At 38.4% G+C, this 120,151-nt stretch overlaps 11 protein-coding genes and 1 long non-coding RNA gene across 12 annotated transcripts; 11 read left to right on the top strand and 1 right to left on the bottom strand.

Moving 5' to 3' along the window:
* The first annotated feature begins 18,617 nt into the window (after positions 1-18,617).
* rapgef5a (Rap guanine nucleotide exchange factor (GEF) 5a) lies at positions 18,618-65,550 on the top strand. Its single transcript, XM_028036392.1, has 26 exons — positions 18,618-19,132; positions 30,102-30,152; positions 33,410-33,516; positions 34,007-34,128; positions 35,662-35,839; positions 41,045-41,126; positions 41,243-41,291; positions 41,417-41,490; positions 44,889-45,071; positions 51,746-51,891; positions 52,754-52,854; positions 56,468-56,546; positions 56,628-56,772; positions 58,153-58,244; positions 58,336-58,366; positions 58,510-58,585; positions 58,807-58,956; positions 59,189-59,286; positions 59,610-59,732; positions 60,725-60,903; positions 60,990-61,080; positions 61,164-61,214; positions 61,362-61,449; positions 61,539-61,603; positions 61,843-61,897; positions 62,861-65,550. Exons 1-26 carry the CDS (start codon positions 18,989-18,991, stop codon positions 62,977-62,979), a joined length of 2,679 nt encoding a protein of 892 aa, XP_027892193.1. The 5' UTR covers positions 18,618-18,988; the 3' UTR covers positions 62,980-65,550.
* Positions 65,551-66,606: 1,056 nt separating this feature from the next.
* Positions 66,607-67,179, top strand: LOC114156356 (ladderlectin-like). Its single transcript, XM_028036734.1, has one exon. It carries the CDS (start codon positions 66,627-66,629, stop codon positions 67,113-67,115), a length of 489 nt encoding a protein of 162 aa, XP_027892535.1. The 5' UTR covers positions 66,607-66,626; the 3' UTR covers positions 67,116-67,179.
* A 2,253-nt stretch (positions 67,180-69,432) lies between these two features.
* LOC114156578 (lactose-binding lectin l-2-like) lies at positions 69,433-69,991 on the top strand. Its single transcript, XM_028037090.1, has one exon. It carries the CDS (start codon positions 69,503-69,505, stop codon positions 69,989-69,991), a length of 489 nt encoding a protein of 162 aa, XP_027892891.1. The 5' UTR covers positions 69,433-69,502.
* A 3,153-nt stretch (positions 69,992-73,144) lies between these two features.
* On the top strand, positions 73,145-73,880 carry LOC114156512 (lactose-binding lectin l-2-like). The gene has a single exon (XM_028036996.1). The coding sequence runs from the start codon at positions 73,224-73,226 to the stop codon at positions 73,851-73,853; it is 630 nt and encodes a 209-aa protein (XP_027892797.1). The 5' UTR covers positions 73,145-73,223; the 3' UTR covers positions 73,854-73,880.
* Positions 73,881-77,817: 3,937 nt separating this feature from the next.
* Positions 77,818-78,695, top strand: LOC114156341 (ladderlectin-like). Its single transcript, XM_028036712.1, has one exon. The coding sequence runs from the start codon at positions 77,949-77,951 to the stop codon at positions 78,432-78,434; it is 486 nt and encodes a 161-aa protein (XP_027892513.1). The 5' UTR covers positions 77,818-77,948; the 3' UTR covers positions 78,435-78,695.
* Positions 78,696-84,467: 5,772 nt separating this feature from the next.
* On the top strand, positions 84,468-85,068 carry LOC114156342 (ladderlectin-like). Its single transcript, XM_028036713.1, has one exon. It carries the CDS (start codon positions 84,572-84,574, stop codon positions 85,055-85,057), a length of 486 nt encoding a protein of 161 aa, XP_027892514.1. The 5' UTR covers positions 84,468-84,571; the 3' UTR covers positions 85,058-85,068.
* A 6,788-nt stretch (positions 85,069-91,856) lies between these two features.
* LOC114156422 (lactose-binding lectin l-2-like) lies at positions 91,857-92,659 on the top strand. The gene has a single exon (XM_028036845.1). The coding sequence runs from the start codon at positions 91,987-91,989 to the stop codon at positions 92,473-92,475; it is 489 nt and encodes a 162-aa protein (XP_027892646.1). The 5' UTR covers positions 91,857-91,986; the 3' UTR covers positions 92,476-92,659.
* Positions 92,660-96,326: 3,667 nt separating this feature from the next.
* On the top strand, positions 96,327-96,916 carry LOC114156449 (lactose-binding lectin l-2-like). Its single transcript, XM_028036897.1, has one exon. It carries the CDS (start codon positions 96,327-96,329, stop codon positions 96,879-96,881), a length of 555 nt encoding a protein of 184 aa, XP_027892698.1. The 3' UTR covers positions 96,882-96,916.
* A 2,612-nt stretch (positions 96,917-99,528) lies between these two features.
* Positions 99,529-100,293, top strand: LOC114156139 (ladderlectin-like). Its single transcript, XM_028036396.1, has one exon. The coding sequence runs from the start codon at positions 99,632-99,634 to the stop codon at positions 100,118-100,120; it is 489 nt and encodes a 162-aa protein (XP_027892197.1). The 5' UTR covers positions 99,529-99,631; the 3' UTR covers positions 100,121-100,293.
* Positions 100,294-100,304: 11 nt separating this feature from the next.
* On the top strand, positions 100,305-101,678 carry LOC114156138 (uncharacterized). Its single transcript, XR_003597912.1, has 2 exons — positions 100,305-100,396; positions 101,500-101,678. It is a non-coding gene; the product is annotated as an uncharacterized LOC114156138 (long non-coding RNA).
* A 407-nt stretch (positions 101,679-102,085) lies between these two features.
* Positions 102,086-107,719, top strand: cdca7b (cell division cycle associated 7b). Its single transcript, XM_028036394.1, has 10 exons — positions 102,086-102,241; positions 104,038-104,181; positions 104,279-104,379; positions 104,478-104,700; positions 104,801-104,863; positions 105,562-105,744; positions 106,000-106,155; positions 106,249-106,398; positions 106,677-106,813; positions 107,301-107,719. The coding sequence occupies exons 1-10, from the start codon at positions 102,224-102,226 to the stop codon at positions 107,320-107,322; spliced, it is 1,197 nt and encodes a 398-aa protein (XP_027892195.1). The 5' UTR covers positions 102,086-102,223; the 3' UTR covers positions 107,323-107,719.
* Positions 107,720-108,824: 1,105 nt separating this feature from the next.
* On the bottom strand, positions 108,825-117,258 carry sp4 (sp4 transcription factor). The gene is made up of 7 exons (XM_028036393.1): positions 116,521-117,258; positions 116,167-116,237; positions 113,867-114,217; positions 112,573-113,776; positions 112,181-112,379; positions 111,141-111,340; positions 108,825-110,929 (listed from the first exon to the last, which is right to left on the bottom strand). Exons 1-7 carry the CDS (start codon positions 116,525-116,527, stop codon positions 110,664-110,666), a joined length of 2,298 nt encoding a protein of 765 aa, XP_027892194.1. The 5' UTR covers positions 116,528-117,258; the 3' UTR covers positions 108,825-110,663.
* Between the last annotated feature and the right edge of the window lie 2,893 nt (positions 117,259-120,151).

The following is a 120,151-nucleotide window of genomic DNA, read 5'->3' as shown; positions in this document are numbered from 1 at the left end:
TAAAAATATTTTCTTTGGTCTAGACATAGGTTTAGGTCTCTCCCGGTATTACACAAACAAGCTAAATAAGAGGGAATACCCCCTTTTCCCAAAAAAAGGATTTTACGCATGCAAACTCCTCCCCCGTAGTAATTTTGTCCATATGGAGATGACCATATTACGCAGCCTTTGCTTTGATGTCATCTGAAAATCTCAGGGGACACTCTCTGAAACCAGTTTACTGTGATTTTACACCCAGGCACATGGTCGCCTTTTAAAACCCCCTTGATAAGATCTTTTTTTTCTTAAATGCATCTTCTTGAAAAGTCTTTTCTATGCAATTTATTTGGGAGCGACTAATGTGGCCTTATTGATGGATTCCACATCTTAAAAGTCTATAGATAATATAACATGGGCTTGTGTAAAATGTTCACTTTGATTTGATCCATCTGACTTTGACACCGATTTGCTTTTACTGTAAGTAGTGGCTTCTGCAATATAATCTACCCCATTTGTTAACCTTGGTTAGACACTTTTGCTTTGAAATAACACTTGATTTACATCCATACAGAGCATATGACCACATTACAAGAAAATGACATTTGATTAGCAAATAAAGTCTAAGTAATGTATATATAAATTGCCATAGAAAATGTAAAAGTAGTATCTCAAATATAGGCAAGGCTTTTACTGTTTCACTTCTGAGTCTTGAATATAAAACTTACATTTTACTTGTGTTGTGTTAAAATGGTGTTTCTTTCCGTTCATGTATTATTCATTTGACAGCCACTCCAGCACATACCGCCTCACTATAATTTGTTGAAATAGTGCTGCTATAATCCGAGTATCTGAAAGAGAGCCAATCATCCCAAATTACAAACCCTATCAAAAGCCAGATCCGACACTCGACTTATCCAACTGAACCAGCCGCACTCAGACTGAACTCTGCTTGACTTTATGTCGTCTGGGAATATCGGGCTCAGACCCTCGCATATCTACTGAGCTTAAATGAATTCTCTTTCATATCTTATCGGAGGGAATTCTTTAATTAAATTATTCAGTAATCAGAAAGTTCTTATTAGACCAAGCAGTGTTGTATTTTACTATTTATCCATATTTTATTCTCTGTTTAAACACACAAAAAAGATGGCGCAGAAACATAATGAACAGCAGCTTCCATTTACATTGACTACGATGCAGGAAAAGTACAGCTACTCAATCACAATTCAGCTAAAAGTAAAAATACACTTTATTCTAACCAATAAAGAGATCAAATAATATAAACTGACAAGATTATCAAATCACATTATTGCAATTTACTTGTGCGATGCACCATGTATTCTCTTTGCACCAGTTGCAGAGGTGGTTCTTATATAAATGGTGCTCTGGGTTATCCAGTCCGTCCAAAAACGGATTCATTGCTTCCTGCTTTGTTACCTTTGCAGACCACCTGCAAAAGTAACAATAAGGTTTTCCTCAGGTGTGGATGTATAATCACAGTCATGCGTTAGCAGTCTGAACATCAATGGACTGAGCGCACGACCTTGGAGTTTACCCAACCATGATAGAGATTCAAACGTCTTATCTAAAATGGACTCACTGTGGGATGATTCAGGATGCTTAATGTGACAGGTAATATATTTTAGGCTAAATAGAAATTTCTCTTTCTCTTTGAGTCTCTGGAGAAAGACAGTATTAAACAGAAAGCTAAAATCAATGTACAGGCATGTGTTCGTTTTTTTTTTTTTTTTGTCCGGATGATTAAGTACTGTGTGCAGGGTGGATATTGCACCCTTTGTGTAACAGCTGCCGCAATGTCAAGTTGTACAGATCCAGCAATGCAGAGAGGCTGACTGTGATGTGAGATTTAAGAAGCTGCTCAAAACATTTCGTTATTATGAGGGTCAGTGTAATAGGGTGGTATTCAGGCAGGACACAATAGCTTTTTAGCTAATGGTAGATTTGTGGTAGTTTCAAGAACCTGGACATTGAATTCACAGAGAGAAAAATAAGGTTATGGTTTCAGTTACACATGAATATGCATGAAGTTTTAATCAATGCGTGATCTACTATATTCTTAAAATGTATATTGTTACAGAACTGGATCACAGAGCTAGGTATTACGGTACATAGGTCACCGTTATTGATAGGAAGTGTATACAGCAGCAGTTTAGAAAAACATAATGAATTTCTGTTAAATGGGATAAAAATGGGCCAGAGATTGTGTTCAAAGTGTCAAGGGATCACACTTCTCATCCTTCAGGGAAAAGTTTTCCCTTGAGTATTGGAAAGAAGGCTACTACTTATTTTTGAACCTCGGCTTGAGAATAAGCAGTTTGGCTTTCGATCGGGTTTGTTCCCAATACAGGCCGGATTCTGACACAGCTGCTCCTTGTCATAGATTCTTTTTTTTTTATAGGATTCATATGCAGAGTCTAAAGGTCTTGACTCAAGACGGTTCTTGCCACCCTACTATCATGGTTGGGTCAAGACGGTTCTTGACTCAAGATGGTCAGGGATAAAAATGGATCCAGGATAAAAATGGCTGAACTAAACTTCCTTCATAGGTTCACAGGGTTGGTGCTGAGAGATGAGGCATGGAGCTCCATTCTCTAGAGAAAGTTTGGAGTATAAATGCTACTCCTCTGCCAAGAAAACATTTAACGCCTGGATGGTGTGATGAAGCTGCAGCTGGAGGAGGAGAAGAAGAAGTTCTTGTTCTGCAGTTCGGTCGGGGATGAGATGATGACCTCAGTGTAGCTGGAGGACCGGTTCCGGTTTGGTGGAAATGTCTCTCTGGGCGTTGAAATGGACACTTTGTCTCCTCGGCTTGGTGACCAGGAGAGCCGTTTCACCTTTGATATTTATATACCGTGGTTCCCAACCCCTGGGCTGCGGACCGGTACCGGTTCGTGGACCAATTGGTACAGCTAGAAATAATTAAATATTTCCGTTTTATGTATTATGAGTCTGGAGGATCTTTTATGTTGAAAATCCTTTAACTGGATTCTCTCGGTTACATCTTGCGCGACAAGCAGCAAAATGAGTAACGAGTAAACAAATGTCTTTGGAAAGTTTCTTTGGGAAGGGAAAAGGCCCAGAGAAGAGACAGGAGAATGGATTTATTCTGGTAGGTTATTCCCACATTCCAAGCTCTGCATGATATGGTGACCGGCTTGTTAAGGAGGTAATGAAGCCTTCAAACTACTGCGCCACGTAGAGACCAAGCACCCTGTGCATAAGCAACACTTCTGGTGTCATCATCTCTCTTCACTCCCAGATGGATCATCTGGTTGTAGAGAAACAAGCTCAGGGCTCCATTAGTCGTTATCGTGAGTTAAAATTTCCACAAAAGTAAAATGTTCGTTTTTGTGGCGCATCTGTATCTTATTTTGAAGAGATATGTAAACGTTACTGTTACGTTTGGAAGCTAGGACGAGGTAGAAGCTCAAGTAGACAAAGAACCCTTAACAGCTTTTATTCATAACTCGCTCCACAGTACAGTAACATCAAGTATTCCTTTCCTCCATCTTATCTCTTCTCTTCTTCTTCTCTCTCCTCTCTATCCTATTCTCGTACACCACCTAGTGGTAGACACAACATTCCCCCTTTACTTGAAAAGATTGCATGTACCCATTTAGTACAAGAATGAACATCAACCTCATTTAACAGTTTGTATGTCACAAATATAACTTTAGCTGTAATCAAAGTAGGTAATTACTTAAGTACACACAACCAAACAAATATATTCAGCAACCCTGTACTTTTTAAACTCTAACACTTGAAGTTACTATGGAAAATAATTACCAAATTTAACTATTGTAAACATGAAATCCAGGTATTTGTAACCAGTTTGTACCATGAGAATTAGTTCACCTGAACCCTAAACATGTAACACACAATCATTTATGTATTTAGTCATCTTTTGTTTAACCTGGTTGGAAGTCCTTGTACCACACAGGTCGAGCAGAAGTTCTAGCACTTTTCCTCTGAACCACAGGGTCATGCTTTTCTGGTTTTGTCGTTTCACGTGGAATACCTGCAGAATAGCGTGAAAGTCTGGCAGCATTCCACCTTTTATTGTCACTGAGTACATAAGTACTTCCTCCAATCTGTTTTTCAACATACAGCGGTGAAGTAAATCTTGATGAGCCTTTGCGAACATGATCAGGTCTTTTTACCCTCACCATGTCTCCCGGTTTGAATGTTGGTGTCTTTGCTCCACGGCGCTTGTCAGTATACTGTTTAGACTTCTCTTGTTTCTGTCTAACTGTTTCTTGGACTGTAGTGCATTTTCTGCTTTTCTCTGAACTTGGAAAGATGTTCACTTTTGTTTTCATCTTCCTGTTGTGCAGTAGTTCTGATGGAGATACTCCAGTTGTGTTATGTGGCGTTGCTCTGTAGTTTTGTAGGAAATCAGTCACTGTAGTTTTCCAGTCTTTCTGCATGTGTTCAGCAGTTAGGATTGTCTCCTTAAGAACTCTATTCCATCTTTCAACAGCACCATTGCACTGTGGATGGTACACACTTGTACGCAGATGAGATATTCCCTTTCTCTGAGAAAATCTGCAAAAGAGCTGGAAAGAAACTGCGGCCCATTATCAGTGACTATGTAGTCAGGGTTCCCCTCTCTGCTGAAAATAGAGCGTAGAAATGTGAGAACAACATCAGTAGTTACAGTGTGAGAAAATGCCACCTCTGGCCATTTACTGTAATAGTCCACTAATGTTATAGCGAATCTACATGAAGAAGCAGCAGTTTCAAAGGGACCCACGATGTCCAGAGCCACTTTCTCCCACGGTCTGTTCGGCAGTTCAATGGGTTGGAGAGGAGCAGGAGCAGTTTGAGCAGATTTGTCGTTCATTTGGCAGGTTATACATGAAGAAATAACAGACTGAACCATTTTGTCCATCTGAGGCCACCAGTAGAGGTCACGAAGTCTCTGTTTAGTGCGAACAACACCTTGATGTGTTTCATGTGCCAGATGAATGACAGTAGCACGTAAAGCAACAGGAACGATGTATCGATGTTCACCTCTCATGACCAGATCCTGAGATGCAGAAAGTTCATTCCTGATGTGGAAGTATGGTATTAAGACAGGGTCCACATCCTTCTTGCACTTTGGCCAGCCCTTCTCTATCTGTCCACGGAGGAGTGTGAGTTCATGGCATTGAGAGGAAGCAGAAGTGAACTCAGTGACGGACAGAGCTGACACAATGGATGCAACCATGTCAGGTTCATCTACAGGAGTAGAGTCCATAGGGAGTGGCAACCGTGACAAGCAGTCTGCAGCCTGGTTTTGTGATCCAGGCCTGTATTCCAAATCGTAGGTGAAGCATAGCAAACGTGCAGACCAGCGTGCGACTCTCATTCCAGCACGCCCAATGCCTTTGGTAGCGAGTAATGTTGTCAGTGCCTGATGATCAGTTCTTAGTGTGAAACGTCGGCCCCAGAGATAAGACCTCCATTTTTCCACGGCCCACACACAAGCATGAGCCTCCTTTTCCACTGTAGAGTATTTTCGTTCTGTAGAGGTCAGAGTTCGAGATGCAAATGCCACAGTTCGTTCAGTATTATCTGGGTGTATTTGGGTCAACATACCACCCAGTCCGTAGTCTGAAGCGTCTGTAGTGACAATGGTTGGGAGAGATGGGTCAAAAAGAGCCAGAACAGGACTGTTCAGTAAAAGCTCTTTTAATTCCTTAAAGCTTTGATCAGCCCCTTCAGTCCATATGAAACCAGAGTCAACAGTGTCTCTCAGTACAGCCCGCATTGGTTCCACTACTGTGGCAAAATTAGGAAGGAATTTACTGTACCAGGAGATTAAACCCAGGAAGGAGCGCAGAGATGGTAGATCATGTGGTGGTGGGGCATCACGGACAGCTGCACTAGGGTCTGGATCAGGAAGGATGCCATCTTTGGAAATGATGTGGCCAAGAAATCTGAGGCTGGACTGTCTAAATGTAAATTTTTGCATGTTGAGTGTCATACCTGCATCCGTAAGACGCTGGAGCACAGCACGCAGGCGTCTGTCATGTTCCTGTAGAGAAGATCCTGCAACAATTACATCATCCAAGTAATTGTGCACACCAGGTAGCCCTTTAAGCACAGTTTCCATCATTTTTTGGAATGCAGATGGAGCAGAGGCCAACCCGTAGGGGACACGGCAGTAGCGGAAAAGTCCTTCATGTGTAATGAAAGCCGTGAGGTCCCGACTGTTCTCATGTAGTAGAAGTTGGTGGTATGCAGATGCCAGATCTATGGTGGAGAAAACATAGGCACCCCTGAGCTCACTTAAAAGCTCATCCATGTGGGGCAAAGGATGACTGTCTGCAACAATAGCTTTATTAGGTTCTCTTAAGTCAACACATAGTCTTGGTCTGCCTTCCTTTCTTGTTGTGACCACAATAGGAGAAATCCAGGGAGAAGCATCAATGTGTTCGATAATGCCCTCCTTCAGAAGTAGATCCAGTTCCTGTGACACAGCTTCCCGTACTGCAAATGGAAGTCGTCTGAGTTTTTGCTGAACTGGGACTGCATCCTCACGTACTTTAACTTTGTGCACAAACCCAGCAACACAGCCAATAGAAGCAGATTCTGTTTTTGTTAGCAACACAGGTGCAGCAGAAGAAGCATGTTCAGGAGGTGGGACATGGATTGAATCATGGCTAAATGTCCATTTCAGCGCTTTTATTAGGTCCATTCCGAGTAATGCAGATCCTCCTTTAACCACATACAAAGAAGCAGGAGCAGTGTGGTTGTCAAGGGTAACTGTGGCTTCCAAACATCCTATTACAGGAATGTCCTCTTTCAAGTAAGTGACTAATTTCACATGAGGTGCAGTTAGATCACTCTCAGGAAAATGTCTGTTGTACAGAGTCTCTGGTATGATAGAAACTGATGATCCTGTATCAATCAGTAATTCACAATCAGTAGACACTTTGCAAAGCAGTCTGTCAGTAGAGTTAACTTCTTTTGCGGTTAACATGAGCACAACCACTTCAGGCATTACTTCTCTAACTTGTTTAGCAGAGCGGCAAACTTTAGAAAAATGTCCAGTCTTACCACAGCTGTTGCATTTTGCTGCGGCTGCAGGGCAATCTCGTGCATTCGCCAGGTGATTTGTCGATCCACAGCGATAACAAGCTCGCGCTGTCTGCTGCAAGGTGCGTGTGTGGCTATTTTTAGAAACGCCTTTCCGGTTCCTATCCTTGAGTTGAGTAAGTCCGCTGGGCAACCGTGTGAACAGCAGTAGCTCCACTGAGGAGTTTGGACGACTGAAGAGCATGTTCCACTTGACACGCCAGCGTGATAGCCGGTGTCCAAGGTATGTGAAAATTCCAATAAAAGTCTGTTTCTCACCTCCGGTGCATAAGCCTTGTCAATAAGCTGATCCCGTAGCATCTCATCTTCCATGGTTCCATAAGCACATGTGATAGCCAACTCACGTAAAGCAGCCATGTATTGAGGCACAGTCTCTGTCGGTTTGCGTTCTCTGTCGGAATTGATGTCTTGTCACAACAACGTTCACCTTCGGTGCAAACTGTAGTTCCAACGCCGTCATTGCCTCATTATATGAAGTACCGACGTCATGCAAGGTGTAAAATAAACGTTGTCCCTCGAAGCCAAGTGCATGAATTAGTAGAGCACGGCGGCTAGCATCGGACCAGGAATTTCCAGTAGCATGAATAGCCGTTAAGCAGTTCTCGAACATCTTCCGCCACGTGGTAAACGGAATCGTAGGTTCTCCAGTGCAGGGCAGGAACTGACGTCATCGTCGCCAATTGTTACGTTTGGAAGCTAGGTAGAAGCTCAAGTAGACAAAGAACCCTTAACAGCTTTTATTCATAACTCGCTCCACAGTACAGTAACATCAAGTATTCCTTTCCTCCATATTATCTCTTCTCTTCTTCTTCTCTCTCCTCTCTATCCTATTCTCGTACACCACCTAGTGGTAGACACAACAGTTACCATAGCGACCAGAGTCAGAGAAAGTTAGGGCAGTGGTTGAGACGAGAGGTGTGGAGCTTGTGAGTGTTAGGTTTGGTTCACGGCACGATTTAAGGATTGTCGGCCGATTTTCCAAACTTCTGTGACCACAGAGCCGATAAAAATCCAACAGGTTCGGTTGGTTCGTGAGTCCAGCAACACGGCAGCAGCAACACAGCACAGAACCGATTCCACTCACAAACATCCTGATTCCAGAAGAAAATCCAGTAAAACCCCCAACATACCATATGTGAATTTGGAATAATCAAACATGGATGACGGTGTAGAAGCAGCAGTGATAGTTTGTGGCTCATTTAAGCGATAAAAGACGTAACAAAAAGAAAAGGCGTTTGATAAAAGACGGTGGGAGCAGCCGCTCTATTTGCTGCACTATGATTTGGAGGTGAGTTATATTTTTTCATAGTTAACATTTTTAACTGACTAAACATAACCAGATATAATAAACGTATATAAAAATGGCCTTTACATGTAGTAATAAACATTTCCACATATCACCTCCGATGTCCACCGGACTCTCAGTTGCGCCATGTCACCTCGCTTTCTGATTGGCTACCTGTCACATTCAACAGGCCGCGTTCTCGCTCCCAGTCAGGGAAAAAACCCACAGGCTGCGAAAATCAAGCCAAGACAATGTTGAATATGCCCGAACTAAAATCGGGCATATTCAACACACCACACACTGCAAGACGTTGTAAGATTGTCGTAAAGGGAAAATTGGGGCAAAAAAAAAAAACAGATTTAAAAAAAGGCTTTAGCTGGAACTCGAACATGCAGAAGCATTATCTGACGGTTCCAGGCCGCAGCAAAATTGCCAAGTCTTGACCGGTCCGCTGTAATAAAAAGGTTGGGGACCACTGAGTTCACTGATGTGTGTGTGTGTGTGTGTGGGTGTGTGTGTGTGGGTGTGTGTGTGTGTGTAAGAAATACAGATTTTGCCATTTTCAATTTTTTAATAAATTTTCCACAACTAAATTACATTAATCTTACCAGTAGTTGGTAAGATTACTGGTAATCGATATGAATTGAAATATTAACAGCACTAAAACACAAATCTAAATATTAAAACGAATAAGTCAGTTTTTCTTATTTTTCCTTTTTAATTTTATTTTTCTGCACAAAAAAATTAGTTTTTTGAAAAAATTTTGCACAGAAAAAAATTTGCACAAAAAATTTGTTCTGTTCTAACAGTTCTAAACAGTTAGAACAGTTTGGTTCTAACTGTTAGAACTAAAAGATCAGTGGCAGGTCAGGGCCAACATAGTTTGATTCATAAATAAATAAAACTGACAAAAACTAAATCTTGCGTCTACATGTTGCTGACTTGATGAAATGTAGTTCAGATGTTTTTTGGAGGGGGAGTCACTCTGAGCTTCCATTCCAAGTCAAGTCAAATGTATTTGTATATCACGTCTTCAGCAACAAGGCAGTTCAAAGTGCTTTACATCATAAAGACATCATACAGTCACGAAATGTGAAACAATAAACATTACATTTTGTCAACCGCCATCAACAAAGGCACCTCTAAGCAGGTGGGTTTTCAGCTTTGATTTAAAGAAACTTAGTCTTTCAGCTGTTTTGCAGTTTTCTGAAAGTTTGGTCCAGATTTGGAGTGCATAGAAACTGAGCATGATGCAGACTTCAGACTACAAACATAAGTCATGTGGTGTTCAGATCTCCTGGATTCAGATGCAAAGACACATCACGACTCACATGACATCCAGTGAGTTTGTTACAACACGTGATGTAGAGTGAGGGAACATAAAAATTTTACAGAACATTTAAATCACTCAGGTTTGTATCAACACGTTTAACAAATACAACCATTGTGTGGCTTAAAGGACGATGTTCTCACTTTCTTCAGTGACACTTAAAGGTCAAAGTGCATTTTCGAAGCCAAATTTAAACAAAAATTAGGCTTTCAATCTATAATGTAAATGTAAACAATTAATTTAATTCAACTGTGTCAAAAAGCAGACGCTTGCCCACCATATGTTTTGCACATGGGCCTCAGCAGCAGCACTGAATAACAGGAAACCTGGCAGTGACTCACTGAGAATGACAAGTGCATGACCAAAGGGTTAGCCAGTAACACAAACCCTTTTAACTCGTTTCCATGGTGAACAGCTGTTCACCATGGAAACGAGTTCTTGTAGCAAGAAGGTTCCAACTAACCAGCAACTCTGGTTTCCTCCAACAACCTAAATATATACATGTTAGGTTAACTGGCCTGCAATGGCACCGTAGAGGTGTGTGGGGGGGGTGAGCGTGTGTGTGTGTGTTCTGTTCTGTGATTCCCTCTCTTCATCCATGACTGAATTAAGACTGAGCCAGAAAAGAAAACCTGCGTATGGAAACCACATACTCTGTTATTTACATACGCAGAGTATGTAAATCACTTTACATACTGTGTGTATGTACTTACTGTGTGTACATAAAGTGACATACACAGAGTAACACAGCTATTGCTGTGCACTGCCAGTCACCTGCTTCAAATAATGATACTTGTCGACAGGAAAAGAATTTGGCTGTTCAAAATAAATCCATCACAAAAAACACCATCATAATGTTGGAACACACTGTATCTGATGAGCGGCTAATTACAGGTTAGCTACCTGAGCATTCACTCTCAAACAGGTTGTTATTATAAAATGTTTGATGTGCCATACATTTGTGATAACTGCTCCTACATTTTTCTGTTTGTGAATTCTACTTAAGTCTACTTTTTTTTTTGAACATTCTTTATTTGAGAATATTATGAATCCAACATATATGCATATATGTATGCACTTACATAACAAAAAAAGTCTACATATTTTAAGTATTAAGATATATGCTGTTGACTATGTTATTATAATTGAAAAAAACATGTTATTTTAGCAGCAGTAAGAATAAGTGTTTTCTCAACAACTCTTCTCAACAAAACCATTTAGAATAAAACTAATCATGCAACATTGGGTAGCTTATTATATAAACATTTATGGAATTTATATTGAGGATAAATTCAAACAGTTGGATAGACTGAATACGAGCTGAAATATTAAAGCTTAGAGAGAAGGTTGGCGGCATTATTTAATGTGTTCTCTTATATAAAGCTGCCTCTTTTCTAAATGTAGGTTAATTACAATCAACATAATAATGGAACATTTTCGCAACATTATCGCAATCACATATTTTTCCTGATTTCAGGCATCATGTTATAGATTTTTGTATAATTCAAAGAAAATGCAGTATGTTTCCCATATTGACCCCAGGTCCAGGGGTCAGCCTTAAGACCCTCTACCACAGCTCTTAATAACTTTGGCTAAAAATGATAAAGAACTACTAAACAAGTTTAAAATGGCCTAACTACTAAACAAGCATAAAATGACCTAACTACTAAACAAGTTTTAAATGACCTAAAAACTAAACAAGTTTAAAATGACCTAAAAACTAAACAAGTTTTAAATGACCTAGAAACTAAAGTTTAAAATGACCTAAAAACTAAACAAGCATAAAATGACCTAACTACTGAACAAGTTTAAAATGACCTAACTACTGAACAAGTATAAAATGACCTAAAAACTAAAAATGAACAAGTAATGTTTGTTGGGCCAAACATTACTGATAGTGGAAATTACTAATAATACGTTTTGAATTTGTACAGTCAGACCTCCTCCCCACTCTTACGATACTTTACTCCCCCTCTGGCTTTACATGTGGCTGTAATTCCTTTACAGCCACAAGTAAAGCCTATGTTGGTTTTCCCGTAGGTTCTGTACCGCTTCCTTGAACGCCTTTTTAATTGAACTAAATGTCTTCCACCGAGGCTGAACTTGGTTTTCCATCGTTGTCAAGATATTTCTCTCCATAATTGGCGTCCCTGCCTCCAGGAGAAGGAGGATGTTTTCTGCCTTTTTGCACTCCTTCAGAAGGTTCTTGAAGATAGCCTGGCCCTGGCGTCTAATCTTGTCCGGGCTCATATTGAAGACTCTTGGTCTGGTTTCAGACCAGAGTTTTTCAGAGAGTCGATCACAGATGTCATTATATACTTCTTCAGGGTAGTATCTCTGTCCTGACTTGTAAATAAGTCTCTGGATCACATCTCTGACCAGACTTCTCATGGCCTTTTTTCTCATCTTTATCTCTTCAGACTCGACATCCTTTGGCTCGCTGATTGACTCCAATTCTGGTTTCTCCTGTTGCAGCTCAGCAGAAATCATGCCGTCACAGATTTCTGATGAAGGTTTTAAATTTGGAACTGGATGGGAAACCTGCTCCTCTCCAGAACAAACCTGAGACTCTGTTATTCCCTCATTGCCTTCATAGTCCAGCACTGAGGAAACTGATATCCGACTGTCCCACAGATCTTCCTTCCCAGGTGTGAAGGCAGATGAGGAACCATCAGAGCTATCGTCAGAGCTGGACTCCGGTTCTGATTCACTCTCCAGTAGATTTTCAGTCAACAAGATCTCTGGCTGACAGAAGGCTACCACGGGTGATATTTCATCCAACTTTGGTTTCCATTCTAGTACCTGTAAATCTTTGGTTGACTGAGACTCTGGGAAAGATGTTTCTGGTTGTTCTTGGACGATGAGTGGAGCCACCTTTGATGAATATTTACCGGTGACATTTCTAAAAAATCTCTTTATCTTCCCCATCAGGCCATTAATCTTGGATTTCGGCTCACAAGATTCCCCATCGGCTGGTTTCGTAAAATCCTGACCAGATGCGCGCAATTTATCCGAAAGGTCCTTCATAATCAAACTGGTTTCATCAACCATTTGTCCGATCATTGCCATACAAGGTGCTTGCTCAACACGATCTCTTGTACCTGAGTCCAAGCTGTGATTAACTTTAGCCAGCAGATACTGTACAATGAGCCTGTTTAAATTTCGTGTGTTCTCAGTACTGATGTCTTCGTTGATCTCCAAGACTTTGGCAAGGGCTTCGGAAACTTTGTTCCCCACGGCCACCTTCAAATCTTTCATAGTGCGGTTTTCCTTATGGACACTATGCAGAACCATGCACAAAAACAGCTCCAAGATGTCTTCCAAAGTCTTCTGCAGAGCACAGGCGGTGCTGGGTTCTGGGTTCCCGTTTGCGAGTTTCAACCACTCCTTCGGGGTGATGCTTTTTAAAAACGGGTCGATTGTAGCCACCAGGGCTTCCATGGTGACAGTCTGGGTCTCTATGGATGGTGAGCTCTGTCCACTTAGCATGACTATATCTCAGGTTTGAAGATAAGATTGATGCGAGGAATGAGTGCGAAGTGAGGTTTAGGGAAAAAGAACGAGCAAATAAAGACCCTGACTTATGACGTCCGTCCACACGTCATAGGCATCAAACCCGCCCGCACAGTAGCCTTATGTCGTCACGTAAGAAGTCACGTTGCGTCAGCAGCCACTTTACTGCGCATGCCAAACCATCTATTTAACTATTTAAATTATTTACAGTTCGGATAATTAAATAATTTACAAGCGGCAGCCACCGCAGATCGCCTCTCTTCGCCCGGCGCAACTCCCGCAGCTTTGCGGCGTCTGCAGCCGTTGGGTTTTATTTTTAGCACATCGTGTGTGAAGCTCACGCTGCCTCAACCCGCTGCTTTTTATTGCATTATTTCTGTTTCTGAAGGCTTAGATTGTCAAATGCCGTGATGAAGGAAGCTTCATCACGGCATTTCCTCTGGTTGTGACCAGAATAGGGAGAAATGGTTTTATTTGTGCTTTGCACGCTAAATTTGAATTGTGCGGTCTTTAGTTTTTTCATGAAAACGGAACTCGGTTTATCTCATTGAGAGTTGATGATGTTGCCGTCAACAAAATGGCTTTAATATCGCTAGTTAATAGCTAATATCCGACGTTTGGAGCATTTTCTCTCTCATTTATAGAGCGTCTGCATTTAATGCTTACGGCTCATTAAGACAGTAGCGAGATGACGCGAGTTAGAATAACTTACTTTGTCACGCTGTGATAAACACTGACTGACCACATGCTAGCTAATGCTAACTTGTTCGTTCAGCAGTGTAAATACAAACATCTGTGTGAGTGTGTGATGATCCAGTCCTGCTTCTCTCAATGATCAGTTTTAGGGGAAAACAATCAACATTCAAATGTTACAGAGTTAATAATGTGTGTGTTGGTTCTCTGTTCCCATGTTATGGACGGGGGACAGATTATTTCAGGAAGCTGAAATGTTTGGTTCCCCCCCAAGTAACTTTGGCAAATAATGAGCAAATGTTTTCAAACTTACAGGATTTGTTGTTCATCAGTAAAGGAATAAACAAAGTTAAAGGATCCAGGAATGAGAAGCAGACGGGGTTCTATGGGTGGCGGGGCGTTCTAGATTCTGATTGGACAGCGCATTCAGGGAGTGGGCGGGGCTTATCTGTCTGGTTTAACGCCTGGATGGTGTGATGAAGCTGCAGCTGGAGGAGGAGAAGAAGAAGAAGTTCTTGTTCTGCAGTTCGGTCGGGGATGAGATGATGACCTCAGTGTAGCTGGAGGACCGGTTCCGGTTTGGTGGAAATGTCTCTCTGGGCGTTGAAATGGACACTCTCTCTCCTCGGCTTGGTGACCAGGAGAGCCGTTTCACCTTTGATATTTATATACCGTGGTTCCCAACCCCTGGGCTGCGGATCGGTACCGGTTCGTGGACCAATTGGTACAGCTAGAAATAATTAAATATTTCCGTTTTATGTATTATGAGTCTGGAGGATCTTTTATGTTGAAAATCCTTTAACTGGATTCTCTCGGTTACATCTTGCGCGACAAGCAGCAAAATGAGTAACGAGTAAACAAATGTCTTTGGAAAGTTTCTTTGGGAAGGGAAAAGGCCCAGAGAAGAGACAGGAGAATGGATTTATTCTGGTAGGTTATTCCCACATTCCAAGCTCTGCATGATATGGTGACCGGCTTGTTAAGGAGGTAATGAAGCCTTCAAACTACTGCGCCACGTAGAGACCAAGCACCCTGTGCATAAGCAACACTTCTGGTGTCATCATCTCTCTTCACTCCCAGATGGATCATCTGGTTGTAGAGAAACAAGCTCAGGGCTCCATTAGTCGTTATCGTGAGTTAAAATTTCCACAAAAGTAAAATGTTCGTTTTTGTGGCGCATCTGTATCTTATTTTGAAGGGATATGTAAACGTTACCATAGCGACCAGAGTCAGAGAAAGTTAGGGCAGTGGTTGAGACGAGAGGTGTGGAGCTTGTGAGTGTTGGTTCACGGCACGATTTAAGGATTGTCGGCCGATTTTCCAAACTTCTGTGACCACAGAGCCGATAAAAATCCAACAGGTTCGGTTGGTTCGTGAGTCCAGCAACACGGCAGCAGCAACACAGCACAGAACCGATTCCACTCACAAACATCCTGATTCCAGAAGAAAATCCAGTAAAACCCCCAACATACCATATGTGAATTTGGAATAATCAAACATGGATGACGGTGTAGAAGCAGCAGTGATAGTTTGTGGCTCATTTAAATGAAGTAGTTCGGCTGTAATCAGTGTCTACTCAGAGGAGACACCGAGGCAGACCTTGAACTCACTGGAAGGGCTATGCATCCATTTTTGTCTGAGATCCATGAAGATTCCCTAGAATGAATTGGTGATGGTCGGTGGGGTGAACGATGATGGGGTTTCCCTTGGTTACCTTCACATCACAAGACCATAGATGGCTGTTTAATAAAATATTTGTAATTTTAACAATTTTACTGTAAGGATGGAATGACAAGTAATATAAGTACACCACTCGAGATGTGCATCACATACAGGAAGAGAAACTGCACAGTTAATATTAATCACAGTTGATCAGTCATTGTCATCTGGTAGACCATGTGTAATTGCTTATCTCTCTGTGATTGATTACAGGAATTGCAAAAAAAAAACCCCAAAAAACATATACTGTACACAAATAAGCAAATTTTTTAGATTCTTTTCACAGCTGTCATGCAGATAGGTTTAATATATTTTCCCTAAGTCTTGCCCAGAAAAACATCACTCATAGCTCATGTAGTTCACTACAGGCCTCATGTTAGTTTTTGCCTTATGCTGATCTGTGTATTCTGGACTTTAATCATCATGGTTACTCAGAAGAAATTGCCAAATTAACCTAGTAGATAATTAATTTATGTTGATGCTAAGCAAATAAAAACACAGCCATGAACAGTGATGAATGTATATCCTTCAGTTGATATTTTCTAGACTGACTTTTAAGTGCTCTCTGCTGGAGAAAATGTGTAATAGCAATCAATCTTTTACAGGAGAAAATGTGTGGCCAATGCAGTTCAAAGGTTTTTCCACTCTGTGTTACTTTGATATGTATTTAAACACTGAGACATTCCATATTTTAGCAGTTTACCAGCCAAGTTTACTTACAGCTATGAAAAAATCTGATATTTTAGTGTCAAGTCTCAGCTGCTAATTTAGGATTAGTAACAATTGTGATTTAACAATTAAATCAGACGTTGTTTAACAAACCATTACCAGTTTTCACCAATCTCTTCTTCATGGAAGATGATAAACGTTCTGAAGATATTTCCAAATATGAACTATGAACTTTCATCCGAGTGAGCTCTTTGGCTACAAAAACAATATGTATTGCAGATGCAGAAATAAATTGCCTGTTGTACATAAAAGGCAGGAAACATTCTGTAAACTTAAAAGAGCCAAGACACCAACATGAGTAAGGTGGATGATCCCAAGAACACCAAAATGAAAACCAAAACCTATTGGCTGAATCCCATTTTCACCCCTCATTCTTTATTCTTAGACATTAACTATATATTTGTAAGTGATTAAGGTTTTCCAGCTGCTTCTGTGGAGTAGAAGGAGGGCATACTGGGAGACTTAAAAACCAAACAGCATAATCACAAATATTTTCTCATTTAATGTATCTTTATAATTAAATAACAAACGTATTGTCAAAAAAAATATATTTACTATTGTCCACATGACACTTCCAGTCACAATGAGTCAGACATCTTTACATGGCAATCACTAAGAACTGATGATGACTTCCATTACTTGATGGGATATTTCACCAATTACTTCAGTTAAGTGTCAATGAATAGAAGGAGGGGCAGGACTACAGGGTTCAGTCTGAAGCTGCTTCTAGAAAACACATTCAAGCCAAGCAAAAGATAGCTTCCTGCTATATCAGTTTTGCTTATGTTATGGGATCAAGATGCATTGGGAAGATTAAAGGTTAAACCTGAAGTCCCAATAGATCCTTAGCATCTTAGAGATAAGCTCGATAGTAGATGTCCACAATTCTGATAATCTTTATTTAATAACATATCATCACAAAGTTAGGGGCTCCAAGTCTTGCACCAAAACTGTAGGACTGTTGTATGAAAAGGCCTTTTGGACTGACGACTTGAGAAGTGCAAAAGTGTTTAGCTAAAAGGCACAAGTAATCAAAATATATGTAGTCAAACAGAGAAGTTGTAAAGCATCTTTCTTTAGACAGATGAAAAGAAGATCAACCTGCAGTATTTGGATGTGAACAAAAAAATGGAATGAAAGAGTAATGGTTCATAATCTGATACATTCAATATCACATGTAAAATATGCAGAAGTTATAAAGACATTGACATGGGTTTTACTCAGTCAATTAATAATTGTGATGACAAACAGCCAAAGAAGCAAGAGGCATTTTGAAGCATGAACAATAATACTCTGTACATTGCTCAATATTTTGTGAACTTGCTATTTTTGAAGAGGAGTAAGTTCATCACCTATCACAAAGAAAACCCTGCATTTTTAGTGATTACAATGAATCCAGACTTAATCTTGCAAAGCAGTAAATCGTAACTGCTTAGAAGAAATGGTTACATTTCCAAAGCCAAAACAATACAACTACTATATTACTTACTCTGCTTCATGTTGCATTCCTGCACATTGTATATGGATCAGTAACATTTCTTATTATTTAGTTGACTGATATTTGATTTATTTATTTGAAAGAGGACAGTGGAATATGATTAATAAAACACATGACAATTCATGAGTTAAAAAGAGCCAGAATTAGTCAAAAGGCTAAATTTCATCTGCAGTCCCAATGGCCATGATATCTTGAACCTTTCACCAGGTTTCCACACTGGCCCAAGCTTATATTACAGACTCTCCTGTGTAATTGTACTAAGCTTCCAAAGAAGGACTTTTAAAGACTAGCTTTTGTCTGATGCCGACTTTAGGCATTAAGAACATTTACAGTCATTTGGCAGCCACACTACATAGACTGTTTCATCTACACCAAGCAACAAAACACAGGATTAAGACCGCTCATATTTCATTTTGCGCACCTGCCTCAGACTAAACAACATTCCCAACACTGTCAGAACAAAACTAAGCTTGAAGCCTGAAAAATGATCTGTCTCACACATACACACATAACGACAGAGACTGTCCCTTTGTTTACTTTTAGAAATTTGACCCAGGTAATGTGGTGACGTAGCCTCACGAAGATCTGTCTTCTGTTTTTTCCCCCTCCCTTCCCCCAAACATGATCCTTTGTGTTGTTTTACAACTTTTGAGACAAACGCACAGGAAAAACAAGCATTGATTTGAAAATAAACTAGTACTAACACCGAGTGATGACTATAGGTGATCACAGTCCGTTTGTTGCTTTTCCTTGGTTTGACCGTCAGTGAATGAAAGGTGGAAGTGATGCAATGTGTCGATGCACCTGTAACTCCCCTCCCCTCCCTGGACAGCGCACACGTCAACCTGGTAGTAGGCTACGGAGCAGCGGGACGCGCGAGCCACTGGGTGGAGCAGGCGGCGTCGCGTGCTGCGGAACACATTCAGTAGGTTGTTAACCGCGCCGCGCGCGGTCTGGATGCAGATGCGGGTCGGCGAGCGTAAGCGCGAGGAACAGGGGGGAAATGGCGAACGGGCGTGGGCAGCGGTGCGCCTCCTGAGGATACACTAGGCAGAGACACCGGGAGTGGAGGCAGTGAGGCAGGCGGCAGGCAGCTCGAGGACACGCAGTCAGAGGAGGAGAAGAAGGGGGGTGAACCATGGAGGACTCGGAGCCCGCAGAGGACGGCTTGCTCGCGGGCTTGCGGTGGAACAGGAGCGCACGGGACCAAGCGCAGCTCAAACACAAAATTCGGGATCTGCCGGGGCTGCTCAAGCACGGGCTGCACCTGCGGAAAAAGAGCGTGAGTATTTCGAACAGACCACTGAATGACTGTCCGTCCTTCCGTGTTTGATGAGCGTTACTAGCTGTGTTATCTTTTAACTGCCAGGTTGCATGACTCCACTTTGTGCTCTGAGGCCGTTTTGTAAGCTCGTCACGACTCAGGTGTTTTTCATTTTCCCACAGGGATAGATGTCGCAGAGGCAAGCTTTTTTATATATATAAATGTGTGTGCGCGCAACTGTGCTTGTTACCTACTATATCCATAATGACCAGAATAGCTTTTGGACACCATACCTTCACAGTCCCGTAGTCAGGGCAACAGCACCCCCACCATCATTCACAGTCACATTAAAAGTACCTGTGGTAATGACATTTATCACTCAAATCCTCAGTGTTCTTTCTTTTTTCTAATCAAATTGTATTTTTTAAAATATCTGTCAGTTTATTTATGACATTATTGGAAAAGGGATTCCATTGAGATAGTGAAAGTCTTAGATGACATGTCAAAATGTCAGAGCTGTGGCCTAAAATAACAGTGGTAAAGACTGACAATGCAAATAGAGCTCATAATGACAGCACATTATTGCAGTCCCGGTATAAGAATAGGCTAATTTGAATTGGAAGTAAAACAAAAGTCTTGACGTAAATTTGAAATGAATTTTGATTCTGAAGGGCATATCAAGAATTCTCTTTTCTTGTTTCAAGATTCACAGTTTTGTGCGTACCACATCTTTGGGAATGAAAAATAAGCTGCAAAATAAAGGTGGGCTTAGTGGTGCATCATTGACGTGACCTGATGTATTTTCAAAGACAGACAAACGTTGAGTAAAAGTACCAGACTTCATATTCAAACGATGATTTAAAATACTAAAATTACTTATTTCTACTGCTACAAAATAGCATAATATGTTTTTATTAAGATTAATACAAATTTTGATTCATAGACTGAAACAGAATAAACACCAATAATAAATGCAATTGTGGTTTTGAAGTCCTTACCACAGAATTTATCTAAGAGCAACTGTAGGGGTGGGGCATCACTTTCTTAACTTATACTGCTGTCAGAATAAAACTCACATCCCCCCTGCACTTTCTGTGGCATCTTTATAAAAAGTGCATTAAACCATAGGAACAATAGCTGCTTTGATACTTAACTTTTTAAAGCCTCTGTGTACCTTCAGACTTGTAACAGGTCCATTCCTAGTGCCAAACAGATTTGAAAGCTTTTTTAGTCCTGTCAGACTCGCTTCTCAAATTCAGTATTTCTTAAACAATGCCAGTTGTTTAATTGATCGGTCAACAGCTTTTTGCTTTTCTTTGTTAAAGATTGGCCAGTGAAGCTTTTTCTGAGCCTTGCTGTGTCCAACAAAAAGCACCCGACATGCCAAGTGCCTGCTCTGAGTGTCCGCTCTGCTCATCCTTGTCGTCAGCGGCGGCCACTCAAATACTCGTCCCCGGTTCCCTTTGTGAAAATCATTGGTGGTGTGCCAGGACTTCCTGTCCCGCTGGAGCCAGATGTGCTAAAAATATGCAGCTTTTCTTGTGTTAAAGCCACATAGGACCACTGAGAAGAGCAGTTTGTGTCATGTTACATCTGGTAATTTTAAGTGATGTGCAAATGAACTACAGAGTGAGGCCACTCCGTGTCCTGTTAATGGTTAATGTGATAGAAATCTTCTTGCCTAATTATTCACTGATATTGGACCTTGACACAGAGGTGAATAAAACATGCATGGAACCAAATTAAAATGTTATTTGAAACATGGAAAGTAGCACAAGGGGTTTCTTTAAGGTTTTAATTGTATAATCTATAATTAAAGATGAACTGATTGGCTTTTTCTAGCCAGTGCGGATTTAGTTTTTTCTTTGAGGTGGACCTGCAGATTGTGATTTTGACTGATCTTGATATTTATATGTATTTTTCTAATCACTATTACAAATGTGGTGGAAATGGGCTGATGCAAGGTAGATGTAATAGTTTTTAATCCAACAAAAAATGAAAGAATTGCAAGCTTATCCAAATTATTATATTAAAATCCAAAATACATACAAACTTTTAACATAAAATTAGTCAATATGACTAGTCGTACTCAACACAGCTATCAAGGGTTCGATTCCTCTTTGTATTTTTTCACCAATTCTCAATCAGCCTGTTTCCTGACTGACTGCTGTGAATAAAGGCCAGTGGTGCCAGAAAATCTTTAGAAGTATTTAAAATGTATTTATTCTTGCAAAAAGCCTGAGCACTTTTCTGAAACATTTTGTTTTCTGTTTTTTAAATTGCTGCATTTGAAGGAAAGCAAACAGAAAGATCAAGTAGATTCATATTTCTGTTTAGTTTTATTATTTTGTGAGAGTTATGCAATGAGACGGACAAAATTAGAGCAAATATGTGACTGTTCACTGCAGACTGGTTCTCACTAGATTCCACCAGTTTCTTCCATTCACTCACAATAGCTTGTGCACACAATATAAGTATAACAAAAAAAAACAATAAAAAGACGCAGATAGCAGTAAAAAGAATCCTTGAGAATCTAATAAAGATTTACTCTAAAATGAATTTAGATTTTTTTACCTGGTTACCTTTCCCAAAACCACACATTTCATTTTTTTTCTGTTACTTATTAATGCAGAATTTTTGACATGAGCAGTTTCTCACATCACATAAAAAATCCGGAGTGAATAGAAACTGCTGCGTTGCACTAACGCCATCAATTGCCTCAGAGTCTAGCCTCCAGCAGCCTCACCTTGGAGAATCCTGTCTCACATTGTTTTAACTTGCACTGTTGCTCCTCTTATTGCTTCTTTCAGTGTCTGCAGTGTGAAAGAAGCATAAAGAATTGATAACACATAGTTTTTAACTTTTACCACATTTACCATGTTACTCTGCCTTGGATCTGGTTAAATTTCCATTCATTTGTTGCAGTTTCTAGTTCTTAACTGTTTTTTTTTTTTCTTGACGGGTTTTGATTTAACAAAATGGAAGAATACTTTTACAGAAAACACTGCGTCTCGTTTTTTAACTGAAGCGGGAAAAAAAAGAAAAAAATTGGATGGATCGCTATGCATGTGGTGTGAGATGGATCTCTCTGAAACGTATTTTATTGCAGTATCTTTCATTGGAATTAAGTGCATTTAGATCCAAATACTTTGTTAAATAATAGTAGTAAAGGTGAATTTGAATAGTTTTTGTGCATGTTATGGTGAATATCCACAATATTTAAACTACATCTGTATTGTTGTCTATGCCCGTCGCTGTTTCTCTGAGGTATTTGTGAAACATTGAGAAAGACACAATAAAACATCAAGCGAGTTTAGATTTTGGGCCTTGGCATTGGGATGTTTGTAGAGAATCCTGTGGGTCTTGTGGATTCCAGGGTTAATGCCCTATGGATCAGAAATGCTCTATAAGATCGCATGTATGGGGAATTTTGACAACTGAGTTAATCATTTCCAGGTTCTTTCCATGTTTCTGCTGCTGAAGGAGGGATCTGCTGTGAGCTCAGAGGCGTTTCAAGGATCAGAAGAAACAAAGATTTACTGTCAGTGTTCACTTTACTCTAGTGAAGTCTTTGTGCTTTGATTGATCAGTGATTACATTTCAATTATTCATCTAAAAATAGTTGTTGGGCAAGTTCACATTTTAAAAGAACTAGATACAATTAAGATGATTCAGCTCATGGTTCAAAGTTTTGGATCAACTTTAAGTTGTTCACATGAATGTCTCTCCTTCTTTGTGTATTCCAAGACAGTACAAGTCAGTAGGTTTTTGAAAATTAAAAAAATGATCTAAATTCACAAGCTGAATACCTGTGAGTTTAATCGGGCGATACAATAAAGATTTTTTTCTTCAATATACACCAATTCTTGGGATCAGATCAAGAAATCCTCATTATACAGGATTTTTGACATGTTCCAACCTGGATGTTGTAATTCGCTCACCAGTAAATGGCTCGTGTTCAATACCTAAATACACTCATGGATGTGAATTACTTGATATTTCTTGTTGATTGAAACCTTAATGAAAACTCTGTCATGCAAACACATTGACTTATGGCCAATTTCAAATGTAAAGTTGATTGCCTGTGATTGTTGATGCTTTTCTAAAATGCTCCCCTCCCTTTCTAAAACTCCCTCTGTGAATGGTTGTTGATATTCCTCAGGAGCTGATCTAATTTCTACAATATAAATGCTGCGAACAGTAGCTTCGGATGTGATTTGGCCTCTGCCATAAATATTTCTCTTCTCTAACTGCATTATACATACATAAAATAAGAAATATGACGATATGAGTTGGGGAAAAAAGTCTCATTAAGAAGAAACGTATACAAAGCTCCAATCTTTATGCACACAGAATATATTTCAAGCCAGAAGGACAATTATGAAATGGAAAAGTTACATAACAATGCCGATGTTTGTGGCATTCCTGATAAAACAAAGAAGAAAGAAGTAGTTAAACTCACATTATTACAAACTCCTTTGAAGGCAACTTCAGTACCAAGTGGAATAGCTTAGGGTCATTTATTCTCATTTAAAATTTAGACTGCATTTATGTTGGGGGAGTAAATAAGCAAATATATTCACGAGACAGGAGAAGGATTTAAAGGGCCACACATACTTTGACATAAACATGGGTTTATTGTGTAACCGATAATACTGATTATGTGATTGCCTTGGGTCTGTTTTAAAACACAACAGTTTTTAAGATCCAATTTCTTGCCATCAACTTTCCACAGAAAGCATTTAGGCATGAGCTGGTTTGAGATTCCTGAATCGGCCAAAATACACCATCTTAATTAAATAAAAATGTGGAAAATTACTTCATTACTTATATGTAAATTATTTAATTTAATTATTTCCAAAATAAAATGGTATATTTCTTTTACAGTTTCAATGTGACAAATATTGCAAAAAAGATAGTAACTGTCTTTTTAGTTGGGTTATCTACTTTGCTAGAGGCAATAATTGGATGCTTTATACTAGTCATGCTGTTTGTAGCTTGGCATCTGTATCTTTATAAAAACCATTTCCTTAATAAGAGTGATAGCTAGTGCTCCTTTCATTCCCTCATCATGACTGCCTGTGATTTTCCCAACCAAATTTGTTTTAAAAATGACACATTTCCTATAAGAGATCAGAAAATGGTAGCAGTTTTACTAGTCACTCAAAGATTAATACGGTTTGCATAACATTTGTCTTAGTACAACAAAGCCAATCTGTCATGTTAAATTTGTTTTTTGAAATATCTTAGTTATCCTTAAATGCACCAAGAGAACCGTAATATTAAAGAAATAAAATTTTATAGGAAACTTGTTAAACTATTTTAGTTTTTTCCATGTTTTTCAGAATTCCAGGCTTTACCAATGAAGTACATTTTCATCTAAATGTTTCTGAAAGCTAAAGAATTCAATTCAACATTCAATAGTAAAATAACCCAAACTGAGAGGGGTTAGTTGAATAATTCATTGTTTTTTTTTTTCAGAATTTCTTAGTATTTTTTATCACTGTTTTCCATTTTTACTTGCTGTATCATTAATTGCCCCCTGGAACTCAAATAAACCTTAACTGAACTGAACTAAAGCTCTTAAGAGTTTAAAAATTTAGCATGTTTGTCATAAAAGTAATCAAACTGTCCAAAGTTTTTACTCCCCAACTGTTACCGTGTCTTACATTTTGGTCCGCTTTTATTTGTTGATGCAATTATTAGAGGTGGATATGCTCATTACTGTCCAGACCGAACAAAAATAGCATAAAATAATTTAATACTAATTACAGGATTTATCTTGAGACTTGTTTGGACAAGCCAAAGCTCATGCTTTGGAGAGTTTGAATGCATTTGCTGCCTTTGTCTCCTTTGATGACTCCATTTTGACTTCCCTGAGAGGCGAACGTGTCGAGGAGTCGACAGGAGCTTAGCTTGGATGTGTACTGGAGTGTGCGAGAGGGGGCTCACCAAGCATAGCGTGTTCCAGCTCTTCACTGTGCTCAGCAATCTAATCTGAGAGTAATCCATTTTTTGCAGATAATGACCTCGCTGCTCCTGCTCTCTCTCACTCTCTGTATATGCACTTTGAAGTCATTGCATTGATAAGTGTGTCAGCATGTGCACTTCTCTTTTCTCTTCTCTGCTTTTCTTTCTTCTCTGCTCTTCTCTTTCTTCTCTTCGCTCTTCAAAGCTGCAATGACATTAGTCCTCACTCCTTGTCACATGGAAGTGTTTTTCTGCAGAGGAAGTGATGCACAAACGTCAAGACTCACAGGAACATAGCGGCAGAACTCCATCTTGATGTGTGATACAGTATGAATGAAACACCTCTGGTGCTGGAGCGATTCCCGAACGTGTCTGTGAGAAGAGATGACACTGGATAAACAAAGAACCCTTGAAAGATCTGTGTTATAACCAGAAAAACAGACAGAGATTACGAGACACGATAGAGAATCAAAAACAAGGGAGAGACATGGAGTGAGAGGAAGAGATAGAAAATGTTTTATTTTGTCTATGTGCATGACTGGCTGGTGTTCTCTGTTAAACCCCTGGTCCAAATGCTGCATTTGCACTGCATCAACACTGACTTGGCATCTTTACAGCCACAAAGCGATCTTCATAACTTCAGCATTACATCAGATTTTTTTAATTACAATTTTTAAAACAGACTTTTTAAGATTAAATTTCATCACAGATAAACCGAGGTGCTCCAGGTTCCTTGATAGTGGTGGGTGTTTTCAATTAAAATGAGGGAAAAAAACATTTATACATTGATGCATACATCAATAAGGTATTGAATTATGATCACATCTGCCAAAACATCCTTTATGTTTTTTTTTTCTCTCTTTCTTTTGAGGCATGGACTCCACAGAACCCTTTAAAACACCTTCTAAAATGTTCTGATCAAATCTGTTTCCTAGCACATCCTATGGATGCTCGATTGGATTGTCATCTGGGGAATTTAGTTGAAGGAGGGAAGTCATCTCCGCAAACTCTTTGTTGGGGTCTTCAAACATTCCCAAATCATCTTTGCTTTATCGCAGGGAGCCTTATCCTTCTGAAAGAGGTTACAGCCAACAGGGAATACTGTCTCTATCAATCTTGTAAGACTTCTTATTTGAAGTGTCCATGTGAATAGGAGACCTAAGGTTCATTGGTCAAAGCGTTGCAGTGTCACTGACAGCTTGACTTTTTTATGATTGTGCATCCTGGGGGGATGTGTTTCTACAGGTAAACAGTGCAAACATTTGGCCATCCATGTGATTTAAGTCTTCTTCCATTGCTCTTAGGTCCAGTTCACACGGGTTAACCTTCAGTTCATCCATGCATCATTAAGCTTTGGCGTCCATGATCATGTCAACGGTTCACAACTGTTCAGTTTGTGGGGAACACTCTGGCTGAGCATAATCTGTACATAATTTGTTTGGATTCTGTATCTTCTTCTGATTAGTGAAATTATTGTTAAATTGTGAAGATGACAGCAGAAACAAGAGATTTTGAATCAGAAGGATCTACTACTAAACATTTGCCTGACAGAAGAACAACTGCAATTCATTGATGGATTATGGCAAATATTTTACTAAGGAAAAAAACTGCAGTTGTAAAATGGAATCAGTTTGACAGAAGATATCTGCATTGGCTGTGTGTGTTTGGAAGCACACCTAAAGCTTTGTTTTGCCACGTTCTGAATCAATAACACCCGTGTAGTTGGATACATCTAATCAGCTAGCTAAAGACTTCCTGGGGTGCTCTTTGCCTGCCAGGCTGAAAGTGATCAAATCCCTGCTTTTGCATGGTTAAGAGTGCGAAATATTTAGCGCAGATAATATTCATGCATTTAGCAAACAAGATAAGAACTATATTTTGGAGAATTATCTTTTGAGCCAAAATGAGTTATTTAGGGATTCCTAAAATCTGCGCTGGTCTAATTTGTCAAATTTTTGGTGACAAAGTAAATAAAGATCTTTGTTTTTTATTGTTGTTTTTTTTACTGCAATACGATGAAGAATAATGGAGATGTGTATGGTTTTTATCTTTTGGCTTGTGTGTGTGAGCATGGGCCATTCCAAATAGTGTCATTGCTGTAATGAGGATCACCCAGACTGATCTCCATCCCTCTAATCATCTCTCCGTCTCATTTCCCTGCAACTCAAATCCTCTGTTGAACAACTCGCCCTCTCCATCTTTCTTTCTCTCGCTTCCTTCATAATTACAATGATCTTTCTGCTTCTCACCTCCTCATCTCTCCTCCTCTCCATCTGTCATACACATCCACTTATTTATTCATAAATTGTTGTGAGTTATCTAGCCTTTTACTTTTTTTTTCTCCCCTCTAGCGCCTCAACTCATTTTTTTAATCTACATCCATCATTCATGTTCATTAAAGTGCTTTTCATTTGTTCATTTTATCTACCTGCATGCGTTTGTCATTTTTTAGTCGGTGGGTATAAAAAGTAGAAGGGCAGCAGCAATTACTAGCACAGACTCCTATAACAGCTATAACCCCACGAGTATTCATGTTTCACTGAGTCAGCTCACAAACCTGTTAAACTCTGACTGCCAGAGCTGCTTATCTGTCTCTGTCCAATAAACTCAACTGGAAACGTGATCATCATCCTAATGGACTTACAGCGTATATATGTCTAGGTGGCATTACCCCGGAGTGCAACATGCACATTTTGCCCCCTTGCTCCAGCTATGTCCGTTAATATACTACATTTTTCAATATTTTAAGGAGGTGTTCTTTATGTGGTTTATTCTATTTTTACTTGTAGGCAATATTCTCTCCAAGAGTGCAGATGTTGGGGATGTGAGTACAAGAACATGGTTTGATTTTGATGATATATCATATTGAAGTATTTTAAAAGTCAAAAGGTCCTGCAAATGCTGTATTAATGGTGCCCACTTGGCTCCACTGACTGCTGGAGTTAGGACCCCTGCATCAAATTTAAAATGTTTGTAAATTCAATGTTGTCCATTTCCACCTTCAATCAAATTTTAAATGTTTTCAAATTCAATGTTGTTCATTTTCACACTTTGCAAAAACCACCTTCAAGTTCATTTTCACAAAAATTTAAACTGGATCATTTAATTCTAATAATTTGCTACATAAGAATCCCGAGCTCAGTTTAGTGTGGAATAAACCAGTTGGCGTATTCATTGTGCCAATGTTTGGCATTGCATGCGTATCCGCTCTCAATCATCATTACATTGTTTAGTATCTAATTTTAATTAGCCAAATTTACAATGCACCATTCGTTTACATATTTCTCATGCTGTCTTACATTGTTGGAAAGCAAACAGAGGGTGACATTTGAACTAAAGAGGTTCAAATTACAATCCGTTACAAGATTGACAGTATACAGTATGTACCCAGTCAAAAATGTGGTTTATGTAATTTATAGAAAACCTCTGCACTTTTTCTTCAGCTGGCTGAACGAACGTAGATGAATTAATACAGGGTGTAACAAATGTGTACACACATCAGCAAATTGCAAAGCTTGGGCAACTCTCCTGCATAAAGTTCACTTAAAGTATACTGTAGTTAGTCTCTCTGAACAATATCCCTTGTATTCTGAAGAGAATGTCATCTAATGTCCCCACAATGAGCCACACTCAATTCTTGTTTCTCCACTAAAAACCCCTTATAATCTTCAACGTACTCAAAAATAATATTTCTAATAAAGTTCTGGGAAAAGTTATTATTAGACATAACAAAGCACGTTTAGATTTCACTGGGGCTGTAGAAGTAGACTAAATATAGTTTTGCTTCCAAATATTAAAATGGTAATGTTGCATTTACGACGCTGTAGTCGATAGCCTGTGCTACACTAACCCACATCTTACAACGTTCTGTTTGATTGGTGAGAACATTGGTCAGAAAAGCATAAATGGTGGAAATCCCTTTATGGCATCAGTCGTGATTTTAAGGTGTGTTGGCATAAAGATTAATATTCAACCAGTTTATGTTTACAGTGATGCTTCACACGTTTTATGGACATTTCTCAACATGATAACATTTGCTCTCATTTTGTTGCTTTGACAACTTTGCTGTTTGATAAAGTAAACCAGTACAACCTGAACCAGTGTGGAAGGCATTCAGTTGAACAGAAAGGGTAAATGTTTTTATTTCTTAAATTACCGGTACTGCTTTTTTCTTGGCCCTAATAGTTATCAATTTTCATCAGGAGTTCATTTTTGTGCTGTTTGTACATCTACATTAATATTTTTGCAGTTAATATCATGAACAGAGGACCTCTTCACACCTGTGAAGAAAATGTTAAATTCATCTTTTAAAGGTGATGTTTTGTCATGTTATTATAGTCTTTAAATGTTTAAACACTTCGTGAGTCATCTCCCCCTCTATTTACTTGACAATCCTGATCATTGTTAATCTGGTTTATAACCAGTCTTTCCGCACCGTGTCTACACTCATCTTCCTGCACTGGCACCACAATGATCCATAAAGATTAAGGGTTTATTTCCTGATAGGGGAAGTAGAGGAGAAGTGGATACACCTGGGGGAAAGAATGGTGTTATTAAGAGGGAAGATATCTATTGTGGGTTGTCTGTAAAATGTGACCATTACACTGATGGTTGGTTTTTGTTGATGATGAATGAATTGTCAAGTACAAGTTTTACTTGTGGAGGAGGCACATGAGAATATGTAAAGTAAATGGCATAAATGGTTTGCTTGAGTTTATGACTGGTACAGTACCCTGACAAAACTTGCAGATGACTCGATCACATTTTCTTTAAGTTTGATAAAAGTGTTTCATGATAACACATGTCCTGCATTAATGTGTGGATCTGCTCCCTCACTTACTTCTGCTGCGAGTTCAAACAAACCTGACTAATGTTTTCAGAATAATAAAACCAGTCATCCCCTTCTCAGACTTGTTTGTTTAGTGTGTTTACCGTGTGTGTAGGGGTGTGTGGGCGTGTGTGTGTGTGTTATATCTTGTGTGAGTTGGCTCTGATGGCTTGTGTTTTGTTTCAACAGCAATCACCCGACACTATCCCTGGACCAAGCACCGGGTCTGCACTACACAAGGTAGGGAGAAAGAACACGAGTATAAATAAATGACATCATTACTTTCTAGTTTTCTTGTTCAGCACAATGAAGTGTTTATTTATTCACAAATGACATCAGTGGGGATATTACCTTGAACATTGTCCAAGTCACTTTCACTGCTGACACGGGACTCATGTGATCATGTAATTTGGCTTTGGGAATATTTTAAGCAGTGCACTATGCTAAAAAGCCTTAGAGCTCAAATATTAGATTATTGTCCTTCATCTCTGAAGGTTTAAACAAAATGGTTAAAACATAAACCCACATCCCGGGCAAGTGTATGAAGAACAAATTTGCCAAATAATTACATTTTTAAAATTTTATCTTTTAAAATTATGTGAACATTACATTGCCACCCACACAAGAGGATGTTCGCTGTTAGGATCTCTTGTCAGGTTTCTGTTACAGCCTGGGGGGATTCCAATGAAGTCACTGGATCTGACTTTTGAACCACTTATTCAGATTAGATTGAATGATGTTTGAAATTTGAGAAATGCTTTTGTAACTCTTGTTAAACCATAGATCTATGTCTAAAAGGTGATATCACACTTTTTCTTCATTCTCATTTCTCCATGTGGAACCACCAGGTCTCAACAGGAGCTTGGACCAAATACCAAACCAAATACCATTTCCATTAGAGATGTTTTTGCATTTTTTGTTACCGTCCTATTTTCTTCTACACAAATGAAAGATGAGGGTGAAATATCGACTAACAACACTTTGTAGCTAGTTAACACTACAGGTTATACTGCAATTACATTTGACCCATTTTTACATATTTCCTTTAAATGCTTTTCCACATCTGAAACCTATATTGTTCACTGTGAGTTTGACTTCCTTTTGTATTAGAATACAAATAGTATCTAACCAAAACTCAGAAAGAAATTACAGCACAAATAACTACAAATCTCCTCAAATCATGTGGTGCATACATATCACATGTTAGAATTAAGAATAAGGAAACTATCACATTGTTCAAGTGGTTTTTTTATAATCAAACTTGCAGCTTCAGGAAAAATAAATGCTGCAGAGCAAATGCTGTGACTTGTAACTAAAGGAATGTGGGGACACCTTCTGCAACATGCATCAAGTGTGCTTTCTGTGATGGCTTCACTGATGCATTTAGCTATGACAACTGAGCAACCATGCACAACCCAAAGGACTCGTATTAACTGGTAAATTAGTCAGGCTATCTGCTACTCTATGACCATATGAGTCTCTTACATTCTTTTTGTAAAACAGTCAGGGTTTTTTTCACAGCTCTTCATCAGTTCATTATTATTTACATGAATTTGTAGATGCAGGTTCCTTTTTTATTCCTCCACAATACTTCGTGATGGTGGTAATTTTGACTCGGCTCTTCAACACCTCACTTATGTTCTGTTTAGGTATTTTTTGTGGATATGCTGGTATATTCTGGAATGTTGCAGTAGGCAGTAGAGACGGTTTTAGCTTTCAGGGCTCACATTTAACTCTGCAGTTTTTTAAACTATACGGGAGTTTATGCTCAGGCTAGTAATTGCGGAGTTTGAAGGCATTGCTGCAGGGTGAATGCTAATCATTTGGGTCAATATGCCAAGTCATGAACCATCTTCTTTTCAGATAGAAGAGACTTTCTTCCTAGTTCTGGCAACTTTTCTAAACCTGCTGTTATGAACTTTTAGCATTTAATTTGCCAACTGAAGCTTGTAGATTCAGTTAGCTCCTTTTTTGGGATGTTGTTGTGCACAGCATGGAAAGGCCTCCTGGTGACCTTGGCATTTTCACTCCGGTAAATTTCTTCAATGTTTTTTTTTTTATTATCATATAACTGAGTGAGTTTCAGATAGAATAGTTCCTAACAAGTTTGTCTCTTGGCATATGGTGTTTAGCTATCCTGCCCAAAATGTATCCTTATTTTAGGGTTGTATGGTGAGGAGTCTACAAATGTGATGCTGAGGTTGTAAGATATCATGCCAAGATGTTTATTTTATGGAAAACCTCACATTGTCAACACTTGTGTTATGTACCATTGATGTATGGCTGTATTATTGCTCTGTAAAAATAATAAAAATGTAAGTTCTAAAAAAAAAAAAAAAAATAGAATAGTTCCTATATCTTGTCAGAATGAAAAACCACAGTTACTGATGTTTGTCTGTTTTAATGTTATGGGATGATGGTACCAATGGTGGTAGGAGTTTGTCCTGCAATTGTTGGGTTGCAAGTTGGATTTCTGCTCCGTCCACCTCTTATGTTGCCTGTGGGCAAGACCTTTCACCTGGTGAAACGTCAGATTTTCAGTTTTTACAGCGAATAAAAGTCACAAAACAGGAGGCATTGCAGTTTTTTGCAGACTGTTATGGGTATACAGAACCTGATTCTTGTCCACCACCAAATAACCAGCAATTTTCAGCTGAGAAACATCGGGTTTTGCCATCCTAGTTGATGCCACCTTGACATGTACCACTTACCTAAAATTTGATGCAAATATAAACAACCTTTAGTTGGAGCTACTCTTGAACCAAAGCAGAACTCATAAAGTACACAGCAAGAATTTCTGTGAGGTTGACCTAGGCATACAACTTCCCCAGATATCAATCCTATTTAGCAGTTTTGGGGATGTTCTGTTCAAAAAGAGTCAGATTCATGGATGCCTCACCTTCCAGTTAATAGGACTTTTAGGACCTGCTGTTCACCTTTGGGTGCCGGTTTGTTGGAGTTCATGCCCCTAGAGGGACCAACACACTATTGTTGGACCTCTAAGCTAATACATGTGCAACCTATTGATTTTTATTATGTGTAAACTAGCTTGCAGCATGTGAAAGATTTCACAGAAAGCATTTGATGGTTTAATATAATGTGTGAAGCCTCTTTACTTAGGCAGTATGCTCTGCTCTGATTCATGTACAGTAGAAGACCTGAGAAGCAGAACAGTGCCAGCAGCCATGTAAACAGTTTAATTGAAATACAGATGTGTTTATGATGGCATAGACAGCGGGAGTATTGCAGAGTTTGTAGACATAGTCAATGGTTGATTCCTCAGGGGGGAAAGAAATCGAGCTGTCCTTGTGAGCCGGTCAATGACAGTGGCACATAACCACATTAGCTTCCTACAATCTGATATCCATCTGTAAATAATTCTGTGTTTAACAAATTCTGCAGCTCTTGTTTTATTTATTTTTTATTTGCAGTTTTTAGCACTCTAGCTTGTTTAAAGAAAATGTGTTTGTTTGCTAATTTGTACATGTTTGTTTCAGTCTTGCTCCCAGAGTTTTCCATGTGCCGGTCGATCTGTGAGGAATGCCTTCCTCTCTCATGGACCATACCCAGCCAAAGATAAGATCCACCTGGCCAGAATCATACGGTACGCCCGTCTCTGCCTGTTTGTATGCAGAGCTGGATCGATGAATTCAGCGAAGCGTGTAGACTGACTCACCAGTCACTGGAGAGCCCCATTTTAATTGGTCAGTCTGGTTGTTCATGCAGGACAATGGACAAAGAGGAATGTAGATGTGGAGCACAAATATTTTGGGAATACAGTCACTTTATGGAATTGTACATAAATACAGAACATCCAGGTCCTTAAAAAGAAAACAAATTATTTTTGTTATAGATACCGGAACTGTAAATGCTGTAAATACAGCCACACCGACACAGAGACTTTATCTTCATGGGGAAGTAGAGGAAAAACATTCGCTGTTTCTGAGGAAACCCTTATACAGAGCTAATGAATAATCAATGGGTATTGATTTTTAAAAAAAGAGCTTTCATGCAATAAAAGTATGTGAGCATCATGACATTATATGGCCCTACTTGTGCGGTAGAGTGGTCATATATGCATCTGCTTTTAACAGGCGCAGCTATGTGGGAGTGGAGCTGGTGCAGTGGCTGTGTGAGCAGTGCGTGTACGTGCGCTGTCGGACTACTGCTGTGCGTGTCTGGCAGGTGCTGCTGGAGCTGGGAGTCCTGCTGTCTGGTAACACACACACACACGCACTCCCCCTCCCACACACACACACACACACACACACAAGCAGATAGCTAGAACTGTGCTTCCAAATTTATAGCCACCTACCAGCGACATCAGCACATCTCTAAAGATACAAGTGCTTAACTCGGTTATTTTCAGCAGAAAGGAGAGCTTCATTTGCTGCCTCATTCACCTGCTCGGCACATGAGCTTGAATTTAGTGCAGATCTGTCACATTGAAACTGGGAATTACAGCCACATATATCAGAGCCCCATTTTCCTGTATTGTTTCATTATTCTGCAGAAAAGAATGATTGCTCCTGCTCAGGTAAAGTTCATTGGTCTGGTGCAAAGATCCACTGTTTAACAGTGGGAGTTTGCTTTCTGTCAGCATTAGAAACCAACTCTTTCCATTTTGTAATGGTTAATAAAACCTATTTTAAGTGTTAATCTGTATTTGTCTAGATTTAGATCCTCAGACTTGCTTTTGTTATAGCTTGAATAAAATCCATCTTATTAAATTAGCTACCCAAGAGGACTGTGTAAGTGTTTGGGTGGCTGATAAAATTGAAAGATAATGGATGTGGCCTAAAACGTTCCAATAAAGTTACACAATCAACACGTCATCCCTGTTGGTTGGTTTTGTTAGAAATCAGCCTTGCAGTGTGTAGACCTCATCAGGTTTGATGGGATGCAGGGGGATCCATAGATATTATCATAGAACAGGGAAGCCAGTGTTTTATTTCTGTTATCTCAATGACTCACAGAATCCTATAACATTCACCCACCCAGCCCTTGGTTTTTATCGTGCAACCCATAGCCACTGAAGCTTGTTTTCCTTATTATCATTGAAGTCTGCCTCACTTCAGTTCTTTTCTTGCGGCTGTTTAGCTCATGCTGAGTGCTTTTCTTCTTTAGCACAAGCTGTAGCCACGCTGAGGAAAGAATCATGCTTTTTTTCTTAAATTTCACATCGTTGTATCACAGATTCTTCTGAGTATCTAGTGTTTGAATCATTTACCTTGTTTATCCTTCTGCCTCTGCTGCATACCAAGACAGCCTCATGCTGAAGGGTTATTTAATGTTTTGACTCTTGCTGGTTTCTTTTTCTGTCACTTGACAGTGTCATAGCTAACTTTGAAGGTTTTGTAATGGTTTTGTCATCGAGTTTTTTTGTTGGAAAAAACAAAAAAACAGGCTAATTCACAACATATCTGCACTTTTGTAAATTCACCCAAAAAGTTGCTGTATCATGCCTTCTGGAATGACTTTTCATTTGTCAATTAGATTCATTGCTGTCACTTTCCTTCTATGTGATGCTACATCGAAGGAAGATTCTACAGGAAGTCCATTCTTTACACACAAGCACAAAACTTGAATCTTTACTGGCATAACTAACCTCATATCTGTATTAGTTTTTGACAACAGTATTGAAAGCAACATTTTTTATATTTTTTTCAACAGCATGATTATACCCTAATTAATGACTAACCCTACTGCTTCTCACTGCTGTTTTCTGTTTTTATTTAATTATTTCCAGTGGACCAACGGGTGGTATTTTCGGACTCTAACACTTACTACCAGTTCAGTTTTGAAGAGTGTGACTCTGCTTCCTGCGAGTTTCGCTCCAATGAGGGGGAGTGGCCAGAAGCTGTGAAACTCCTCCTACAGCTTGCTCCATATGTCCAGTTTCGCTCTGGTGGTGGGGCCAATAGCCCGTAAGTAATAAATAAATGTACAGGAGAATGTTATTTATTATGTTTATCTATCTAATAGAACTGAGATGTGGGTTGTTATAAAGGTCGTTGTTGGTTCTATGCATCTATTTTTTCCAGAAACTCGCAGTTTTTTCCAGACTTTTCTCCCTATTCCTTTCTCTAAAAGATAAATGTTATATTTCTTGTCTTTACATTTAAAGCCATCGAAAAGATTAGAGAAAAAAATGCTATGTTTCTGGACACAGGATCATCTAAACAAAGTTGTCTCATACAGCAGAACTTTGTGGAAACACAGTTTTATGGTCATTTTCCTAGTATTTTAAGCACAGAAGGAAGCCTGTTAGTACTGAGAACTGTCTGGGAATTTATTACTTTTTAATTGCAAGTCTTGCCATTGAGGCAAGTGTTTCTAACAAGTCTACACAGTTAGTATTAGGATCAATTGATGCTGAATTTTTAGGGCTAAATGCTCAGGGATGGAGAGCATGCCACGATGTTTTTAAGTCATAATGAAACAAATAAATCTTAAAGCAGTCAGTTAATGTGGAATTTTTGACTCTAAATTAGATCATTTTAAATAATCTAGATTACATACGATTGACGAGCCAATAGTGCAAGCTAATTAAATTAAATGTGAAATTGTTATTTACTGGAATTACAGCAAGAAGCTGTAAGGACGTCACTGTTTCCTTCATAAGAATCTTTTCTAAAGAGTCTGTGATTTTTCACGGTGACTGCGGCATACAGAAAGTTGCAAACATGTTCGGTAAATCTAGACTAACTCTTTTTGACTCCATTCAAAATGTCTCAACATCAAGTGACCCAAAAAAATAATAAAAGAATCAACAAGTCTGAGTCTGGGAACTTCTAAATTTTGAATAAAAAATGTAAGAACCCTGGAGCCATAGATGGTCTCCACTGACCTGAAGTGGAAAGCTCATTGCTTCTTTATACAAGCCCCAAGTGACAAGCTTCAAGTTTTGATTTGTGATGAAGGTCATTTGTCAGTTTGATTTGCAGTAAAAAAGAAAAAAAAATGCTGCTGTGTGTGCAATTCTGTCCTTGGAATATAAAAGTCACCCTACCAAAGATCCTCTTAAAGTCCCTGAGAGAACCCTAATCTCTGTTCAGTGTTTTACATCATCTGCCTCCTTTGAGGGATATTTGTTTGCACATACACAACCACATCTATAGAGGAAGGGCAGATATATACAAAAAGTGGCACATGATGTGATCAGTCAACATACATGAGCTGGTCTCCAGGGCACTCCCACTCACACGCTTTGAGTTGTGTCACTCAGAGTTCCCTGCTTTGCTGCACCTGTAAGTCGACTTCCTGCTGAGCCCGCCACTGAACTCAATCTGTCACTCAGAGAAATAAAGTGAGATTTGTATGTGCGGGTAATGAAACTGAAGTGTATATATGGAGAGCGAAGAGATGCAAACGTCAATGCATTCTTCTGTATGTCAGCTTCAAAGAGTGCATGTACAGACACCATGCAGAGAGTCTGACGAAACAAACCCAAATGTCATATTTGTGGTAAATCTTGTGTATCAAAGCGAACATGGCTCTGTGTTTTGGATCAGTACCATTGTATGCAATATAGTAGTTGACATGCACTCTGATTTACTTTATTTCACTGCTTGCACAAGTCAGTAGGGTTCAGACTAATGCGTGGAAAACATCAGAGCCACTTTATGTCCGACTGAATTTTGCAACTTGTCATGTTTTGACAGTAAAATGCTAAAAAACAATGAATTTTCATGGCTTCAGTGCTGTGCAAAAGTCTTCAATCATTCCCCTTTATAGTACGATTCCAATAAGCTAGAAATTTTCCTAAACTAATTCACACAAATATTTCTTATTGCTGTCTGAAGATCTTTCAAATTTGATATTTTTAACCATAATCAGTCATTCATTTATGAACAGAACAGCATCACTTCCAGAGGTATCCGTCATGCTTGACAAGCAACTTAAGTGACTGAGGAAATAAATCAGAGACAAGCACTCCTCGGTTCAAGAAATGAGTTTGCTTCATTTTACATACTTCTACCAGCTTTGCATGTCTTGAGATTGACATTTTAGACTATTCTAACCTAGGTAAAAACTCATGCTCAGTAAGACTGGATGGAAATCATCTTTTAACATTGCAGTTGCTTACATGTTTCCATCTTTTTTTTCCTCCAGCTTCATATTCATGCAATACTTTGTATTGGTCCAAATAATATACACTGAAACTTGTGGTTGGAAAAAAAAAAAGGGATGTTTCAGTTAACATTCACACTGCTCTTTTGGCAAAAAATCATCTATTTGCTTCAAATTAAATTTGACCCTTAGAGTTTCTTCTTTTCGTTAGATAGAAATCTAGTAATAAATCCAACTTTCTTACTGTTTGATTCCATTTCTCTGCAGACAACCATCTCACAGCTTTCCTCCTGTTCGCCTTTCTTCAGCTAAAATGTTTCAAGCTACATTGGAAAAAAGCCAAAATTACATAACCACCATGCAGGTCCAAAAGACTTGATGTACCAGAAAATCATCAGGCATTCAGCGACCAGACATAATTGCTCCTCATGCTTCTCTTGTCTCCTCCGTTGGACTGTCATTCTTGTTAATTATTTCCATTCTTTATTAATTTTTGCTCCCTGTGTGTTTTACCTAAGGAGGGTAGCATTACTTTGATTCTTGCATGAGTTGAAACAAAGCATGCCATGCTTCATAATTGATGACATGAGTTTTATAGTCTTTTATGAAGTTACGTTTTTGCATCATGTGTACATTGATCATTATATTTGAGTTATTATTTACTTCATATGAAAGATTTAGCAAATCATTTAGCACCAGAAAGTAGTGTTTCCTATAAAACCCTCTTATTTTTCTTTGAAAATACAGTATATCATCAAAATTTACATTTCATCTAAGTTCACGCAACTTAGCTTCATGCATCTCTTATGTATGAAAATTTAAGTGCAGCTTTAATTTAGCACTTGGAGTTCAAGAGAAATGTGTGTGTAAAGTACATTTAAAGGAACGGTGCAACGAGAGACAACATTAATGTTTAATTCTTAGATGTTCTGCCAACTGCAGTAGAAGGCTGTGTTTGTTAAAGTTTGCTGATCAGGCTATGAACTCGTTATGAAACGGGCAACGTTAATATTTTAATCCTAGTACCTGCATCTTTCATTAAATCTTTGGCTACTTCAGCTGCTTTAAACATTAAAGGAAAAGGAAAAAATATTCCCTCACAGCTCACTATAGAAAGCAAAATACTTTATTACCCTCCTTATGCTATATGTAGTAAACCGTTTGAGTTGGGAATAATCAACAACTAAGCAGCTGTTTTTCCTCTCTTTGAAATGCAGGATGAACAGAATTGCCAGAAGCTAAAATATGATACCTTTGCTTGGGAGGAGGAATGTTGTCGCCCACTTTGCATTGCATTCTGGTTTCAGCCAGTTCATTTCTCTTTTGGATGGAAAAGGGCAGAGTCAAGTCCTGAAACACACCAGTCATCTAACATCCTACACCAATAAATAAGACTCTCTGCGTTACAGCATAGCTTTCATGTCTTCCTTAAGGCTGAAAATGTACATTTTTCTTGCTTAAGGAATTCGAATAAAGAATGATCTGAGGTAATTTATGCAATTCTGTGCATCACGAAGCTCTTGATGGGCTTTGAACGAGGAGGTGGTCCAGGCACAGATCCTGTTATTTCCCTGCGCCGCTTAATGTCTGGTGACACACCTCCTACTGTGCTTCGCCTCCAGGCTCTAGGCTGGTACCTTCAGGCTCACACTGAGTCACCAAATTACCAGCTGAACACTGGCTGAAAATAAAACTTAATGATCCCAAAGAGAATAAATTTAGCGTGATGATTTAGATAGCTTTTTTTTGTCTTGCAAATGGACTTGAATATTTGGTAAGCATATCTGTTTTGCCATATTTAAGAGTTAAACGCATTTTTCCCCTACAATATGAGAATGGCAGTAAACATACAGTATTTTCACACTCCTTCAAGGCATCCAGCAATCCACCTGCCTGTGTATATATCTGTTCTGGAGCTCTAGAGCTGCTGTGTCATGCTGAAGGCTATTGTGTTATCACCTACTCCCTGGCTTCTTCATCTATCATTCCACTTTATCAGATCACACTGTACACACATATACACACATAAAGTCATCCCAGGTTTCATCTTCTTTCCTCTACAACAAGTTTCACTGGGAAACGTGGATGCAATCCAAATTGTATGCAAATGGAGACGGGCCTGTGTGTGCATACATGCTTCAGGGTTTTTACTTTGTATGTGTGTGTGTGGATGTGTGGGGGTGAGGCAATGCATCGGAAACCAACCCCCGGCTTTAGTTTTCTTAGAGTTTATGTTGGATGAGGAACCCTCGGGTGCCGTCTGTTGCTGCTCAAGACCCTCTATGCAAAGCTTTTATCTTTGCTGTTAAAATAATGCAAAGTTTGCCCCAAACACAAACACTGTCTGACATGCACACTGATGAGGACAAACACTAATATATTCATGAATGCACACAGACTTAGGAAAATCCTCAAGATTTAGACATCCACGTACATGTGCGCGCAGTTGCTGCATTGCTACGCTTACATCCACAGAGGGGGTGTGTGTGGAGCTTTTTTACATGCCGCCATATAAAAGAAAAATAGACGTACCAGAAGCAAACTTCTTAAAACAGATGCTTCGGCTTCCAGAGACTGAAATGCGGTGGGGAATGTCATTCATTAGTCATTTAAAAAACTATTTGCATTATCAGTGCTAAAATGCAGAAAACCATCACATTTAAATTTGTGTCAATTTTTTAAAAAATGTGATCTTTAACTTTTTTCCATTAATTTGTGCACCTGGACCATTATTTTATAATGTTCTATATTGTGTTGTGAGAAACAAGACATCAACATTTATGTGGAGCAGCTGCATAATTAAAATGGCTAATTTTATTATTATTTTTTTTTTAAATAAAGGCATGTAAAATATTTAACATATGTAATTTTTTTTTCTGTCCATGGATTCAAATATCCAGAGATTTTCAAGATTATGTAAGATGTAGTTCTGTTCACACAGTGCCAGGGGGCAGCGTAGAGAGGCTGCAGAGGCACGTCTGTAGGGAAGTTTTACACCTGAGGGCTGTTTGATTAGAATATTAAACAGTTGCAAATAAAGCTCTGTCTGTTTCTTTAAGGTCAGAGGAAGACTCTGAAGGTAACAGGGACATCTGCAGTGAGATTCTTCAGATGAAAGCTCTGGAGAGGCTGACTTCCACGGTCAGTGGCACCCAGAATGAAAATACAAGATAAATACGAAACAAACTTGGAATGATTGACAGATTTACTTTGTATTTTTTAACTTGTCCCTCTTTTTTTTTTGTTGTTTTAAACAGGTACAAAGCGAGTTGGCAGCTGCTCTCGCTAGAAAGACTCGCAAAGCTTGTAAGTAATGCTGTGGTTCAAGCGTTTCCTTGAAGCATTGTTAGTAGGAATTATTTGGATTTACTGTGAAACCATACACTTATGTAACAAACAATAATCCGCAATATGCTTTTGTTTGTTTGCAGTATCAGAGCAGGACTCTGACACAACTGAAACAAGCCGCCAGGAATCCAGCACCCCCAGTGAGGAGAGCAGCCCGGTAATATACCCACTAATACAAATGGCATTTTATATAATATATATATTATTTATACACAATCCTCATTCTCAATGTATTTCTAGTACAGCAGGCTTTTACCAGCTGACACCGATTTCTTTTAGCTCTGACCGACTGATTCCTTTTCCAACCAAATCTGATTTTTTTACTTTCTTTTGTTTAATGATACACAAAATAGAAACGTGTTGTTCGTTCTTTGATTGTGGTAGTTTCTACTGTTTCTTTTTAAAATAAATGGCAGAAACTAAATACACAGATGCTGATCTCAAGTTGACTGACTGATGCAGCTCTACTCTTGACCTTGCTGTTTCAGTTTGCAGTCACTTAATGATTTGTATTTTTTACTCCCACATTCAAACAATTTTAATCTTTGGAAAGGTCAATCATGAAAGATTGATTTGCAGCACAATACACTTATAAATCGCAACTGCTGCTAGTTTGTTTAAGTTGCACTCTGTTTCATTTTTTTCTGCTGTTTTGCTGCTGTATTGCAAAGAGATTGCAGTATCCTACTATATTCCTCACTTCCTACATATATTGCTGCTGCACATACACAGACCACAATCCATAAGCAATAACACAAACTGCATAGACGTTGCATCATACTTAAAATGAATAGGTGGTGCTGACTACTTGGTTTCCTTTAAAGGTCATTCGAGTTCAAGTTTTATTTATGTGGAGGTACACACATGACTGAACTCTGAAAACTCAGGGGTCAGAGAAGAGTGCAGAGTAAGGCCCATGTGTTTCCTCATCCCATGTCTGTACAGTCAAAACCTTTTTCTCTCCATCAATTATTTGTTCTCTCATCACATCACTGAGACCAAGGAAGGTGGGGAAAAGAGCACCCACACACACATATAGTGTTTTATATTTCAGTCGTTTACATGAGTTATTTCCTAGTTAGCATAAATAGTTCCAGTTCATGTGTTTTATTTTGGTTTCACCTGCAAAGGTTATTATTTTAAAATGAGCTGTTATTATATTACAAAGGTGCATCTGTAATCTACTGTAGTTTCCCATACCCCAGCCAACAACAGATCTGGGCTTATCAAACTGAAAAAGAAAAGAGCAAAACGGATTTTGAAGAAATAACTTCTGTACAATAGGTGAAAACTTTGAAATAATTCACAGTTAAGCCCATAATTATTATGGGCTTAACTGTGAATTAAGCCCATAATTTAAGATTTAAGATTTAAAGGGTTGGCAGGGAGGCTTTTTAGAATTTTACAGGATTTTCCACATTTCTTAATGGGTTAAAAATTTTAGATATTTTGAAATTGTTGTTCATGCCCCCACCGTCTATTTATAAGTGTATTTATCTACATTGTCTTGCAAAATTATTAACTGTTGTGCATCCAGTTCACTGAGTAGGAAGTCTAACTTGTTCTGTTAGAGTAGCAAGTTTTCATTGTATTCTTCTGTACAAAGTAACGTACAGTTAATCAGATTAGATGGAGAAAATCTGTGAAAATCAGTTTTCTTCCCTCAGATTCCTAAGCAGATTTGAGTTTGGACTTTGACTGGGCTATTTTGATATTTTGCCTGTTTCACCTCATCTCTTTTGCAGTCTGTAGCAGGGCTCCTTCCAGGATTGCCTTGTGCATAGCTATATTCAGCTTACAGGCTTTTATTCTTTATTTATTTTTTAAACGTGTCCTGTCCAGCAGCGTCTCAATCTATATTCCATCTTTAAAGCATCACAACTTTCCTTTACCTACTGAAGAAAAGCATCCCCACACCACAATGCTGCCACCACCATGTCTCATCATGTAGATGGTGCTTTAAATGTGATGTACAATGCTACTTTTGTGCCACACAGCAATTTGCATATTGGCTAGAAAGTTAAAATTTTGTTTCATCTTGCCTGAGCACCTTGTTTCAGATGGTTGCTGTGTAGCAAGCAGCGTATGAGACTTTCCAGCTTTTAACAATGGATTTCTTTTCTTTTATAAAGAAATGCAAATTCAAATCTTACAGTTGAAAATTACCTACTACTTGGCATTTGTCACATTCAAGCCTAGTGATATTGGAATTTGTGATTGCAAGGTGACAAAATGAAGCAGAGTCTAAGTGATATGAATGCAAAGCACTTCATGTTTATCAGAGAACGACAGACCATCCAGCCACTAATACATTTTAAAATCACATTAGTCTTGTTTGCCTGACACTGGCTGTTGAATTGATCCCCCAATCCCTCTGCTAATATTCATGCAACAGAGGTAGTTATACACACTCCCATAGTCGATCATATGTATCAATAAATAACTAGGACAATGAAGCAACTACAAAATGTCCAGGACACCATTTTGAATCCAAAGCTTTTAAACTGCAAAACAACTAAAGTTTCCTGGAGTCTCATTTACTTTTAGTTCATCAGTTTAAATCTATTGATGTTTTGGGATTTCTTGATTTGAAAAAAACATTTGACACAATAGGAGAGAGCGATGTAAATTTATGTCTTGGACAGGAAGGCTACAGCAGGTCTACAGGAAGCAGAGAGGGACAAGTGGTGGTGGTTTTATATCACTGTGTGTACGTGGGTATTCTACAAGATAAGAATTGTCATTGGGTTCGGGGGCTGGAGGGAGGCTTTCCTAGTAAACAAATGGTGTTTAGCATGTGTGTGTGTGTGTGTGTGTGTGCGTGTTACCCTCTGCTAGAGCGTGGTACCGTGGGATAGTTGAGCTTACAGGAAGGGTTGCCCGACTCTCAGCCAAACGAAACAAGCCACTCTGTCTCTCTTCCAAGGAAAATAAACAGCCCAAGCTGGCCGCCACAGGTGATAACCATCACACGAGCTGCACCCAAGGGAATGCATGCAGACACGGAAAAAAGCAACAGTTCTCCTACCATCCCTCTGCTCTTTTGTTTGAAATAAACTTTCTAATCATTTTCGTGTCATTTTCCTTTTTAAGACATTATTCTTTGATATCCCTGCTTGGGCTTTTTTAATAGCCTGACTACAGAAGGGAGGAGACAGACACAACACAACACACACTACCTTCTCACACAGACACCCCTCCCGCCCACTTACTACTAATCACACACACTCACTCTTTTTGCCGCCAGATCCTCTGACACAGAGCAGCTAGTCTGACACAAAGAGGTGCAACAGATAAAAAGAATTACAGCCTCTAAAAGATTGAAAGAATTAGAGACGGAGAGGAATAATAGGGAGAACAAGATAACCTAGAGACACGCAGGATTACTATTTCTTTTCATCGTTGTTACGTGGACACAGATTTCTCCTTTCATCATTTCTGGATTATGCTCTGTGGAGAAACTCATTGATCTGCTGTGACCTCGGCTTTTCAGACTTTTCCAGGATGTCTTGGGACTGTGGTTTGAGATATGTCTTCATGCCTCCTGTGTTGCAGCTGGGCGGGATGTGTGCTTTGCGGGACGGGAATGGAAGTGGCGGCAGCGGTGGGATGGGGACTGTTTGTGGCCGAGAGGAGCTCACCAGTCGGTTGGGTCTGGAGGCCGTCCAGCGGCTGGCAAAAGATGGCTGCCGGCTGCTGCAGAACCACAACTACCGTCTACCTGACAGAAACCAAGCGGTTAGAAGAGTTTTACTATATACACTTTATTATCATAAAATGCTCTCCAGACATAGCAGTTTACAATTTGTGCATTACTATCTAGAAAGGAAGTATTTTGACATCATTTGTTTCTTCTTTTTACTGTTGCATATTGTCCAGCTCTAAGCTACACATGCTGGATGTATATTTATATACTAAGAAACATATGTTATGCACAATAATAAGGTAACTTCATTTTGAAATAACTCTTTAAACACTACTATGCCAAAATAACTGAGAAATGTATATTTTTGTTGCAAATGTGAAATATATGTAGAGAAGAAAACGAAGTGTGATAAACCAGGAACCCTTTTATCTTCTGGTGTTGTAATATTCCAAAACTGTAGAAACATAAGACATTTAGAGCACAGGGACTTGGACCAGATGAGAGAAGCTGAAACAAGACCATCACCAAACTAAATAGGATGAAATGTCAAGACTGAACCAAAAGTGATCTAAAGACAGATTTTATGGGCAAATGTATAAAGAACAAGTCTTGATGGAGCAGCTGGATTAGAAATGGATTCTTCTAAAGGTTTGGGTGGCTATTATTAAGAGAGGTGTAGTTGGACCATTTTGACGTGAAGATAGTATTAAATTTCAAAATCTACTATCTGCTTCTAGAGGACACTTTATTTCTGCATTAAGACTGTGAAAGGTCAACAGCATTCAGGAGGATTGTTTTTTATGCAGGGAAATCCATCATTGCAAGCAGCCAAGTGTTCGATCATGGTATACAATAAAGTCCTCCCAGTTGGCGGAATAATAACATGGCTGTCTTCCTCACCCGACTTATATCTTATTGAGAACTCCCAGGTCCTTCTGAATTTGCCAGCTAAATTGAACCCTATTTTAAAGTGTGAGACTTAAAAAGAGGAGACAGAACAACTCTTTAAACCATATTTGGGTGCCATGAGTGGTTATGATGGGGATTATCTTTTATGCATAGTTAATTGAAGTCAGTGAACACAATAAATGTGTTCAATCCTACACTTTTTGCTCAGTTTTTCTTTAATTTGCTGAAGGATTTTGTAATTTAACTATTGCATAATAATTATACACTTTTGTATTCTCCTTGAAAATGTCATATTTCCATTGTTCAGCATCCAGATTGAGTTTATTACATTTTGGATTGTCTTGAAACTACTGCACCTGTTTTATAGAGTCATCTAATATCAGCAGTATAACTTGCCTAATAACGCCATGCATCTTCATGATGAATGGTGACACTTTGCAAACTCCTACATGTAATCTGCAAAATAATTTGTGGCTATATGGTTAGCATGAGTGGGACGTAATGGACGTCATGTGGGTAATGTTGTCACTACTGTCGTCACTCTGAAACACAATCACAGGTGTTAGTCATGGATTCGGGTCAGGGATCAGGAGAGTAAATCCTGATCAACATGATTGGTGCCTCTGTGCCTCCAAGGTATACACAAGCACACAAGTGTGCACATTTCCTGCAGCTCTGACCCGTCTGACTATCACTCATGAAGACAGAACTGTGATCTGACATAAACACCAGCTAGAACTGTCACTGCAGATAATCTGGCCTTAGCTTTATTTAGATTACTTTTAACAACCACCCCTTCTCCACTGCAGCTCGTCTGAGGGTGGGTGTTAATAATGGCTCGCTGCAATGTGAGCTCACGCTTTTATTACAAGCTGTCAGGAACTTTGTATGTCTTTCAGTTGTGCTCACTTATGTGCGTGTCACTGTTCTGGCTGGAGCTTATAATCATTTGTAAGAGCTTTTATGCGTATGTTCATGTGCTCCCGGGCACTGTGGCAGACTGAGTCAGTGGATGCTCATAATGAGTGGGGTGTTAGTGAAGCTAACTTATAATCCCACTCTACAGTGTATACCTAAAGGCAGTAAGGGAAGCAGATGCAGCCTGACTTCACCTTACATCACACACTGCTTGTAAGATTTGTTGTTGATTAGCTAGTGTTTGTTTGAAGCCCAGCTGTGGAAATGTTTTTGCTTGGTGCACAGTTTCACTTTTTTTTGTTTGCAACGATGCAAAAGTAAATATGTGCAATAATGTAACATCCAAGCATGCAAAGCCAAAGAAGTTCCTCATGGCTGCGACCTTGTTATCATTGCTAGACTGGTAAAGTGGGACTATTTTCATTGGGAATGTAACATCTAAATCTCAAAGGTTAACTATGGTAATTTTAAGATTATTCTTTTCAGCAAATCAGAATAGTTTGTATAGTGAAGTGTTTCAAAGAAAGTGGTACAGTGTTGCTTGAAGGGAAATGTCCATAATAACATCTTAGAAATCTTTATCTATTTAGCCTTATCCTGATTCATGTTACATAGAGGTAATGTATACCTCTATGTAATATAGAGGTACTTTAAAAGAAAAAGAAGGGGCTGCACAAGCAAAACAATTGATGTTGTTGAATTATAATATTGGTTACAATTAACCCATGTTTTTCTCTTTTCGCAATGAAATTCCAAGCACTTGAAATATAGTCCTCCACCACACGCTGTGAATTAAAAGCTGTTATTGCATTACACTCATATTGTGCATCCCTTGAATAAACTATAAAGGCAATCAAATAAACACTCATTGCATTTTTTTTTATTTCAAGAGGGCTCTACTCACTTTTTTCATTTTTAAACTCTGTTACTTTAGAATTGTTATTTTATGTAAACATTCAAGAACCATTTAAATAGATTTTTGAAGATCTGACTTCCCTGAACTTATAAAAACTAATTATTTAATTTATTCGTGAAGGTAGTTTTTGACTCTAACTAAATATTTTCAAGTGTTGAGTTGTTGTACTTCATTACTAATGGCTTCTTAGGGGATCACTGTGAGGACAGAAGAAGACATAGAAGTGCTTTGATCATGATGCAAAAAATTATGTATTTGGAGTATATACTTAGAATCACACTTTTTGGTACATTTTCCTTAATTTCAGGTGTTAAGCCTGCAGAGGCCATACTCTACCTTGTGCACTAATTATATTTCAAACATCTTTTTTACCTGTATCCGTAAAAGGAAACTTTTAATTCAAATTAGCGAGGCTCTTCAGAATCAAATAATCCTAGGCCACTGAATTGAATGGAAATCAAAACTAAGCCATCAGTTCTATTCACAACAGATGCTGTTCTCCCTTCTAGATTATTTTGTTTTCCTTGCTTTCTTGATGGATAAGCGCTGACAAACCAATGCGAGCTGTTTCCATAGCGATATGACTGGTGTCTGTAGACTGAGCCGAGTGCCTCTCTGCCTTCTAGTCTCTTCTGACTTCAGTTTTTATATCGCTTTGTTTGGTCATCAAAGTTTACTTGAGTACAAGGTCACTGACTTTCTGATGCACTCATAAGTTCAGGTATATTCACAGTTGTGTTGGTGTTACTTCCCACATGGTGAGGGAATTACAGTACAGTGTTTGTTTTTTTTTGTGCCGCTGACCTAAAAGGATTGGGTTTCATTTTCATATCCATTTTTCCCTGGAATTGTGCCCTGCTCTATCACAGCACAGATAGGGCCCAGTCCCTGGAAGAGAAAACTTCCTCTCAGGTTTCCATGAAGTCCACCTTTTCTCTTGAAATGTTATCATATGAGCACATATGGAAGATGTTAAACTGTATGAATAACATGAAAAACTGTGGAAAAGTATCCTGACTTATTGTGGGCTGTGAAATACATCATGTTATTTTTTTATTATTATTGTTTCTATGCACCTAAGATGAACATTTTACTTGTAGTTTGAGTTGAGGATATTTTAGTTGGCTTATTATCTGCTCCAAAACCCCCAGGTTCTTTAGCATAAAGTTTCCATGTGTGAAACAGAGATGTGGCAAAATCTGTGAAAGAAAACTGTATTTAACTGAATTAAAACTAAATTTGTCTGACACCCCGCTAGTTATAATGTTTAATCCTTCATTCTTTCAATACTAATACCAATATAAAATCTGCTGGAGGTTTTAGTCGACCTTAGAAAAAAGTTGGAATTAGCAAGTCAAAACAAATTAATATACAAATTAAAGAGCTTTATTGAATATTGTATATCATATTTAAATGTGTTCTGTTTGTTGTCATTAGTAAGTCCTTGTTAACTCCCATTCTCATTTGTGTACTTTCACAATACCTTCCAGACTCCCATCTTTCATCTTGCTTGCTTTTCTCATTTTTTGTTACATAAGCTTCAATGCCTCTCCCATTCACAATATTTGTGTTCCTTCTCTGAATATTTTTCCTTTTTAAAGGTTTGCAACCTTTCTGAGGTTAACATGATCTCCTTGCTCAAATTGAGAAGTGTTTTCAGAGGTTATTGTCATGAAACAATTATTGCAATAATTGTGCTTAACTTTGAATTGGTTTCTGGAAGATTGTTATCTTAAAAGGGGATGCAGAATGTGTATTTAACACTCCATTGCTCTATTTTGAACCTAGAGCTGTTTTTCTTGGCATTGATGTAAAGGAACACAGCACATTTTCTTCTACTTTGTTTATACAGTGCTTGTTCTTGGTTACATAACGTCTATAGTTCTGGCTGGCTTTCCCTTTATTAGATATCTGACCCTTGAGACAGGAAGAAGCCAGTTCTGATAACGTTGGGTGGTTTTTGAATCATAGGCAATGTGGTCTAATTGCATGTATCCCCTGCAGCATTTAGTAAATGTTATATCTTGACATCACATCTGAGCTGTTGGGTGTGGTGTTGGTGCCAGACCCCAGTGTAATTAATTGAACGGTGTCACATCTCGTTAAATTGGCTGTCACAGGCAAACAATGCTAATCTTGAGGCTCCAACTTGATGATGAGAATGGCAACGGAAGTTTAATTTATCACATTCACAACGTAACATTGTAATTTGTAGTATGTTTTAGTGTTTCGGAGTTTACTGTGATTTAATCAAAAATGTGTAGAATTGCAGTTATTTGATAAATTCTGCTTTTAAAGCAAGGCAGGACAGAAAGGGGATGAAAATCATGGTTGCAAGAAACTAAACATATTTCATTCTCATTTATTTATTGTAAACGAACAGCTGTTGTATTTAAATGAAAACATCCTCCTGCCAAATGTTAATGTGCCGGTAGGATGAGGTACTTAACCCTGCTTCTGGACAAACTACATTCCTGAACAGTCAGTCTTCATGATACTGTTTGTTCACTAATTGTCCCACCAAACTTCTAAGATGGTTAAAAAACAACAGGATTCATATTGAGTTTGAATTACTCCCAGGTGGGCTCTATTTTCTAATTTGGTCAATTTTTTGAATTGTGTTTTATTTAGTGGTATCAGATTATAATTTCAAATATTTAAAAATCAATGTATTTTTATTGAACTTCGCAAATACTTTGTTGTGGTCTGTCACAGAACTCTGTGGTTGTAACACCTTGAAAATGCACCATGCAGCTGAAAACCACCAGTATCACACCTGGATAGGAGGATCCGGGAGCAGCTGAACATCTGGAGCACATTTTGCTAGAATGACTCATTAGGAATCACAAGGAAATCTAGGAGCATATTGTTTTGTCTGACCTAAGTCATGTCGCACCTGCTGCCTCTCAGGATCAGACAACCTTTTATCCGACAGTCAAAGAGATGGCATGTGTGGATTTGTTTATGTTTGCTAGCTGGTGCACGTCTCTTTTTTTTTTCAGTGTTATCGAGAAATCTGTCATCATTTCAAGAAATTTCCACACTCTGACCACAGTTACTTATAAATGCATTGTTAGGGCTTGGAAAAGGTTAGTCCTTAGAACAACTTTCACCTCAAAATCATTAGGTTTAGTATTGTTATTTATGACCCAACTAAACAAAAAGTCAACCCTTATGTCAGGAGCTCCATGTCAGTGTAATTTGCTGCGACACAGACTGCAGTGAGCATCTGCTCCTACTCATCTGCCTTTGATCTCTATCTCTTGTCTTCATTTTCACTTCTCACCTCAGGCTGTTTCTTCTTCTCTTCACCTGGGACTTATTCCTATTTCGCTGGACTGTCATGGCAAACGTGTGTCTGTGTATTTCTCAGCGCCGCTGCTCCTTTTTTGAGGATGAGATAATTTCAGGTGTCAGCCCACATAGCTAGCTTTCCCTGCAGTGTAATTTAATATGTAGCGCCACCACCCCTTTAAAAGAAAGGAAAGGTAATGCTTCCCTTTGATAGTGACAGATGAGGCTGTGTTGATATGCTTGAACTTACTGTATAACTATTTCATGACTTTTGAGTTAGTTTTATTTCACAATTTAATTTTTTCTTTCAAGGATTTAATTATTATGACCTACCAAAGTGGTTATAAGCTGCTTTTCATTATAGTTCAGAATGTTCCTTGATATTCAGAATTGTCGCTGCACCCTGGTGGACAAAACATGTAATTGCATCGGGAATTTCAACATGTCAGGCTTTTGTGTGCTCTGCTGATATGTACTGTTTGCACACATGGTTGCATCAGTCCTGGATGGTTTACATATATGTATACATGTATATGTATATATGAAGCAATTACTGTCTAAATAATCAGGAAACACTGTAGATTACAGTATTGAAATTTAAGACTGGAATCCATTATGAATTCTTGGTGATTTATACATTAAGCGTGTTCGGTTTTCTAGCACTTTTGTCCTTGCTTCACTTTGTGACATGCCTGTGTGTTTTTTTTTGTTTTTTTTTGTGCCCTCCAGGAAGCAGTGGGGAAGATTTGTCTGAAGGAGAGAGGACGGGACGTGTTGGTGTTGCGGAGAGTAACATCATCAGTGACGTCGCCGTCCGACCGGCCCTCACCTACATCGTCGGGGGGCGTGTCCAGAGAGGACGACTGCAATAAGAGGTTTGTCCCTCTCCCTTCATAATGAGAAACCTTCACACTAACATTAACAACAAAAACACATAATTACAGTACTCCTCCCTCTACTTTACTCTTTTTGCTCTGGGATCTCAACTTACAGAGGTGCAAAATAGCAGCAGGGCTGTTGAAACTGTACTTGTGTGTGACCAAGATAATGTATGCTTAAGCTTCTGGCTTGGAGCAGAAGGGAGAGAATGGCTTTTTGTTCTCAGCTGAAAGGGAGAAACAAGATGACACCAAGATTCTATTTATTTAGGGTCGTATAGTGTGCACATTCAAAGCTGATTTCTTTCTGCAGTGTCTGCCAAAGCCCTGAGGCACAAAGCAGGGAGTGTCAGACAGGTTACGAGTCTGCCTGCGCGTGTGTGTGTGTACACAATTCAAAGCATTCTCAGTAACAATCAGTTCCCTTGCAGGGCTACTGTAGGAGCTGTCAGAGAGAGGGCTTTAATCTCAAAGGTTTATAGCTGACAGCAGCAGCCAGCAAGACATTGAACCCCAGGGAAGGAACCCCCTCCCCTCCTGGGGATGCAAAACTTAGAGGAGGACAGATTGTTGGCATGCGATAAGACATGAAGATGAACTCTGAGATAGCTACTCTTGCACAGGCAGAGGAGGATATAGTTGACGATGAAGATAATGACGAAGACGACTGTGAGGGGGGCACTGAGGATGGAGATTGTGGCATTTCGGACACATGTGCGTTTGATGTTCCCCATTTTCCCTACATCGATGATGAAGATGTGGAGGAGGAAGAGAAGGAGAGGAGATGGAGAGATGGAAGTGACCGCACTTTGTTCTCCAGTCTTTTTGAAGAAGACTTTTGCGGTCCTTCGCCCTACAGGTACGTGGTGGTGTCAGGAACGCCGCTGAAGATCTTGGAGCATCTGCTCAGCGACCTCCGACTGGACGATCAGAGAGGAGCGATGGAGAACAGAGAGAGCGGTAAGGTTAAAAACACACACCAAACATTCCGCATTACAAAATACACTCAGTAAAAATATTGATTCGAAATGTTAGAAAAAACTCAACTTGGATGTTAAAAGGTGACGGCTGAAGTCAATAAGTACTTTTAGACAAATAATCAAACTGCACTGATCACATACCTGACTTTGTTTTTGTAAAAACATACCAGGGAGCTTCTTACCACAGTGCTTCCTAGGAATTTACTTTTCAGTGCAGCACAAGTTCCAACACAGTCCAGCTTTCAGTTTTACTCTAATCTCAAGTGGCTTCAAACCCACGAGGTGTGCACTTCCTGTCAGAGCCTCTATGTGATTGTAGCTGCATGAGTCAGCCCATCCAGGTGCAGTCATTCAACCATGTGATTGCCTCTAAATATGAGGAACATTTAGGAGGTTAAATGCCATAATGAGATTGTGAAATAACAGTTTGAGGGCACTCAAGACATTTCTGCAGCAGGTAATGTTCAGAGATGTTTTGGATTCATGCCTTATTTTAGCTGTAGCTGGTATTTGTTGGTGTTCCTTGTGGTCTTTTTAATAAAATCTGTGTAGCATGCATCTTTAATCAGCCCCCTTACTCTGATAGTTCTCAATAAAATCCATTATAACCAGTAGCCTCCAGGAGTCAGCTAATTGTTCAAAACAATTTGTGTGTGTGATGTAATCTTAGTATAAACCAGACTGTTTGGTGAAAATTTTGGAAGTTTTTTCACTTAAGAAATTAAGTTAAAAAACAGTATTATGAGGTTGTGGAGAAGATTAAAACAGAGCAGGGTTATTAAACATAATCCAAAGCTTTGAAGATTACACAAAACAATGCTCAATTAATCATCTGAAAATGGAGTATGACACAGCTGCAAACCAACCATTACAAGACCCATCCATGTAATCTAGGAGATAATTACTCCAAGAAGCAGGAAGAGGTGAATTGTAACTCTGGAAGAGCTGCAAAGATCCACCACTCAAGTCCGTCAATCTGCTGAAATGACAGCGATTTCATACGGATCAGTGGCAAGAAGAAAAAGTTGCTATTGAGCAACCCCGTAAGCAGCAGTGCAAACATATGATTTGGTCAAATCAGACCAAAAGGGAACATTTTGAACCTCATGGTATATGGTAGAAAAACAACACTTCAGGACTTTATCAGCATCAGGTTGAGAGGATAGCGTATTTCACCTGAGGCAGTGTAGCCCAGCAGTTTTGATGGGAGAATGGATGGAGCGGAAATACTGAATCTGACTTTCCACAGGACTGTGAACCTTAACATACAGCCACAGCTGCACTGAAAAGGTTTTTGATCAAATCTGTTTCATGTATCAAACTTCAGACCTAAATTCATTTGAAACTAAGCAATTAAAATTGCTTCTCATTTAGACTCTGCAACTGATTGGGCACAAGCTATTTTTTCAAAGCAGTGCCATAGCACAAATTTTAGTTTCTACATGGTGGGGGAGTTGATATCACTGATGCCTTGGAGCAAGAAGGTCTTGGGTAGAATCCCAATTTGAAGTTTTATGGAGATTTTTAATCTCATTGGGATTTTCTTGGTTAATAAAAAAGTTTACAAAATCTCCCAGTTCGTGTGTGGATTCTGTCCAGGGCACGGCTTCCTGCCACACTCCAAAGACATAATTTTTTTTGATTATTCTAAATTGCAGCCAAGTTAGAGTTATGGGTGTTAATGGGTGTGAATACTTTTGAAATTTTTGTGTTTGATAGCAGTGCTTTATGCATGCAAACTAAATTGAAAGTCTGAGATTTGTTCAACATTTCCAAATCTGATTATCAGTAACCTATCTAAATTTGGAATTAACATTTCTGCACAAAGTAAAACAAAAATGTGCATTTATGAAAATTTGTTCCAGCACACCTTCCTGAAATGTCTATTTTTTTAAAAAACACTGTAAGCATCATCTTTGACCCAAGAGCTGCTTAAATTCTACTTTTATTACTTTAGTACATCAGGGACATTAGTTGGGTATTATTAAGCTATCCCACTGCCTGTTAGGATTTGTTTTTGCATTAAATACAAGGAGTCTTTATGCATCAGCTCAGACCTCAGTACCAGCAGCTACGAATAGTCCACAGGGAGCCATCTCACTGAATTGCAGGAAGCAGAGGAAGAAAGAGGGCGAGATAAATGTGGAAGAGAACTGAGATGGGCTTTGTCGAGGAAGTCCGGCTAATATTTATTCACGGAGAAGAGTAAAGGAACGTAAAGAGAAGGGGGGAGAGAGAGAGAGGCAGGAGTCTGAGACTGTGCCCATGTTTGCCTGTCCTGTGCGCTCATGCAGCCGCAGGAAACATGTACATATATGGTGTTTCGTATGTTTGTGTGCGTGACTCCCTGAGGTGCTGCCAAGCATCAGTGTGCTGTTTTAACTGGCTTAGCTGTGCAGCGTTGAACGTGCTCTAACATGCTTTCATGGAGAGAGAGCGATTACCTAAACACCCCATTGCTGTGAACACAAAAAACACACAAAGGGGGGAAAAAACAGAAGCAGCAGATTACCACGATTAGTTCAGCACACACATTTTATCCACCTTTTTCCCTTCTTGCTCACAAGAGATAAAATCCCCAAGGTCAGAACTGAATGAGTTATTCATTAGAGTGCCTGTGTGCGCTGCGCCATCTGCAACTATGTGTTTGACTTTGTGCATGCCAGCGGGCAAACGCAGGGGGGCATATGTTCAAGATGAAAATGGATATTTATCATCACACCGAGCTGAGAGAGTGTGAGCGTAGGAGGAGAGGAGTAGTAGGAGGAAATTTAAACGGCAAGTTGCGGAAAATGAAAAACGGGGGATGAAGAGAGAAAGGGAGGGTGTTGGAAGATGTGGTGGAGAGGCCAAGCAGGGAGACTTGGAGCAGGAATAAACCTGGTGGAGAAATAGTGTTATTGATCGCAAAGTAACGACAGTAACAGTGAAGCAAGTTAACAGCCTTTTGAAATTTGACGAGTCCTGTCAGACCCTAAAAGTGCCTGAAATATTTCTGAAAAGGTTGCAGTTTTATTTCTAAAAGAAGGGCAGCTGATCAAATATTAATGCCACGGCCTGTGCTCGGTCTTCTATAATTGATTTCTGTGCTCTCTGCCTCACGTGGCCACATTTGGGTCACATTTTTTATTTTTTCTTTCGCAGGAAAACACTTTGACACCACACACATGAACACGCAGAGTACTCCTACCCCACAACAATGGCTCATTACCCATGGGCGCTGAGGGCCATTTCCATTTGATTCATACCCAATGATCACCTGCTGAGCCTCGCACTCTCATGATATCCCACTTGCACTTCAATCTGTTCTACTCTACCCGTGCTGTGATGAAAACACTTGAGTTAATGGGTTATGATGTTCATGCACAAGCCTGTAACTTCGTGCAGCTGATCTATCACAGCTAGTTTAGATGTGGTGTTTAAAAACATTTTCTTTCAGTTGATAGCTACAGTTTATAACTAAAATATATAACAAATCAAAGGGCTTCAGGTAGCTTCAGTCAGATGTTGTCTATTTTAAATATTTAATAGCATAAAGGAAGTAATATCAGAGGTATTTGAAATGACTCATGATGATGTGCTTCGTGTTTCAGAAATGCTGCTGGACGACTTCCTGCTGACCTACCTTGTGTTCATGTCCACTCACGACCTCTGTCAGGCGCTGCTGGGACAATATCCTTACAGCATGCAAACCCCACACACAAACCCTTCACACTCTACTTCTTGGTTTGTTGTCTCCTTGACCACATTTACTTATAGCAGCGCACGCTGCAGGGGCCAGGAGGAAGGCAAAGACGCCCTCTTTAGGAAACGCAAAGTACTGCGGCTCGTGTCCCACTGGAGCAGGCTTTACAAGGACTTCCTCAAGGAAGAGGAGCATGTCAGGAGCTTCATGAAGGTAGCAGTCTCTTCTAACACTTGCTTGTCAATGGGTTTCTATTTACACACCATCATTTTGATCCTAAGGTGTCCTTTTTTATGATAAGGTCAACTGAGGACTGGCAGCACTCTATGACTTTTTACTGAATCGGATTCTCTTTTTGTTGTTAAATGTTGATGTTTCCGGCTCTTTAAAAGCATCATGGATTGAAGGGGCATAATTGTAGTTGTTAATCAGTGATGGAAATAATTAGCTCAGGTTTATTTATTAGCTGTAATAAGTCAAAAGTGAGTTTACCAGAAGAATCTGACTGGACTTTTTTGGGTTCTCCCAGAAGGGCAGCGAACACAGAGTCTGTTACATCCACACACTCAAAGGCGAACCAACACACATCCCTCCACTTGCTTGTTCTTTCATAAACTGACTGCTCCTTTGCTCTCCAACGGGTTGCCATAGAAACCAGAGTGGCAGGATTGGCAAGGGTATCATTTTATATGGAGTGCGTAACCCAGGTGATAGTTGCCTAGTAACAGAGGGATGAGAGGGAAGCTGGGATTTGCGGGGCCACGGAGGGTCAATGACAGTGATAAAGAGGTGTGTGTGTGAGAGTGTGTTGAGCTGTACAAGGTTATTATTAATTCTACACCATACACACATGTGAACACGCCTGCACTAAAGAGCATGTGCTTCATCTCATATTGGTTATTAAATCAGCTTCTCAGACTCTGGTAATGATGAGCTTAATGGTATTTAGATTTTTTTCTGTTTCTTATTCTGATATTTTCTTGAACATTTGACTAATCTCACTAATTAGAAAGCTTGTATTGTTAGTTGACATGTTGGTTTGGACTTGCAACGCATAAAATTGGTATTCATGTGTGTCTTTGTTTTCTTTTATTTAATTAGATTTTTTAAAAGCTGAAATAGTTCTACATTATTCATTGGCTTCTATCAAAGTTCAACAATCAGGAAAATAACATTTTGAATTATGCAGCTGCTGTTGAGGAAAAGCTCCGAAAATACTTAGAGTTTGGGTTAATCTTTAAGATTTTAACTGAAATCATTAGTTCATTCTGTCTGAAAGGATTTTTATACTCCCAAGAGACTTTTACTTGATAAACATTCACATATGTTTTTCACACTTTCACTAATTTCACATTAAAATGTCTCACAGTTGCAAAAAACCTCAGCATATCTTACAATAAACCATCCCATGCCTACTGGAAGATTCAATATGTAAAGCTAACACATTTGGTGTCAGTTTGTTGCAAGTTGAGTTTTTTTTCCTCACAATCCTGACTACTCAGCATCATACTAACCCTTTTGAAAAAGTCTAACTCTTCCTTCAATAAGTCCTGCTGTCATCATTGATCATCATCTTCCTGTTTTGTCTGTCAGACGCTGTACAGTTACGTTCTAGAGGACGTGTATGAGTTCCCCTCGCTGGAGAAAGACCTAAAAGAGTTTCATAAGCTTCTGCGTCGCAGACAGTAAGCACTTCTTATCAAATGGAATTGATTTAAGTTTGTGCGTCTAGTTGCTAAATTCCTGCTTACTACTGTGTGTGTTATTTTCTTGTAGCACAGTGGACAACTGCCCTCCCAATCAAAAGGTATGTAAAGTAAGCAGTTTCACATTTAAAAGTACGTAAAGGTAAACTTATTGTTCACACTGAGTTAAACAGGTCTTTAAAAAGACGTCACGTCATATTTAGAGGTTTTTAAAACTCAGTGGTTGCTCTTCTTTGTCTGTCAGAGTAAGCAAGCGTACCAGCACAGTGTAAAGGAAAACAGTTTGCAGCTTCGCAATTCACCAGCGGACCAGAGAGAGGGTGAGTGAGACAAAAAATACAAAATAGCTCAACATAATTACGGATAATAACAGAATTTTGATTTATGTAAATTTCCTACACACAGACGGTTTCCGTCTTTGTCTCCAATTTTGTACTTAACATTAATCTAGTCAAATGGTCCTCTTTGAGCTTTGCTTGTGTTTGATCCTGAAGCTTTTGCTTTTTCTCCCTTATGGTAAATATTTTAATTAATTTTCCAGTGATATGTTGCGTATACGTGAGTCCTGACTCCTACCTAAGTGTCCACACACACCCTGCTCTGGAGGCTCGGGAGCTTCTGCGGATTCTGGGTCTGAAGCTGGACAAAGCAGAGGAGGACATGGTGCTGGCCGTGGTGTCGCATACTGGAGGTACACAGTGAATTCACACCGTTTTTCAATAAATAAATGTTTCTCCTGACATTCACTTATGCAAGAGTTTATAAAACCTTATGTAACTTCAGACCTAGTGATGATTTGCTGGATGCTTTGTGATCAACTATTCCTAGATCATGCCCCAAGAGAACTTGAGTTTTCTCTCTCTTTTTTTTAAAGATTATTTTAATATCATAATCATCATTTTTTAAATTATTTGTCTCTGCAGAGCGGAGGATGTTGCAGCCCAGCGACTGTGTCTATTCAGAGTCTCTGACCCCACAGGGGAAGCTGGTGGCCTGTCACAGGGACCTCACTGAGATCTTGGTGTGTAAATATCCTTTTGTATTCATGAATCAATTTCTCCATAGAGACAAATCTCAAGATAGTGATGCACTTCCTAAGAACTTTTTCTCCTTAAGGTATTGTTAGTTACGTCACCAACAATATGTTATAATCCGACATGGGAGTGAATCTTCAGATTTTTTTCTTTAATTCATGTTATAGTATTGTAATCAGGATCACTTTTATTAAAACATAATTTATTCAGAAGAGGAGACAATATTTAATGCAGGTTAAATTAAAAGATTGTCTATGTGTGTGACATTTCTTTGATTTTATAAAAAAGATTTCCATGCTTGTATTTGCAGCCTCCGCTAACGGACTGCGCTGAGTTGAGTAGGAGGCCTGTTCGTCTCTTAGGCATCAACACCTGGGATGTGGCTGCAGCGCTCACACACCTGGACTGGAGCCTCTTTAAATCCATCCATGAGGTATCTACACAAAATCATAAATGAGTTGCATTCAAACATTTAAATCAGATTGTGTCAAAAAATTAAATAACTGCAAGTCTCGCACAATCGAGTTTGCAATTGTGAACTTAACTTGTTAGTGAAAAATAACTCATACACTTTTTGTCAGAATTTATTTAAGGCTGCACAATATTAGGAAATCAGCAATATTGTTGAATATTATAGTAAGGATATTGGTAGCAATACATTCACATTGACTGTCATTATTATAAAGCTGACATTTCTACCTGCCGGTGATCTGGCGTCTGTGTCATATTTAGCATTAATTCATACCACTTGGACTCTAATACTGAATAAATACTGCTTTTCTGCTCTTACCTTTGTGAGAAATATCAATGGGAAAAACGGTGGACGGGATAAAGTCTCACTGCAGTTGATGCTGACACAGAAAATAGTTCCCAAGATACTAAAGATAAAAAAAATGCTATCAAATGGTTTGTTTTGATAGAAGAGAAAGAGACTTCCGGGAATATTGCGGACTTATCCTAGCTTTCATTGCAATATTCTGCAATAATTTTGCAATAGTAGGATTTCCTTTTGTCTTGCAGTCCTTAGTAAATTAACACCATTGAAACATTTTTGACCTGCGTCTAGAGCAAAGCACATTTATTTGAAGAAAAAATATCATTGTATCTATTTTATTATATTTTTACTTTTTGATATCAAATATAATATTGAGGGAGAAATTGTGAAGCTTGCCATTTCAGTTGACAGTCACTATACATAATGCAACCAGTACCATGCATAGTTTATGTATGTTAAGAAAACTTAGTAAAGCTTTTTATTTTGTCACTCTTATTTGTGATTTGATGATTATAACTTGCATTGAAATCCATAAGAAATATAAAGATTTATATATATATATATATATATATATTTTTTTTTTTGTGGCCATAGCTCCTATTGATTCCATAAGTGATTTATTTCCAAAAATGTTTCCATGTGTCGTGCAGCAGGAGCTGGTGTACTACACTCTGAGTCGCGCTCCTGGCTCCAGCCACACGGCGGCGCTCTCTGTCCTCCTCCAGCGCTGTAACGAGGTCCAGCAGTGGGTCATGTCCGAGGTGCTCATGTGTGTGTCGCTTAATAAGAGAGTGCAGCTGCTGAAGAAGTTCATCAAGATCGCAGCTCAGTGAGTGGACACAAAATAAAAAACGGAAAACTAATTGGGAGCATCAAGATTCTGATTTTGTTTCCATTTTTTTTTGTGATTTGTAGCTGTAAAGCCCAAAGAAATCTGAACTCTGCATTTGCCATTATAATGGGTCTGAACACAGCGGCTGTCAGCAGACTAAACCAGACATGGGAGGTAAGGATGTGTGTTGCTGGACTTTGATTTAGATGCAAACTCTGCGCTGGGCGATTATTACATTCAAATACTCTTGTTTTCAGAAATGTCCTGGGAAGTTCAAGAAGTTGTTCTCGGAGTTGGAGCTCATCACGGTGAGAACAGAGAGAGTGTTGCAGGCAGAGCCTCAAATGTGCTCCAGCAATCTTTTTTTCTTTCTTTCTTGATAGACAAATCCCTAAATTTCTCCCCTTCTTTTCAAGCCTTCTTAAGCATTTCTCTCTTCCTCTGGCTCTTCACAGGATCCATCTCTGAACCACAAAGCTTATAGAGAGGCCTTCAAAAGGATGAAACCTCCTAAGATCCCTTTCATGCCTCTTCTCCTAAAAGGTATCCTCTAAATCCTTCACTCACACATAAATATAGATTTTAAAAACAACACTGAATTAAACTTTTATATGCCTCTCCACTGCTTTTAGATATCACTTTCATCCATGAAGGAAATAAGACCTTTCATGACAACCTGGTTAACTTTGAGAAGCTGGTGAGTGAAGTATTAAGTTTTTGCAGATTAAAACATCTAAATCATACATTACAGCAGATTATTTATTGAAAGTCCCAGAGATTGTTTTTCTGCAGAAAACATTTTCAACTAAATCCTCCTTTGATATGAATGAAATGTAGGTGACAGAATATGTAGGATTTACCTTAAAAGACCTTCTATTTTTTCACAGCTAATAATGAAGCTTTAGTGTTTGAACACATCCTCTCTCATTTCAACAGCATATGATAGCAGACACAGTGAGGATGATTCGCCACTGCCAAAGTGACCAGCCAGGTGTGTATCAGCATTTATGGATATTTGTTTTAATGGCAAAATAGATATAGAAAACAGAAAAAAAAAACCAGAGTTAATTAGGATTTTGGATTCAAATGGAATCGTGCAGAGAGAAAATTGTCAGAACATTTTGGTTTCTTATCTACCAAACCTGAAGTGTCTGGAGAACCAACACAAAGAAAAGATGTGAAACAGATATCTGTACTCAGATGTTTTTGGGCAGAGGAAGAACCAAGTCAGTTTCTGGTATGTGGATCTACGTCCAACAAAGAAGGAAAAAAAACACTTCTTAAGAAGCAGGTTTCAACCAAGCATGCAGCACTGCTTAGCTTTTTTCTTTTTTTAAATCAGAAAGTGCAATGAATCAAAGTCATAATGTTTGTTTTTCCACAATGACAGCTACTTCAGGAAACTAAATGTTTCCTTTGGCACATTTGCATAAAATGATCACTCAAAATAACTTTTTTTTAATGTTGCACACTTGCATGTAAAGTCAACAGGGAGTTGTGGCGTTACAGTGTAATTTAATAGATTATGTTGAACACGAATACATCTCTGAACAGACCAGTGAAGCATACAATATAAAACAGTGAATCTTTAAAGTCATTCATAAGAAAACAAAGAATGAGAATCTTGTGCATCTTTACTCTAGTTATTTAGGATAATGTCTGTTTTATAAAAGGTAAAGTCAATTTGAGAAATGCAACGTCTAAATTTGTGATGTTTTGATGCTACTCATTATTGGAAGGGTTCTGCTGCCACCTGCAGCTCAGTTAGGGCATTGCATCTGTACTGGGTCAGCTGATTTGGTTTTCTCTTTCAATTACCAAGCAACAGTTTCTACACGGGCTTTTTGTTTTCGATTTATTTATTTTTATACATGTCCGTTGAGCTTCACAGTGGGAAGGCTTCCAGGAAAGACTCGTGTTTGACTTCAGCACATGTTCTCCGTCTGTCTCCTAGGCAATGAGGTTATCGGAGTGGACAGCGCGGAGGTGAGGGCGAGCGTCCACTACCTGCACATCATCGACAATCAACAGACACTCTTTGAACTGTCACACAAGCTGGAGCCGCGCGCTTAAGCATAAGCGGGAACGCCAGCCTGTGTGACAATGGGGACGCTTTGTACAGCAAACTGTCACACGTACACTGCAGCAAGATCACACAACCAGCAGTGCTGTGAGATGGACACCAGTCTGTCGTCCAACACGGTCCTCTCTCAAAAGGCTTTCATACACTCAACATTTGCTTGTGAGGGGTTTTTAACCTCCACACACTCCCTGGGAACCTTCTACAGAAACCGAATCCGTGCAGGAAGATGGAGAAACAGAGCGAAGCGTCAAGGAGGCTGTGATTAGTTTGTACAGTTCCTGCTGGGCTGATTAGGCCTTTGTTTTGTTCTCGTCTTCAGTTGGTTATTTTCCTGTTCATCAGGTGGAATATTCCTTTATTTTTGTAAATCTCGCTGCTCCCATTGAACATCAACAAAGACTTGATAACCGCGTCTTCATTTCAAACCCAAAAGCATTAAGATTTTCTTTTCTTTTTTTTTATTTTTGAAACAAAAAAAGCTAAATGTGCATCATAGACTGTCCAATATGATTTCTATTGCATAGCTCGCACTTATTTTCATAGACATGCTATTTAGTTGTGCAAGCTTCTTAGTTATTGTGCAGGAATAACTAAAGCCAATTGGTTCTGGGTTTGAAAGCCTGAAATAACCCTCGTGCTCTCATCTCTATGATGTTCTATTGTGAATAGAAACGATTAGTTAGCTTTGTACATACTGTGGACCTGACAGTTTTCAGTGCCAAGCGTTTCTTTTGAGCGTTGCAGCCCGGCTGTTTTGTTCGCCCCGTTACAAGCATGACGTTCGCTCCTTGGATCATGTGAAGCCAACCTGACTCCCTGCAGAGATGCTTTCTGTCAAGATGTGCTATTGAACCTGGTCTCTATGGAAACGGTCCCAGCAGAGATCAATGTTTCTTTTTTTTTATGTACATATATATCTTTAAGGTTTATTGTGTCGATGTCTTTTATTCGAAGTGCAGCACAACAGAACAGCTTTGTTCCACTGATTCACTTTCATAGAAAGAAGACGGATAATTAATACCTACTGACTGAAAATAATGTTTTGTTTCGAAACAATCTCATTTATACTGTGAGAACTAATTCAGGATACTGACAGATTAATGGAACCAAAGGAAATTACTTTGAGATTTGTTTTTTTCCAAGTCACTGTGGGGGAAAGCCTGACTAAATAATAAAATTTTCTATTTTACGCCCGCACACAAACGCAGCACGAAAGCAGAAAGCTATTGTCTGATATACTGATGCTTACAAATCAACAAATCCTTCTTGTTGCTCATTGGTTATTTTACTACATTTCTGTAAATGCCTTTTGGTTTCCCCCTCTCCCCGCTTTTTGTCACTTCCTTGCAACAGTGCAGCTGTGATATTCTAAATGTTAACTCAGATAAGCATTTGCTGCCTTTTTTGGACTTTTATAAGGTTTAAATTAGGGATAAAGTGCAATACTGTGAAGATTCTCTTACAGGTGTTTATTTGGATTTCAAAGAAAGAGCTTTTTTTTTTTCATGGTTGTTACATCAATAGGAGACATTTACCCAAACTGTGCCAAATGTGTTCTACATTCATGGTGTGAAGAAATATTTCAAACTGAAAAGTTCTCAGTCTGACTGGCACCATTATGATTTGGGTCCACTTGGAAGCATTGTTGAGAGCTTTAAACACTTTATCTTAACAGGATTAGAGCCGATAAAAGTGACAGATGTTCAAATGTTTGTTGTTTAAGAAGTTTTACTTTTGGAAACTGAAACTGTTCCGGTAAATCTGCTGGTTTGTATTTGTTCTTTCAGAAGTTGGTCAGGATAACAGCAAAAAATGTTACAGTCTTAAATTCAGCATAGTTACGCCTGAAACCTGTTAAACAGCGTACCAGCAACCTCTTAGTCTACTGAGATTAATCAATTTGAGATGTCAACTTTTTTATATGATAATCACAATTAAATCTTCTTTAACAATATTACAGCTTTGTTGTAAAAATGCTCCCACAGTGAATAGTTGCTAAGGTTTATACATCAGAGCACATATTTGTTTGAGTTCAAAGTAACATTGAAATGTTTTCTATTTGGTTAGCATAGAGTTGTGCATGATGTACATACAGACACCCTTTGCCGATCATGTGTAAAGAAGTTAAGTTGGTTATTTATTAAAAACCTGTGTTTATTTATAGTGACTAAACGTTTTTGGTTTTTGTGCCATCCACAGTTTTTTGAGGAGAGCAGGTGTGAAGCATCCGGGGTCAAATACGTTTTGTGCTGTAATGTAGCCACTAGAGGGCAGCAGAAGTGCAATAAGTCTGTCAAACGTTGAACGGACAACAATACAACAGGAGGCTGTATTCAGTGTTTTATTAGCCGCTGTTATAGAAGTGTACAGTTCTGTTTTTTTTTTTTAAGCTGTTGTTCAAGACCAGTTTGCATGATAAAAAAAAAAATCACAAAATTCACAGTGTAAGAGTTTAAGGAAAAGGCTTTGTACAATTGTAATATTGTTTATGTGTAAATATGCCTATGTTTGGTATGTTATTTATCAGTTGTAAAATGGAAAAGAAGTGAATCACAAAGCAACTCGTCTCCTTGTCTTTTTCAAACTTTAGGCAGCTGAAGTCTTTTTTTTTTTTCTAAAATGCAGCTTCATCATTCAAAATTCCATTGAAAATTAATACAGTCTAGGTTATGAGACATCTACAGGTGAGTTGGTGCTCTTTTTGACCCATAAATGGGTGTTGTGTAATTATGAGTATTTGTGCTCAGAATATTAATGGACTTACTAAGTGGTATGAAGGATACAGAAGAAACAAGCCTTTAACACTCCCAGCACAGCTGGTGTTGATATCAGTGGCATCTTTAACTTAAAGACTTCAGACAGCCTCAGTAATAATTTACAGCAACAGAACCAGGAAATTAAAATAGAGCAATAACCGTCTGGGACACTTTATTTTTATTTATTCATTTATCTTTTTATTTCATTTAATTAATTTTTTTTTTCTTTTTACAAATGTTCAAATAATTGGTTTCTTTTGCCTTAATTCATTTTATACTTATTTAGTTATTTCTTCAAAATACCAGACTTGCATATAACTTTGTACTTCTTCTCTGTCTGGTGACATAATTTCTAAATATTAAACTAAATGTTCTGGTCAGTTAATAAGTACTTCAGTGACTCTAAGACACAAATGTAACTTTATGTTTGTGTAACATTATGCAATGTTTGTTACATTGCATAAATGCATATTGTTTGCTACATTATGCAACTTTGTGGTACATTGCATAAATGTTTGTTACATAATTTCTCAATTGGTGACTATATTTTTATGACCTTTTATTCTTGTGTTTTCATGATGTAAAACACTTTGAACTGCATTGTTGCTTCAACATACTATGCAAATAAACGTAATAAATTCATTGATTATCATTCCGTGTTAAGAAAATAGATAGAGTTCCTATAAGGGACAGCGTTTATGGGAAATCAAAGCAAAAACTAAAGTAGCTCATTAACAGGAACATGATAGACGCCCTTTCTGAGGAATATAAAAGAAAACAGAACTCCAGTCTCTCCAGAACTCTCTTCAGGATTCATCCCTGCAGATAAACTCTGATAAAAACTCTGAAATCTCCCAGAATCATAAACTTCAGACTCCAAGATGATATTGCTGTTCTTCTTGTTTGGTCTCTCTCTGGCTGCTGTGGCTCCTTCAGACAGACAGGAGATGAAGCTCCAGCGGGGCGGCTGTCCCCCGTTCTGGTTCAGCTTCAATGGCCGCTGCTACAAGTACGTCGCCACCTTGATGACCTGGGCTGATGCAGAGCAGCACTGTGTGAACCAAGGAGCCAACCTGGTGTCCATCCACAGTCTGGAAGAAGAGAACTTTGTCAAAATGCTGATCAGAAACTTTGATCACGCTGAGGGAGCCAACTGGATCGGACTCTCTGACGCTCAGAAGGATGGAACATATTTCTGGTCTGATGGGTCCAGATTCAACTTCAAGCTGTGGAATGCAGGAGAACCAAACAATGGAGGAGGATCTGAGCCGTGTGTGCACACCAACTATGGCCCATCCAAGGGATGGAACGATAAAGTGTGCACAGTCAACTACTCCTCTGTTTGTAAAGCTCGCCTGGATTCGCAATAGCTAACAACATGTTTTTTTAGAATTATAAAACCTGGCTGCCATGAGCATGTCTTTATATCCTCTAATTTTGTACGATTTTTATAAGAGCTTTATGAAAGGCTTGATCTTCTAAACAAAAGTTGATAAATTGTGCTGAAAAAGATTTTTCACTTCATCTGTAAGAAAAGAGTTTCATTTGTAATAACCATTGTAAAATAAAATAACAAATTTTAAATATGTTATTTCAAACGTTTCAAAGTCCCTGTTTTTAATCATGTCATTATCTCCATCTGTGTATGAAGTGAGGACTATTAAGAAGACCATAATAGAGATGAGATGACATGTTTCACAGGTTTAATTAGGAATGAGAAAAACATCTTAAATCATTTGAGTTTTAATCCATCAAACTACATTCACCTAATAAGAATAAAATATTTGCAATGCTTTTTAGGTTAGGTAAGTTATTTTATACTAAAACAAATATAAATTGTACATCTATAATTAGCACACCGAGTATAATTGGTACTTTATTTGGTACTAAAATAATTTAACCTGAAGAATGGTGGGTTGGCCACTGGGGATTCGGGAGATTTGCAGAATCTCCTGATTTTGTTTTCTTTTGAACCCCATAAACAAAAGTCACTACTGTCTTTGCAGTCACCATCCCAGCTGATCTGGCACTTCGGGCAATAAAATATCAAACTGGGTCAGTCTGAGACTGGGACCAAGCAGCAACACTACAGCAAGTTAGCGAAAACAGCCTGTCTCTATCATCTCTGCCCAGGCTTGGCATTGTGTGTGTTTGTGTGTTGGATATGTTAAAGTCACACATATTAAAGGCAGCATGTCAGCAATGTAAACTAAATAACATTAATCTGCTTAACATCTTATTAACATTTTAGGGGAAAGGCTGTGTCGCAATTAAAATGGATAAGATCTCAATATACAGATTATACAGTTGTCTTTGTTTTATATTAATAAGCTATGAATATATATTTTTTACCAGCTCAAAAGAAATACAAATAAAGTCATTAATCCATTTCCTGTGTGTTTAGTGCTTTTCCTAAGCTGAGTTTTATGTTGTATTTCTGTTCTAACATCATTCATTCTTTGCAATAGTGCTATAAAGTTTATCCTTGTTGTTAAGGGACAGACAAGGTCGCTGAGTTGTAAAAGAGGGACAGGATGATACCAGTCGGAGTGAAGAGAATGAGGAAGAGACAATTTCTGTGGAACTGCAGAAGGACACAGAAGGGAGGGACAAGGATCACAAGAATGGAGCAGAAACAACAAAAAAGTCCCAGCTACCTGGGCAGATAGAGTGTACAGGATTGGGTTGACATTACATCTTTCCTACGGTTTATATTAACCTCTTAATATAAACCTCTTAAGATTAAAACACCCTATAGGTCTACATAGCTTTGGAGGTTGTTATTTGTTTCCTATAATATTTTCTTTGATTTTTATAAAGTACTTGCTTAATAAACCTTTATAAATTGATTTGCAATTTTAATTTTGTCATTAAATACATACACAGAGTAGTTGTAATTGTTGAACTGATTGCTCTTATTCAGCAAATAAAGTTATTTGTTGTCCAATAAGATAAGAAGCCTTTTTAATCAATCCCCCAGGCTGACATTCAACCCCACCTTTCCCTCATCAACATAAAGCTATGCGTCTCACAGGCGGCAAAAAAACCACTAAATCATTGTTAACCTGTCTAATGTGGCTCAACCTCATCTTTTTGAACTTTTACATCCTCATTAAAACCAGAACCGATAAAGGTGCCTGGTAAATCAATAGCATTTACAGGAACCGAACAAAGAAATTATGATTGAGCAATAACTGTCTGGCACACCTGCACTTTTTCTAAGCAAAATTAATGTTACTGATAATTTTGTCAACATATACAAATTTATAGTTACACATTTTGCATTATTTTTAGTGACCAATGGTTAGTTTGACTCTGAGGAAAATTTCTCCACATTTTTCCAAACTAAAGTCACTTTGTATGGAATGAGCACAACATGATAAAAAAAATAATAATTAAAGTGCTTTGATTTTTTTACCTTTATGGAATATAAATAATTTCCTATTTATTTTAATCAACAAATCTGAGATTTTACAGTCAAAACGTTACCCCAAAATCTGTAATATATATTTAAACATGTTTTCAGGTGAACTGTTAAAAAAATGTCCAAAAAACTATGGTGCTGTGTGTAGATGGGCATGTTAATAGATGCATTAACATTTAACCATTACATAACAATGCAGACGCCCTTTCTTGGTGCTATAAAAGGAAGCAGTCTCCCTTTTGCCTCTCCAGGATTCTCTTCAACATCCATCACTGCAGAAAAACTCCAGCAAGAACTTCAGAGCCCTCAACCTCAGAGGCATCGAGATCCAAGATGATGTGGTTCCTCTTCCTGTTTGGTCTGGCTCTGGCTGCTGAGCCTCCTTCAAATGGACAGGAACTGAAGCTGCTGCGTGGCGGCTGCCCCTTGTTCTGGTTCAGCTTCGAGGGTCGCTGCTACAAGTACTTTGGCTCAAGAGTGACCTGGGGAGAAGCAGAGCTCCTGTGTGTGTCTGAAGGAGCCAACCTGGTTTCCATCCACAGCCTCAATGAACACAATTTTGTCAATTTTCTGATCAAGAACTTTGATCCTACTCAGTCATGGACCTGGATTGGACTCACTGACATGCATAAGGAAGGAGGGTGGATGTGGTCCGATGGGTCTAAATACACATTTTCCCTTTGGAATTCTGGACAGCCTGACAATGCAGGTGGAAATGAACACTGTGTTCACACCAACTATGGAAGCAATTTTTACTTCAATGATCGTTTGTGCTTCACTCAGTTAGCTTTTGTCTGCGCAACTCGTACAGTTTGTCCCTAAACACAAAACAATTATAAAGGAAAAAATCTTAATTGTGTTGCTTTTCTTGATGATTTTTCTGTTTAGATTCAACTGGTTTTTTTTTTCAACAAAAGCCAACAAAGAAATGGAAATGTGATTTTCTATTGTATTTCCATATGTATGTCATATAACAATAAATGTAAAATATATAATTGTAATAAACTCTTTTAACATCCAACTTAAAATGCTTTCTCTCTGTTCTTTGATTCTTTCCTCTTTGTGGAAATATTAGGAAGAATATTATAATGCCTAATATTTTATTAGAGTTGCTTCTAGAACCAATGGAGGCTTATCCCACGAATCAGTAAGCAAATGCAAAATGAAAAATATTGCATAACATATTTTGCAATATTTTGCAAAAATATTGGAAGATATTGCAATATTTAAGCAATATTTTGCAATACAAATATTTATGCAATATTTAAATTGCATGCAAATATTGCATAATCTTATGCAATATTTCCTTTTTGAATCAGTGTAGGAGGGGATAAATTAATAACTCAACCAGTTTAAAGAAATATTCAAAAGCTGCATCTTGGACATTTTGTACAAGTCTAAAGTAAAACATTTTTCATTAAAATATATATTTATATTTAACCATGTTTTCATCTAATAAAAACATTTAGACGGGTTAATTTTTTAAAATAGCTCTTTACTGTCTAAATTTCCCACAGTGTGCTGCACTTGTTACCATCGGATTAACTTCTGCACCTACTTATTTTCTTTATATCCTCAACAGGTAAAAGTATGTACTCCTCTATTTACACTGTAATAAGTAGATCAACACAACTTTAAATCATGCTCTCTCATTTGGTTCTTACTGTTCTATATGTTTTACAAGCTTATTAAACACGCCAGCAAAGCCTGACCATCAAGCAAATAATTCTGACCTGGTCCTGCCTAAACATTTGGAACAGGCTCGAGCCATAAATCTAAACTCTGGTCCTTCCACAGTTAGGAGAAACACAACTTTGTGAAGTTTTTGATCGAGAACTTCATGCAACTTTGCAATTCACATGGATTGGAGTCACAGATTTTTACAAAGAAGGAGCTTGGGTTCAGTTCAGTGGATCTAAACATGATATGTTAAGTCTGTTGGATCAGAGTTGCCTAATTAATCATGGTAAATGATCTTTACTTATATAGCGACCTATAACATTTTGAAAGTAAGAAATTAATCCTTCAGACCACAGACACAGAGATGGATAGTACTTTACTCCTGTTCTTGCCTCCATGCACGGGCTTCCTGTACATTTGAGGACTAATTTTAAAATTTTAGTTTTAACTTTCAAGGCTATCCATGGCCAAGGACCTAAATACATTCTTGACTTTTTGCATCATTTAGCTTTGTCTAGGCCAAATGTTGTTCAGTGAACCCCAAACCTGTATTTAACCTGTGGAGATTGTGCTTTTCGGGTGATGGCTCAAAGGCTCTGGAACTCTGTCCCACTACACAGACTCTTTTAAGGAACAACTAAAGACATTTTTATTCAGACAGACTTTTGCTTAATGTTTCTTTGGTTTGTTTGTTTTTGTTTTGTTTCAATTGTTTTTGCCTTTGTGAAGCTCATTGTGATCTATATGTTTGTGAAAAGTGATGTAGAAATAAAATTTTACTTACTGACCTAAATTGCAATCTGTAAACATGGGGCACAATCAAGACATTGCTTTCTGTTGCAAAATTACTTCTATTGGACCATATATCTGGTCTATTGGACAAGAACATATTTTTTATTATTTAGTATGTTTTTAGGCTATTTGTGTTATATTAATAAATGTATACACATGTTGACAAGTTCCTTTCATTGTCAAACTACTTGGGAAGGAAAATTTGCTCCAAACATTCTGCAAAATCAAACAGAAGTCTTATTTTCATTTATTTAGTAAATCTAACACAAAAGGATGAAGGTCAGGAAAGAGATTATTCCGAGAACAGACCACAAAATCAATTCTGAACATAATTATATAGACTACAAGTAATTATTATTTAAATTATGAATGAGTTGCAATTTAGAACAGTTGCGTGGAACTAACTTTGTCTTTATTAATTTATGATCAACACAAGCCCTTTATGCTACAGTCAGATGTTGCTTCCAAAGTTTTAATTATGTCTGGATCTGGTGCTCAAAAAATGTGCCGAACAGCTGAATGTGTGATGTACATTTTTTAAGGATTTTTTTTGGCTGTAGTGGAATTTATTTGAAACTGAAATGGTGGGAAAGACAGACAGCAAACATCAATGAGTCAGGACTCAAATCTGTGACCGCTGTGTCAAATACTGAGGCCTCCATTTAGGAGTCTTACGCTTTACACCTGCAACACCAACACTGAGATTTAATTTGTAAAAAAATAAAATGTTGTGAACTCAGTTCAAAATAAAGTTGTGAAAAGTGTTCAGAAGGAAGTTTTTGGAGTTCCAAAACAATTTCATAACGTCAGTTACAGAAAAAGTGAATAAATGTAATGTTAATATCAAGCATATTTGATTTACTTCTTTAGTAATCAAACTTGTTCTGAGTTACCGGAGAAAGAAATAAAGACAACCAGCAGCTGGTATCTATATCCTCAATTATATTTGCACAATCGTGATGATAATATAACTTCCAGGGAAGGAAACAGATAAAGAGTTTTTATGAAGAAACTTTTATGGGAATTGAAAACAAACATTATAGTAGCTCATTAGCAGGAATACAATAGATCTCCTTTCTGAGGAATACAAAAGAAAAATATATATTTCTGTCTATCCATAATTCTCTTCAGCATTTATCCCTGCAGATAAACTCCAGCAAAACATAGAAATCTCTCAAAATCAAAAATGTCAAACTCCAAGAATATATTGCTGTACCTCTTGTTTTTTTTTTTGTTTTTCTTTTTCCTTTGAATGAGTCGAAGAGAATTATTCCAGTGTTGAATCTAGAATTGTTACTTGGAGCCATCATTGCCTTATGATCTATGCAATTCCTTTGTTTTATAGTTAGACTTTGCTTCTTCTGCTGCATCTGAAGACAGGAGAACTGTGACCTGATACATGATCTGATGCAAACTCCATCTGCTGCACTTTATAGGCATTTGATTTTTGAAAACATTTTTGTGTGCACAACCACAACGATAAGATAATACTTCCATGGAAAGGAAACTGATAAAGAGGTTTTTTTTAAGATAGTTTTATGGGAAATCTAAACAAACATTAAAGTAGCTCATTAACAGGAACATGATAGACGCCCTTTCTGACCAATATAAAAGAAACCAGGTGAGCTCCTGTCTATCCAGAACTCTCTTCAACATCCATCACTGCAGAAAAACTCCAGCAAGAACTTCAGAGCCCTCAACCTCAGAGGCATCGAGATCCAAGATGATGTGGTTCCTCTTCCTGTTTGGTCTGGCTCTGGCTGCTGAGCCTCCTTCAAATGGACAGAAACTGAAGCTGGTGCGTGGCGGCTGCCCCTTGTTCTGGTTCAGCTTCGAGGGTCGCTGCTACAAGTACTTTGGCTCAAGAGTGACCTGGGGAGAAGCAGAGCTCCTGTGTGTGTCTGAAGGAGCCAACCTGGTTTCCATCCACAGCCTCAATGAACACAATTTTGTCAATTTTCTGATCAAGAACTTTGATCCTACTCAGTCATGGACCTGGATTGGATTCACTGATATTCATAAGGAAGGAGGGTGGATGTGGTCCGATGGGTCTAAATACACATTTTCCCTTTGGAATTCTGAACAGCCTGACAATGCTGGTGGAAATGAACACTGTGTTCACACCAACTATGGAAGCAATTTTTACTGGAACGATCATGTGTGCTCAAATAGATTTGCTTCTGTGTGTGCAACTCGTACAGGTTGTCCCTAAATATAAAACAATTATAAAGGAAAAAATCTTAATTGTGTTGCTTTTCTTGATGATTTTTCTGTTTAGATTCAACTGGGGTTTTTTTTCAACAAAAGCCAACAAAGAAATGGAAATGTGATTTTCTATTGTATTTCCATATGTATGTCATATAACAATAAATGTAAAATATATAATTGTAATAAACTCTTTCAACATCCAACTTAAAATGCTTTCTCTCTGTTCTTTGATTCTTTCCTCTTTGTGGAAATATTAGGAAGAATATTATAATGCCTAATATTTTATTAGAGTTGCTTCTAGAACCAATGGAGGCTTATCCCACGAATCAGTAAGCAAATTGTTGGATAAATTGTATTTTTAGTATTATCAAATATTTGTTGTATTATGTAGCCTTGTAGTTACATTTAGATAATGTTTCTGTGTGTTTATTAATTCTGATTTCTTCCTAATCCCTCCTTGGAAGAGGGAGGTGACAGATATTCGCAGCAGGACTCCCTGTTTAATGGAGGTGTTAGTTGTTCCAAGCTGAGTTTTATAACCCTGGAGGAAACTCTGCTTTGTTCTTTGTGCTACAAAGCCGTTGCTTTGAAGCTATACAACGTGTCCCATTCGACGCAGTGTCTGGAGCAGGAAGGATTTAGATTGTAGATAACATGTGTTTAGTTAGTGATTGTTATTTAGCACTGCAACTAAAATGCTTTGACCCCACCCTTTCAGAGTTGCAGTGCTCTCTGTGATAGGGTTCCTAAAATCAATAAAACAGAGGAGCGGGAGATGTGTTTTTTAGAGCGGTAGGAGATTTGTAACTGAAAGCACATCTCTGTCCGTTCTCCTCGCGAGAAACAAAGAATCTAACTCTCTTGTCTTTCCTGTGTTTGTGTAAAATTGTCTCTAATAGGTATTTAGACCTGACATTTATATGGTCCTTCGCAGCCGGAAAAAACGAGAATAATAAAATTTAATAGATTCGGAGTAATAATAAAATGATAACAACAATAAAATTTCCTCAATTCGATATATAATAATAAAATTTAATCAACAATAAAAATATTTAAATCAGGCACTAAAATTGTAATTGGAACGGACGGCGGAGTCCGGCGAAGCAGGCGCTTAAAGTCCGCAACAAGTGTGTGATTGTGCGGGTGATTGGAGGTGTAAATGCCACTTGGTATTTTGCCTCATATAAAACAGTAGGATTGTAACCAGCAAACCTCTTGAGGATGCAGAGGTAAGAACCCCCACTCGAAAGAGTTGAAGCGTGGGTTACCTCAACAGGTTGTTTCAATTGCTGGCCTACTGAACAGAACCCCAGTTTTTAGGATTCCCTAGGCGTCGACAAACTGGGCTAAATTTTATAAAAAAAATGGGGAAAAATATAAGTAAGAATAAGCCAACAGACAGTTTAAAAACAAATGACTGGAAATATGTTGAAATTCAGGATCCGCATAAAATAAAACATTTAGATAAATGAATAACAAACTATAACTTTGACGGCCGTCTAAACTCACAATAACTAACAGTACTGCAGGATAAAATAAAACAAAAAACAAAGTCAAACCAAAAGAAAATGCGTAAAGAAGGGTATGAGGATGTGAGCTTTTGGTTAGAATTAGCACAAAAAAGAGAAGAGGGGGAAATGAAATCAAAAAATTTGATGTTCTATAGGAAGGAAGATGATGAGACAGGGTTTAGGAGTGTGAAAAGGCAGGCAGCGGAGCAGCAAGCAGCAGGAGGGGGAGGGGAAGTAGCTGAAGTTAACAGATACCAAAATAACAAAACAGAAGGGGAGAAACAAATAGTACAAACTACAAAACTATATCCCGACTTACCCTCACCCCCACAATATGAGGAGAAAGGTGGTGAGGGGCCTATCACTAGATCACAAAAAGCAAACTTTAAGTGGTCTAAGAATTGGGGAGAAACTTTGGTGCAGGGAGCCACAGCTCCCAGTGGGCCTTATCTCCCTCCCCCACATTGCCCTTTAGAAGAGCCAGATAGTCAGCCACACACAACTGGTCTCTATCCCATGATACAGGTAGCGAATCCTAATGCAGGAGAAGATGGAGCAGCGCCCACGATTCTGGTATATAGAACGTGGACCCTGGAGGATATAAAAAAGGCGTTAGAAGGGATCACACCTCTTAAAGAGGATGTGCACCGCTTTGTTGAAGAAATGAATAACATACGTGAATCTTATCATTTAAACGGACATGAGGTTCAACAAGCCTGGATGACTGCTCTAGGCAGTGACTGGCATCATGTTCGAGGGGACTGGAACCCATTATTAGCAGGGAATCCTCCTCAAGTTCTTGCACACAATAGTAATGAATTAACAAACAGAGTTAATGCTTTAGCAGCAAGGACAGTTCAAAGATATCAACGCAGAGCAAACTACACTGAGATAAGCAGAGTCAAACAGAAGGAGGAAGAATCGTTTGATGAATATAGCCTGAGAATGACAAAAGAGGAACTTGGGTTCAGTTCAGTGGATCTAAACATGATATGTTAAGTCTGTTGGATCAGAGTTGCCTAATTAATCATGGTAAATGATCTTTACTTATATAGCGACCTATAACATTTTGAAAGTAAGAAATGAATCCTTCAGACCACAGACACAGAGATGGATAGTACTTTACTCCTGTTCTTGCCTCCATGCACTGGCTTCCTGTACACTTCAGGACTCATTTTAAAATTTTAGTTTTAACTTTCAAGGCTGACTGTAGCACAAGCCCTTTGTGCTACAGTCAGATGTTGCTTCCAAAGTTTTAATTATGTCTGGATCTGGTGCTCAAAAAATGTGCCGAATGTGCTGAATGTGTGATGTAAATTTTTTAAGGATTTTTTTTGGCTGTAGTGGAATTTATTTGAAACTGAAATGATGGGAAAGACAGACAGCAAACATCAATGAGTCAGGACTCAAATCTGTGACCGCTGTGTCAAATACTGAGGCCTCCATTTAGGAGTCTTACGCTTTACACCTGCAACACCAACACTGAGATTTAATTTGTAAAAAAATAAAATGTTGTGAACTCAGTTCAAAATAAAGTTGTGAAAAGTGTTCAGAAGGAAGTTTTTGGAGTTCCAAAACAATTTCATAACGTCAGTTACAGAAAAAGTGAATAAATGTAATGTTAATATCAAGCATATTTGATTTACTTCTTTAGTAATCAAACTTGTTCTGAGTTACCGGAGAAAGTAATAAAGACAACCAGCAGCTGGCATCTATATCCTCAATTATATTTGCACAATCGTGATGATAATATAACTTTCCGGGAAGGAAACAGATAAAGAGTTTTTATGAAGAAACTTTTATGGGAATTGAAAACAAACATTATAGTAGCTCATTAGCAGGAATACAATAGATCTCCTTTCTGAGGAATACAAAAGAAAAATATATATTTCTGTCTATCCATAATTCTCTTCAGCATTTATCCCTGCAGATAAACTCCAGCAAAACATAGAAATCTCTCAAAATCAAAAATGTCAAACTCCAAGAATATATTGCTGTACCTCTTGATTTTTTTGTTTCTTTTTCCTTTGAATGAGTCAAAGAGAATTATTCCAGTGTTGAATGCAACCTAGAATTGTTACTTGGAGCCATCATTACCTTATGGTCTATGCAATTCCTTTGTGTTATTGTTAGACTTTGCTTCTTCAAAGGGGGACAGGATCAGCATCCGATGCTCCCAAAATTGTAATATCATTGTTTTTTTTTCTCTTTCAGCTTTTCTTCTTCTGCTGCATCTGAAGACAGGAGAACTGTGACCTGATTCATGATCTGATGCAAACTCCATCTGCTGCACTTTATGGCCATTTGATTTTTTTAAACATTTTTGTGTGCACAACCACAATGATAAGACATTACTTCCATGGAAAGGAAACCTATAAAAAGTTTTTTTTATGGATAGTTTTATGGAAAATTAAAACAAACATTAAAGTAGCTCATTAACAGGAACATGATAGACACCCTTTCTGACCAATATAAAAGAGACCAGGTGAACTCCTGTCTATCCAGAACTCTCTTCAGCTTTCATTCATCCCTGCAGATAAACTCCAACAAATACATAGAAATCTCTCAGAACAACTTCAGACTCCAAGATGATATTGCTGTTCTTCTTGTTTGGTCTCTCTCTGGCTGCTGTGGCTCCTTCAGACAAACAGGAGATGAAGCTCCAGCGGGGCGGCTGTCCCCCGTTCTGGTTCATCTTCAATGGCCGCTGCTACAAGTACGTCGCCACCTTGATGACCTGGGCTGATGCAGAGCAGCACTGTGTGAACCAAGGAGCCAACCTGGTGTCCATCCACAGTCTGGAAGAAGAGAACTTTGTCAAAATGCTGATCAGAAACTTTGATCACGCTCAGGGAACCAACTGGATCGGACTCTCTGACGCTCAGAAAGATGGAACATATTTCTGGTCTGATGGGTCCAGATTCAACTTCAAGCTGTGGAATGCAGGAGAACCAAACAATTCAGGAGGATCTGAACCGTGTGTGCACACCAACTATGGCCCATCGAAAGGATGGAATGATAAAGTGTGCACAGCCAAATACTCCTCTGTCTGTAAAGCTCGTCCGGTTTGCTGAGAATGTAATTCTGAACCTGCTCAATTGATTTAAATGTGTTGATGAGAAAACATCAAACTTAACATGATTATTAACGTTTTTGCAAAATGTTTTGTGTAATTGGGTTGTTTTTTTTAAATGATTTTTGACCTTTGTTTATCATTCTTTATAAATACTCCTTTTTTGTGAAGCTTGCACAGTTTTCTGATATTGCTATTCCTTACATGTGCTTATCAGAAATATCAACTGAAAAAATAAAGCTTTGAAGAAATTTGACTGAAATATGTTTCGATTTCCAAAAAACCAAATGTGTTGAAAGAGATTATGATAGCAAATGTCTGTTTCAAAGTTGATATAAAATTATTAACTTGTTTTGAACTTACATCAGAATGAACGTCCAATGTAATATGAGGAAGACAATATTCTGGAGTGTTTGGTTGAATGCAAAACAATGACAATGTAACACACTGAGAACTTTGCAGTTTAACTATTAACACTAATTTTTTCTCTTCTGTGCATTAAAGAAATCTGAGTGAAATAAAAGAGCTATTTTGATTTGTTCACGTGTTAATGTCATAGGATCATGGAGATTGATCAAAATAAAACCAAATTGGGGCACAAGAACTCAAACCCAGTTCATAAACTGATTGACACACTGCACAATCATACTGTGATATTAAGAAGAGCAGCGAATAACATCTTTTTGACAAACTGCAGTCTTCTTAGAAGTCTATTTGTCAGTGAAATCCACATACTGTTTTAGCCTATTAAGAATCAGATTAATTATTTTCTTGCTAAATTATTAATGTTACAGATCCAAGATTATTTGAATGGTAAATTTATGGTTGTTTATTTATTTGTTTGTTTTCTTAGACCAGGGGTGGGCAATCCTGGTCCTTGAGGGTCAGTGTCCTGCAACTCTTAGAGATCTCCCTTGTCAAGCACACTTGAATCCAACAGCTGAATCACCTCCCAAGTGCAGTCAGGTTTTCCAGAGTCCTGCTAATGACCTCACTATTTGACTCAGGTGTGTTGAAGTGGAGATACATCTAAAAGTTGCAGGAGACCGGCCCTAGAGGCCTGGAGTTGCCCACCCCTGTCTTAGACCCTCCTCCTTGTCAGTCAGCCTCCTGCTGTGATTAACAAGCAGAAGCAGCTGCTGTGGTTGATCTGATTGTTTTTGAAGGAGTGAAACAGTTTTTTTTTGTGTTTTTTTTTACCACAAATTAATGTTTATATTTAAATGTTTTGTATGATGTCAACTCGGAGAATATTTCTATTATTTTTATAAGTAAAGAAAACACACTTTTAGAAACCAGAAAACTCTCCATGAGGGTCTTTTTATTTTTGAGTGAGTGGAAACCTCCTCCTAAAAAAACTACTTGTAAATATTTGTTGTAAATGTCATTCTGAATCCACAAATGTATTAATCAGAAATGATCTAAATAAGCATGCAGAATGACACATGGCAAACATTTTGTGCAAATTGTCTTTCATCAAAGTTTGACTTTTGTCTATCATACCTGATTCAGTAAAGAACATTAATCAAATGTGTAGAATGGCATTATTTTCAAAAATATGGGTTTAACATTTCTGTCCCATTTTAGCACTGAATATTTGCCAAAACTCTATGTTTTTGTTTCAGATGACCTACATAAAGATTTTTTCATAGGCATGTTAAAACATTGCAATCCTCTTCTTTGAACAGAATCTTGATTCTTTTAGACACTTTAGTTGACAAAATCTTGGAGTGTGTAAATTGTAGACAACATCTGTTTGACCCAAAACAATCAGAGAAAATCATAGCAGAATGTTTTTCTCTCACCTATGTTTTTGTCACAGCTATGAACTGTGGAAGCTCTTGGAGCATCTTCTGCTGGAGGGTGTCAGTGCCGCCCTCTTGTGATGGTTTGAATATCGAAAATTTGTTTTGGAAAAAATCAGCCTGGTTATGGTGGGCATAAGACCTGACCATGAAAACTACAAGGTGACCTTCACATGCTTGTGTAGACAGTTGTCTTTTTTATTTAAAATATAATTATACATATGTATGAAACTTCACAGGTCTGCTATATGTAAACAGTTGTCATTTATTTTTATTTCCCAAAAAACATATTTACTACAAATAAAAACATATATATTTTTTCAGTTTAAAAGTTCATCACAAATTACAGCCATAATTTACAATTTTATATGCAAACTATTTCTCATGAACTCTTGCAGTAGAAATTTGAAGCTGAGTCAGACCAAGCCTCCCTTGTTTAAGGGTTATTTTTGTTAGAAGTACCAAAATTACATCCATTTTCTAAATTGATTTCTTCAGAATTTCTTTTATGTTTAGTATGGTTATGAGACCATATTATTGTTCATATTCCTACAGTCCGTGAACGAGAAAAAAAGAACATGCAGAATGCAGCAACTAAAAATCTGACATTTAGGAAGTGCTTGTTACATTTCCTGGCCACTAAAGGTCAGTATCCATTTATGCAGGTGGAAATGAACACTGTGTTCACACCAACTACGGAAGCAATTTTTACTTCAATGATCGTTTGTGCTTCACTCAGTTAGCTTTTGTCTGAGCAACTTGTACTGTTTGTCCCTAAACACAAAACAATTAAAAAGGATAAAAATCTTAATTGTGTTGCTTTTCTTGATGATTTTTCTGTTTAGATTCAACTGGGTTTTTTTTCAACAACATAAAGGCAAAGAAATGGAAATGTGATTGCTTATTGTATTTCCATATGTATGTCATATAACCATCAATGTAAAATATATAATTGTAATAAACTCTTTTAACATCCAACTTAAAATGCTTTCTCTCTGTTCTTTGATTCTTTCCTCTTTGTGGAAATATTAGGAAGAATATTATAATGCCTAATATTTTATTAGAGTTGCTTCTAGAACCAATGGAGGCTTATCCCACGAATCAGTACGCATAAGAATATTGCATATTTTTATGCAATACTTTCTTTTTAAATCAGTGTAGGAGGGGATAATTTAATAACTCAACCAGTTTAACGAAATATTCAAAAGCCGCCATCTTGTGCATAAAAAATATTGCATTAAAATGTATATTTATATTTAACCATGTTTTCATCTAATAAAAACATTTAGACGGGTTAATTTTTTAAAATAGCTCTTTACTGTCTAAATTTCCCACAGTGTGCTGCACTTGTTACCATCGGATTAACTTCTGCACCTACTTATTTTCTTTATATCCTCAACAGGTAAAAGTATGTACTCCTCTATTTACACTGTAATAAGTAGATCAACACAACTTTAAATCATGCTCTCTCATTTGGTTCTTACTGTTCTATATGTTTTACAAGCTTATTAAACACGCCAGCAAAGCCTGACCATCAAGCAAATAATTCTGACCTGGTCCTGCCTAAACATTTGGAACAGGCTCGAGCCATAAATCTAAACTCTGGTCCTTCCACAGTTAGGAGAAACACAACTTTGTGAAGTTTTTGATCGAGAACTTCATGCAACTTTGCAATTCACATGGATTGGAGTCACAGATTTTTACAAAGAAGGAGCTTGGGTTCAGTTCAGTGGATCTAAACATGATATGTTAAGTCTGCTGGATCAGAGTTGCCTAATTAATCATGGTAAATGATCTTTACTTATATAGCGACCTATAACATTTTGAAAGTAAGAAATGAATCCTTCAGACCACAGACACAGAGATGGATAGTACTTTACTCCTGTTCTTGCCTCCATGCACGGGCTTCCTGTACACTTGAGGACTCATTTTAAAATTTTAGTTTTAACTTTCAAGGCTATCCATGGCCAAGCACCTAAATACATTCTTGACTTTTTGTATCCTTTAGCTTTGTCTAGGGCCCAGAGGTCTCAAACTCCTCTCCTCGAGGGCCGCAGTCCTGCAACTTTTAGATGTGCCTCTGTTGCACCACACCTGAATATAATAATTAGGTCATTAGCGAGGCTAGGAGAACTGATCTACACAAGGAGGAGGTAATTAAGCCATTTCATTCCAGCGTTTTTTGTACCTGTGGCACATCTAAAAACTGTAGGTCTGCGGCCCTCGAGGACTGGAGTTTGAGACCCCTGGTTTAGGCCTTCATGGAAAATGTTGTTCAGTGAACCCCAAACCTGTATTTAACCTGTGGAGATTGTGCTTTTCGGGTGATGGCTCAAAGGCTCTGGAACTCTGTCCCACTACACAGACTCTTTTAAGAAACAACTAAAGACATTTTTATTCAGACAGACTTTTGCTTAATGTTTCTTTGGTTTGTTTGTTTTTGTTTTGTTGTAATTGTTTTTGCCTTTGTGAAGCTCATTGTGATCTATATGTTTGTGAAAAGTGATGTAGAAATAAAATGTTACTTACTGACCTAAATTGCAATCTGTAAACATGGGGCACAATCAAGACATTGCTTTCTGTTGCAAAATTACTTCTATTGGACCATATATCTGGTCTATTGGACAAGAACATATTTTTTATTATTTAGTATGTTTTTAGGCTATTTGTGTTATATTAATAAATGTATACACATGTTGACAAGTTCCTTTCATTGTCAAACTACTTGGGAAGGAAAATTTGCTCCAAACATTCTGCAAAATCAAACAGAAGTCTTATTTTCATTTATTTAGTAAATCTAACACAAAAGGATGAAGGTCAGGAAAGAGATTATTCCGAGAACAGACCACAAAATCAATTCTGAACATAATTATATAGACTACAAGTAATTATTATTTAAATTATGAATGAGTTGCAATTTAGAACAGTTGCGTGGAACTAACTTTGTCTTTATTAATTTATGATCAACACAAGCCCTTTATGCTACAGTCAGATGTTGCTTCCAAAGTTTTAATTATGTCTGGATCTGGTGCTCAAAAAATGTGCCGAACAGCTGAATGTGTGATGTACATTTTTTAAGGATTTTTTTTGGCTGTAGTGGAATTTATTTGAAACTGAAATGGTGGGAAAGACAGACAGCAAACATCAATGAGTCAGGACTCAAATCTGTGACCGCTGTGTCAAATACTGAGGCCTCCATTTAGGAGTCTTACGCTTTACACCTGCAACACCAACACTGAGATTTAATTTGTAAAAAAATAAAATGTTGTGAACTCAGTTCAAAATAAAGTTGTGAAAAGTGTTCAGAAGGAAGTTTTTGGAGTTCCAAAACAATTTCAAAACATCAGTTACAAAAAAAGTGAATAAATATAATGTTAATATCAAGCATATTTGATTTACTTCTTTAGTATTCAAACTTGTTCTGAGTTACCGGAGAAAGTAATAAAGACAACCAGCAGCTGGTATCTATATCCTCAATTATATTTGCACAATCGTGATGATAATATAACTTTCCGGGAAGGAAACAGATAAAGAGTTTTTATGAAGAAACTTTTATGGGAATTGAAAACAAACATTATAGTAGCTCATTAGCAGGAATACAATAGATCTCCTTTCTGAGGAATACAAAAGAAAAATATATATTTCTGTCTATCCATAATTCTCTTCAGCATTTATCCCTGCAGATAAACTCCAGCAAAACATAGAAATCTCTCAAAATCAAAAATGTCAAACTCCAAGAATATATTGCTGTACCTCTTGATTTTGTTTCTTTTTCCTTTGAATGAGTCAAAGAGAATTATTCCAGTGTTGAATGCAACCTAGAATTGTTACTTGGAGCCATCATTGCCTTATGATCTATGCAATTCCTTTGTGTTATTGTTAGACTTTGCTTCTTCAAAGGGGGACAGGATCAGCATCCGATGCTCCCAAAATTATAATATTGGTTTTTTTTTCTCTTTCAGCTTTTCTTCTTCTGCTGCATCTGAAGACAGAACCGTGACCTGATGCATGATCTGATGCAAACTCCATCTGCTGCACTTTGTGTGCATCTGATTTTTGAAAACATGTTTGTGTGCACAACGACAATGATAAGATAATACTTCCATGGAAAGGAAACTGATAAAGAGTTTTTTTTAAAGATAGTTTTTATGGGAAATCAAGACAAACATTAAAGTAGCTCATTAACAGGAACACGATTGACGTCCTTCCTGAGGAATATAAAAGAGACCCGGTGAACTCCTGTCTATCCAGAACTCTCTTCAGCATTCATCCCTGCAGATAAACTCCAGCAATACATAGAAATCTCTCAGAATCATAAACTTCAGACTCCAAGATGATATTGCTGTTCTTCTTGTTTGGTCTCTCTCTGGCTGCTGTGGCTCCTTCAGACAAACAGGAGATGAAGCTCCAGCGGGGCGGCTGTCCCCCGTTCTGGTTCAGATTCAATGGCCGCTGCTACAAGTACGTCGCCACCTTGATGACCTGGGCTGATGCAGAGCAGCACTGTGTGAACCAAGGAGCCAACCTGGTGTCCATCCACAGTCTGGCAGAAGAGAACTTTGTCAAACTGCTGATCAGAAACTTTGATCCCGCTCAGGGAGCCAACTGGATCGGACTCTCTGACGCTCAGAACGATGGAAGATATTTCTGGTCTGATGGGTCTAGATTCAACTTCAAGCTGTGGAATGCAGGAGAACCAAACAATAAAGGAGGACCTGAACCGTGTGTGCACACCAACTATGGCCCATCGAAAGGATGGAACGACACACAGTGCAGAGCTAAATACACTTTTGTTTGTAAAGCTCGTCCGGTTTGCTGAGAATGTAATTCTGAATCTGCTCAGTTGTTTAAAATGTGTTGATCAGAAAACATCAAACTCAACAGGAGTATTAAGGTTTTTGCCAAAGGTTTTGTGTAATTGGGTTGTTTTTTTTAAATGATTTTTGACCTTTGTATATCATTCTTTATAAATACTCCTTTTTTGTGAAGCTTGCACAGTTTTCTGATATTGCTATTCCTTACATGTGCTTATCAGAAATATCAACTGAAAAAATAAAGCTTTGAAGAAATTTGACTGAAATATGTTTCGATTTCCAAAAAACCAAATGTGTTGAAAGAGATTATGATAGCAAATGTCTGTTTCAAAGTTGATATAAAATTATTAACTTGTTTTGAACTTACATCAGAATGAACGTCCAATGTAATATGAGGAAGACAATATTCTGGAGTGTTTGGTTGAATGCAAAACAATGACAATGTAACACACTGAGAACTTTGCAATTTTTGATTTATTCAGAATTTCTTTTATGTTTAGTATGGTTATGAGAACATATTATTGTGCATATTCCTACAGTCTGTGAACGAGAAAAAAGAACATGCAGAATGCAGCAACTAAAAATGTGAAATTTAGGAAGTGCTTATCATATTTCCTGGCCACTAGAGGTCAGTATCCATTTATCTATTCAGATTAATTATTTTTTGCTTCGGCTTTGCATTAAATAAAATACCCACTTGCAGACGGTACTACAGTTTGTGCATGCAATAAAATATTGTTTACAGTGCAACAAAAACACACACTGTTAGTTTTACACAGCAGTTTTAATAATGATGTCATTCCTGCTGAATGTCAAAAAATATCTATATTTATTTTTTATATTGAATTTAAGATGTAAACGTGAGCTCATTGGGTTTGATACATGACCTTTAACTTCCATGAAGTAGTGTTCAACCAGAAAAACCTGTCACTGAGAAATGACCAATCAAATTAGTAAAAAACTGCAAAGCACTTTGAAGACAGCTCCCTTTCTGGAATATAAAAGAAAGTAGCATATTAACTTCTCCTGTGGAAGCATACACCTTTCCATAGAAACTACTAGAAATTGGTCTTCAAAAGAGACTGAAACCTTAACATGCTCCTGTTCCTCTTATTTGGTCTGTCTTAGATGAGCAAGAAGTGAAGCTGGAACGTGGCAATTATCCCTTGTTCTGGTACAGCTTCAATGGCTGATGACCTGGGCTGATGCAGTACTCCACTGTTTGTCAGAAACAGCCAACCTGGTATCCATCCACAATCTGGACAAACACAATTTTGTCATTTCCCTGATCAATAACTTTGATCCTGCTCAAGGAGTTCCCTGGATCGGCCTCTCTGACCTCCACAAAGAAGCCAGTGGGATGTGGTCTGATGGGACTGTGGCAAAATATAGTCTTTGGACTGCAGGAGAACCCAACAACAGCAGTGGAATGGAGCACTGTGTGCACACCAGCTTCGGAACTGAGAAGAAATGAAATGATGGGAGGGCTTTATCAGAGGGCTTTATCCCTCTGTTTGTGCTTCTCGCACAACAGTTAATATACAGGATTCAACAATAGAAAGTTATGGTGATTTCCACTGAATCTCTGGCAGTAAAGCTTCTAATTTGTATGTGAGACGTTATTTCAAAACTTTATAAGGAAGTCAATTTTGGTTTACAGTTGAAATCATGAAAAACATATTTATTAAATCAATCCAGTTATTGAGAATGGCTCAATATACATATATATAGAAAACAAATGTGCCACTGCAAACCAAAGATCCAAAATCTCTATTTGAAAATGAGAGTATTACGTTTTTCATCATGTTTTTAATTGTGAAAAAGTATTAAGTTGTTAAACTTAATACTGTATTCTTCCCAGGTTTAACTTGTTTAATTTACTCTTATGCTATATTGGATTGTTTTTGAACAACCCTAAAATGAATAAACTATATAAAAAAATAAGAACTGAAATATTAAAAGTAATATGGTTACCACTACCCAGTTATTACAGCCATAATGTTGGGCTTAATAGGACTGCAAACGATGAACAATCATAAGCAACTGTTACTTTTCCATTTTACCAGAGGTGCAGCAATGATAAGAATGTCCTTGAGTTGCAGCTGGTCTCTGCTGGTAAAACCTCATGCAGATAGCTTGTTTTATGTTGTCAACTGACACAGCTGAACAAAATTTGTTGTTCTCACATATTTTCCCCGTATCTGTGAAAAACCCTTTGACTGGACCGACCTCTGCAGAACCTGCACAAGGTAATCTTAAAGAAGCAATGGCATAGTGTAGCAAACTCCGGTGTTTGTTTAAGATTGTGTAGGTTTCTACAATAATCTGGATATACAAGCATCTTTAAAACAGGCGTATTTCTACTTGTTCTTATAAGAAAACTACAGTGTTTCATAATTTGCCTTTGTACAACAATGCAGAGCAAGACCATTGAGGACGATATAATCATCTGATGGAATAATTCAATAGAAAGAAAAAAACATAAATAAAATGAGTTATTGTCATATTTTATTGTCATATTGTCATATAAACTCAATAAAATATATGTAGCAGTTTGACTAATTTGATAAAATACTTAAAAGTTCAAGATGCTATGACAAGATACTGTCAAGTGCCTTCTGCCACCTCTGATCTGTAATTACATATAAACAGTCTATTTTAAATGACAACCATAAGTCGAAAATTTTCAGCTAAAATAAGTACTTTATTAAAACTTTACTTGTACGAAATGGACAATTATGAAAGCTCTGGTATGCCACATGATCAGCGTAGATGTTGTTCACAAGAATAAGCCATTGCGAAATGTGTTTGACCAATCAAAACCATCTGGGCAGAAAAACTCTGTGAAGGATTTAAAAGACAGCAGTCAGTTACTTTTCACATTACAGTCCTAGCAGGCAGTGTGCACGTATGACTGAAAACAACATGATCCTGTTCCTCTCTTTGTTTTCTTTAGCTCTAGGTGCAGTGAAAACTTTAGATGGGCTGGAAATACAGCTGGAGCGAGGTGGTTGGAATGATGGACAGTGCACGGATAGATATGCCTTTGTTTGTAAAGCTCGACCAGTTTGCTGAGAATGTAATTCTGAATCCACTCAGTTATTCAAATGTGTTGATCAGAAAATATTAAACTGAACATGAGCGAAAAAACATGCAAACCTTTTTGTGCAATTTATTTATTTTTTTTTATAAAGTCTGACTTTTTTTCATCATTACTTATATAAATACCTTTGTTTGCAAAGCGTGGGCAGGTTTCAGATATTGTTACTCTTTAAATGTGTTGATGAGAAAATATCAACTTAAATGTGTGAGATAAAAAAAAATTTCTTCTTCTCTGTTACACACTAAATGCTGCAGAACAAAGAAGTGGAACCATGTATGCTCAAAGGGCCATGACAAGTGAAATCCAATTTCATCCACTGATTCACATGTCACAGTCTGGCAGTATAATGCTCCAACTGATGGGAGAACATGCAAACTCCATGCATAAAGAACCTGGGCCAGGACTTGAACCCAGGACCTCCAAGATAACAGCGCTACCAACTGTGCCACTGTGCAGCCCTGAAAAGTAAAATATTAAAATCTAATCTGGAATTAACAGAGACCCGAAGAAGGGAAGTTAAAAGAAAGAAAGTTTGATCTCTCTCTTTCATTTTCATCAGAACTTTTGCTGCAGCATTATGGCTCAGCTGAAGGCTGAAGGATTGACAGATATTGTTCTGTGGCCAAAGGCAAAGCGAACTGAGCAACTGCTTGAGGCCCCCAGACCTTCAGGGCCTCCATAAGTGCTTAAATTTGAACCCAGATCATAGATCTGGAATTTTAATATTTGTTTATTGAAAATGAGAATATTATTAGATTAGATTTTGCAGCTTAAGCAGACAATAATTAAAAGATCTGGCTCTACATGATGAGCAAGAGCCGCAGCACTGCACAGCTCTCTGCTGGATGTGAGAAACAAACAGGCTTTTTACATTAACACAACATTTTTACAAATCCACTATGCTGCCACTCTAAGATCTGCCTGACTGGAGTGGAGCAGAGATTGAGTACCCAGTTCTTCAAGTACTGTTGTGAGGTAAATTACATTAATGACACATTAAGTGTCCAGTTATACCCAGACATTTCCATACACTCATCATATACATGGATATCTTGTTAATTGGGAACTTTTAGTAACTTATTAGACACATTTTAAAATAGTGAAATGATGACATTACTCCTCAGTGTTCTTTAAAAGCAAGAATTAGTGCTCAAACCCACACAGTATCCAAATTATACATAGGGCCTTTAATATACACATACCCTCATTGCAGGTATTTTTCATAAAATATCAGTTGCAAGACAGAGAAATCAAATGCACGGCAAACTCCAATTCAAGTGTTCAATATCATGGCATGGACACTTCTCTTGGACTAAGTGTCTACATTTCAACATTAATAGTATTTTTGCCAGCTATTATATCTATTTCAAATCCAACTTTGAAGTTTGGACCACATAGATAAGAGAACATTCAAAATAAACTAAAACTAGTTCCTCTTGTTGAAAATCAATGAAGTTATTTAATCAACTGGTCTTGGAATAAAAACATTTCAAATGTTTAATCAAAAATCCCAAGTTATTATGATCTAGCAGACGCCATTGTTGTCTGTTATGTTCATCTAATGATGCCAAAGGAAAACTACATTTGAAAATAGGTTTCCAAGTGATTATGTAAGTTTTTCAATAGAAAAACGAATGTGATTAATCTATTTAACTAACTCTCTGAAAGATCAGAAATATTAAGCCAAACTCAGCCAAGAAATGTCACTAAATATAGAATTGGTAGATAGACTTCTTTAGAATATTGCAGGGATAAGTCTTATATTGTCACAATAAAAGAAAAGATACTGAATAAACTTAAATAACTTAAGGATTATTGGTTTGATTACTCATCTCCTAATCCTACAAACAATAAAGTACATAATCTGAGATTTTATCTATTGTGTTTGTCAGCTATCTTCATTTTCAACTCCACTGACCTAGTTTCTATTGAACTGCAATCAAGCACATATTTTTTTAATGCTGCAATAAACCTGTGATCACATGAAAAACACATCAAAGATGTTCCATGGAGCTGATGAATGTGTAATCCTTTCCATGGACTTCCCCCAATAATCATTCACAACAACCTTTAAGTGTATTTCCTCAACACCCTGTTATAAAAGATTTCACATTTCAATCAGAGATTGTCATTCATGCTCACAAAAAAATGCTCTTGTTTGTGCATCTCAAACAGTTTGCCTTTAGAAACAGAAACATTGTCTCATTCCAGTCTATGACTTCAGATGCTCTAATCGTAGGAACGTTTTGTAAGAGCTTTATGCATAAAATCATAAAAGATTTTTCTGGGTGATTTTTTTGTTAAGATCAAAAATCTGTGTTGCAAGAATGCTGTGTCCACTGGTTATTACATTTATGCAAGCCTTCATCAATCACTCTTTTCTTGAAATATGAGTCTCACATCCTGGATCCTCTTGATGCACAAAAGTAGCACAAGCATTTCATAAATATTTTGTCTGATTTGAAGAAGATGGCTGGGCCAACTTCACTCAGGTCTTTGTTGATCATTGTTAGATCCCATAAATGCTTTTTGGTTTCTCTTACAGAAACTGAGCTGCATGTTGTGTCTTTTTTTCTAAGTGCATTGAGGCTCATCCTCTGCTTAAACTGCAGTTAGTTTAAGAACTATTGTGTGAATGAGTTAACATCAGATGTCAAAGCACAGTTGATGCAACATCTACATGCAACTTTGCTCAAGTCCTCTTGAGGGTCTTGAGGTGAGGAGCAAAGTGCAATGATAGCATCGCCATTTGATGATGTTGTTTGATGATTTTTTTGGTTGCAAGCTTTATAATTAGGGCATTATTCAATATGAGGATTCAAAATATTTTTAGGATCAAGGATTGGACTTTGATTTGCAATGTAACAAACAAACAGCTGAATAGAATAAGAAAATAAAATGAGAAACAGAATTTCCAGAAATTGAAAACATTCAAGTTTGAATTTCTGCTGTGTATTTATGGGGGATTTTAATTATCAGTGCCTGGCTTTGGAAAACCTTCATACATGACTTTTTTGTTGGTTTCTAGGTATTGGCATCTTATTTTTCAGGATCATATATGAAGTGTTATTGTTTATTTTAAAGAGTATAAAATATATGACTCAACCTTATCACTGAACTTCTGCATGTTCAGAGAATAGATAGTTTCCTGGTAAATCAACAACATTTACAGGAACAAAACAAGGAAATTAAGAGAGAAATAACTATCTGGTACACATGCACTTGTTCCTTAATTCATTTTTTCAGAAGGAACCAAACAGAATTAATGTTACTGATTATTTTGTTTTATACAGAATCATGATAGTACCTTTTTATTTTTTTCACTGAGCAATAGTTAGGAGGAAAATGTATCCACAATTTTCCAAACTACGGTCACTGTCTCGTATACTTGATCTAATGTATTGAATCATTGCAACCTGATAGAGAAATTTAAAGAGCTCCTACTTGGAGTTTTCTTGTTTAATTGCTTAATGTATAATATTTCAATTTTGAGATTATTTTAATTAAAAAACTTTGTCTTTTGAGATTATCCTGTTAAAATACTACCTGAAATATGTAATATATAAATCTGAACATGTTAAACTTTTAATTTGAAAAAGATGTCTATAAAGCTGTGATGCTGTGTACAACTTTTATTGTTATTTTCCTACATATAGTAACTGATGTTATGATCAATCATTACACTCCAAGAATGCAGACGCCCTTTCTTGGTGCTATAAAAGGAAGCAGTCTCCCTTTTGCCTCTCCAGGATTCTCTTCAACATCCATCACTGCAGAAAAACTCCAGCAAGAACTTCAGAGCCCTCCACCTCAGAGACATCGAGATCCAAGATGATGTGGTTCCTCTTCCTGTCTGGTCTGGCTCTGGCTGCTGAGCCTCCTTCAGATGGACAGGAACTGAAGCTGCTGCGTGGCGGCTGCCCCTTGTTCTGGTTCAGCTTCGAGGGTCGCTGCTACAAGTACTTTGGCTCAAGAGTGACCTGGGGAGAAGCAGAGCTCCTGTGTGTGTCTGAAGGAGCCAACCTGGTTTCCATCCACAGCCTAAATGAACAAGATTTTGTCAATGTGCTGATCAAGAACTTTGATCCTACTCAGTCATGGACCTGGATTGGACTCAGTGATATGCATAAGGAAGGAAGGTGGATGTGGTCCGATGGGTCTAAATACACATTTTCCCTTTGGAATTCTGGACAGCCTGACAATGATGGTGGGAATGAACACTGTGTTCACACCAACTATGGAAGCAATTTTTACTGGAACGATCATGTGTGCTCAAATAGATTTGCTTCTGTGTGTGCAACTCGAACAGTTTGTCCCTAGATACAAAACAATTAAAAAGGAAAAAATCTTAATTGTGTTGCTTTTCTTGAGGATTTTTCTGTTTAGATTCAACTGATTTTTTTTCTTCAAAAAGCCAACATAAAGGCAAAGAAATGGAAATGTGATTGTTTATTATATTTCCATAGCATGTGTGTACTCTTACATAACCATCAATGTAAAATATATAACTTTAATAAACTCTTCTAACTTCCAACTTTAAATGATTTCTCTCAATTCTTTGATCCTATCCTCTGTGGAAGTATTAGGAAGAATATTATAATGCCTAATATTTTATTAGTGTTGCTTCTAGAACCAATCGATTCTCATCCCACTAATCTATCAATGAGCATAAGGATATTGCTCAGTTTATGCTATATTTTTCCCCTATATCAGTGTGCGAGGGAAGAATCAAGAATGATCACATGTAAAATTACTTCTTGCTAACATTTTAAACAATTAAGAAACTAAATGAGTTTCTCTCATTTTGGTGTTTTAGGTTTATCTTTAGAGAGAGTTGATTTCAAAGTGAGATGGTGTAAGCTTGAGTTTACCTTCAGTTGGAGAAAGGTTGACCGAAAATAGATTCAGTAAGTGATTGTGCAGATATGTAAGAAAAATAAAACAGGGACACAAAAATAGTCACATCTTCAGATATTCTGGCTGTAACAAAAATGTGTCAAGAGTTTTTCATTTCAATAGTTTACATACAAATAAGCAATACCCCTGACAAAGGGAAGATTACCTGCACTAACACAAGAACACTTGGACACTGTCTTTTTAAAAAAACGCACTTTTCTTGCTCCGAGATTCAGTTAGGTAAGCCATAGGTTGATGTCAGTTCATTCATGGTGATAAAAACAGGACTGTAGAGAACAACATAGATAAAGCTGTATTTAGCATTTATGTGAACTACACAAGGAAATGAAAGTAGGTCAAGTCTGTTTTAGGTGTTTCCCGACAATTTATTATTTACATACAATTAAACATTGCTGTGGACGATTCCAGATTCGAACAGCTAACAGACCAACTGGTCAGAAGCAGATCATATAGTTGTTAGTTACTACATTTGTACAATGCTGCAGCAATGTTATGCAGCTGTTGGGATGCTGTGCCTTGTTAGGAGTCCTGATCAAAACATTCAAGCTGTAGTCTTTCAAGGTGTAATCAGCAGATAGGACTTTCAAAATATGCTGGTTGATGTCAGCATATTTATGATGATTAAAACTGCTTATAGATCTAATTACATATAATTATAGATAAAACTTACATGTGAACATTTATTGGAACAGAAAAAGGAAATTAAAGTAGGTCAGTCACTGGCACACATTTAGTTTCACTTGATAAGACACGTTGAATCTGCCCTAGCTTTTAGTAAGATTAGATACACTGGTAATGGCACATTTACATTGTTAGGACATATATTTGAGTAGAGTAAAAAGATAAAACTTCACCTTGTAATTAAGGACATAATTATAATTAGGACAGCCATTAAATAAGGAATTTAAGCTATTAATGCAGCTCTCACATATGACAGAGATGTTTTCGTCATAAAACTCGGAGATGCATATGTTTGTGGCATAACTTCTTCAACTTTCAAGGTGCATGGAGAAGGACCTCCATAGACCTTTGACAAAAACAAACAAAACATAAAGTATAAGTTTCTGTGTTTTGCAAATAAAAATCAGTAATTAATGTGAGAGGTACAGAAATTAGTTGAAGAGAAATCTCACATGAATTGAAAACATTTTGTACAAGTCTGAAGTCAGTATGTGCATATTTTATCATGTTAACATCTATGTTTGCTTATAATGATATTTAGACAACTGAAATCTTTAAATTGGTCTTCACTGCAGAAAATAAAATAACGTGTATACTTTATGCATTATCAGCAAAGGGCCACTTTTAAACATATCTCCAGATACAATGCTGTTGTTGAAGTCATTAGATTCACTGCGCAATCACAACACACCAACATTACATTCAGCTTTTCTATACTGGAGACCCACAATTGTGAGGGTAGAAGAAAGTGTATTGTTCATCTTCCAAATTATACAACATCTGGAAAATTCATTGGACTTTTAGCATGTTTTAAGTTTTCAACATTTTCTGTCCAGACACAAAGAACCAGAGATTATGTACATTTCCTGATTGGCATGTTGAATCTTTTATAACAGGGGTGTGGAGGAAATGCACTTAAAGTCTGCCCTGAATGACCATTGGAAAAATTCCAAGGCCAAGATTACAGATTAATAGGCTCCATATTACACCTTTGTTGCTGTGGGTTTCCATGTATTCGCGTGTTTATAGCAGCATTAAAAAAAAAGTATTTGATTGCTGTTCCATAAAAAACAGGTCAGTGGAATTGCACAAGACGAGAGTTGATATTGACAAACGCAATAAATAAAAATGATTATGTGGTTTATTGTTTGTAGAATTAGAAGGTGAATCATAGAAACCAACAATTTAAATTTTGGTTAAACGTTGTTTTATTTATGAGGTTAAATCTTGAAAATGAAACAAGATTTAACCTCATTGCAAATTTAAATGGTTTTCTATGCTGGCACAGACATGGTTCTTAGGTGTATTTTAAGTGGAATAGTATTTTTACCTAGTGCTACCTTATCCTTACCAAAACCAGTATGAAAGTTGGGTTTGCATCAAACAAATGAGAAAAAATGGTAAAATGTGAGTGAGAAAAAAAATCCTCCACATTTTCAAACTGGTTCTTCTGGCTCGTGCTCTTGAACATTGGGTGTAATTTTTGTGCAATTTTCCAACCCTGGAAAGTGGAAATGTTTCATTAGAAAACAAAAATTAATTAGATATTTGATAGGTATTTCTGGCTGGCCTATAGAAACCAATTCATAGACCAATCATGGACTACAAAATTAGAAATTAAACTTTAGGTTTTATGTTGTTTGAAGTCATCATGTAAAACAACACACACACACAAAACACAAACAAAAACAGATTAAAAATTATTGTTATCCAATGAAAGTTGTTTATTTTTTCTTAGGAGATATTCACATACTTTTCTATGTTCCTGTTCTGTTCTGGCAACCTACTTTGTTTGAACTGAAATCATTTCAATGAGATTTTATGGCACAATAAACACATGGTTACACTAAAAACAAAGACAAAAACAAACATAAGGAACTTTTCAGCATGTTGAATGATTCCTCCTCACATAAAATTCTTGTTGAATAATTTTGACCTTAATGTTTTCCCCAGGATATCTGAGAAGGTGAACTTCAAGTGCACTTCCTCCACACCCTTGTTTTGACTATTCTCGTCCATAGTAAATTAATTCCAGCTTGTTGTATTGTTGTCTAAATAATGAAAATTAAGTTTCTTTTTCATGCGAATTATCTTTTAAATGTTGTTTAAAAATATTATGCTAACCCAGGCAGGATTTGAACCCGGAACCTTCTCTCTTCAGCATAGCAGTGTTAACACCTGAATTATCCCACAGCCCTAAATAGATAACAATGCAAAACAAAATTTATATGGTGTTTAATCTAATCGCCTACATGGATACAACCTGCTGTTATCAGCAAAAGCTGCATTGTACAACGTGAGCAATACCACAAGCAGAATATCAATAATTAAAATAGATCATTAACAGTTTGAAATGGAGTTTCATCTTATTTTGCTTTCACAAAAAAATCATGTTAATATACTTTTCCGGAATTTCTAGGTTAACTGCAATCAGCCATGCAATGCAGGTGCTGTGCCATAGTGTTATCTATTTACTAACCAATCACATTAGATCAGTAGTGCAGGCTCCCATTCTGAAGGATATAAAAGCAAGCAGTCTGTACTCTGCCTCTCCAGAATCTTCTTAAGCATCGATGACTGAAGATAAACCCTTTCAAGACTGTAAAACCTTCCAGACTAAAACTCTTCAGAACTCCAACATGTTGCTGCTCGTTTTTCTGTTTGCTTTGGGTCTGGCTGCTGAACTTCCTTCTGATGGAAACGAAGTGAAACTGCTGCGTGGCAACTGTCCAATGTTCTGGTACAGCTTCAAAGGCCGCTGCTACAAATATGTTGCCTCGCGCATGACCTGGGGTGAAGCAGAGGTCCACTGTTTATCAGAGGGAAGCAACTTAGTGTCCATCCACAGTCTGGATGAACACAATTTTGTCAATAACCTAATCAAGAACTTTAATCCTACTCGAGATTACACCTGGATTGGACTCACTGATGTTCATAAGGAAGGAGCGTGGATGTGGTCTGATGGGTCCAAGTATAAATTTTCCCTTTGGCGTCATGATGAGCCTAACAATGGTGGAGGACAAGAACATTGTGGTCACACCAACATTCGTCCGGACTATTACTGGAATGATCATTTGTGCTCAACTACAATGCCTTTTGTTTGTGCATCTCGGGCAGTTTGCCCTTAGACACAGAAAAAACTGTTTCATCCCACTCTGTAACTTCAAATCATTTGAGATTTTTGTGGGTGATTTTTTTTTTTCTGTGTATAATTTCAAGATTTAATTTTCTTAACAACAGCCTCTTAAATGAAAAGCAAATAGGATATTTCACTTTGTAGGAAAAGGTTTTCATAAAAATCTGTGCAAAATAAAATAATTTTAAATACATTAATTCAAAAGTTTCAATGTCCCTCTTTTCAGTGGTTTCATTATTTTCATCTTTTTATAAAGTGAGGCATATTGAGAAGACCATAATAGAGATTAGATTACATGTTCTGTTACATGTTTTTATTATGAACAGGCCACTACTGACCGATTCATAATAATAAAAATAATAATTTTTTGTGAATTAAATAAAGCAGAGCACATCGACACTTGCATCACCCACAGCCAATTTTGCACTTCTTGTTTAGCAAGCACTAAGAGGTTTCTATAACCCTAGCCCAGCCTAGACATTTGGTGTGTTTGTGTTTTTGGAGGTTTTAAGGGCACACACACTAAAGGTAGTCTATGTGTAATGTTACACCACAGGTGCATATGATTAATCTGTTTAACATCTGATTAACAATTTAGGAGAAAGACTGTGTTCAGATTAAAAAAGATAAGATCTGAATGTACAATATTTCTAATATTTCTGAACAATATGACATATTGTACCATATTGTTCAAAGGTGCAATATGCCTTTGAACCAGATCAAGAAAAATGCAAATAGTCAGTAATTCACTTTCTGTGTGAGGAAGTTGATTTTTATGTTGCTTTATATTTTTTATATTGCTCTTCATAGTGTTCTGTTCTAACACTATGAATTCTTTGCAAAAGTTCTATAGAGTTTCTCATTATTGTTGTTAAGTAGCAGAAAAGGTTGCAGAGTTGTAAAAGAGGGACAGAATAATGCTAGTCAGTTGGAGTAGGAGGGAGAGGAGAAGAATGCAAAGGGACTAGAGAAGGAGAAAAAAAAAGAACAAGAATCATGACAACCTCCCAGATACAAGTGAAGTGTGCAGGACTAAGTTGGCATTACATCGTTCCTAAACTGCAAAAAGGCGAATAACAAAATCATGTGCATCACTCAGTCTGTCAAAGCGAGGCAATTTTTCTCAGGATCTCAATATTCCACTACCAAATGAACATTACACACAAGTAAAATAATGTTTCTGCACTCTCAGATTCTTTCTGCACATGTATTTTCATTTTTTCAAATAGTTGCATCTGTAATTTTCATGTTTTGTCTCAGACTGTCATGGAGTGGAGAAGGAGAGAGGTGTATATGCTGGAGAATGAGATGACTGGGAGCAGCCGACTGCTGACAAAAGTGACTAGACTTCTGCAGAAAATCTGTTCTATGGCACTAAGGAGAGAAAAAGAAAAATGCAAATTGGAAAAATAATACTTTAGTGGAGAAGCTAAAAGCAGATACAAAAGAGAGAGAAGGTTTTACTTTAATGTGTCTGTAGTATTGCATTATTTATCGTTTTTTTTTATTGTGTTTTCTTTGCAAACATGACAGAAAATGGCTGAGTTAAAAAATCTAAAGCCATAGAACTGGAGTGTTGCAAGTATACTGCACCATGTAAACCCATAGGGTCACTTAGAATCAATGAAATTCTACAAAGATCTTAGTTTCTATCAACAGTAACAATCAATTTTGAAGTAATGATTCTCTTCTTATAAAGTAATATGTTATGCTGACCTATTGCTTACTGTTCAGTATAGATGTGGACAATGTGCACAAAACCTGCAGACAATGTCCCTGAGTTTTGGACTTGTGAAAAACTCCTGAAGTTGAGTTACACAAACATATTTTGGTTATTATCAAGTCCTACATATTTTGTCCATGCGGTTGTCATGTTCAAAGAACTTTTTGATTAAAATATTTCTGTATACAATGTCAAAATGTATGTGGTTCCTTTCCTTGTTTGTGCAATGCCAAGATTTTTTTAAGCAGTAAACTAAATTAGATTTAGTGCTGTTTTCTAGCCACTAGAGGGCAGCAAGAGCATTCAGTAAAACAGTGTTAGGGTGCATTATGGTGCGTTAGCTTCATGAATCACTGTCAGAAAATGTTTTTTTTAACAAAGTGTGATAGAACTTGGTTATTATTTAAGTACAAGTAATTTGTTCTTCCTTTTTTCTTTTACCTTTGAATGACTTAAAGAGAATTCGTCCAGTGTTGTATACATCTAGAACTGTTGCTTGGAACCATATTTGCCTTTATTAGTTTACGATCAACTCAACTCCTTTGTGTTACAGTCAGATTTTGCTTACAAAGTTTTAAAGGGGAGCAGGATCTGTGTCTGATGCTCCCAATATTTTAATATCATTGTTTTTCTTTCCCTTTTCACCTTTTCTTCTTCCTCCTCTGTAATTGCGTCTGAAGACAAGCGAACTGTGAATCTGATGCTTACTGTGATGCAAACTCCATCTGCTGCATCTGATTTTTGAAAAGATGTTTGTGTTCACAACGACAATGATAAAATAATACTGCCATGAAAAGGAAACTGATAAAGAGTTTCTTTTAAAGGATAGTTTTTATGGGAAATCAAAACAAACATTAAAGTAGCTCATTAACAGGAACACGATTGACGTCCTTCATGAGGAATATAAAAGAGACCCGGTGAACTCCTGTCTCTCCAGAACTCTCTTCAGCATTCATCCCTGCAGATAAACTCCAGCAATACATAGAAATCTCTCAGAATCATAAACTTCAGACTCCAAGATGATATTGCTGTTCTTCTTGTTTGGTCTCTCTCTGGCTGCTGTGGCTCCTTCAGACAAACAGGAGATGAAGCTCCAGCGGGGCGGCTGTCCCCTGTTCTGGTTCATCTTCAATGGCCGCTGCTACAAGTACGTCGCCACCTTGATGACCTGGGCTGATGCAGAGCAGCACTGTGTGACCCAAGGAGCCAACCTGGTGTCCATCCACAGCCTGGAAGAAGAGAACTTTGTCAAACTGCTGATCAAAAACTTTGATCCCGCTCAGGGAGTCAACTGGATCGGACTCTCTGACGCTCAGAAAGATGGAACATATTTCTGGTCTGACGGGTCGACTTTCAACTTTAACTTTTGGAACACAGGAGAGCCAAATAACGCAGGAGGATCAGAACCGTGTGTGCACACAAATTGGGGCCCGGCCAGGAGATGGAACGATAAAGTGTGCACAGATGCACACTCCTTTGTTTGTAAACTTCGTCCATATTGTCAATGACTGCTGAGAATTAAATTCTGAATCTGATCAGAAGTGATCAAGCTAAACATGAGAAATGAAACATGGCAAATTTTCTTTACTTTTTTTTTCAATTTGATTTTTTGTTTATCATTCTAACAGAGTCTTTTTTTATGATGTTTTAATTTAAATGTGTTGACCAGAAAATATTAATACAAAGGTTTATGATTTAAAAAAAAGGCGTAGCTTTTTTAACAAAATTTTATTGTGAAGTATGAAAATGATTTTCTTCTTGATTTAATGAAAAACAATAAATTTGTGAAGAAATTTGATTGACTGCCAGATAATGTCTAAAAGGTTCCGGAGCACTGTTGTGATTTAATGCATTCCACTGAGATTTTTTTCTTCTTCTGTGTATTAAAGAAATCTGAGCCATATAAAACTTGCATGAGACATTTTCAAGAGCTTGCTTAACTGCATAAGCAACATATGTTCAGTGTATTTTGTACACAAGAGCAAGTCTTTACTAAATGTGTTTGACCAATCGAATTATACAAGATATACTCTGTGAAACCTGTTACTTTTCACATTACAGTCCTACCAGGCTGCAACGACGTGACTTCTTATTTCTTTTATTCAATATGTATGTTATACATTAATAAATTCTTAACCTTGTACTGGTTTGGAGCAGTTTGATACAACAATTATTATTTTTTAAATAGTGCTATATAAATAAAATGGCTTGAATTGACTGGAGCAGCTAGGCATACGAAAACAAACGTGACAAAAATTCAGGTCCACTTACATTAAAAAGGATAGAAATGATAGAATATGTTGCCCAAAAGAAAAGATATTCTCAAATTAAGACAGAAACAGGGGGTCTGAAAAGGAGAAATGTTCTTCCACATCGAGAAAATTGGAGCAGTAGGTAAACTGGTCTACATACCAACAGCATCGGTCCAGGCATGCCCTAGATACCATGACCATGTGATTGATATACAGAAGTTGTCTTGGTGCAGAGATCAAACTATTGCCTGAAACAATGAAAATGAGACTCTGAGTATTCTAGATTTTATTATTGTACATTTATGTCATCAGTGGCTGATCACATTCATATCAATCTCTGTGATAAGTCGTCTGTAACTTTGTAATGCCAGGAAACACTTTTCTCTCCCTTTGTCATCACTTATTCCTGAATGGTTTGCTGGCTGATTCTTAAAGAATGCATTTAATTACCAAGACTAAGACTTCAAACGATGCATTACATAAAGTACAAAACAAAATTAAGCTGAAAGAATCCAAAGGATCATGACACCTGTGGTGCCGCTGCCTCTTTATTTCCCTGAATTTTTCCCAGAGTTTTAATATCTACATATCAACAAATCCTGGATGTAGGTTTAAAAGAATACACCTGGATACAGGTGAAACTCCTTAAAATGAGTTTCTGGTGAAACAATCTTCTTTCGCATGTTAGAAAGTCAATCAGTCTTTTTATGAAACAACTTTCATGTAATGGGCTGTAGATCAGTTGCATTTAAATGCATCACTAAGTTTTATTCTGTTTTTAATAGTCTATTTTAAATAAATGAATTACTGTCAATGCTTTGTGAAGTACTTTAGTTCACTTGCTTTAAATGTGCTACAGAAATAGACTTGACGTTGTTTCAACATTCAGGTATCTAGAAGCGGGTCTTAGGAAATAGACGATGGATTTACAGAATGATGCCTTCATGGTCGCATTTACGTCACAAAGTAAAGAAGTGAAGGAGTCGCGAGCTGTTGTTTAGGCCGAGGATCCTGGCCACCCCCACGTGCTGTTTCCGCGCGAAGTCGGACCGAACCATTCTGAGTTTAGGAGGGGAATCTGTGGACTCACTTCTTCTTCAGACTTGGAGAATCTGTACATGTATCTGAAATTTAGTCATATTTTTACTTATTTGTCAAATTGTAAACATGCTGGCAAGTTAGTGACGTTCCTGTGCAAAAAGTAAATTTTACGTGCGCGCACGTCGACGTCACGAGCCCCGTTTTCTGCGACACTCTTGAGCGGGTCGGTTTTAAATCCACCTTTTTTCATTGATTTTATTTCATGACCTTAAACTTTCTCTCCAGAAAACTTTAAACTAAAGGAATAACCCCCCAAAAATGACCCTCAAGTCAGATGTAAGTACCCGAACCGCCATGTTATTGGGTTTTTCTTTTCTTTACCGAAATGCAAGCCGTTATATATTGTCTTTTCTAACCACACCTCCAACAACGGGCCTGGATATCGTGGTTGTAAATAAGTCAGTACTTGTTTTAACTTCTGTTAACAAGTAATCCGTGATATGTTTTCAACTAAACTTTAGATAAAAGTCCAGAAAGTGTTTTGCAAATCTATATGAAGGTGCTTATGTTTAGTGTTTAAAGGTTGTATTCGAACTTCAAACATGCATTTTAAAGGAACTGCTTTTTTTTTGTCTCTATCTTTCTATCTACATTAGCAGTTATATCACAGTTGGATAATGCTGCATGCATATTAATGCAGCAGCATTACACAAAATATTACATTTACATCTCAAACAAAACATCTACTTATCCTGCTGTTTTTATTGATGACGCCACAAGAGGCACTAGGGATTTGTAAACAACTCATCTGCTTCTGAGTGATTTTCTTTCTGCTGATATTGAGTGGAGAGATAGTGATGAATGGGCTGTACTGCAGCATGCTGGTCCATTAGAAGTGTGTCTACCAGATGATCGTTTATTATCATTGGTGGTTTTGCAAGAAAAATGTTTTTAGAACTCAATGAGCCACATCGCCCAGACTTGTTCTAAATAATTGCTGAACATCTTTGATGGTTAAATCTCTTTATTCCAGCCAATCCTCTTACTCTTAAGGAAATGCTACTGTTTGTTGTCAGATATGGTTTAAATGTTTTCCTGAAGCCGTGCAGAACACAATTAACCACTCTTTAAGGGTGAAGTTTATTGAAAAGATTTGAATAAAGAGGGGAAAAACAAATGCAAATGTGCCTACTCAATAAAATGTAAGTTAGTTGGCTTGTGTCCTATGTAATGTCAGCAGGAACTGTTGTACGTTGGTGCTTATTTTTTGTTTGCTTACAAGAAGTATGTTATCCTGTAGGTGAACAACTGAATCTAAGAAGTCGTTCATTTTTCAGTAAGGTCCAGCTGGTATCGTTAATGTCCGACAACGCAGACAAGATGTAAACAAAAACATACATAAGAATGATGTACAAATTCAGTGTTGCACTATCTTATAAAAAAGTGTATTTCTATATCTTTATTAATTACAAACACAGCAGTGTGCATGTAACACTACCTAACTGAACCTAGCAGGGCCTTGCGATAAGCCATAAATTATGAAAACACTGGTCTTTGTGGTTGCTGGTTTGTACTCTTTAGAGTAAAACAGAAAAGCTTAAAGAATTCTGAAGTGGAGGACTTGGTGAGTTATGACCCATTTACATGGCAAGAAACCGTTGTATATACAGGATTCTTACTATGGGGAAGTGAAGCTGGTAGGAATGAAATATTGTTAAGTGTCTTTTTCCTTTTTCACTTCATCTTGTCGCTGCTCTTACTTGTCCTGCCAAGCTGCGGCCCAGCCGACCTGCAGCGATAAGGATTTCTCTGGTGCTGCTCGTTCAAAGTCCGAAAGATAAATTTTATCCGGCCAGCTCCAGCTCTGTTAATCCTGGCGTGAATTCTTCTCCTTTTTCCAGCTGCACACAGTTAATTTAGTGTCAGATCATGCTAAGAGATGGACTTTGTCTCCCTCTGGTGTATAGCTCAAGAATCCCGAGGACGCAAGCCTAAATATTGTTCTATAAAAGTTCAGTTCTCTTATCTATCATTTGAAATGAACAAATAAATACCTGTTGTGTACTTCTTTTTTCTTACCCTTCCACGGAAACACAGCAATTTATTTTCATGCTGGGTGTGTCTGCCAACAGGCTCGAACTTTCAAATCCAAGTATATAACTGCTGAGCTGGCTCATCTGTTCACCCAATCAGACAGCGAGGAGGAGTTTGAGGGATTCAGCGAGGATGAGGCAGAAGAGGACAGAGGATGCTTCCAAAAGCAGCAAAAGACCAAAGTAGGATATTCTTAATCAAAGCTTTTGACCACAAAGTGAAAGTCCATCCTTTACGCCCTGATTATTTATTTTTTTATTCTTTTTGGTTTTTCTTCAGGTTGTTGACTCAGAGTCGGAGAGCGACAAAGACACAGGCTTCTACTCGGACGGCGAGGAGCCACCTGAGCCAAAGAGGAGGAGTCTGTTAGTGGCACTTAGGTGAGGATTTGTAGATTACTAAACAATCAGGATTGAACTAGAAAGAAAATGCAGAGGGTACTGATAGGCTTAGCCGAAATTTAAAAATTGCTCTCTAGGTTTCCAGGCAAGAAAGAACCTGCCTCCCCAAAAAAACAGAATAAAGAAAATGTTACTAAGCCAATCAGACGGAGTGACCCGCCTCAGAGAGGGAGAGGAAGGCCGCGGAAGGTGAACAACAAGGAGGAGGAGGTGGAGGTGGTGAAAGAGAAGGAGAAGGAGGAGGTCCTGTGCCAAAGTCTGACAAAACGAGATCGCAACATACAGGAAAACAAAGCCATGGTAATTTCTTAGTGGAATATTTTTGTATTTTTTCTAGTTAACTTGTTACTCATCCTTGATTCATTCTTTTGTGATTTTTTTTTCTTTCTTTTTTTTCCAGCTCGCGAAGCTGTTTGCTGGTCTGACCTCCCTCGCTGACCTGACTCCGCTGGACACGCCTCAGGTGAGCGTTTCGTGCAAACAAGTAACACAAACAAGTCAAAATGAATGGAGGCCTTCAAAAATGATTGGAAACGTCTTTATTTTCTTACAGGTTCTGAGTACACCGATTTCCATAATCAAAAACCTAGCTGAAGTGTTACTTTGATTCTTTCATGCGCGTTTGAAAAATCCTTGAAGCGCCTATGAACGGTTAACGGCATAATGGAGAGGCATTGTTGTGACGATGTGCTGAAGGCAGAGTGTCGCAAAGAGTTTCTTAAAGAGACAGAGGCCAGTTTCAAGTTGTTAAATTGTGAAGTCAAATTTCATTTAAGATATTTACAGCATTTTGTATAACAACTGAAGGTAACATAGTTACTTGATTTTGCTATAAAATGGCACCAAATACCTGGAAAATGCATAATACCTCCCAAAGTCTAGGACTTTGACTCGACTTGGTACTTGGATGAAAAGAATTGAGACTTACTTGCTGATACATATTAAGTTACTATTGAAATTTTCTGAAATGGGTTGTGATAATCAGTAAACTGATTGGTGTATGTGTGGGGAATGTAAGCTTTGCAATGTGCAATTTAAAATAACCAACGTGGCAGCATAGGTTTTAAAGACCTGGGGGTCTCACCATGTCCTCGTTTAAGACGAAATAAATCATCAGGAAACCAGAAGAAGCAAAACAAAAACTGCTCTGTTTTTCTGCAGAAGAGGAAGAGGATATCGCAGAAGGTATCGCCGCAGAAGCGCAAGTTTAAGTCCGATGTAGGGTCAGAGAGGAGGAACCCGTCGCGAAAGGCTCGTCCTCCGGAGAACTTTGGGGTGGAGGAAAAGCCTGAGCCAGCTCGCATTAGAAAGCCAAGGACTCTGGACATCTGGAGACTGATGGAGGTGCGCTTTAAGAAAAGAATACTGCAGAACATAGGAGCATGTTCTTGTTAGACTTTATTCTTGCAGCAGGATTCAAATGAATGCACTTTGTATCTAGTGTTTAGTTTTAGTTTCCTACTAAAAGCAATCTGTTAAACGATCCATTCAGATGTTCTTTTAGCCAATTCCCAGAGATTTCGAATCATTGAAAAAGAACGAGTTCAAAGGTTTAGCGTAACCTTGTTTGAGGCCTGTGATGTGTTCCCCACTGGTCAGGTGGACGAGGAACGTATAGACGGGAGAAAGAAAAAGAAAAGAAGCCCAAAGTCCAGGAAGAGTCAGTTCATGGTGAAGTCGGTCGACGAGATCACGGACGAGGACCTGGAAAATGTCGCGTACCGCAGCAAAGACAAGATCTGGGACAAAGACAATGTGAGTCGCTTCACGTCCTTCACCTTTGGCCTCCATTCGTTTCGTGATACCAGCAGAGCGCCTGAGTCGCTTTCTTCACCCCCCCCTTTTCAGGGGAGCTCATGCCACCAGTGCAGACAGAAGACTCTGGACACCAAGACAGTGTGCCGTAGTGGTTACTGTGTGGGGGTCAAAGGTCAGTTCTGCGGCCCGTGCCTGAAGAATCGCTATGGAGAGGACGTGCGCACCGTTCTGCTCGACCCGGTCAGTGTTTACACACGTAGCAGACGCTTTTCCTAAAATGAAATGACGAAAAAAAATTTACTTTTATTGAATTTTATAAACAAGAATTGAGTCGTCAAATTTAAATCTATAATGGATGTTCCCTAATAAACCACACAGGGTGCACCTCATTTGTTGATTATTTATTGGCCTCCAGTAATATTTTTTTGAATGAAACACCTCTAGTTCCAGTACTACAGAGTCTAGAGATTAAGTTGAGACAATAACTGTCCCCTACTTCCTTTTTCTATTTCTGTCAGACGTGGTCATGTCCCATCTGCCGGGGAATGTGTAACTGCAGTTTGTGTCGTAAGAAGGAGGGCCGCTGCGCCACGGGGACCCTGGTGGCCCTGGCGCGCTACAACGGCCACGACAACGTCCACGAGTATTTGGAGAGGTGAGCTTCCTCGTTTTCACTGTGCGGTTGAATGTTAAAGGGACAGAATCAAACCAAAACAGCTATGTTGCAAAAAAAAAAAGTTTAAAACTTAAGTTTTAGGAATAAAAAAAAAAAAATCCGTTCTGTTGGTGTGTTTTAAGCACATAAAGAGGAGATTCTATTAGAGATCATTTCTTGTGGCTGTTTATGCATTTGTGTCCTTAGAGATAAGTACACAAAGTTTCCACGCTCAGTTTAACATGTAAAAAGATGGTATTTGTTAAGATGACATGGATTATTCATATTAACTCCTGATTTGTTAGTCGGAGCAATTTTAAGGACCTACTGTTTGGCTGTAGAGCTGTAAGATTGAGGAAAAAGAAGCTAATTATTGCATGATTTTTTATCTAGATCATAGGGGGAAAAACTAAGTTTTGTTAGTTTTAGTAAGAAACGTTCACACAGTTGAAATTCATGTTGTTTTTTGTTTTTTTTTCTGTTGCAGTATCCAGAAGGAGCTGCAGTGAAATCCAGAAAACTAAACCTCTTTTGGTGCTTCACCGTACTGTAAAAATATTTTAACGCACATTTTAATCCCCAACACATTTCTGACCTTTTATCCAACTTGACAAAACAACATTGTTGGGAATTTTTTTTTTATGTCACCTTAATGAGTATCATACTATAGATATTTTTTATATGTATATCCTGGTTTGTGTTGCAGGGATGTTTTTGTTCTTTATGTCAGACCTTTAAATTGTAAAATTTTTCCTAAACTTGATTTTTTTTTCTTTTACTTAAATGTTATAGTGTGCCTTTTTATAGCAAAAACTATGAAGCTTTGATTCAAATAACTTTGTAACACTTTATACCATTCCCACTGGTTTACTTTTTACATCTTAATAAAGTTTGTGAAAAGGAGAACAGTGCTGGCTTTATTATTTTTTTTTCTTGATATTATACAAAGCCCAGCATTATTTATTATCAATGTAGTTTATTGTGACAGAAAATATTATTAAGGTTTTGGTGTGGCCCAGCCATAATTACTTTTTTATTTGAAACATTTTTTTTATATCTTACTTTATCTTTTGAAATATGCCTGTCCCATTAGAAAATCTACCAGAAATATGGGTAATTTAGGGCCAAAGTGGAGCATGAAGGTTTTATTTTACCGACACTTGCATTCAGACCCCATTACTCTTATACCTATAAGATTTTTAACTGATGTGTGCAATTCATATCACATTAACTTATCTAAGAATACCTGAGATGTTTGTTGGAGGACATTAGTGAACAAACGCCACGAAGACCAAGGAATAGATCACACAAGTCAGGGATAGTGTGTAAAAGTTTAAACCACGGTTGTGTAATACAACATCTCAAGCTTTGGGAAAGTTCTGGGAAAAAAAAGTCTTGCAGAACTCCAAACTTAAACTAACAGGGGAGCAAAAATCAGAGCGGCTGAGCCACGGTCACTCACTGACTGTCGAGAGGCTGATGGTAACCTTGGAGGAGCAGCAAAGAGTAAAAATGAAAGTAAGAATTTACATGAGTAGTCGAACAAATGTTCTAGTCCAGGAGTGTCACGCTCCTTTTCATTTTGGGCCATATCAAGATCACAAACATCGTCGAAGGAATGGTTGCGGCAGATGATGTTGATAAAACTACCGATAGATTTGAATAAAAATCTGCCTGCATTTGATGACTCGATAAAATTAAATGATACTGGATATTTTCCACTTTGGTGTAATTTGACAGTATATAGATAAAAATAGCTTTGATTGATTTGATTAAAAAAACTAGCAAGCAACTTATCTTTAAGGTTCTATTTAAGTGTCCATCTGGACTCTACATGGCCACATAAAAGGTGTTGGTGGGCCAAATCTGGCCCCCACGCCTTAAGTTTGACACCTTTTAAAACTTTCAGTGTACATTTACACAGTAAAATATAAAATAAATGATTTTTTTAATAAGTCTTTGTGATGCAAACAGGGTTCCCAACCTTTGTTTATACAGACACACAAGCATCTGAAAAAATGTAAGACTCACTTTATTGTCAAGTGTTAAGCAGGCATAGCATGTTTTCTGCTTGAAGTTATCTCTTTTTCAGTCTCTTTTTTTTTTTTTTGCTGACATAACACATTTGTACAAACCAGTTTTAAAAATATCAATAAACTGGAGCCTTTAAGGCTAACCTGGCAAAAACCCATTATCAAATGTCATGGAGACGAACAAACATCTTTAGAAAAAGATTTTACAAATGAGATGTCACTACAAAATAGAAAAGAAAAGTTAGTTGTCACACAAAAAAGATTTTAAAAACATCTATATTTGTTTGGTATCAATCTTTTTAGCTTTAGACAATTTTTTTTTTTTGCTTTCTTTATTTTTTTTTTTCTCCCAAAAACACATTATGGCACAAAGAAAAAAAAATTAATTAAAGAGCAGACTGAAGAAGAGAAAAGCAGCACTACGGCAAGAACTGAAACATGCTGTACACAACCTTAGAACCAACGCACACAAATACAAGTCCAGCAAAAGGCAAATATTACAAATCAAAGGATAAATAATAAATTAGCCATACACAATGGGGTCCTGTGTCCACACACCTGAAAAGGGGCTTTAAAAAAAATTCAAATTCTTTAAAATAAGCTTGTTGTTTTTTTTTAATTCAAAGAAGGTACGCACTGAACTAACACAGAGCAACATCAACAAAAAAATATTACATCCACATTGCTAAAGAGCTCAACTCAACTGTAGCTCTTAGCTACTTCAGCTGCTTGCGCTGTGGTTCACCAAAGCACAAGAAGCACCAAGTAGCATCAGTGACGTTGCTGCCGCCTGAGAAAACCGTCGCCAGGCTGTGTAAAAACCGATGATGCAGCTCTGATGCCGAAAGCCAGTCGTCCGACGACTGCGAGCTCTCGGGTTTGCTCAAACGGCAGCACTTCCTTTCTGATTCTCGAAACAAACCGGCTCATCGCATCAACAACGAAAACTTGCCCTGACAATGTAAACATGGTTTCACAAGGATTGTCATTAAAGTATTGCTTTCCCTACACAAACAAAGTTGTAGAAAGCTAGATTGTTTTTTTTTCTCTCTCTCTATAGAAACCTTTTATTTGTATTCTAATGGCCACTGCGCTTCAATAAGGAATGCATTATTTATAAATCTTTTTTTTTTTTATATGTGCTTTTTTCCCCCCACTACTCTTCATCTCTTTTAGAATTTCCTCTTTAAGAATAATTTGTTGACTAATCAAACAAATCAACACCTGAATCTGATCTGAGGACTGAACCTGAACCTTGAATAAAACTCACCATAGGTAGATCATCTTTGGAGCAGAACGGGAACACAAACACACACACACACACTCATCTGCACGGATCACACTTATCCACACAGACATACACACACAATGTCCCGGACTGCCCCTGCGCTGTTGCCGCTCTGCAACCGCCCTGTACCATGATTGACCTCAGCACTGTCAGACAGGTATGAAACAGGAACACATCTTTGTGCATAGAGTTGGATTCTTGTTAAGAAAATGCCTCTCACTGTTGGATGGTTTTACTTTCCTCAGGTCCCCCTGTCTTGTGCTCATCTTACTTACATTCTGTCCCCTCAATGCACATGGAAATGTTATAGATTATTACATAAAAGCCAAACTAATATTTCATTATATGTTAGTTTTCTTCAGATTGTATTGTCTATATATTTTTTGTCCACTTCACGACCATTAAATGATCCTCTTTTAAGTTCCTTTTTATAAGAAAACAATTTTAAAATTATGCAAAAGTCCCTGCAAACGCCTCCAAAAATCAACAACAACAACAACAACAAAAAATATCAGGAACTTCGATTTGTCTATTCAAACTCTTCCTCCTCTTCTTCCTCCAGGTGGTTGGAGGTGGTGGGCGTAGCGGGTTCAGAGTCCCGCGTGAGGGTTCCCACGGCGACAATCTGGGGGGATTCTGCCAGACCTTCGGGAGGGTCCTCCTCCATGTCGTCAGTGGTGATTATGGCGACGGCGGCGCCGCCCTTCTTGTTCTGGTGAGTCTTGATGTGCTTTGATAGGTGGTCGCTGCGCATGAAGCGCTTGGAGCATTCAGGACACTCGAAACGCTTCTCTCCTTTAGCACAGCAGATGAAAGGAAAGTAGATTAAATCACAGCTGCTAACCAGCATCCTGGAATTTTTTTCTTTTAGATGTTGCTGTTTATTCTGCTAGACATTTACCACCTCTTTTAGATTTTAGCTTTCCAAAAGGAAATGGGTTCAGTGTCACAAATGCAACCGGACCTTAGCGCTTCCTTTCAGACCAGGCTCGTGTGTTTGGCCTACCAGTGTGTGTTCTCCGGTGTCTCTGCAGCTCGTCGCTACGGGTGAACCTCTTCCCACAGAAGATCCAGTTACAGACAAACGGCCTCTCGCCGGTGTGCCAGCGAAGGTGGGCCCTCAGGTGAGACGTCTTGCCGTACACCTTCCCGCAGCCCTCCATGTGGCAGATGTGCTGCTTTTTCTTGGTCGGGTCTCCGCTGTTCCTAGAAACACGAAAGGTGGGAATTCAGTTTAACTGCAGTGTACAGCAAGACCTTTAAAGAAAATTCCAGTATTTTCCAGGAGTCATTAAAATATATTTATAGTACCATACCTAACATTTTTGTGGTAGCATAATGCAAAGAGGAGAGACATGTCTAAAAAAACTCAAATTGGTATATTTTGGTTGATGTATTAATATGCATTGTTTCCATCAAGAACGAAAGAAATTTCACAAATTAGCATATGTTTGCTATAATTACAACAGAATCAAGCAAGCTTAAGACAGACTGGACGATATATAAACAGCAATTTTCAATTCTTTCCACAAATTTTCTATTGTATTTATTGTGAGTCTGGACTTTGACTGGACCCTTCCAACACATTTCATTCAAATCATTCCTGGTTGTTTAGTCAAAGCTCTTGGTGGCATTAATGTTGTTTTTTTTTTCTTCTTATGTTTAGCTCCATCAATCTTCCAATCAAATCTGACCCACTTTCTGGTTTGTCATGTCCTCACGGCATGATGACGTGTTCCAGCATTAATTTTGTGGATCAAATAGTTTTGTTAATAAACTTTTCCTCCAGACAAAAACCATATAAAAAATAAACAAAAACTTCCTACAGGATTACTCAAATTATATGTTCGCGTGTTCCGTCTGTGAGTCACAAGTGTTGACGTGAAAAGTTCAGAAAGACAGCATTCCCTTCACTTTCTATCTTCTTCATCATACGGCATTCATTCTGTCATATTTCTGTCTTTTAATTAAGAAAGACTGCTGAGTAAAAAAATAATAAAGTCCAACCCGCTCCTGCGTGTTGTGGTGCGTTGCTCTAATCTGTACCTTCCCTCTCCGTCCCTGCAGTTTGGACAGGAACAGGCAACGCGTCGTAGCCTCTTGCTGGGCGGTCCCTCCTGGTCCGAAGAACTCTGAACGGAGCCGAGCTGGTCTGGACTCACTGACGAACCCGAGGCCACGCTGCCGACAGTGACCGTCACAGGAGAAGGCTGAACTTTAACCGCGTCCTGACTCTGTGGTTGACCTACGAGAGATTGAAACATTGCGTAGTTTTTTTTAATATAAGCACGTTGTTGTGGTCAGAAAGCAGAGGAAGCAGAACTAGATCCAAAATGGTTTTAGTTACATCAAATGAAAATTGGCTGAAACAAACGAGCTCAAATACAGCAGCTTTGAATTGTAAATGTGAAAATTATACATAGTCGATAACGTCTTACCCTGTAGACCAGTGATGGTGAGAGGAACACCCTGCACCTGAACCCCTGCAGTGCCAAGTCCAGCGATGCTGACCGTCTGGACGCCTGAACCCGGGTTGATCTGGGCCGCGCTCAGCGTCAGGGGGGCTCCACTCAGGGACACCAGTCCCCCGCCCCCTACTGCCGTCCCACCGGCCACCGGAGCCAGAGTCAGCTGCTGTGGCACCGCCGCCCCCAGGCCGCCCTGCAAGGAGACCCCGCCGGGCAGCTGGATGGTCTGCCAGGTGATCTGCCCAGAGGAGGACAGGGTGGGAGCGCGGATAAGAACCTGCGCCGGGTTCTGGAAGGCCTGGATGGGCTGCAGGGTTTGTCCAGGCGCCAGCTGGAGGGTCTGAATGTGTTGTGGTTGCTGCTGGTTCTGCGTCTGACCCTGACTCTGAGCGGGGGGCTGCAGCTGGATCTGCTGCACCAGCTGGTGTCCCACCTGGCCCACGATCACCTGCTGGATGGTTCCCGCCGCGTCCGACTGGTTCTGGAGCCCGTTGGCCTGGTTCTGGCTCTGGGAGTCCGCCTCGCTGCTCTGTACCTGGGTGTTATCGGGGGTGCTGTCAGGTGCGGCCGCGACCCCCTGAGCGCCGTCTGACGCACCGTCCCCTTCGGCTGCCATTGGCGTCGACCCGGCGCCGAGTGCCGTGGGTACTCCTCCCGGCATTGCCGTCGTCACCAGTTGGTTGCCGTTAGCGACAGAGAACGTGCCATCTGCCGATTGGATGAGCTGCACTGCCCCACTCCCCGCCACGTTGTTGATTACCGGCAAAGCCAGAGTCATGCCGCCGAGGTTTATGGGTACGGTTGTCATAACGGGAGTCTGGGAGCCCTGCAGCGTCTGAAGCTGAATGGGAAAAGTCTGTGCGGGACGGATCTGCAACGGGACCGTCTGATTGGCTGTGCTTGGTAGAATAGCCTGCTGGTTGGCTGGTTGGAGAATGGCCTGGGCCTGGCCTGAGTTTGGGGTCTGGATGAGCTGGACCTGCTCAGACAGGGCCCCGATGGAGGCCGGCTGAGGGTTGATGTGGATCTGCTGTCCATCAGCAGTCTGCAGGTGAGGGATGACCTGATACTGGACGCCGCCTCCAGCATTGGGCAGGTTCTGAACCTGGATGATTTGGAATTGCTGCTGCTGCTGATTGGCTGGGATACTGTTGGTGCCACTTGTTGTTTTCAGCTGCCAAAGAGGAGACGAGTTGTAATGCATGCTGGCGCAGAAGCATAAAATCAAGTTTGCCAAAGCCACGATTCCCCCAATAACTTTTACCTTGCGTCCTCCAGGTGAGCTGTCATTGGCCAGAGTGCTAGCCACCGTCACAGCAACAGGCTGACTGGTGTTCTCCTTGGCCATTGTTGGCGCTGTCGTAATGATCTGCCAGCCGTTCCCCGTGAACTGAGCAGGGATCAGTTCTAGCTGCTGGGGCACCAGGGCCTGGCCCCCGGCTGCGTCCAACACGATCTGACCCTGAAGCTGACCCGCCTGGAGCTGGATCTGACTGGCCTGGACTTGGATCTGCTGGGCACCTGCTTGGGCCTGGGACCCCTCTGCTCCCCCCTGCCCTCCGATCTTACTGCAGGTGGCTGCTAGCAGAGCCAGCGGAGACGGCTGAGAGGAATCCTTTAAGTAATGAAAAGGTGAGATCTTGTTAAAGGCACAGACAAATGATGATGGCGCAACTTAAAAGCAAAAACTCAAAAATGATGTCCCTAAATAAAACCTACATTGCCTCTGGAATTAATTAGTAACCAGAGTTTCCTAGTTTATTATTTAAAAGCCTTTCTATGAGGCCTCAGTGGTTTGTTAGAGAACATTATTAAACAAAAAACACCACATTGCAAAAAACACAAAGCCGTAAAGTAGTTTTGGTCTAGTTTCAACATTAGTGAACAAAAAGCAAATATCTTAGTACACTTGAAATAAGACACACAGAAAAAGCAGTAGTTCCGCTGGCATATTATTTCACTTATAACTAGAACTTTTTCATCAATATCAATGAATTATATACTTAAAACAAGCTCCTATATCGTGCTGAAAAGTTAGTTGTAAGTCATTCTTGTCTTATTTTAAGTGCACCAAGATATTTGCACTGGAAACTAGACCACATATACTTTACGCCTTTGTGTTCTTGCAGTGGATGAAAACCAGAAAACACAGCAGACAGGTCGGGAGTAACGATATGGAGAGGTTCAAAGCAGTGTTAGGTTTTATAACAATACCGAACAAACTCTGAACGTCCTACAAATGCAGCCGTCGACCTAAACTGACAGGCCAGGCATGGAGAGCGTTAATCCTAGAGGCCCATTCAAACTCTGGAAAACTAACCACATGGTGATTCACGGTGGTGGAAGCATTATGCAGTGGGAATGCTTTTCTACTGTAGGAAAAGGGAGGTTGTTCAGAATTTACTGAGAAATGGTGGGAGTTGAATGCAAGGCAATCCTGGAAGAAAACATTTTAGAAGCTGCAAAAGACTGGAGATGGACACAGTGGTTCACTAGCAGGACAAAAACTGCCAAGCATGCAGCCAGAGCTACACCATAACGATTTAGATCAAGTGCTAGAATGACTCAGTCAAAGTCCAGACCTAAATTGCAGACACTCTCCATCCAATCTGACTGAGCTATTTTTAAAATCATTTTCTTCCATTTCACAATTATGGACTAGTTTGTGCTGGTTTGTCACAAAAAAAAACGAATAAAATGCGATAAGGTTTGTGATTTTATCATGACAAACTGTAAAAAAGTTCAAAGGGAATGAATACTTTTGCAAAAAAAACTGTAGTACATCGTGTAAATATATAAAGCAAAAAGGTAAGGAGTGCAAAATCATCACTACGAGCAGTTACCCAATTAAACAACTGGAACAAGAGAGGAAAGATTAATGGAATAATGAGGAACGGAGGAAATATGTTTGACAAAAAGAAAGACATAAAGAAAGCAAAGAGACAGAGAGCTGTCAGTGGAAGTGGGCGGTATTACAGGAAGTGAGTGGGTGGGCATGTGAGAACCACATTTCTCTTTTCTCAGAACACTGGAAACAAAATGCTGCCTTCTCTCTCCTCCCTTTTTTGAGAAAAAAAAAAAAAAGGTCGTGAGCAAATGTTCAATGTCACACACCTCTTAACAAAAAGAAGGAAACAGTCTTAGATTGTCTGCAGTTTACAACATATGCATAACAAATGTTGTGCATGACATTACTGGCTGTAGGATGTGTATGCAGCCTCTACAGGTTTGCTAAAAATAGAAATTATAGAGCCAAACAGTAAAAGAAAAAACTGCAGGTGTTTAAGATAAAACTATGAGTGGAACTGAATTTGACTATAATTCAAATAGACAAATTCAAAAGCAGATCTGCTGGAGTGTGACAGTCATATAGGCTTATTCATGAGGCTTTGGGCTGGCTCTTAGCAGGGCTGCACAGAAGCAGGAAGTGGAAATCACCAGAGAAACGCCCCCAGAGGTGTCTGGCTGACTGGCTGAGAGGGAATGAGAACATTTTTGGCCTACAGGCAATGCAAAAAAGAAAAAACTAATGAACTAAAACAAAGTATCTTGTTTTCATTTTACCTGCGATCCTGAACTTTTGCCCCGTTTAGATGCTTTCCCTCCTTCTGTTCCAGATGATTCCTTCTTCGAGTCTGTGGAAATGAAAGTATTATTTCAGAACAAATTCTGTTTTTCATTTATGATCACTTCCAGGACAAAGTCACAGGGCAAAAGCAGACAGTAATATAGATAGTGTTGACTGTAAATACAACGAGAGCGGAAAGCAGATATAGTTAGACAAAGGTGATCAATAAAGACTAAAGAGAAAGCAGTAACCTCATCATCAATATCAAAGGGGGCATGGAGCCTTCTAACTGTCAGACGGAGAGAGAGAAAACGAGAGGGGTGGAGACGGAGAGGGGGGAGGGTACCTACCACTCATAACGCATTAATATACCGAGAGGGAGAGGGTGTAGTTCACGGTAGAAGGCCGGCCGGGTACAGAGGCGGAGGACGGCCTATATGTTCGGCTCTGGGCCGTCGCGGATCAGCCCGTTTGACGAAACCACCCACCAGCCAGGAAGGGCGGTGCCAAGCGGAGGCACAATCAAGCAGCCCCCGGAAAATAAGGGGTACAACAGCACGCGCCGTGACCGTCTTTGCACCTTCGGACTCCTCGCTGCCCCCGTCTTCTGCCGCTCTCGCCGAACAGGCAGTCCATAAACGAGCTAATTTGTGCTTGTCAGAACGATGGCCACAGAGAAGTTGGCGGTGTGTGACCGTGGAGGCCCACCCACTTCCATTTAAGCACCAGGACAACACCCTCCTCGCTGCTCCTGCCTCTTGTCACCCGCCGCTTCTTCCCCCGACGACACACGACGCGCGGACGTCTCGTCGCCGTCCGCCGCGTACCTGAAACGAGCCGCCACCTGCGTTTGTATTTTCAGCCTATTCTCTTTAATTCGTGCACAATTGGGTACGATAACGGGGAGATAGCTGTGGCTTTTGTGGGCGGACGCGCTCCTCCCACATATTCAGATTGGACGACTGGGCTCGGCGTGCGAAGGTCGAGATGGGAGTTGTATTTTGTTGAAGCCTCGCCTTCTCAAACGTGCTAGCGAGGCGGGAACTACAACTCCCATGATGCTCAGGAGCGTTGATTCTTGTAGTCATGTTGGGGTGAGAGCGAGGGAGAAGGTTTGATGGCGCGGGGGGTTGGGCAAACGGGAAAGGAAGGCGTGTGAGCTGGTTTCAGGATGACGCTTTAGACGACGGTGAAACAGCACCATATTAGAAAAGAAGATCAGTGTCACTAAAGTTCTTAACGAGTTTACAGCCAAGTCTTGTCATCGCCCCTTTCCTGTTTTATAGCCAAGCAGTCACTTGGCAAACATTTGTGAAAAAAGAGAGCATAAAGTTGAACACATTTTGAAAAGTTGTCACAAACATGTTTATATTCAAAATGTTCTATTTGTCAAAGGTATACATATATATGTACAGGGCATAGTAGTTTTCACTCCAGTCCTCTAAGGCCAGTGTTCTGCAACTTTTGTTTCTGCTTCAACACACCAGAGTCAAATAAGGAGGTCATTAGGACTCTTGCAAACGTGACCTCAAAACTGAGGAGGTAATTCAGCCATTTAATTCAGGCATGTTGGACATGGGACACAGTTGCATCACAGTAACATAGTAACACCAGCCTTTGAGGCCTGGATTTGAGGACCCCGGGTTTATACCCCTACTTACAGAGCCTCACAAATTATTCATAAACGCCGTACTTAATTTAAGTTCAGTCACTTCATCCATAAGGCTTCATGCATTTTCTGGAGATTTCATCATTTATAGACCAACACAGAGATCTGTTGTGAAGTGAAATAGAAATATGTATTTTTTGTTTTTTGTTTACCAATAAAAAAAAAAAGTAATACCACTCACTCTTACACCCCTAAATAAAGTGCAGCACAATTGATTGTCTTTTGCCAAATTAGTAAACAGTATGTAGAAACTATCTTTTTATCATTTCATCTTCTGGAAATAATTAAAGTCTGACACATCTGAGGTGAGGACATGCACTTAGTCTGAGGGTTAATATGAGAAGCAGCCAAAGGATCCGTAGTAACTCTAGAGGAGCTGCAGAGATGTGCAGCTCAGGTGGGAAAATTTGTGAACAGGACAGGTGTTAGTATTTCACTTTTTGTGTATTTCACTCAAATCTGGCCACAATTTGTTATTAAGCCACGGGAGGCATCAAACATGTGGAAGAAGGAGATCCTGTCAGGTGAGACCAAAACTGAGATTTTCATATGGCTCTGAACACCACTCCCACAGTTAAGCATGGTGGTGGCAGCATCATGTTTTTCTTCAGCAGGAATAGGGTGACTCATCAGAATTCAGGGGGAGACAGAGGGAGCAATATATTCATAGAAATTCTGCAAGAAAATCTGTTAAGCACAGCAAAACACTTGAGACTGAGGAAGCAGTTCGCTCTCCATCATCCAGTCAGAGTGGAATGATTTAGAATAGAGCGAAGCATGTGTCAGAATGAGCCAGTCAACGTTCAGACCCAAATCCAGCTGACAATCTAGAACAATACTTAAAAAATGGTGTCCAATCAGACTGAGCATAGAGCTACTTTGTTTTGAGTAGATTTTCCTCCCACATCGCCATTTACTTTGTGCAATTCTAAGCATGAGCGCATTTAATTTATGAGCAAAACATTGCATTTTGATTTTATTTGTGGTTTGCACCTCCTTCTTCTAGATTTATCTCAAGACTACCTCAATAATCAATTTGTGAGATCTTTTTTTTTTAACCCTACACTGACTCAGCGTCCCTCAAAACCGTTTCTTGCTGACTAATAGACCTTCAACATCCATGCTATAAAAGGCATTTCCTCTTCTGAAGCGCAGAGAGGTTTCTGTGGGACATGAGCAGAAGAACTGGAACAGAAACAAAATTTCCAAGTAGCAAACGTGATGCGCTGCCACAGGGAAATTGCATTTCAAACCTTCAGCACAGAATAGTGGAGCAGTCAACATGTTGTGGGATCGGGTTGGACGATCAAGAGCCTCTCCCAAACCATTGATCTTAGCCAGGAAGAGTAACAGCCCAAGTTTGCCAAGCAGAAATAATTAGTGTGAACCAGAAAGAACCAGTGTTCTGGCTCGTTCTCGAGAAGACATCTTGAATCAAATCCGCATTATTACAATAACTGATATGTTCATCTTAAATTTTTATGTGTGGATTTTCCAAAAAGTCTAAAAAGGCAGACGGCGTTCAAGTATAACATAAAACTGCTGCTTCTAAGTCTCTTTATATTCTCACCATCTCTCGATGTGTTCCAGTGTGTTCAGTTTAAATATGGTTTCACAGTGAAACTACAGTACAGCAACACACACACACACACCTGGTGTGGCCCAGAAACATACATTTACACACATGCGCTGTAATTACTGCGGAAGCTGAGGGCCTCGTCACCGCCCCCTGGGCCACTTGGCAGGGCGTTGCTAGGCAACGTGGTCTTTTCCGATGAAGGGGTGTCGTCTGCGTTTGCATGCACGGTGGCGGTGATGGAAAGAGGTGTGGTGAACAGACGGCTGCGTCTTCTGATACTGACAAGTGAAATGCACAGACGAGAGGTTCATTTCCAGCAACGTCGTTAAATCAAGACGTTCACATGAATGTTTACCTCTGTTTTAATAGGTAACGTTGTAGTTTTACAGGTAAGGAAAATCTAAGTGGAACCTGTGATTTGTCCGCCACAAACCAATAATTGTCAAGTTCCTATTACTTTAGCTTTTAACGCAACATATTAAAGCGTTTTTAGTTTTTTTGTTTGGTTGTTTTGCTGTGACTGCCACAAGATGGCGCCATTGACCTGACAGGCCCAAGCGTTCCGCTCACTTTGCGCCTATTTCTGTTGGTAGAAAATTCAGTGTAAAAACAACTAATTCATAAAAGTTCACTATTTGATTTATTAGTAAACCTGGTAATTAAAAAATTCAACATGAGAATTATTTTTAATCTTCTTTGGGTATTTTTTTTTTAAATTTAAAATAATCTTTGA

The sequence above is a fragment of the Xiphophorus couchianus genome, chromosome 13 (assembly GCF_001444195.1).
Source record: "Xiphophorus couchianus chromosome 13, X_couchianus-1.0, whole genome shotgun sequence".
Classification (NCBI taxonomy): Eukaryota; Metazoa; Chordata; class Actinopteri; order Cyprinodontiformes; family Poeciliidae; genus Xiphophorus; species Xiphophorus couchianus.
This window is presented reverse-complemented; position numbering and strand designations above follow the sequence as displayed.

Excerpts from the sequence above, each read along its gene's own strand:
- sp4 (XM_028036393.1), bottom strand. Across the intron at positions 114,218-116,166 it reads GCAAAAGTTCAGGATCGCAG|GATTCCTCTCAGCCGTCTCC; the intron begins GTAAAATGAAAA and ends CATTACTTAAAG. Across the intron at positions 112,380-112,572 it reads CACCATCACTGGTCTACAGG|GTCAACCACAGAGTCAGGAC; the intron begins GTAAGACGTTAT and ends AATCTCTCGTAG.
- LOC114156342 (XM_028036713.1), top strand. The coding sequence starts at position 84,572 with ATGATATTGCTGTTCTTCTTGTTTGGTCTCTCTCTGGCTGCTGTGGCT.
- LOC114156578 (XM_028037090.1), top strand. The coding sequence starts at position 69,503 with ATGATGTGGTTCCTCTTCCTGTTTGGTCTGGCTCTGGCTGCTGAGCCT.
- LOC114156512 (XM_028036996.1), top strand. The coding sequence starts at position 73,224 with ATGATAGACGCCCTTTCTGACCAATATAAAAGAAACCAGGTGAGCTCC.
- LOC114156139 (XM_028036396.1), top strand. The coding sequence starts at position 99,632 with ATGATATTGCTGTTCTTCTTGTTTGGTCTCTCTCTGGCTGCTGTGGCT.
- LOC114156341 (XM_028036712.1), top strand. The coding sequence starts at position 77,949 with ATGATATTGCTGTTCTTCTTGTTTGGTCTCTCTCTGGCTGCTGTGGCT.
- LOC114156356 (XM_028036734.1), top strand. The coding sequence starts at position 66,627 with ATGATATTGCTGTTCTTCTTGTTTGGTCTCTCTCTGGCTGCTGTGGCT.
- LOC114156422 (XM_028036845.1), top strand. The coding sequence starts at position 91,987 with ATGATGTGGTTCCTCTTCCTGTCTGGTCTGGCTCTGGCTGCTGAGCCT.
- rapgef5a (XM_028036392.1), top strand. The coding sequence starts at position 18,989 with ATGGAGGACTCGGAGCCCGCAGAGGACGGCTTGCTCGCGGGCTTGCGG. Across the intron at positions 56,547-56,627 it reads TGTCAGGCGCTGCTGGGACA|TTATAGCAGCGCACGCTGCA; the intron begins ATATCCTTACAG and ends GACCACATTTAC. Across the intron at positions 59,733-60,724 it reads TCTTTAAATCCATCCATGAG|CAGGAGCTGGTGTACTACAC; the intron begins GTATCTACACAA and ends TGTGTCGTGCAG.
- cdca7b (XM_028036394.1), top strand. Across the intron at positions 104,864-105,561 it reads CTCCGCTGGACACGCCTCAG|AAGAGGAAGAGGATATCGCA; the intron begins GTGAGCGTTTCG and ends GTTTTTCTGCAG. Across the intron at positions 106,814-107,300 it reads GTCCACGAGTATTTGGAGAG|TATCCAGAAGGAGCTGCAGT; the intron begins GTGAGCTTCCTC and ends TTTCTGTTGCAG.
- LOC114156449 (XM_028036897.1), top strand. The coding sequence starts at position 96,327 with ATGACTGAAGATAAACCCTTTCAAGACTGTAAAACCTTCCAGACTAAA.